Consider the following 116,201-nt stretch of genomic DNA (forward strand, 5'->3'; position numbering starts at 1 on the left):
GGCTTAGAATCAGCTTTTGTAATCAGATACTTGATAGCTGCATGGTCAGTATACACAACAATTTTTGAACCAATCAAATAAGAACGAAATTTCTCAAATGCATACACTATAGCAAGCAATTCTTTCTCAGTTGTTGCATAGTTAACTTGTGCATCATTTAATACTTTGCTTGCATAGTGTATAGCATGAAAAATTTTGTTCTTTCTTTGTCCAAGGACTGCACCAACTGCATAATCACTAGCATCACACATCAATTCAAATTCGAGTTTCCAATCGGGTGCTATGATTATGGGTGCAGTCACCAATCTTTCTTTCAATTCAGTAAAAGCATTTAAACATTCATCATCAAATGTAAAAGACGTACCTTTATTAAGCAAATTGCTTAATGGTTTGGCAATTTTTGAGAAATCCTTGATGAATCTTCGGTAGAAACCGGCATGACCTAGAAAACTTCTGATTCCTTTGACATTTACCGGAGGAGGAAGCTTTTCAATGACCTCCACCTTTGCTCTATCCACCTCAATACCTCTGGAAGAGATCTTGTGACCAAGAACAATGCCTTCGGTCACCATGAAATGACACTTCTCCCAATTAAGAACCAGATTTGTTTCAACACACCGCTTCAGTACGGTGTCCAAATTCTTCAAGCAATGTTGGAATGACGGACCGAATACGGAGAAATCATCCATGAACACTTCGATGCATTTCTCTATCAAGTCAGAAAAAATTGCTTGCATACACCGTTGAAATGTTGCCGGTGCATTGCACAATCCGAAAGGCATTCTTCTATAAGCAAAAACACCGAAAGGACATGTAAAAGCTGTTTTTTCATGATCTTCGGGGTTGACTGAAATCTGATTGTACCCCGAATATCCATCTAGAAAGCAATAGAACTTCTGACCGGATAATCTCTCAAGCATTTGATCCATAAATGGTAATGGAAAATGATCTTTTCTGGTTGCTTTGTTGAGTCTCCGGTAATCTATACACATCCGCCACCCGGTGACGGTTCTTGATGGAATTAATTCATTTTTGTCATTCGCAATCACTGTCATCCCTCCTTTCTTTGGAACCACCTGGACTGGACTAACCCAAGTACTGTCGGAAATCGGATAGATCATACCAGCTTCAAGTAACTTTACCACTTCTTTTCTTACAACCTCCTTCATTGTTGGATTCAATCGACGTTGAGGCTGAGCAACAGGTTTGTAATCATCTTCCATCATAATATTATGCATACAATAAGATGGACTAATACCTTTGAGATCGGATAAAGACCACCCGATTGCTTCTTTGTTTTCTTTCAGAATTTGAATCAAGCTTTTTTCTTCATCAGCTGACAATGAGTTGCTAATGATTACCGGCTTCTTTTCTTCTTCTTCAAGGAATGCATACTTGAGATGAGATGGTAATGTTTTCAACTCAAGCTTCACTTCACCCGGTCTTTCTTCATTCTTAAGCTCCTCAATCTTTGCTTCCAAAGGAGTTACTTCCTTCAAAGCATCCAGCTGTTTCAGAAAACTCTCAACTTCTTCTTCTTTCTCAGGATCAAGTGCCTCAAAACTTTCAGTTAGGGCTTGTTCGAGTGATGAAGGTTGATGTGCTTGTTTCCTCACATCTAATATGGCTTCTTCAGTTGCATCAAGTTTGAAGCACATATCTTTCTCATGTGGATGCTTCATAGCTTCCCACAAATTAAAACTAACCTCCTCATCTTGAACTCGAACTTTCATCACCCCGTCATCAATGTCAATCATCATACGAGCTGTTTTCATGAATGGCCTTCCAAGAATTAACGGAACATCATCATCCTCTTCAATGTCCATCACCACAAAGTCTATAGGGAACATAAACTTATCAACTTTTACAAGAACATCTTCAGCCATTCCCGACGGACGAGTGATGGATTTATCAGCAAGTTGCAATGTCATTCTTGTACGTGTGATGTCAAGACCACCAACCCGTTTAATCACCGATAAAGGAATAAGATTAATGCTTGACCCTAAATCAATAAGGGCTTTTCCAACATTCACATTACCAATGGTAACCGGCAACGTGACTCTCCCCGGATCTTTTTCTTTAGTCGGAAGAGTTCGTTGAATAATGGCACTACAGCTTGCATCAAGTTGAATAACTTCATCATCATTGTACCTTCTCTTCTTGGTAAGGATTTCTTTCATGAATTTTGCATATGTTGGCATCTGCTCCAAGGCTTCGGAAAATGGAATGTTGATTTGCAATCTTTTAAAGATATCCATAAACCTTGCATACTGCCTTTCTTTATCCTTCTTTGATGGAGCATGTGGATATGGCAGATGTTGAGGTAAACTATTCTTTTCTTTTCTCACTTCAACCTCCTTCTCTCCCTTCTCTGCATTTTTTTCATTTTTTTCTGTTTTTTCATTTTTTTCTTTTTCAACTAAATCTTCCCTTTTATTTTTTTCTGCTTCATTCTCACTTTCTCCTTCCTCCTCTTCATCTGCTCGTCTCATAACCTCCTCTTCCTTCCTCAAATTATCACCTATTCCCTTGCCAACTTCCTTACCGCTTCTTGTTGTAATTGACTTGCATTGTTCTTTTGGATTCGGTTCGGTGTTGGCTGCAAATGATCCTCCTTGATTTTTGTTATTGGCCATTTCTTTTGCTATTTGACCAATCTGAGTCTCAAGATTTCTTAACACCGCATCATTGCCTCTTTGGTAGACTTGAGTTTCTTGCACGAACTGATTTTGTTGTTGATTCATCAAATTTTGTTGTTGATTCTGTTTGGTCTGCATCTCTATGAACGATCTCAAAGCTTCTTCCAAAGTTGAATTTTGAGTTTGTTGTATCGGTGGTTGACTGTAGCTTTCATATTGTCTTTGCCTATTTGCTGAGCCACCATCTTGTTTCCAACCTTGACCATAGTTTGAGTTGTTTCCCCTTTGATAGCCAGTATTATTCGGATACTGACTTTGTCTTTGTTGATTTGCCATGAAGTTCACCTCTTCATGAGATGGAGGACAATGACCAGTTGGATGATTTCCGGTGCATAATTCACAAGATGCTACTTGCTTTGCTTTCCCCGATCCTTCTTGAAGAGTCATCAATTTTGACATTTGTTTGGATAACTCCTCCACCGTGTTGGTAAGAAGCTTATTTTGAGCCAATACAGCATCTGATGGATCAAGTTCAAGAATCCCAGGCTTCCTTTGAGTTTTGCTGCGTTCACTTTGTCGATCACTAAGTGACATTTTCTCAATGATAGTCGTAGCATCTGCAGCACTCAATGATAAGAGAGAACCACCTGCTGTTGCATCTAAAAGGAGCTTTGAATCCTGCAAAAGACCATTTCTAAAAATATGAATTTGGGTTAGTTCATCAAATCCATGATTAGGGCATTTACGCAGCATTGCTTTGTATCGATCCCATGCTTCACATAGAGTCTCATTGGAGCCTTGAGAAAACACCGCAATTGATGTCTTTGACTCCATGAATTTATGATGTGGAAAGAACCGATCAAGAAACTTCTCTTCCAAAGTATTCCAATTTGTCATGACTTGAGCTGGTAAATCAAGGTACCAATCTTTGGCCTTTCCTATCAATGAATGTGGAAACATTCTCATGAACACCGCTTCCTCCTCCGCTTCAGGAGCACCAAGTGAACCGGCTATTTCATAGAACTTCACCAAATGATTGTATGGATCTTCATGTGATAAACCTGTAAAAGGGTTAGCATATAACAGTTGCAAGAGACCGGTTTTCATCTCCGTCTGTCTTGCACCTCTGGGAGGTCTTGTAAGATGAGCAAGCCTTCGTGGACTGTTGTGACATGGCCTCATACCGGCACCTTCGTTACGTGGCGGATCTTCAGCCATCTCTTCGGCTATTGAGGATGTTGAAGAAATAGAAGCAGAATTTTCTTCTTGCAGCCTCTTTTGTTTGGCTAATTGTTTCCTTTTCTTTCTTTGACTGTTATTCCTTCGAGCTGTTCTTTCGATTTCTGGATCAAACAGTAAATTCTCTGCAGAAATCTTTCCTCGCATAAACAGGACAACAACCTAACCAAACAAGTTAGCGTGCACAAAAGATAACGAATAGTAACTGAAAGTACAAAATTGCTTAAAACGATAGAAATTGCGATTAAACAACTAATATCAAACGCCAGTCCCCGGCAACGGCGCCATTTGATGAAATACAAAAGTAAGTATTTTCGTTATATCGTATCCACAGGGACTAGTGTGATATCAATTGTAAATACACAAATTCCATGATTCTAAGTGCGGGTTTGTTTTTGATTTGGTTTCGTAACATAAAATTGCGATAAAGTGCGTAATAAACTTTTGAGGTAAAAACTTGTTAGAATTGGATTTCATCAAATCATTCACATGTATCAGTTAACTATTGATATATATATTTCATTTACTAATCAATATCGTCACGTATTACTCGTTGATCATATCCGTGTCCGGAATATGTCTTGAAATCTATTGTATCTATTAACTTTCCGATGTCTCGAATCATTAATCGATAAAATAGCATTAAGCTCTAATACCTTAAGTGACTATTAAAGCTCAAGATCTATGTCTAAACTTTGAACTTTAACAAGTGATTATCCTACCTTTGATTCAAATAACATATGTCTATATCATTTAAATCTTTTAATAAAAGCATGAAAACAAGGACATCACTAATATTGATTGATAAATAAAACACATATAGCAAAGTTAAACTAGATTCATGATCATAATTCAATTACATCCAATCCCAACAAAAGAGATTTAGCTATGAATAGCCATGATAAACTTACAAAAGAGTGAAGATGAGAAGGATTGAAAAACCATTGGGCTTGATTTCTCAAGTTGTGTGGAATCCACCTTCAAAACCTCACTAACAGGATATATCTATGAAAATAGTGTTTTTCTATCTGATATTAACTAACTTGATATTTTACAAAGTGATCTGAACTGCTATTTATAAACTTCTGAAAAAGGCCTATTCGCTACGCGAATCATTGTTCGCTACGCGAAGAAGTTGCTTAGTTGAAGAGGTTTGCTGACACGTGTATTTAGCTGTGACTCATCTTATGCTCGCTAGGTGTTCGCTGCAGCGAGCTTATTCGCTGCGTGCTCGCTGGGTGTTCGCCAAGTACCTTGGACTCCCTGCCTTCGTTCGCTGTGTGTTCGCTGTGGATTCGCTGTAGCGAGTTTGTTCGCTGCAGGTTCGCTGGGTGCTCGCCAAGTACTATGAACTCTCTGCCTTCGTTCGCTGCATGCTCGCTGTAGCGAATGCTTCAAAATTTTGTTTCTTTTCTTTCATATCAGCATGAACCTAACAAAATGGTTGGATTTGATAATTCTTGCACAATTTCTTAGTACACACTATATTTACATCAAAAGTGATTTATATTCCAAGGATTTGTATTCAATAAGTGCTTTTTAAACATGCATTTTAACCAATATTTAGCACTTATCAACTAGCGCGAAGAAACGAATAGTTCGGCGTATAGAATGTTTGGAAAATTATCAAGTTAAAAACCTCAAAGCTAGTCGAGCGCAAGCATACAGGTCAGCACAACGAAAATCAAAGCGCGAACCTAAAAGCATTGAGCGTGCAAACGATCGATTCGACATTTAGAGGAAATTAAGAGCATCGCCATACAAACCCTAAGTCTAGATGAGATAAAGGTAAAAGAGCAGGTGGATAAATAAAAGTGCTGAAATATAAAGACCACGAGGGGCCATAGTTGTCAAGTACATCAAAAGGGCGAACGAGGCGCCCAAAAGAAAACAAGTTAATTACAAGAGAAAAATAAAATTACATCTCATCATCATCAGGAGTAACAATGACTCCATCCCGCACCTCCTTCTCCTCATCTAAACCCTCCTCGATCAAGCCAGCGTTGAGAATCCTGAGCTGAGCCACTGCGTTGTTAAAGCTAAAAGCTGCAGCAGCCACCATGTTGGACTCAAGCTCCTGGATCTTGACGAGCAAATCAGCACGAGAGGAGGAAGCATACTCCCCTTGAGGATCGAGCTCCTTCTCCCGATCTTCAACAACCCCGGTGACTTGGAGCCTCTCCAACTTCCCTGTCAGCTCGCCAATCATAGCCTTCTGCCCCTCAACCTTCTGCACAGCACTGTCCCTCTCCTCCGAAACCGTCTTGAGCCTATCCTCCGCTTCCTTAAGGTTGGCCGAGAGGGTCTTGCGCTCTTCCCTGAACACCTCGCAGGAGGCCTCGGATTCTGCCAACCTCCGCTGCAACAAAGGCAACTCCTTGCGAGCTTCATTCCTTTCCTCCAAATACTTGCACTCCCGACCATTCAAAAAGGTCGCCACCTCGACTAATTTGAGCAGAGCCATGGATTGGGCGGCAATTTCAGTCCGGAGAGCTTCGGGACCCATATCCGAGAGGATGGCCTCATCCGCTGGATCAATCTTCACTTTGGTCTCTCCGGTCAGCAGTCTATCATGAGCATAGATTGGAGGAAGGACGAAATCTTCGGCAGGTACACCAGCAGACAACCTGTGAGGTCCGCGGCGAGGAGGATCATCCTGGCCAGAAAGATCCACTACCTCAAGCTCTTGACGAGAAGAGGTTTCCTCCTCCAATCGGATCCTTTTCGAGCGATCCATGTTAGAGGCTGTGGGAGAGTGAGGGGCAGAAGAAGTTGTAGCAGCACTGCTCGCCTCCCTCTTGTTCTTAGCAGCACGAGCTTTGCGGAGAGCGGCAGATCCACTGGTCATTGTACCTACACAAACCAGAGCAAGTCAGCAAAACGAAAGGCGAGCAAATAAAAGAAGCGAAAACAGTTGGTAAGAAATAAACAAAAGAAAGCCACGAGCATACTCCAAAAAACGGTCAATTCCTCCGAGGTGTCGCAAGCGAGCAACTCTTTCGTAGCGATCACCTTCGGGCAGGTCAACCTTCGACCATCTTCCCCAAGCAAAGGCTCGCCGTTCGAGTCACTCAGAAGGAACGGAGGCAAGCCCTCCACAAACTCTAATAATTTTTTATAGTCAGCTCTCTCCTCAGCTGACAACGCTCCCAGCGTAAACACGAATTCTTTGGTCGGCATGGAATAATGATCCCTGCGCCAATAGAAAGGAAATCTGGCAAAATCCTCCTCGATAGGGAGCCCCTGCTCGTCAAGCACTTCCTGTCCCAGCTCATCGATTCGATGCCCCCTACGAACGAAATTGTTCCAACCTTTCGTCGTTATTGGCCTAACTCCATAAAAAACGGACTTAAACCCCCGAACCGACTCGTCAAACATATCAAAGAGGCGTTTCCGTTGCCTCAAAGAAACCCATCCATGCTTGGTATCCGGTGTCGGGGCTCCCTTCACGAGCTTCCCTTTCGCCTGTTCCCCCCGAGGACAGCTCCGTTGAAGGCCAAAATGGTAGAAAAATAAAGGCAAGGTGGGGCCCAAACCCAAATACTCGGCAGTTTTTTCAAAAGCCTTGATAAAGGCCAGTGAGTTCGGGTGAAGTTGAGAAGGAGCCAACCGAAGATGACGAAAAATGGACACCTCCAGATCTGTGAAGGGCAGCCGAATTCCCAGATGCTTGAAGGCAATCTCGTACATGGGAATCGTTCCCCAAGCCCAATTGCTGCAGATCCTATGACGAGCAGTAGGAATCCGCACTTCAAAATCCTCGGTAGGAGGAGTCTGTATATCCGTGCACATCGTCTCTGGGATGTCACTCTCGCAATTCTGATAGACCGACTCTGTCTCTCTGGGTTCATCCGCCACCCACGAAAGGTCGGCTCGGATACGAATTGACGAGGACGGTTGTTGATCTATAAACGAGACTTGACTTTGAGATCCCTCAGCCATCTAAAGAAAAACCTGAAAAAGCAGAAGGAAAAGTGAATTCGACATTCAAATCCACCCTTCCACCGCCAAATCAAGTGAAAGGGCGAGGATCTCAATAAAAGCCTACGCGGAAACGGAAAGGGATAAAATAATCTCTCCGGACGCTAAGTTCATACAAACAACCGAGCACGAAACGCATGTGGTGCTCGACACTGTTCTAAGCCAAAACCCAACCGTCAGTTGGTAAAAATAGCGATTTCTCGCCGGAAAACCGCGAAAAACCCCTCTTTTGGGGGGAAAAGGGTGCTAATCACCACCTACAACCATCAAAAAGACTACCCAGACTACACAGGAAACATACTACAGCCCTACACCGCGTGAACTATCTACAACAATCCAAAGTAAAATCCAAACAAAATCTTCAAAGATTAAAAGGATAAAACACTTACTTGTTGATCAAATGAAGATAGGAGTAAGGAGTTTGTAGTAGAAAACCACCAGAGAAAGCTTGAACCGGAAAGGCAAAATGATAGAGAAAGTAAGTGAGAAACTGTAAAGTTTCAAACGAAAAAACCTCCCTCCTATATATAGGCGAACGGTCCCGCATAGGTAAAATCACGCCACTCCCATCTGGACCGTCAGATCGATCCAACAGTCCAGATCAATTACGATCAAGTGACCCAGATTTAATCTCAGGAGAAACGAAAAGGCGCGAAAATCCAACGGTTCAAGCCGACCTCGAGATTCAAATCTCAGTTATAGACACTCAAGTGCTATGTAAATAGTCTTTACACGTGGCGAGAGGAAACGAAGCGACTCGTCCTTTCAAGTCACATCCGTCTGCTCGCGCAAATCTCGCGAAATCCAAGACACCACATCCCGAGAAAATTGCGACCAAATAAGGAAACGCAAGATCCTCGGAATCCTTCCCCTTATTTCTTTGCTAAAAATACGGGGAAAGCCGCAGCAATCGAATAAGAACACCGCGCTCCTCGACAAATTCGTAAAGTCGAAAACATGCTCGAACAAGGAGTATAATTTTTCGATCGAAAGTCCGCTCGGAATGGTTCGGAAAATTCGCGACATTATTAAATTAAGAGCATACATAAAGCATGAATGCAAATAAAATGTGCTCGAAATATTTAAAGTAAAAACGGTCTTTATTAATGATAATCCATTACAAAGGGAAGAGGATTACAAGGGGAACCGAGCACTTAATCCTCATGTTCAGAACCTGAGCTAATTGCGGAATCCGAATCAGTCCACAGCACCTCCTCTGGCCATATCTTAGCCTCCTTCCCGACCTGGGGCCCTCCTTCACCAGAGGCAGGGCCAGGAGGATAGAGGTGGGGAGATTGACGAGCCCTCAGGAACTCCTCGATTGCCCCAATGAAATCCGCCGATTCGTCGGAACTGGAGGTATCAGAAGTATCCGAGGAAGGGAACATCACCTTAGCTTCTTTCCCCTTCTGAGAACGAGCCGGCGCAGGCTTAGGAACCTCCGCTCTCTTTTTTCCTCTTCGAGACTCAGAACCATCAGCAACAACCTTCTTGGAATCCCTATTATCCATCGCTAGCCTTCAAACTCAGGATATGGGAAGCCAAAGGATAAGCAAGTATTTATAGCAAAACTTGCCGCCCAAAGGACCAGTCACCACACCTGACATCCCATAAATGCGAGAGGCGGCTGCAGAAACCTAGGATTGACCGCTTGGAATAAACGATTTTCCCTTTCCAAAGCTTGACTTTGACCACAGGGACACCGCGAAAATTCAGCTACCCAACTCGGATCTGTCACGTTCGGCAAATCGAGACGAATCGATAAAGCTTCAAGTCATTACCCTCGCCTACGAGCGTAACGACTTGGGGGGCTCCTGTTCTGGGCCGAGCTTAGAACTCGAGCATCAGAGGGTGTCGAACACATATACCATCCGAGCACGTCCTAACGGTCAGATACCCTTGCGTATCGTAACGGCCGTAAACCGGAATGATGAGCATTTACTGCACATCAAGGCCTCCAAGCCGTTTTCCGGCAGCCACTTGATGGCCATTAATGCCATCAAGGGCCTTAGCCCAGCGCTGGGGGCTATATATATGCATCTCCACTTCATTTGCAAGGTACGCATTTTTATAGCTAAAGAAAACCTTACACACATACTGACTTGAGCGTCGGAGTGCCTGCAGGTACACAACCCCCCTCCGCTCCAACAGGGGTCTCAAACGCTTTCAACCACCGCAAACGCCAGCGAAGTCGCATCATTCTGATCAACACGATCAGAAAGCATGTCAAGAAGAATCATATCATATGTTTTTTCTCGTTGTCTCTTGTGTTTAATTTATTTATAGTAATAGTAATATTTTCTGGGTTTTGATCCCATGTGTGTGTTTAGTAGCTCTTATACAAAATTACAAGCGCTTTGTTAGCATAATATAAGACCTTAAAATGGTTTGCTCATCTACCCACAATTAACCTATGCAAGCTAGCTTAGATGTCATAAAAAAAAGTGACCAGTAATTAAATTATTGTGAACTTAAGGAGAAAAACCACTATAGGTAATATCTAACAGTGTCACAAGTATAGGATTATCAAGTAAACTTGGAAGAAAAAAACCACTATATAGCCAAGGCAAATATTATCACCAATAAGGTTATGTTTAAATTGATGGTACATATATATTGAAACGGAGCGGAATAAAATAAAATAAAATGGAGCAGGATAGAATGAAACATTAATTTCATTCTATTGTTTGGACATTTTATGAAGAGTTACTCCTTCTCATATACCAATTCATTCTACTCATTTTTAAAGAATCCAAATAATGGAACCTCGTTTCATACCACACTCTATTCCATCTCATTTCATCGATCCAAACAAAATTTAAAGGAATTTCTAAATATATTAATTGTACATTAAAAAAGTGAGAGAAGACTTTGACCAAAAGTAAAAGGATACCATACCAACTTAAAACTTGAATCACAAAAACTCTTTTTGTTTCTTTTAACTCAATTAAAGCGTCATTATAATGAATAGTAATTTTTACACTTTATTTTGATATTAGTGGCAACAATAGCAATAGGATAGGAGACTTTAATTTGTTTCATGACTTATTACCTTAGCCAAAAAAAGAGATAAAAAGAAGTCCAATACATAGGTGTTTGATTGTCCCTTTTAAACGCAAATAAACCCTCTTATGCTTTTCTCTCTCACAACTCCAAACCACAAACTTTTTCACACTTTCTTTCTCCAACTTCTTCTTCCTATACTTTCTCACTTCATTTTTTTTTTTTTGCTTCAACTTCCCAAAACTCACAACACATACCTGCAATTTACCTATGGAAGCTCAAGAGTTTTTCCATACCAACTTTTCCTCAGACAATAATGCCACAATCAACAATGTAAACACTGCTGTTTCTGACCACTTTGTAGTTGAAGATCTCTTTGATTTCTCTAATGATGATGATGCTACTATTACCGACCCCGCTTTCGACGACTCTCCTCCTACCAACTCTAATGATTCTCCCCCTCCCGAAACCAACACCAATTCCAATTTTTTCGTCGATAATTCATGCCAAAACTCGGCAGACGGCCCTTTCTCCGGCGAACTTTCCGTCCCGGTATGTTCATTTTATATAAATAGCTAGTGTCTCTAATATCATATATGTAGTTAGTTAACTTATTTATGATAATTGAGGTACATCCAACATATATATGCAACAATTGGGTTGTCTTTACTATCCGACATATTTTCTTTTTATTTTGTTTCTACGAATTTGAGAGAAACCAAAACAATGGTTTATGTATTAGGAAAATAATGCAAAAAAAAATATCTTAAAAAGATTGTCATTTAAGTTTTAATGTAATTTTTTTTTTTTTAATTGTACTCTCTAATGTATATATGTATGTTATATACATTACTCCCAAGCTATTTGTATTTCATTTATGGATATATCAATTATTTTATTTTATTTTTGTTAATTAAGTAGCATAGTGACCAAATTTACACAATTTAAGTATAAAAAGTGAGATATTTCGGAGTTGTGATTACATGGCTTAATACATCAATATAGTTAACTTGGTAAAATTGATATATAAAGTAAAGTATAGAACAAAACCTCTGACTTTAAATGAACTAATGATAGTAAATAATGTAATTGATGTCGTTCAAATTAGTCGAGTTTTAAACCATATATCGACTGGAAAAAAAGTACAAAGAAAAGTTTGGAAAGATTCTTATAATTAAAAACAAAGTGAGTAGTATATTTTATCCTTCCATTTGTGTGAAATTAGAAAATGGCTAAATGAGACTGTGGGACAAGTTATTACTCCTTGTTGTAAGAATATATAAAACATTTATGAAATAAATTATCTCAAAATTAATTTTACTTTTTTTTGGACGAGTTATTTGATGAAGTTATATTCTCTTATTTTCATTTATAATTTTGTTATATGTGAAGTAACAGTGTGGCATATGGAATAAAGAGGGAGTGCATTTTGAATTTCAAGGCTTGAGTGTGAAGTTCTTTTTTCTTTTTTTTATTACTCAAAGTGTGAACTTAATGAATCAATAGAATTTTGTCAAAAAAAGTGAATTAACAAGATAACAGCTTACTTTCTCTGTAATTCAATATTAATTAAAGTAATAAATTAGTCAAAATAGTATTAGAATAATTAACTAGTATTTTTTTCATAATCATTTTATTTTTCCTTCACAATTTTTTTTATTATTTTGGAAAAATAAAAAAATTGAAAATTAACATTGAATTATTAAATAGTAGAGTACTCCTTCTGTCCATTTTTTATTTTTGCTTTGTGAGAATTTTTTTTATAATGCAACACTAACTTCTGTTTTGTCAATATATAATAGCAATAGCTATATATTATTAAGGGTAATCTAGAAAGAAAAAAAAGATAAAATATTCCATAAAAAATAATTTTGTTTTTAATTAATTTTGTAGTATGTGTAAATAACCTTAATTTGGGGGAGTATTTTGGAAATTATAGCATTAAATAAATGAGAATTAATACATAATATACAAAATTAAGAAAATAATATTACATGTATTAAACATTTTATTGTTAATTGACATATAACAATAACTGTACATTTGTAAATTTCAATTTGTAAAACAGTATGATGATCTTGCGGAGCTGGAATGGCTATCCAAATTTGCCGAAGAATCATTTTCGAGCGAGGACCTACAAAAGCTACAATTGATATCTGGTGTGAAAGCATCAAATGACACTACATCAAAAACTCAAATCGAATCTAACCCAATATTACACCCTCAAGTGTCAGTCCCAGCCAAAGCCCGCAGTAAGCGGTCACGTGGACCTCCATGCAACTGGACTTCACGTCTTCTAGTTCTCTCTCCAACTACCACCACCACCACCACCACCACCACGACATCTTCTCAGTTTGACACTATTGCACCATTAAAGAAACCCTCTCCAAGAAAGAGAGACACCAATGATGGAGGGGAGGGACGCAAGTGCCTTCATTGTGCCACCGATAAAACTCCTCAGTGGCGAACTGGGCCATTGGGCCCAAAGACACTTTGCAATGCTTGTGGTGTTAGGTACAAGTCAGGTCGACTTGTACCTGAATATAGGCCTGCAGCAAGCCCAACATTCGTGTTGACTAAACACTCCAACTCGCATCGAAAGGTGCAAGAGCTCCGGCGCCAAAAGGAGATGATGAGGGCCCAACAACACCAATTGTTGCAACTACAACATCATCACAACCTTATGTTTGATGGAGCATCCAACGGTGATGATTACTTGATCCATCAACATGTGGGACACGATTTCACGCACCTAATGTAGTACGGTGCTATGGTAGGAAATTAAACCTCTCCTACGCATCTTCGGATATTAATTTTGTAGCTACAATTAATTTTACTTATTTCTCTCCTACCTAATTTTGTTAGAAGAACTTCAAGTTTTTTTAGTTTATGACCGGTCAAATTAATAATGTTTCTATTTTTCTTCTTTTCATAATATAGTTTGTTTCCTTACGAGCTCACTAGCTAATTATGTTGCATATGTTGAGCAAACAAATTAACTCATGACTCATAGTTTTTTTTTTTTTTGACGAGAAAACTCGTGACTCATAGTTAAAATCACTCAAACGTTATATATATATATATATATATATATATATATATATATATATATATATATATATATATATTAGCTAGTATTACTTTAAAAAAAAAATACGAGTGAAATATATTTATTGGTCAAATAATAAAAAGTTTTTGGAAAAATATATTGAATATTTGGTTATTGCTGGGAAGTGGGACATGTATTGGAATGGGATGAGATATATAGAAGATATTATAACAATGTATGATATGGGATTCATTCATGTTAGTATTGGTGCCAAATCTATAAACAATATATATAGGCTAGTTATATGTTCCTGAGTAGTCAGCATAAATTTTTCAGTTTTATTGGTATATGTTCCTTTCTCTTATCTGTACTCTTTAATAGACACTGCCCTCATGCATGCATCAAGTTACAACTTTTGGAATTATTTTCGTGTCTTTAAGAAAAGAAAGAAAGAAAGAAAAAATTATTTTCATTATTTTGTTTGAATATTTATTTGTTTGAATATTTTCGTTCCTTTTTTAATATTTATTTGACTTCTTCAAAAATATATTTATTATGAAACCAATATTGTTCAGTAAATAATATGTCACTTACAATAAATTTATTTTGTACAACAAAATTTTCCGTACATTGAAAACTTATATCCAAGGTGTACAATACATTAATACTTTTGAGTCATGGATGATATAATTTAGTCACTCTATAAAATAAAATTAAAAAAAAAAACGAAGATATAATTTAGTCACTCCAAAAGATCAGTCGTTAAAAATTATTGAGGGCAAGATGGAGAGAAAACCTATTTAATAATTATTCAGACCTTACATTTTGAAAATTATTATCAATGGTGACATTGATCATTATTTTATAACAAAATTTGAATTTTTTTCTTACAATTATAAAATAAAATCATACTCACATCACTGAATTGACTCGATTAATTTGACACCCAATATTTAAAAATGAAATATGATCGACTTATAGCACATGAAAGAATTTGTTATTAATTGCTTTAACCAGTGCAAGCTAAGAATACATGTGACAAGAGATATATAAAAAGGAAAGTTGATCACAGCAACCATTTCTCAACCCTCCACGTGAGTATTTCTAACTAATTAGGTGACATGATGAGTTGAGTGAGCATACCGCAAAGGGTCCAGAAATTTAATGGCGATTTTCAATTCCATTTTATATATGTATAGGAGTATGGTAAGAAGTTTTGTTACCTATGACTAATTTTCATCGGGAACGTATGGGACATATAATATGAATTCTTTTCTTTCAACTGAATTTTCTTCATATGCATGAGTCATGAATCAAACCAATGACTACATACTTAAGAATATCAAGATATTAATTTACCACTTGAACCAATTAATTGTCGTTTAATTTTGTTTATTCTAATCAATCATGTGTATGATGTCTGGCAACACAAATCCAGAGGATTATTATATCACTGTCTAACGAATATTAACGTTATCCCTAGTTAATTTATCATCATTCTGAAATTAATCATTTAAATATGAATCTTTCCGTCCTTTTCCTTTTTCTTTAGCTTACTCAGTCTACACATTATAAAAAGACACAAAAAAGACATGCAGAGAATAAAGGAGAAAAGAAAGGGTGAGTGAGTGGATTTTATTAGTGTTACTTATAAAAAAAATGAAAACATATATGATTCCATAAAAAAAAAAAAGAATGGATATATATGATACTACATTATTGAGTGAGAGGAGGCTAGAATTGCGGTGGTCACATGACACATTTCCATAACCTCGTGCAGTAGTCACTATAGTAACTAGACAGTGTAGTAGTGGGTTATTTATATTATGATTCATGAATGAATCATAATGATACATATATTATTACCACCGCCCTATATAGTTATTTATTTTAAGGCAATCACAAAAATTCTTTTGTATAGAATTGAATTTGAGGGTTTTATTTTTTGTCATTTTCCCTTGTGCAATATTCACATGATTTCCCTTGCATCATGATCTCAGCATTTTCAAGGATGAAATGCAAATTGGCATTGGGATTAGAGAGAGTACAATATAGAATTGGGATTAGCACATGTAATTGCCATGGAATAAGATTAAGATAATAGCATAGTCAGATAATGATTCTTTACAGCGCATTTTAGTGAAAAATTAACCAAATGAAGTCAGCAATTTTGATATAAGAATTGAACTTGGTATTTCACCGTTAAGATAGTTTTGTCCATGCACCAACCAATTACTCCTTCCGTTCTAAAATGAATGATTTACTTGATTATTCCAAACATATTAAAAAAATTGTATGAATGAAAAATAGAAATTTTTACAGGGTATTTTTCAGTATGTAAAATTTGAAAAAATTAATTGATTTTCTATAAAAATTGAAAATGTCAGCTAACCTAACACTTTTTTCACAAAAAAAAAAAAAAAAAACATTAATTTTGGGACGAATAAAATACATTAAAGAATGACAATTGATTGAACTAGTGTTTTCCAATTTCCATGTTCATGAAAAGTTTACGTGCTCTCTTTATGGGCTTAAAAAATGCTATGCAATGCGTGTACCAACCAAGCACTCCAACTGCATATAATATAAGGTTCTACTCACAAGAATAATGCATTTGATAGTAGTTTTAGGCAGTTGGCGAAAATGCAATAGAATTATCATTTGAAGTTCACATCAATGTTATTTCTATTGTGAATTTAATATCGAATGTAAGCCTTGGCTTTTAACTGAAGCCAAAACATTGCTAAAAAATTGCTTGCTTTGTAGGAATATGTTGTTTGTCCCATAATAGAGGTCTCGAAGGTAAAGTAAAATGAATGATAAGTGTTTATTATAAGTTTTGATGGAGAGTAAGGGAGCTAATATTTTTGAGTTAAGGGGTGCCTAGAACATAAACATGTCTCTAGTCAACAAGATTAAATTTCTTCTTTTTGGTACATCAAAATCAAATTTCTAAATAGCACATAACTAATATTTTTTTTCTTCCAAATTTGTTATAATAATTACTACCTCCTTCCCTAAATATATGACTCATTGAATTTTTTTTATAAGTTTATTCTTTAAGAGAGATAAATAGATAATGTTTACATTAGTTTATTTATTGCATATATTATCAAATGAATTATTTAGCATGAATTTTATAGCAAAATAGTTTTGATTTTTTAAAAATGATTTGTAATGCTTTCTTAACAAGGAAAAAAAATGAAAAAACAAATCTTTGTCATTTTAGAGTTTTGGACACGGATTTAAAAAATTAAAATATCGATAAGTTAAGTCATTTTTACCCCTACTTTTTTAAGAAAGAGAAAAATTCATTTAATGAATGCATTTTTGTTTCCAAATGTACAAATAACATTATTAATTATATCTTGATTTCTTCAACAAAAAAAAAAACGAAAGTTTTAGGATAAAAATTAAAGGGCAAAAGACCAAAATTTTGGGACGGAAGACAAATGGATAAGAAACATTGTTAAAAGCCGTATTGTCTAATTATATCGACATTATAAGAAACATTGTTAAAAGCTGTGTTATCTAATTATATTCTTGTATAATGTAAACAACATGCCTTCTTTGTAACAAAAAAAATAAATAATAAAAGAACATCACTGATAAATGTCATGTATAATGTAATAATAATGTCATAAGGATGATATTGATTTATATCATTCGCTCAACATACATCTATAATAAAACACACAACATTGAAGCTTAAAACAAAGTCCTTGCCAACCGTATGTATATTCTCACCACTTCTTTTTTCCTATAATGTTGAGGGCCTAAGCTCGAAAAAAAAATAGATTACGAGATTATTCTAGGGGATAACAAACCCCATATGATCAGCTGAAATTAGATGACTAATGTGTCTAGGACACTCTTCGAAGAACAACCTAGATTTGTCCATGCATCCGCACAAGTATTTGTCTCTCTGTATGAATTAGTAATCTTCACTTCCCAACTCAAGTTCATTAATCTACCAATACCGTCCAGCAAAGCTACTCCCATGACACTATTTGTTACACCAGCACGAATCACTTTGACAACCGCTGTCGAATCAACTTCAAGTTCCACCGCTTTATATCCCAACCTCCAAGCAAATCGCAATCCTTCCAACACACCCCACAATTCCACCATGAATGCTTTACAAACGCCAAGCTGTTTAGCGAATCCACCAAGTCAATCCCCTTTGCTATTGCGCAAAATACCTCCACAACCAGCTGAGTTTGTTTCTTTAGAAGCTCCGTCTGTGTTAATTTAACCCATCCTGCACCCGGCGGCTTCCATCCAACCCAAACAGTACGGTGAGGCTTCATAGTAGTGACTTTCGTTGTCTGAACTACATTAAAATACTCCCGGCTTCGCTGTAACACAAACGGGACAGGTTGATGAGGACGCAAAAAGTTCTCGTGTTGTTCCTTATTGCGCCATGTCCACAAGCTGTAACAACCATTAGCCCAGAATTCTGGCCAATGAATCTCATTAATTTTATTCAAATCTCCTTGCAAATTATACTTAAACCAATTAATTAAATCACCACCATAGAAACTCGCACGGGCATGAACCGGAACAATCGACGTCCAAATAGATTTCGCTAGTTCACAATCCCTCGGCGCATGGAGACACATTTCCTCTACTTCCCGGCAATAGTCACACATTCCATGATTCAACCCCATTCGCGCCTTTGTTGAATTAGTTAAGAGCCTATTGTGGAAAGCTAACCACATGAAGCATTTGGTCCTCTCTGTCACCTGTAAAGACCAAATCTTTTTCCATATCCACTCCATCTCATCTTCCTCAAAGTGACACAACAATTTATACATTTTAGCAACTGAAAATTCATCAGTTCCAGCTCCTACAAATATTATTGGTTTATCTTTTCCATTTCCTGCAGAAGGTGGGAGAATAGCTGCTATTCTATTCTTTGATTCTTGAGGCATCCAACCTTGAAACATATTCCAATTCAATCACCATTCACATCCACCAGTTCACTCAACTTAATATTCTTTAAGTCATCTGGTATTACTGCAACCTTCTCAACAACACGCAACCCTTCATTAATCCAAGCATGCCGCCATGTTTCAATTTCAGTCCCATCTCCTACTACCCAAACACACAAATTATGCAGCTGCGGATTTAATTTGACCATCACTTTCCACAAACTTGATGCCGAGTTTTTAACCGCTATTTCACCTTTCAAGGCTCCACAGTCATATTTACTACGTAAAACCTCACACCACCAGTCCTTAGCACTCGATGCAAGTTTCCGACTCAGCTTAAGAATCCAGGCTTGATTCATCACCTCCAGCCGCCGTAAACCAAGCCCTCCACAATCCTTAGGCTTTGTAACCATCTCCCAGCCAATGGCATGATATTTCTTGACTTCATCTCTATCTCCCCATATAAAATTTCTTTGTAGCTTTTGAATTTCCTCCAAACAGCTTTTGGGGATTTTATTCGTCATCATGGGATATATGGGAATCGCATCTATCACACTTTTAGCTAACATAACCCTCCCAGCAAAACGAGAGGTGTGCCTTCCAATTCGCTAGTTTACCACTGACTCGATCAATTATATACTGAAAATCTTCCCTTCTTGGTCATTTACCTGACAAAGGCACACCGAGGTATTCGCCAAATTGATGAGTTTCACGAAATCCGAACATGTGCACCAGCTTATGACGAGTATTCCTATCTACATTTTTTGAAAAAAAAAATACTAGTCTTTTCTTTGCTAACCTCCTGTCCCGACATGAAACAAAAATCATTTAAAACCTTCATAATGCACTGCATTTGTTTTTCATTTGCCTCTCCAAATAATAAAAGATCATCCGCAAACATAAGGTGTGATACCGTTGGACCATTTCTGCCGGCTCTTAGCGTCTTCCAATCACCTCTCTCAACAGCATGACAAATAATGTGCGATAACTTGTCCATATAGAGAACAAACAAGACTAAAAAATTCAATACAGTGCGTCAAGGACACGTATTGTTTCTCATAAGTATTGCACTTCTGGATAAAATAATATATGATTCAAACAACAACAAAAAAAGATAAGCGGTATTTTTTACAAACTAAAAAATAATAATCTTAAATTACACTTCTAGATAATAATAATAACTAGCATATTCAATAACATGCACGATAAGACATGATAACAACGTAAATCATTGAAAACTTGATTATATTCATGAAGTCAATGATGACGATATTTGAATTTTGAAACAATTACAATGAAATTATCGACCATTATAAAGAAGTCATTAAACTGTAACTAGAAGATGGAAAGATTCTTCCAATTATATTACCCGTTACAATGATCTTCCAAAAAAAATCAAAATAATTAACAAAAGGGCATCCTAGCAAAGCAAATGACGATGACTCTAGTCCATCAAATTCCCCCAATCTTCCAAATTTGTTATCGCGGTGTGCCAAGACCCATCTCTGAGGAAATATGAAAAAGATAGACATTAAATAAGCACTAGCTAAGGCCAAAAGAGTTGCTAATAAACATTAAATATGCACTAGCAAAGGCCAAACGAGTTTCTTATGCAAGAACATGATTAAGCAAAACATATGACATGGTTAACATAGACAAGAATATATACATGGCGCAACAAGACCAAACTACAAAGTGAAATCTTGACAATTATTATATATAGTCACAACTCACAACATGGTATTTGAAATGAACTTTGAAAAAGATTAAATATATCGAAAACAAAAACATTTGTCAACAGGAATGATGTCATAGTAAATTGAGCTGGAATATATAAAATAAAATATGTAGCGTTATGTCTTTTGGTTTTTAGTAGGGAATTAAAAAAAAAGTACATATAATTTGCTTAACAACTTAGATGAAAGAAATGAATAACAAGCAAAACATAGATGTCATCTAGAGCCACATGGGAAGAATGCATAGGTAAAGTGTGCACTAGAAGGAATGCTCAAGGTTTAACAAGTCTAAATAAGCACCATAATCATGTCTAAACTTATTAGAGTAAACATTGATTAAAGTATACACAACTTTTACAAATCTTTATCCTAGAATACAAAGGACTCATATACATAGAATGATTTTCAACTCCTATACAGGAAACTTTAAATGCAATAATTTACAGCTCTAATCATGTCTATTTCAAATTTTAATAGTACCGTTTAGGTACATATCATGTTCATATGAAAACTCAATAATTGGTTTTTGGTTAAGCTCAAGAGTGACAATATTGAAGCTTGGAAGGATGAGCAAGTAAGCACATCTGCATGTGTGCACCAATCAAAACAAGGGGTAGATCATTTCAGTAATTTTTTCATCAGAAAAATATAAGGCTCCAGTATAAATAAAATAAATATTTCTTATGTAACAGTGATTAGTTAAAGTACGAAACTATGCATTGTAATGATGTTTGTGAAATCAGCCGTTGGTAAAAGTAATCATTGGTTAAACTAAAAATAAGAAATAGGAGAAAGTATGTTTGTTTTATTTCCTTAAAAACACTTTCAAAAAAGCACATAACATTGTTCTGTTTTTTCACTCTACGTTCCACAATCTATTTCAATTCTTTTGAAGAATCAAGTCTTCCCTATTTCCTACACAAGTCGTTAAAAAATTACAGACATTCAACATACAAACAACACAGAGCACTAATTTATTAGGATTTAGAATTATTCTACAATCATCCTGTTAGAAGTTTTTATCACTTTTAAAAAAACTAAATACACCAAAAGGTACAGAATTAAAAGGACCTATATGACACAGAGAACAAACTATCACAATTTCTTATGTGAACCCAAATTACAGAAACAATAAATGGAAATAAACAGAGCATTAATGAAAATTGAAGAGTGTATAATTTCTGCAAATCAACGGATAATACAATAGGATGAAGAACATATTTTCCACATAGCTAAGCTCCTTGAGAGATCCAATGCTCTCTCTTGGCATCTGACAAACTGTATGATTCTCCCTCTCCACCAGCCTCTTTATAACAGAATTTCCTTACACAATGCCATGTGGATTTTCCCATTATGTCCTCTATTTCTATTAACATAAACTCTCTACACTATGGGTTTGGGCAACTGATGTACGCATTAACTGCCCATTTGAGCTTGAGCACATTCTCATTTGGTTCCTATCAATTTCTAAGGCTAAAAAACTGTCTTCTCAAAACAAATTTCATCGATGCAAATATTTAACATGCACAATAGAACTACCTATTCACTCTCTTTTGACTAACACTTGTTCACAATGTCTATATAACTAGTTCACACATCACCCCTAACCTACACTTTAATCTTACAAAAATGTACACTTCATCGCACTCTAAGTTGCTAATAAATTTAGCTCCACAAAATGACAATAAGCTCAAAGTTTCATTTTAGTTGGGATTTAATTTATATACACTTTAGTCTAGATGTTTTTTTTACACTGTCAATCAATCATATTTATCCGATCATTGAAAATGTTTGACTTTAGCAATATCTATTTCCAAACTCACACACATGAGCATTTATGATCGGTTGACCATGTAAGAAAAACTTGACGACACTGACAGTGTATGAAATTTAATCTCTTCTAGTTATCCTATTAATCATCAACTAACTTGAATTTCATCGCTAACTACACCTACTCAGCTCTATGAGCACAGGAACATAATTACCTCAATCTAAATTCAATTAACTTAATCACACAAATTCAGCTAAGAGCACCAAACAAGTTCCAATGGTGATTAAACTTAAAAAACACTAATCAGTTAAAAATTCATTTTGCAATAAGTAAAAGTTACAATATGCTTACGGATATGAAAGGAGATAAAAAGTATCGGAGAAATCAAACTCCAGGGTTGGCACTGCAAAGCATACCCTGAGACAAAGATCTCGAACTAGTTGAATCGATGCCAAGGCAAGAAGTGAGACGCGCTGATGAAACCGCCGAGTGCAACGGAAGAAGCGACTGTACGCAACCAAGCTCCGCGACAGATCTAAACGGTGAACGGAGAACGGAACAGTTAGGATTCCGTTAAAATGAAAGAAAAAAAAGGAAGAGATTATTAGATGAAGAGGACTTGCCTGACGGTGACGGAAGTGCGAGTTCTGAGGAGAAAGGGTGAGGAGGTGGATGGTTTGGGTTTGGTAATGGTGGATTTGATTAGGGAAAATGCTGGTTGTGAAAATGATCTGTAACGAGAAGCCATTGATGAAATCAGCGCCTCTCAAATTTTCATACAATTAGGGTTTCAAGCTGAACTAACTCAAATGAGAGGGTTTTTCGGAGGTTTATTTTGTCCTTTTCGTTCTTTCTTCCTCCGCTTTCTTACGTTTTGTCTTCGTAATAAAAATCAATTTGTTTTTTATGTGAATGAAATAATTTGATTAATGTTTGTTTAAAAAAGTTTTAGTAAAAAAAAAAATTTAAGCTGTCGATATATAGATTTTTTTTAGTTGCAACTAGAAGTGAATAAGTGGGATGATCGGAGTTTGAACTCTGACTCCTTACATATATAATACAATATTTCTGTCAACTAAGTGAACTTATTTTTGTTGATACTAAAGAGATGTTTTTTACGAGTTGCATATTGTAAATGATCCACTTAAAGTGGAGTGTATAATTCACATAAACTTCAATCTCAATAAATAAAATCAAAGAGATTGAACGCTACAGATCCGGAGACATGAATATTTCGGACACTTCAATATAGTCATATTTAAATTTGTAAGCATATATGTAATTTGCCGTTTTATGTTATTAATACGAATACTGTGAATTTGTTCGCAAAGTTATCCTTTTTATTTTTAGCGACTTTAAATTTGTATTGTATTGATGTACTCTATCAATTTGAATGAATGCATATCGTTATTTTAAGTAAAAAAAAAATTAACTAAAAACAAAGAGGGAGTGTTGAAGAGAATGTTACGGTTAATTATTCAATTTTTTTTCCTACCCCAACAATCTTCACTCTACCCCAACATATTTTTCAAAATACCCAGTATACCCTTATAAAAAAATTAGTATATTTTAATTTATTTTTTTTGTCGTATTATACTGTTCCGATAGACTGTTTCATTTCATCCTCCCAAAAAACTGTTCCGGTAAGTATTTATCTTTACCATCTTCAAGCTCGCTCAACCTCAAATCCATTCGACTTTCAACTACACTTTATTCCATTTTTACCTTATTTTTTCATTCATTCTTTTTAATATTTTTTTTAAATAAAATAACTACCCAATAAAAATGTATTTTTATTTTGTACTTACAACAGATAAATTTGTCACACATTTAAATTTTATTTTACTAATTTTTCAACTATCAGCTATAAGCTAGTTTTTTAGCTATAAGCTAACTTTTCAGCTAGCTTATAGCTTATTTTTACCAAACACAGCCATAATTAGTTGCTTTAGTTACTAGTTAATTAGTTACTAGTTAGCCTATAAATATATTTTTTACCCGTCATTTGTACCTAACTTTCTCATTTTGTAATTCTACTATTTACCATCCATACAAGAGTTTTCTAGTTTTATCTCTACTTTTTCATTGATGTCATGTTTCTTAACAAAGTAGGAATGACAATTTGACCCATACATAGAGGGTACCCGCAAAAATTACCCACAACGGGTAGGGTAAAAACCTGCATTTTGGGTACGGGCACGAGTATGAGTAATTACCCGCAAAAATAAACAGGTATGGGTGCGGGTACGAGTACCTTAGTACCCACCCTGCCCCATACCCGCATAATATATATTTATTTATTTTATTTATATTAGTATATTATAATATATGTAAATCAATTTAAAACAATACAACTTTACTAAACTATTACATATTTTTAATAAAAATGTTTATGTATAACATAATATAAAAATAATGTGAATATTTAACATAAATACAAACTTTAACATAAGGTTAGTAATAATTTTGTTTATAATTTTCATTAGTCAATATTAAAAACATTAAAAAAAATAATTATATTAAAATTATATGATATTTTATAATTAATCAATTTATTTTTAGTAAAAATGCGGATAACATGTATGGTTATGGGTACCTAGGTACTCATAGGGTATGAGGACGAGAGCAAAAGTTGTTACCCACGCGGATATGGAAATGGGTACGGTATTTTTTTAATTCGCAGGTATGGGGATTGGTACTATAGTACCCTACCCATACCCTACCCATTCATTCCTATAAGAAAGATAGTAATGCTCCCTCCCTCCCAAATTCAATAATTCTGATGATCAATTCCCACGTATTAAAAATATATATAGTCTCGTAAGTTTCTAAAGACAAAAAAAATATAAAAATGATGCAAAAAAAAAAAAGAAAACATATATAAAAATGAAAGAGTAAAATAGAACATGTTAAAATGACATTCGGCAAGAAAAAGAAGGGAAAGACAAATTCAAAGCACTTGTATGTGTTATGAATCTAAACATTTTTAGCTCCTTCATTCATTCACTTTTGTTCTGTACATGTATTAGGACAAAACTTTAAAATAAAAAAAAAAAAAAAAAAAAAAAAAAAAAGATTACCCTTTTTTTCATTTTTGTATGATTCATTCATCTCTCTCTAATAATTTTTTATTTTATTTTTATTTTAACTTGAAACTTCATCCAAAAGCTTATACCTTCTCACCTTATTCCTGGAAACTTGTTTGGTACCACCAATACTATTACTATTACTACTTTTTATAATATCTTCGGATCTAGTTCTTCTCAATTTCTCTTCCAAAGCACCATTTGTGATTATTCTTTTACGAGTTGAAACTAAAATTGGAGGAGATGTTGATGCTAATGGTGATTTTTGTTTCTTCATTGGTTTCGGAAGTTGAAGATGATAAACACGACCGCCGCCACTGCCACCATCACTTCCTTTAATTATTCCCTTATTTTCAATACAATTTTTTATTTTCTTGTTCTTTCCTTTGTCTTTGGTACTCATCATGTTTTTCTTATAAGAAAAAGAAGAAGAAGAATTTGAAGAGTTTGGTGAATTCTCAGGACTCAAGCACCAGTTACATGTTCCAAAAAACTCTGTTTTTGGGTACAGATTACTACAGTACCTGCAAAAAAATCTTGGAATGAATTATTGAAAGAAAAATCCAAAGAACATGCACATCCCAATAATCAAAAATTGAAATATAATGATATTAAAGAAGTCTGTCAAAATTATAGATATAAATTATTTTAATTAATATAGATCACTTATAGTAAAATAAAAATTTATGGGTTATTTTTTCTATTTTCTAAGAAGATACTGTACCTGTGTTGAGATCTGAATTGGCAGATTTTACATTGAAAAAGTTGATCAGAGAAACCAAGATCACCGCACATGCAACACTCTGTCTTTGGTTGTTGTTCTCCAGAGTTTGTTCCTTTGCTTGTCATGTTTTTTCATTGAGAGAGAGGTAGAAATTGAAGAATTTAAATGTTTGTTAATTGAAGATTGATGAAGAGATAGTAGAGACTAATTATTTATGGCCACAAATAAAAAAGGTGAAGAGACCCACAAAAGACTAGACCCAGTTAAGGAAATTTTTTTTTCTACCCCAACAATCTTCACTCTACCCCAATATATTTTTTAAAATACCCAGTATACCCTTATAAAAAATTAGTATATTTTAATATTTTTTTTGTCGTATTATACTGTTCCGGTAGACTGTTTCATCCTCCAAAAAACTGTTTCGATAAATATTTATCTTTACTGGTACACTTTTTAAAAACTGTTCCGATAAATATTCGTTACTAAAACTAGTTAAACTAGGAGAGTTATGTTGTCCTACTAGTGTGTTTTCACCCGTGCAATGCACGGTTTTTTAAAAAAAAAAAAAAAAAAAAAATTTTTTTTTTTTTTTTTTTTTTAAAAATTTCCATTAAGCAAGCATTTTTAACAATACAATAATATTTGTCAACAAAAAAAAATACAATAATAAAAATCTTAGAAATTGGATGGTCATCTACAAATTCTTTGAAAAACTTCAGGATAAACAACATTAATGGTACTTGTTTTGGCTAGACCATCATCACCGACTATGAGAATCTTCAAACCTGCTCTAGTTTTAACACGAGAAACAGCAACATATAACTGACCATGAGTAAAAACTGGTCTCGGAAGATATAAACCAACGTGACACAATGTTTGTCCTTGACTCTTGTTAATTGTCATGGCAAAACAAACACAGAAGGGGAATTGGCGCCGTCTGAAACTTATTGAAACATTCGCATCTGATGGTACCAAACTCATCCGGGAGATATAAACAATATCACCAGTATTAGTTCCTGTTACAATTTTAGCACCAATAACAATGTTCCCCATGTAGAAAACAATAAGACGTGTGCCGTTACATAGGCCAGACGAAACATCAATATTCCTTAAAAGCATAATCACAGTTCCAACTTTGATAATAAGTTTATGATTTGGCATTCCAGAACACTTGATTTCGTTCAAAAACTCAGTTGTAATCCATCTAAGATCCACACCAACATCATCATCACCTTTTGAGATTGAGTCACAACTGAGATACTCTTTCGCATCACCAGGCATTAGTGCAAGTACATAATCATTTATTTCTTCAACAACATCCAATGTTGGAGCAAGAATAGCCCTATCTTGAAAGAAATCTGGAACATGTATATTTTCAAGCAAATTTGGATAAATTGCCTCAACAATATCACCTATCGGGTTCAGAGAACTCTGAACTAAAATATCTCGAGGAATTTCAACAATTGACTCACCATCTTCGGTAATACCTATCTTACCATCTCCAATATCAAGGATCCAGCTGGCAAACTCTCGTAATTGCTCATTTTCAACTGAATTGGATGAAAATTGTAAGCGCATATTTTTTGTTAATCTCAAAACTTTGCATCCGCGCCAAAGGTAGGATGAATTAATTGTTGCATGAACAACGTCAGCGCGAGATCCTTTTGGAATAACAGGCAGAATTTGCCTAAAGTCTCCACCAAAAACAACAGTTTTCCCCCCGAATGGCAAAGATTTATTCTTAACATCAACTTCACTCATTATATCCCGAAGAGTTCTTTCAAAAGCTTCAAAAGCCCACTTATTAATCATAGGAGCCTCATCCCAAATAATTAAGCTAGTCATAATCAGCAACTGTGCCTTTTTACTACCTTTATCAATTTGGCAACAGGATTCCTTGGTAAGAACTAAAGGAATTCCAAACTGTGAATGAGCAGTTTTACCACCGGGAAGTAGGATAGAAGCTATACCACTAGATGCAACATTTACTACTATTTTTCCCTCCGAACGAAGTCTATAAGAAAGAGTTTTCCATAAGAACGTCTTCCCAGTCCCGCCATATCCATCAACAAAAAACATAGATCCAAGTCCATTATCAACAGCCTTATAAATATCTTCATATGCAATCAATTGCTCTGAATTTAAGTTACCAACATGTTCATTGTGAAGAATCCTCATATCATCATAGTCATAATTAAATTCATTCTCGAGCAAAATGTTATTGAAAATACCATTATTTTGTTCTTTTAACTTCGGCATGCATTCATAGTCCTCCAGAGATTTACCATTTGCCCGCAAATAATTGTCAATCTCAATGAGACATGATTCTTTCAAATCCTCGTCGGACATAACAAAATCTGAAGAAAAAAACTATTAAATAAAATATAAATGAAAAAAACATAAATAAACTGTTAATAGATAGAAGTTCACCTGGCAAATTCAACTCACGACGTTTTTGATACAATATTCCATCAGCCAGAATTTCCCATAACTGTTCCCAAACATTAAAAGGATCACTCATTGAGTTAGACATCAAAAAACACGAAAACATCTTTCGAATAGAGTATCCAGATCCAATATTTGCAACTTCAACAATAGCATTGATAAAATCTCGATCATCTTCCAATAACCTCAAATCAGCACAAGCTTCCCTAAATGAATCATGGACATGACCATTTACGGTTCGAAGATCCTCAAAACTGGTGCATCCAACTTGGGCAGTCAACAACAATCTTAAATAAAAAAGCTCACGCGAACCGTGTGGAATGTAGGTCAAGCGACCCACCGAACCACCACTTTTCCTCGGTTTCCAAAACCGACCATCAGAATCATAAGTGAATAAGGTTGGAAATTGAGCATATGTTAGGTGACGACCTTGAGGATATTGCCTGTTTGCAGCCATCCAAGCTAAAAACATGGTACCCTTTTCACTATTGGACTTAAGAACCTTCTCTAGATTAGAACTATCATTGAAGACCACTCTCTGATTACCTTGGGTATGGAAAGTTAATCTAGTGACTGGAGGCCACCTAAAATGAATCTTGTAAGCAAAGATCCTCCAAATAGATTCCGATGGAGACAAAAACCGGCAGTCATAGTACTGCTGTATCTCATCAACACATTCATCATCACTTTTATATAAAGTAGCAGTCACTCTATCAACTCCTTTGTTAATATACTTAAACAAATATTTAATGCAATTTGATTTGTTACAATATTCTATATTAACATGCGCTTGATATTTCATCATCAGTTTCGGATTGTACGGAACAACACTTCGATTATCTAGAATTGCTTCCTTTTTAATCACAGTGTGCCCAGAGTCTCTGCGCCTATAAATAGGATATCCACTTGGATCAAAAGAGGTATGCGACACAAATTTTTTTGGATAAAATTTAGAACAACGATGATGATCTTTCATGCAAGGAGATTCGGTGAAACCATTCCCACATGGTCCATGAATCATGAAATTTGTTACAGTTGAATAAAGTTTAGGGAACAACTTTTTATCGGGTAATTCAGCACAAATCACCGAGTCAATTGCAGCCGCTGTAGTCAATTTATCTTGAGGATCTAACCACAATAAAATGTGTGCGTGAGGCAATCCTCTCTTTTGAAATTCAATAGTATACATACCTTGTAAAAATTGATCAATAATCAATATTAAGAAGCAAGTTTTAACAATAGAACAATAAAAAGATAAAAAAAACTAAGGCAAAACATAATAAATATTTTCACAATAAAATATAGCAAATTACTTACTTGCAACAACCCTACCGAAAAATTGACCCTTTCGAAAATCTGCCATCATTAGATTTAATTTCATTTGAAATACACGACAGGTAATATCAGGTCTATATACTGAATAGTTACCAGATTTAGCCATGTGGCGTTGTATTTCCGGCCATTTTGGGTTGCAGGTGAAAGTAAGAAATAAATCAGGATAACCGAATTTTTTGCAAATGGCCATTGCATCTTGACAATTATTGAACATGTAGCGCCTCCCACCAGTAAAAGAAGACGGTAAAACAATTCGAGACCCAATGGAAGATGCAACAAAATCACCACGACTAACAGCTTCTTCTATTCCCGCAAGAAAATCCGATCGAATTTCTTCTTGATTAGACCTTACCCAGGATAACCTTTGAGATTCAATCATCGAATAAAGGTCAACTACAAACTGCTGGAATAATCTTCTACTCCTAAGAATAATAGAATCTTCGTTCATTCTCTCTTGAAGACGAAATGCTATAAACGCACGCATTGGAACACGAGTTCTTTTTTTTTTGCTTGTTGAGGCTGTCAAACGGTTAAGAGGGATTTTCTCTTGGTACTGATCTTCACCAAAAGGAAACAACAATGGGTATTGCAACGGAATATACTTTGCATGAGTTTCATGAATTCTCTTCAAATATCCATTTTTTTTGCGTACGACGATATCTCTTCCATCCTCATCGTCTCCAATATCACCAACAACCAATGCAGCCACTTCATCAAGCCTAGGTAAATTATAAACTCGGGGATCTCTTTGTCGATCACGAAATAAACGTAAACTTACAGAGACACTTTGATCAGCATCAAGGTAATCCCTAACCATACGAAAACATTTCACCAACAAATTGTGTTCATCCATGACAGCCAAAATTTCTGCCACCAACAATGGATCAAGTGCTTTTTTAGAATCCAGGGAACTACGAAAGAACAAAAATCACATGTTATATGTCACCAAAATTAAACTATCTACATTACAATTTATTAATGCAAAACAATAACATAATTGAAATATATTAAATCGAATATATAATTACCTGAAATGGGATAATCGATTTGAAACCTCATTTTGAGTATCGTATATATATAACTGAGCAAATTTTGGAGATTCACCATGTTTAGGAAGTAAGCTACCAATTCGGTGGTAGTTTTGCCCAGCAATAACAAAATGAGGAGGACCATGTCCATCATTAGATGGAGTATCAACTCTTCCTCCAAGTGAAGTGAAAGAAAACATATTATTGTAAGATCTTATATTTCCAAAAAAATGAGAACTTTTTGGGTGAAATCCATTGAAAAGAGATCTTATTAGTGGTGGTGGTTCCTCCAAATATGGTATCAAGATCTTGCCCTTTTTACAACAGAAAGAAACTCTAACCGCATTGCTCCCAGGATCCTTTTTAGCTCTCTCGTGATACCAAATCATTGCGCCACAATCCGGACACACAATATCCATATCACCAATATCCATATACTCTGTAATTTGACAATTACATTATAAATAACTAAAATTACAACCATTAATTAACTGCAAAATATACAATAAGAATCTATTAATTAGTTTGTAATCGTACCTACTACTTCACTTGATCGAAATTTCCTATTGTTTGTAAAATCAGCCTGTAGAGCATTTTCATCCTCGTATGAACAAGCAGCACGAGCTGGATAAAAAATTCAATGAAATTACAAAAAATTCCGACGATACCAAACACGAATTACAATCTCCAGGTGCGATTCGAACCAAAAATTGGATGAACAACATTCAGACTTCTCTTTCCCCTTTGTAGATTTGTATTAATCAGGCATTAGAACCAACCGATCTCCATAAAGGTATAATGATATTTTTTTCACAGTAAAAACCAGAAGGATTTCGCCCAAAAATTCAAGATTTTCAACACCAATAAATAAGAACAATCTTATGGTTTTTTTTTTTCCACTGGAAGATGATAGTTAGTTTCGTTTTTCAAAAGGGATGGAATTTTTGACTTTTTTGTTTTGTGTTTTTAGTATTGATTTAGATTTGAATTTTTTCTATTACTATGGTTGCCTTTTTGTTTTTTATTTTTTCATAAATTTTTAAGTGTGTGATTTGTTTTTTTATTTCTTAGTTTTAATTAAAACCAACTCAATTTTAGAAATAATGGGTCAAGTTTTCTGAATTTTTTTATCACTTTTTAAGTAGGCCCAAGTGTAAATAGTGAAAAGGATTCCCAATAATAGCTTTAAAACTACAATATTTAGGACTTAGTGAGGTTTTTTTTTTAACAAATAGGACTTGGTCAAACTTACTTTATGAATAATGGAAATAAAATAATGTGATATATTTTAGTCCTCATACAATTTAAATGAAAATAAAAAATCTATAATAGTATATAAAAAGATATGAAAATTTGGGGAAATTTTTTTTTTTGTCATCAAAATTATACGAAAATCAAATATCTATAAGAAACCCACTATAACACAAGACATTTTTTTTTTACATAACCTAGATAGAGAAATCCGCAGAAAGAGCTTATGAAGCACGCTAAAACAATTGGAATAAACAAATAAATATAATTGGTTGTGCTCTAAGTAATATGAAGTATCATTACATAAAGAAGAAGAATTGTTAGATGAATTTGAAATTTGTTGCTCCAACAAAAGCATCCCAGCCTTTGACCGATACACTGGTAAAAATAATATGAAAATTGTTACACAAAAAGAAAAAACCTTGGTACCATATTAAAAAACTACTGAATTTAATTAATATGCAGCATCGATGTAAAATTATTTTACACATGCGTCCAATAAAAAACCGACACATCATGTATGGTCATTAAAAAACATGATGTGTCACATTCATTAAATGACGTGGCAACACGTCACTTGATGTATGTGTAAAAATAATTTACACCGACGGTGCACAACAATTAAACTCAAAACTACTAAGAAAAGTTAAAAAAATTATAAAGAATAAACTTACATCCACGTCTAATACTAATTTTTTTAATAACTCGAGTTCTTTGCAGACGTTTAAGTTTCATTTTTTCTATACGAATGCGTCGCATCAACCTGCTTAAATTACAATGCCCTGTTGAATCAACCGTCATTATCAAAATTATGAATAAACTTGAAAAATAATTGTGCAATACTAAATTGAACTAAAGAGTTGAGAGATGTCAAAAAACATCCATATGTTCTCAAAATACAATGAAATGAGACAAATACCATTAAGTATTTATAAGAAAAAAAGGATGAATGAAACAACATAAAGGACAAATTGGGAATTTAGAGATCCAATAATTGAACCAGAATAAGACAAAATATATTATTTAACATCAATATAAATAATAATATATAAAATAGCCTACCTTAAGCTAAATTTAACTATGGTTGAAGACAAATAGACTATAAAGAAATACTCAATATGTCGCTTAATTATTTTATTTTTTTGCAATTTTTCAACTTAACTAAAATAAGTTAATATTATGATAGATGTGTATTTTTTGAGAATTACAATTACGATATTATCTTTTGAAAGGTTGCTTATAATAAGACACTTCTTAATAACTGATTACTTAATCAATTGAAACTAACTCAATAATGCATCTTTCCTAGAGCTATGTAGTGTGACTCAATAATGCATATTAGCTGTAGCTATGACATATAGATAACAGAGGGAATAGTAACCTAGTGAATGACTAACCAAAACAAAGAGAGGCAACTTGACATCATAGGAAAAAAAATCAAAATACATCTTAATCGGTAAATTTTAATATCGAGAACTTCATCAAGTAGTTTACGATAAACCAGTTATGAAAAAATTATAGCGAATACAAATTAAACAAAATCTACCGTCAATGAGTCTTGAAAACCCATCAAATAATTTTCAAAAAATTTTAATGAATATAATTTATACGATATAAATTTTTAACCAAATAATATATTTTATAAAATTCTTATTCAATACATTACTCATCTATGATGGTGAAGACTAAATAATTAGCCATCAAATAATTATCCTTTTTAATTCTCATATAATATGATAAAATACACCACATTAATCAATTGTCTGCTGATAATCAGAAGAGAAACCACTGAATAATTTTAGCTACTAAATAACTATACTCTCCTTTGGGAAGACATAGATTCATAATTAAAAACACACAAACTAAATCAATACAATTATATTTTTCATCATAGACCAAGAGAAATAAAAACACCATTAGTTAAAAACTCTGATACAATACAACCACAAGAGCCCACGAAATAAATCAAAACGAATAACACTAAAATCAATACACCCATAAGAAAATCAACAAATTAACTAACGTGAACGACGGCGACGACGCAGGATCTGGACTTGGATAACATTATCACCAGTGGTGGCATTGAAGATAACCTTATCTCTGAACTTCAAGTTGTTCTCAGTCACAAATTTCTTCCAACAAGAGTAAACATATCTGTTTTCTTTATTTTGACCTGAAGTGAAAATCTTTGAATTGTAAACTCTTCCAGATGCAACATCAATAAGATAGATCTTCTTGTCAGAGTTCATTAAACAATTTCTGGTGTATTCCCTGGGAAAATTCTACAAGCAAAAATAACAAAACACAATATTAGAACATCCCAGCAAACGCACATAAAAATCGATATTAAGTAATAAGCTAAAGATCGAAAACAAATCAATTAAACTATACCAAGACATTTCTACCCCTAGAGATTGAGGAAGTAACGACCAACTCCCACTTGAATGAGGATCGAAATTGCATTTTTATGGAACCGCTGCACATGGTTTTTCGATCGATTAAGAAGGAGGAAGACGTAGATAATCTAAAAATCAACGAAACTGAAAACTGAGATAAAAAATAAAAATATCAAAAACACAAAGATGCAAGGAACCACTATAGATCAAAAAACCTGACGGAAGGAAATTCCATTGAATTTTTCATTGAAAATTTTCTTCTCTGCAATGGAAAATAGATCTAATAATGGAGAGGCAAAAAGTATTCATCTACCATGACAGATTCTTGCAATACAACTGCTATGAGCAGTGTCTTGCATCTTTAAATGCACACAGGTGAATAAAAAATACATATAAGAAAACCTATTAAATAAAATACCCACTTGGCAAAACCCAACTCATTCAACTCCATGGGCCAGCCACAAAAAAGGGGAACACGAAAAAAATAAACAAATGGCCCACTATTACAAACATCAAACAGCCCATAATTAGAAAAAAAAATTGAACTAAGACTAATATATAAGATTCAGAGACTAAGTAACATAAGCAAATTACTCAAGGGAAACAACACAAAATTCACAAACACCAGACAAACAATAAACTCCAAAGATTGCCAAGTTCATAATATCAACACCATTACAACATCATTCCTAAAGATTAAAGAACAAACACTAAACCTGGATATATTTTAAATGGAATACTCCATTGTAATGTGAAAACATTCACATTGATTCAAAATAAGCAGGACAAATAAGCTACTACTACATTGTCTAACCTGAGAAGCATAAATATTCATCATATTTCAAAACAAAAGTCTACAAATTTCAACAAATAGGACAACTGATAACTTAATGATCATACACCACCAACATAATTAATTAAGCCTAGGACGAACCACTCTAGATTTCCCAGCAGCAGCAGAAGAACTTTCTGCATCGTCACATGGCGGATTCCTTCGATAAACCGGTCCTAGATACTCGTCAAGCAAACGTTCGGTAGTGGTAGCAGGAGATCGATACACCTTTTTTTTCATCAGATTGCATTCTGGATCAATCAAATTTGGAACAACCTGCAAATTAAAAAAAACCAGTAAATTACAAATTTAAGTATATCAAATTTATAAATTATGCAGACCATTAAATTGCAATACAATCCTAAATTCGAATAGTCTAACAAACCTTTGAAGGAATCCTGCAAAGACCCATGCTAGCATAAAAATTAATCACCTGAGGATCATCGGACACACAACGAACCTCATATACTGGATCAAGAAATTTATCAATGTGAACTGTCTTGTGCAGAATCAAAACTATACTTTTGCCAATTACCGAGTCAAATGCACGGGGAAAAAAAGCCTCAGGCAATATCTACAAAAACAAATTGATTCAACAATGATAACAATATAAATGACAGATTCAATACATTGATTCAACGAAATTAATGGAGCACCAACCGGATTATTTGGGTCAACCAATGAAATAGGAAGCATAACATGATCATAGGCCTCAATAAAACAGGCACCAGTTTCATCTTCTAACACCATTTTAACTCTATACCTAGCATGATTATACAAAAATACATCATATAATACTAAAATATAAAGTTTAACCTACACAGAACATTATTCAAGCTAATTTGATAACTTAAATTATATATATATACTTTGGAACAGCAGAAAATTCTGTTGCGTGGCAGTTCTCGCAAAAATAGGCACCGAGGTAGCTCTCAACAATGATATCACAACGACACACCGGATACCACCACGGGTTCAGTTCAACCATATCAACTATGCGAGCATTAACAATAAAAATACCAGTCTGGGGGTCATCCAATAGCTCAGAAATTGTCTTGAATTGATAACTGACATCAAACCTAAAGCCAACCGATTTATCCATCGGACAATTGCCAAGAAGTCTTCTGGTCTGGTTCAGTGCCAGAATCAATCTACATTCACAAAATGTCATCAAAACTAAGTCTAAAAATAATAAACTTGCCACATAAAAAATTTAACCTAATAACTTAAAAAGATACCCTGTCTTGAATTGTATTGATTCAGGAAAGACTGGATTAACATAGAGCCTTGTGACACGGTCAACACTTTGAACAACAATGGAACCTATTAGTACATCACATAATTCAGTTAAGAACACAAGCAAAGACACAACACAAAACAATGTATTAAGCACACAATAAAACTAATTTTGAAAAAACACAAACCTTGTTGCATAGTTATTTTAGCAAACTGGAGGACAACAATGGGCAACCCTAGTGGTTGGTTCTCCATCAATACACGAAAAAGATCAACATAGTCACCACAAAGCTCACAATCATACGAATTTCTACAGTCAAGCAATGACTTAGACATTTCTAAAATAAAACACATAACTAAATAGAGTAATTAAATGTTATAAACAGGGAGAAATAGCCAAATAAGTTATCTTAAAATCTACATCAACAGATAATAAGCTACCTATGATCCGTAAGCTTGAAAGAAACAGTCGTGGATATCGTCCCATCATCGAAATAGTTTTTATTGTGTCTGATGAAGGTTATCACACCAATTACATCTGCAAATTTTTAACTAAACAATTAACACATGATTTCACCAACAGAACAACATGAACTCAAAACAATCTTTGAATATAACTCACCAACTAAATACTTGAATCTTTCGGAAAGCTGGAGAACATTATCGGATCCGATGAGGGACATTCCATAATGTGCAATAGATGAACTCGAAGACAGATTCACATTAGTGTTAACATTAAACACAAGCATGTACCTATTATAACTTCCCAGAATCTCATGCAAGTTGTAAGTAACAGATAAATTAGACATAACATAAACATTACCCTCATCTATTAGGTTATCGAAAAGACACAACAAAAGATTAGGAATGGTTGCTTGGATTTTATGACCCTGTTTAACACAATAAAGAAAAATCAACTTAGACATTTTTCATAACTTTCCACTCAAAAAGATCAATACTTAGAAACACAATAGACTGTAGAGAACAATAATCGACATAGAAACTTACATTCCTGTCGATCAACACCATATCAACCGATTCAACATTTCCAGGAAAAACACTGTTAGAAACGGTCCACTTTCTCAAAACCCTTAACTGATACTCACCAGCAGCATTTCCACCCTTGATAAGCATTATATCATCATAAAGTTTTGGTGTTTGAACTTCGGTGGAAGACATTGAAGCGAAGATAAGAGAAGGAAAATGGGGAAATCTCTTTTTGGATAGGACAGCACTGTAGCAAGCGTACATCAGTTGCAAAAGCAACTCTGTGTTTTGGTATCTCCAGAATCAAATAGCAGAGGAAGTTTAATATATAAAATACACGCCTATGACATTGTGAGATATCTTAGTCAGTAAAAAATATCATCAACAGAGTAATAATACATCTCCTAATTATTAGATTTTCTTTTTTAAGTAGGAACACGAAGCCAAGACACGATACACAACACGAACACTAATATGTCGATGCCGATAATTTTTTTGAAAAATGATTTAATTTAGTTTAATTCTAAATATCGGCGTCGGATATGGACTCCGACATGTGTGCAAAAAGGACACACCTAATTTGAGGATTGTGATTATCTAAGCACAATGAGTATGTGATATATCTAAAAAATATTAAAGACTAAATAAATTAGAATTTCAATAAAACTAAAAAAGTGAAATTTATTTATATTTAGGACCGAAGAGAATATTAGAATCGATAGTTAATAATTGTTGTGCTACAATTATAAATAAAAATTATACCTGGTGGGTACAAAAAAAGAATTTGGTCAATGAATACAAAACACAAATTTAAAAATATATAATTTCAATAACAAAAATTATTAAAAAGCACACCCCTAGATTCGGAAAAAATACCACTGATTAACCCAATTGGGTTTAATTTTTATAATTCTTATATGACAAAACAAAATTAATACACCTTCGGGGCTTACTCATAAACAAAAGTTAACTTTTTAGACTTTTTTTTTTTTTTTTTGGCTTTCACCACCAGTTGAATCTGGTTCGGGGGTCAGTTCTGGCATCAAGTGGTTCCAGCCCCCTCCCGATCGTAGTTGCGGGGGATCGAACTGCGGTCCTCCCTACCAAGTTCAGCATCAATCACCACTGAACCAACTAACGATTGGTAACTTTTTAGACTTTTTAAATACGATTAACTTATGTAAAAAAAGCGAATTGAGCTTATAAATTTTTTTATAAATCGAACAAGAAAATCAAGTTTATTATAAATTTGACCAAATAAAGTAGAATAGCTTTTGAAATATAAATTAGAGATTGTCTGAGGACCACACATCATTTAATTATTACACATAAACTTTACCCCAATTATTAAGATACTTAACATGGATAGCTTAGATATATCAGTACCAACTTATAAGTTGTCTCCATTATTTTCCTATATCATACAACTTTCACATTATCATTCTTTGAATGCTTCTCTACATTTTCTTTCCCAGCATTAGCAAAAGCTACATGAATCTTGCGCTTTCCAAGTCTAGATCCAACGAACATGGCACCAGTAGGATTTTCAGTGTAATCAACACCCAAGCCATTATCACTCAGACACAATTTCTGAAAAAATAAACACAAATAAAATGTAAATAAATTTGCCATTAACATCTTTTAAATGGAAAATAACTAAATGAAACATAAGAACAGAGTAAAACCATTAACTTGCAGTTTAATGAAAACAAACTAACCAGTTTGGAATGGTTTGGATCAACATGATTATCAACAGCAGTGGAAACATAAGGAACACAACCATCGCCATGGATTTGAACAGAAAAATCCAAATAATTCGATACTTCAGAAGAATCATCAGCAAATGTTGAACCAGAGCTCAATTTCTGCAGAAAGAAGCACCTAACATGAATAAGAGTTTCCAATTTTTCACTGTAAAAAATGACGAAAATGATAGAAGCAGAGTAAAATCATACAGAGGAAATGTCCAGCACAGAAGGGATATATTGATCAATGAACTCATTGACAACAACTACTTCGTTGCAAATAGAAATTACTTTAAATTGAGGCAAACCAATATCCTTCTCCAACTCCATTTTCTCAACCTTAAACAAAACACCATCTCCATACATACAATCCATCTCAAAAGGGAAGAGTGAACACGACTCTCCCTGCAAAACTCGGAAGAAAATTATAAGCAATAGGTAGTAAGAATACAAATAATCCATGAGCTAAAAGAAAATACCATTGCAGCCAACAATGGACAGGTCTCAATTGCCAAAAACTCAACCTCTTCATCGAACAAACAGAACACAGCAAATTTCTCACCATCCTTAACCATCACTTTCATTCTGAACCTATAGTCAAATATAAATAAAAAACATTCTGTTATAAATAAAATGAAACCACAAAAATATTCTGTTTTATTGTAACCTGCAAAAATTAATCATACACCACCAGTTCTAAAAAACATAGCATCAACACCTTGGTTCATCTTTCCTTGACCTATCAGGATACCAAACATCAATTCCTTCGACAACGGACTCAAACCAAGCAACAACAACAAAAGGACCATTTTCTTTACAAATTAATAAATCTTGAAAATTCTTAATTTTCAAATCACCAATGAAATCTTTCAACTTATCAGATGGATTACTTTCAGTTCGATTCATATTAAAATTAATAATTTGATTCTCTAAATGAAGTTGAAAACATTAAGTACTGAATAGAAAAGAGCACACTCCTATAAATAGAATTTGAGAGGTGAGATTACCCTATTTCGAAATATTGAATAGGAGGGAAATTTTAGAGAGGAGGGAACACAAAAAAAGACAAACAGAACAAAATTTCATTCAAATCTAACAATCTAAAATTAACAAAATAGAATAAGCAACAAATCCACATCAATAATTCAAGCATGAGTTAAATTAGCTCTGAGCAAAAAATGATAAGTTACTATTATAAAAAAAAAAAATGATAAGTTACTCAAACAGGGCATTCTCCATAATAATTTATCGACACAAAAATCCAAAATTATAGAATGTGAATAAATTATAAAGAAAAAAGAATAATCCATCTATGTATTTTTTATAAACAAAAAATTAGAATAACCTAAATTATCATACTAAAATTTGCACCATAACGGGTAGGCTAAAAATCCACATTTTCGGTACGGGCACGGGTGTGGGTAATTACCCAATAAAATAACCGGGTATGGCGCAGGTAGAGGCACCTTATAACAACCCCGCCGATAATCACATAATATATTAATTTATGTTATATATGTTTTAATATAATAACATATGTATATTAGTTTAAAAATATACAACAAAAATAAATTATTGGACATTTTTCATAAAAATGTTTATTGGGTAAACTCGGGGAATTCATTCACCAAATGGGTATGGGGATGGGTACGGGTATTTTTTAAAAATGCGGGTATGAGATGGGTACAATAGTACCAAACCCATTTTCTACCCATTGTTATTACTATATATCCTTAATAATGATTGACATAAATTAATACGTTAATATTTATATTAACCCGCATCTTTGATGTTCATATCAAATCATAATGTGACAATGAAATAAACTTTAACATGAAAAATAATTATATTAAAATGATATGATTTTTTATAATCAATCAATTTATTTTATAAAAAATTCGGGTAACAGGTACGGGTATGGATACTTAAGTACCCATAGGGTATAGGGACAACGACAAATAACGTTAACCATATGGGTATGGGGATGCGTAGAAGAATTTTTTATAAATACGGGTATGAGATAGGTACGATAGCACCTAACCCATATTCTACCCATTTTTATCACTATATATCCTTAATAATGATTAAAATAAAATAATATGTTAATATTGATTAAAGAAATTAAATAATAATATACCAACAAATTAGGATTCAATTATTATATATTGAAGTTAGGAAAACAGATGTAGGGAAAATAAGATAGAAGTGGCCTTTTTAAATAAAGTTGTTGTAAAGGTATCTTATAAAATGCTTGTGATAGTGACTTTCTAGAATGGAAGGTCAACCTACATATTTTTTTTTTCACACTAAAATCCAGTTCACAACTTTTAGGCATATGATCCCACTCACCAATAAGGCAAAATGGTCCACACCAATCACCTTTGAAAGAATACTTTGCAGGAGAATAAAATGGAATTAAAGGACATCAACCTTTGTTTTTCAACCTTTGTATACTTCCAGAAAAAGACATCACATGCACCAAACAACTTAAACTATTAACCCAATCCAACATCCCCCAACAATAAAGCAACAGTATCCATTATTAATAATTTTTTAATAAAAAAACAATTGAAACATGAGCAGCAAAGGGTACAATACGTGAGAGATCAACAACAATTCACAATCACATATAAAACATCTACCAATTAATGTACATACATTCCAACATACAGCAATCCCACTTATTCAATAACATACAAGAGGCTACTATAGCACCAAACTAACTTAGAAACTACATTAGGCAAATAAGCTCTAACACTTATCAAAAGCCCTTGGAAAGAACAAAACAAAACACTAACATTATAATGGGATGAACACAAAACAGGAGGTAAAATAAGATCAACATTCATTCTTTCTCGATCTTGATCTTCCTCAGACGCTTCTTCTTTTCATCTGGTTGAACACTATCAAAAGAACTGGACAGGCACCTTTTCACAGTATTCACCACAATGTCATTTTTAACTGGACTATAACCTAGGCCAGGAGGTGTAACAGCAGTGTTTTTCAGGAGTGCAAGTGGCTGGGTTTCTTCAACAAAATCAACATCAGGAGATGCAGCATCAGAATCAAGATTAATGACTGGAGAAACATTCTGCATAAAAATGAATAACATCTTTTAACAACAAAACTACAATTAAAAATTGCATGAGAAATACCTATAATTTATATTATAACACTAACAGACATGGAAAAACTTAGATTACCCTAACAGGAGTAAGATATGGTCCCTCAGCAACAAAACTCCCAATAATCTTAGAATCCATGCACACACGCTTCACTCTAAAAGTTCCATCATCAATCCTAGTAACCTTCAATCCCTTATCAATTATAAACAACATCTTCTTACCGACGAGAAGCTCAAACTCAGCAGGGTATGAACCATCATCAGGAGCAGCCTATGGAATTAAAATAATCAAAATAACCAAGTAGAAATTCATTCCAATTAGAATAACTAAAAATCATGAAACAAACCTTGGATCTTCCAACGAAATGAGCACAAGATTTCTCTAAAATGTAACTCATATCAGTATCAAATAGAACAAACACACAAGTAGAAGCACCATCAGACACAGCAATCTTCACCCTAAACCTAAATTACAAAACTTCATATTGGTCAATAAAAGATCACCACATAACCAGAGTAAAGGTAAAACACATGAAATAAAATGAAATCCAACCAAACAACTGCAAAACATTACTAAATTACAAACCATACATTTCATTTATTTTACCTTGGAACAACTTGAAAAACATGCTTGTTGCATCCATTGCAAAAGTAAGCCCCAGAATCAGCAATAACAGACTTATGACACTTGCATGCAGGATACCACCAATCCTCCCCAGGAACAATAGAACTAACCACCCCAAAAACAGCAAAAACCCCTTCCTCTTCCATTTCACTTAGTTCAGATACAGTTTTTTTTGGATACATCCTCAGAAATTCTTCATCCATAGCAGGTTTGGCACGAGCCCCAATCACAGCAACAGTGGCATCCAACATAATACCATGCACACCAATGCTGAATAAAAAAGAAACTTTTCACCATTGACATATAATTACAACAGCCAATATGCAAAATAAATAACAATAACTAAGCAAACCTATCCTTAAATGCATCAGCTTCAGGGATATCAGGATTCACAAATATCTTTGTAGTATTGATGACATTTTGAATGGATGCTTGGTCTACAAGAAAAACCAAATAAATTCAGAGTATATTCACAAACAAAATTAAAAGAATTCCAGATTTTAACATTACCTCTAAATATCTTAACCTTTGCAAACTGAATTACAACCACAGGGAGACCTCCAGATGTCTTGCCCAGTTTCTTGTTTAACTCATCAACATAATCCCCAAACAAAGCACATTCACATTTCCCACTATAAAAAACAACACAATAAACAATCCAGCTTAAACTCCAAAACAACAAATACAAAAAGAAATAAACAAACCAATCAAAGAGAATCAATAGACAAATTAAACAATACCTAGCATCAGTCAACTCTATCACAACCATCTTTGTAACATTTCCATCCCTCACATATTCCCTCTCAGCAGAAATCCCAGATAACAAACCCATCACATCTGGCAAAAACAAACTTAGTTTCTTAAATCAAAATGACAAGCATATTAACAGGAACCAACATAAACAATGAACAAAACTTTAAAAAAAACATAATGTTAGACATACCAACTAAAAATTCATAATCATGGACATGACTACAAACTTCAGCCAAACTTGTCAATGTGAGACCATGATGAGATATATCAGAACTCTTAACAGCTACAACCTTTGTCTTAATTTGGAATAATAGCTTGTATGGATGTAGAGTAGTTCTGTAGAAACCAGTCTGAGGAACAACGGAAAAATAGGACATCTGATACACTTGTCCTTCTTCAATTTTAGACTCAAACATATACAAAAACTGCTTCCTAACAGAGGCATGAATCTTTCCACCCTATTGTAAAAAAGTAACATCAATTACTAAATCACAAAAATACAAAATCTCAATTCAATTCTTAAGTGAGTAAATTATCATCAAGACCAAAATAGAATCGCTAGCACTAGCACTAACCTTTTCATCAACCAAAACCATCTCAATTGAATTGACATCAGAAGGATTGAGGAAGGAAGACGTCTTCCAGATACGAAGAACACGCACCTTGATTCGAACACAATCCTTGTTTGGTAAAATCTCAGAAACACAATCAAACTTCTTACAAACTTTGGCCATAATGATTAAATCAGGTTTTACTTCAGGTGAGATAGAGATTTTGATGATTAGTGGTGTAGACACAACACATATTTATACCCAACCAATAATTAGATTTGAAATTCAAAACACCAAGAAATTTTAAGGATAGAGGGGGAAAATAATTGAACTCATCAATAATTGAATTGAAAAGATGAAACCCTAAAGGAGAAGAAGTAAGATTTGCGGCGAGAATAAACCCTTTCCCAAATAAACCCTAACCTGAATAGAACCTGACAGCATCAGAGAATTTTTCGTCCACCTAGGCAAATGGGAAAACGACGAAAGGGATGGAAAAACGCAACCCACCATTTTGGTGATTCTACAGTGGAAAATTTTAGACACTTATTGTCAAGATTATAGATATTCTTGAAATATTAGAAGATTTTCACATCCATCAATAGTGCAATATTGTCTCATCTTCTTATCAAATTTTCTCAAAATTTTAACCCTCCAATGATGCTTCAAATGGACTCCAGTGGGAAAAGCATTGCAGATTTGATAAATGATGACTTTGAAGAAGAGCTGTACATGTGGTTGGGACAATTGCAACATGAATGTAACAACTCCACTGTGCTAGAGGTAAAAGAAAGACAATCAAAGTCAAATGAAGCGTCTTCTAATAGAGGCAACTTCAATGCAACAAAAACAAAAGTCAAAATATCTCACTATTGAAGGCAAAAGTAAACCCTAAACCCTTGAGTTCAAGTTGAAGAGTTTGAAGATGAAAGACTTAAAAGGAGTAAAAGTTGAAGATAAAGGTGAAGGAGTTTGATTTGCAGATCCTCTTCAAGGATAAAACTGTGATGACAGACACACAACTGCTAAAATATGAGTTATTGTGTAGATTAATTTGAGTGAAACATGGAATTATATAATGCAATGATGTTAGTCAAATTAGTTATTGGTGCTGTCTTAGTCTTAGCATACAAGAGGATTTTCACACTTCTTAATTATGTAAAATTGTCTCATCTTCATATCAATTCTCAAAAAAATTCCAAAGAGCTTACCGTTACTTATATTAACTAATCGCTGCCTATGCCTAGTATAAGGAACGATATGTTTCGTACAACATATCCAAAAATAGAGTGCTATATTCATCCCTACTAAGCAGATATTAAAATTAATACAATCTGAATGGCGTGTCAGAACACAGACCATAAGGTAACAAAGCCTAGCCAATTTATCATATTATGGCTTGTTTCTTGAATGCTGTCATAGCAGAGCCAACCTTCCTGTCACCGAATCCAGAATTGCTTTTGGCCCTGAAACAAATCCAAGATATTAACATTCAAATGTTTTGTCATACATAAGTATTTGTATGTTCTTGCACATGATATTGGTTATACAAAGCAACATAAACCAAGTCAAGAACAAAGCAACACAAAGCTGACCAGGTCCAACAGCAAGAACAGTCTTTGATCCTGCAGAAACCTGAAGATGATAAATACTAGGTCAGAATCATGGAAAAAGTCTCTGAAAGAGGGTGTGACTGTGAGGAAACGAAAATCAGTCCTTCAACACTTTTGCATTCCTAAGAAGTTATTATTAGAAATTTCATAGGGAGTTCATTACTATGTACTAACTACGCAATGAAGTTTATAAGGTGGTTTTGTTTTCTATATTTCTAGCCACATATTAAGCATTATTACCTGTGTTCGTCCAGCATCGGCAACAACAAAAGTAGGGAGACCAATACTCTCAGCTGATTCCTTAAGCTTATTCCTAATTAAAAGCTCGGTCAGGATTTAGGTCTCTGAGCCAGAAGTGTATTTACAATACTAAGAATAAAATCATCTGCTTACATTTCTTGTTGGTTCTTGCAACTCACAACAATTTTGGGCTGGCCGCACTGCTCCCATCGTCTTAAAAGAGACCGGTCACTGCAAAAGTATTCAGTGGTGGAGCTTATTAACCAATAAGGATATTAACAACCAAATAATATAGTGGCTGAACAAACTTCAATAAACTATGAAACATAGCAAAATGACTCATGTTCAATAATCAGCATCATTATCATATCATCTTCATGTTCAATATGAAACTTCAAAACTAAACACACAATCATCCCATTTTCCAACTCACAGAAAAAAGGGACAACCAAATCACCCTATACTGGATTATATGAATAATCAAAAGCAAAACAGCCATCACACCGCCGTGCTTATAAAAATTGGCTTGACAGCTCACACTGTAATGCAATATTTCAAAACATTAACATTAAACTATTTGTGATATTGTTTTCTCATGATACTGATGTTGGTAGGAAGAGCAATTAGTAAGTACCTCTGCGTTAATTCAGCATACATGCCAGTGGCAGCATCTGCCGAAAAATATAACAGTTGAATGTAAAGGCACGGACAAGTAAATAAAAAAGATGGAAAATGCAAATAAACAATAGTTTTATTCATATCTTACGAGCACATTGAGATGCAATCTTTCCGGTTCTCATCTTTAGGTCTTGCCTAACAACCAGAACCTGACACAAACATTTTACAGTTAAAATCAGAAATTTCTCAACATCCAGCGAAAAAATTCCTATAGGGAATGCATATTACAACAATTTAGCCTCCACATAACATTTAAAAACAAAACATGAATGAGTTCCATTAAACTAGCTATTGAACAACAACATGCGCGGATTAAACCCTAAACCCTACGAATGAGTTCAATATTTTCCTTCTAAATGATCCAATAACAGATTGACAGACACTTAAAATAACTTTCTTGCAACCTATATAGTACTGACACTTCAGATTAAACTCTAAACCCTATGAACGAGTTCAATATTTTCGTTCTAAATGAGCCAATAACATATTGACAGACACTTCAAATAATTTTCTTACAACCTATATAGCATCGACACTTCGGATTAAATGTGCATTCACATGTGTCGATGTCGAACATTGACACATGTTGTAGTTAAACTTAAAGCCCCCCCGTATAGTTTGATAAAATGAACAAACCATTTTAAGGTCTTGATCACCATTACTTGAGACTGAGTTTTGTTGGTCTTGAAGCTTGGAAGATGAGAAAATTTTCTTGGATAATTGATTTGTAGTTGGCTTTGATAAATCAATCAAAAAGCCACAAATGAAACCTATAACAAGACCTGGAATGAAATTCTCTGGCTTGAAACTTCCTGATAACCCTTCTCCCTTCTGCTTCTGTTGTTGCTGTAAAGTGTTGGGAACATGAATCAAGTATTGATAGAAATAATAATTGGGTTTTGCCTAAATGATTAAAAAGTATAAAGTTTTTAAGAATTAATTGAAGAGTGAAAGACATAAAGCAAGTAAGTAACCTGTTGTTGTTGTCTGGATTTGATGTTGGAGAACATTTTGGGTGTGTTATGAAACAAATGGGAAAAGGTTGAAATTATGAAGTTGGACTGCTACTATATCTGCTGCACAAGAGAGAAGAAGATGCCGCAAACCAAATTGAGGATTCATAAACTGGGCAATAGGCAAACATGTTTTCTTTGTCAAATTTTTACATTTTTGTTTCAATTTCCACTTAGATTTTCCGATTTTCGGTCTATAAATTCGATTTTACGATTTATCTTCTTTTTTTTTTTAATTATATTTATTTATTTATTATTATTATTATTTTCATTTCTATAGAATTATTGATTTTTTATTTTTCTCCCTATAATATTATGACATTTTCATGATTTTTTTTTCCTTTTAAGCAAATAAGTGGGTGTCCATATTCAAACTTAAACTTCTGCATATATAGTAGAATATTCATACCAACTCAGTTGAGTGTAGGGGAATACTATATATTATGTTAAATCTATATAAAATTATAAGATCTAAAAAGTGTCTTAGGACAATGGTTAAAGAAACAAATATATATATATATATATATATATATATATATATATATATATATATATATTGCTTATTTAAACTAGAAACGCCGGATTCAAGAATAATAGATTTACAGGATCCGGATCCTCTCAGGTTGATCCTCTCATGTTGTCTTTACAACTATTGGATTTTTGTCGTTGTTTCTATCTTCAGACCACTTTATTTTTTTTTTACAATCTCAGTCATTGGATTACAACATTACATTAAGATTAGAGATATGGCGGAACACATTAAAACACAAGAGGATCGAAACTCATTTTAGCTAAAACCTTGAATGCTTCATAACAACAATGGGTAAACCTTGAATGCTTCATAACAACAATGGGTTAAATATGTTTTTTCATCCTTATAAATATTTTAAATTTCTTTTTTAATTCCTATAAAAGTTTTCAGTAACTTTTGGTCTCTAAAGTATTTTCTATCATGATTTTTTGTCCTTATTTTTCATTCAACTTGTATGTATCATACGAAATTATAATATTTTTTTCGCGATCATGTTTAGTACATTATATCAATCTCTCTTGCAAAAGTTTCTTTCACATAAATAATTCATCTTATCTTAAAAACAAAATTTGAAATATTTACACATCCATTCTTCCTCTCATCCACTGATCTACAAGTTGTACCAAGAAAATTCTATATGCACGTCCATTCTTCCTCTCCTAATTAATCAAAGCATGATCAAGTTTGTACACAAAATTAGTTGTGAATCCAATAATCCTCTCTCCTTCACAAGTTGACCAAATTCCATCTGTAACATTCAACAATCCAGAAAGAGTTACTTTGCTACCTATCATCATCTTCTTCATCAACAAATAGGTGATTTAAGTTTATAATTTGTTCCCCTCAAAGCTTAATACCTTGAAACTCTTCCAAAATTTCTTGATTTTCATCCATACTAAGGACTAAAGGGTTGTTAGTGTTGCTGTTTTTGACTAATACAGCTTTGGATGGCAGTGTAAGCTTCTCATCAAACGTTCACCACTAAATTCATGGAATGTTATTCTAATGTAAGGGTATAAAGTAGTGGTGATTTTTATGGTGTATTTTCTAATACTTATTCTTACACCAGAGGGGGAAATAACTTAATAAATATGGCATATATGAACATGATTGACCGTGTGAGCTGTGAGCCTGTGACTGGCCCTAATCGTGTCCATTAAGCCAGCTTCATCTAAAGGCAACACAATTCAATTTTGTAATCCTATAGAAGAAGAAGACCAAAAATTTAGCATGCTTCACTTTCATTAAAAACAAACTTTGCATGCTTAATTAGATAATACTTTTAAATTAAATAAATTGCAATATGAAAACCCAACATTTCAATACTTTTTTAGAGAACTTAATTTCAATACTAAAAATGAAAATTTTGGAGAAAAAATGTCAAATGAAAAAAGAAAAAAGAAAAGAAAAACTTTGGCTTGTGATACAAGGTAGCAAATAAATTTGGAAAATTCTATGGTACATTCCTTAGTTAGAATGTTTTGATACATTCCTAATCTGACCAATGAGAATGCAATATTGACTAACTTTAAATTATATGGTACAAACAACATATATGGTACTTACCATGTATCCTTGTATCTATTAATATTTCAACTAAGTCCTTAACATATTAAAAGTTACAAAATTACCCCAATATTTAAATTATTTTTAATTTTAATTGTGATTGTAAATCAATTAAAACAAAATTATAACTAAAATTAAATCAAAAAACAACAACTTCACAAAATCATCGTTATATTTTTTTGAAGCAAACTTCATCATTTTCCTTTTCATGAACTTATATTCATCATCAACAAAAATAATATATTTTAGTTTATTATGACATAATAGATCTGGATCTAACAAACATACCACTTCATCAACAAATCAAATTCAACAACTTTGTTGATGTTTGGGTAACTGCTGAGTTGTTTTCAAGTTTTTGAAAAATATGATTTTAGGTTTTTTGTTTTAGACCATTTGAATCAAAATTAAATTCATAAATGTATTGTAAATGATTTTTGTGATGCTTCTGGGTAATTAATTGTTATTTTCGACGTTTAAATGGACATGAAATCGCCGGGTTAATGCTTGGGATCGCGGGTCTGGAACCGGGTCGGAATGACCCGGCTGGAGGTTGAAGATGATGTTAAGTATTTATATCAATCCTAATTGTATATAAACAACATATCGCAAACTTTATCAATATATATTGTCATGGCCGAGCGGTTCGCCTCTATGTCAATTGCTACCATGTCACGGGTTCAACTCCCTATTTCAACATTTTTTGAATTAATTTTTTTTAAATAGCCTTCAAACTACAGAAAAAGTAAAAAACAAAATCATAACAAGGGTTTCGAACCCAAGACCATTAGAAACTTGACAAATAACTCAAACACTTGGCTATGATCACCTTTGTGAAATTTTAAACTCTAGATGTATATATATCTGATTATATGTGGTGTTATCATTTTAATAATATAATTATATGAATTAAAGTTGTGAAGGAATTATATGAATATGAACTAATTTTTTTTTTTTTTATGCATATATGAATTAAATTTTTTGACGCATTAATTAAAGTTTTTTTTTCTGTTTACAATGAGTGGTAATCGAATCTATAACCTATAGCGTACTACTCAAAACCCTCGTCACTAGACCAAACCTAGTGGCTTACGCATGAATTAAAGTTAATTGCTTAATGTTAATGCAATTTAATTATCTATTTACATCTAATATAATAAAATCAATTACTACCAAATTTACTAATTTATCCTTATTAGTTTTAACCATGTTTTTAGGGATGACAATGGGTAGGGTATGGGTAGGGTACTATAGTACCCATCCCCATACCTGCAGATTGAAAAAATACCCGTACCCATCCCCATACCCGCGTGGGTAACAACTTTTGCCCTCGTCCCCACACCCTCTGGGTACCCATACCCGTACCCGTTACCCGCATTTTTACTAAAAATAAATTGATCAATTATAAAATATCATATAATTTTAATAGAATTAAAAAAATTTCAAAGATTTTAATATTGACTAATGAAAATTATAAATAAAATTATTACTAATCTTATGTTAAAGTTCATATTTATGTTAAATATTCACATTATTTTTATATTATGTTATAAATAAACATGTTTATTAAAAATATGTAATAGTTTAGTAGAGTTATATTGTTTTAAATTGATTTATATATATTATAATATTATAATATAATAATATAAATAAAATAAATAAATATATATTATGCGGGTATGGGGCGGGGTGGGTACTAAGGTACCCGTACCCGCACCCATACCCGTTCATTTTTGCGGGTAATTACCCATACTCGTGCCCGTACCCAAAATGCTGGTTTTTACCCTACCCGTTGTGGGTAATTTTTGCGGGTACCCTTTGGGTATGGGTCAAATTGCCATCCCTACACGTTTTTATATTGTAATTTTACTAAAAAAATATTTTAACAAAATATAGAAAGTATATAAAATCAATACAACAAAAATATGATATGCTTGGGAATAAAACGGATTATAAATGGGAACAAAATAGAACAATCTATATGCATAAAGATTTAATTTAAAATTGTTTTAAAAAATAAATATAGAAAAATAAAAGATAAATACAATAAAATTTCACTAAGAAATATTAAAAAAAAAAATCCACTTCTAATATAATACTCCCTCCATTTTTTTATAAGTGTCCATTTAGAATAGTAACGCCAAATTAAGAATGTATATTTTTGCATCTTATCTTCCTATTATACCCTAATGTTTAAAGAAATCATTTTTTTTTTTTAAATATCACATGTTGTTAAAATACAAAAATAATATTAATTTCTAGGATATTATAATAATATCATAATATTTGAATTTTAAAAAAACTGTTTGCTTAAGAAAAGGTTAAAATCATAAATGGAAAGATTTGATGCAAATTTGATTTATTGTTGTTTACACTGAAATTTGGTAAACAAGCGCTAGTTTAAGTATTTAAACTTGCGAGATCAACTAGTAAATCTCAGGACAATTTTATGCTTGTTTGTTTGGTGAAATACGTATGAATGTTCGTCAGAAACCCAACAAACATGTAGAGTTCATCTATTACGCAAATAAATAAAGAAAAACAACTAAATCGAATCGCCTCGAAATGGCAGTTTTATGAGAAAGTTACAAATTATATAAAATAATAAAAATTAAAAAATAAAGTATAATTTGACTTAGATTATACTTCAGTTCAATTAAAGCACTATTAACTCTAGGCTTTGACTGAAGATTATATTTTGGTTCAACTGAAGCACTATTAACTCTAATTTTTGATTAAGGGTAATACTCTGCTTGAAGTTAATGACTTAAAAATTATATAAATAAAGTAACATTAAAAAAATAAAGAATAATTTTGTTTTTGAACAAAAATATAATATAATTTGACTTTAGATTATACTTCGGTTCAATTGAAGCACTATTTATCCTAATATATTTGATGGAAAATTATACTCTGGTTCAACTGAAACACTATTAACCCTAATCTTTGATCGAGTGTTTTTCACCGGTTGAAGATAATAACTTAAAAATTATAAAAACAAATTAAAATTTAAAAATAAAACATAATTTGACTTAAAATTATATTTCGATGAGTTTAATTGTTATGCACCGTTGGTGTAAAGATTCTTTACACATGCATCCAATGATGTCTTGCCATATCATTTAATGAACTTGACACATCATGTGTTTTTAAATACCATACATGATGTATTGATATATTATTAGATGTATGTGTAAAATAATTTTAGACGGTGCATATAAATTAAATTCTATTTCGATTCAACTGAAAAACTATTTAAAGATTATTATAACCGGATATACTGAAATATATTATTAGGGAGTGCAAAATTATTAACTGATTATCATATAGCCCAGCGGTTAAGTTTGTGTTTCCTACCCACAGGTTGTGTGTTCGAAGCATGCCTTTGCTAGTTTTATTTTTCTTTCTGTATTTACAAGGGTGTTTTTATAAAATATAATTCGCAAAAAACTACAACAGATGGGAATCGAACCCACAACACGCTAATAACTGATAAGCCCATCAACCGCTAAGACACATTGGTAATTAGTGACTTTTTGTGCGTTAGATAATATTTATAAAAAACTATTGATAAAAATATATTAAATCAACCTTCATCTTCAACCTTCAGCCGGGTCACATCGACCCGGTTTTCAGACCCGCGATTTTCAGCGACAACCCGACGGTTTGTGGTCATTTAAACGTCCATAATAACAATTAATTACCCAAAAACATCACAAAAACGATTTTCAATACATTTATGATTTTAATTTTGATTCAAATGGTTTAAAACAAAATACCTAAACTTACATTTTTTAGAAACTTGAAAAGGAGATCTTGCCACCACCACATATGCCACCACTGATACTACTCGATTTAGATGAATCAAATCCACTAATACTATTCGATTTTCTTACTCGGTTTGTTTAAAATCTTATGAGTTTAATAAAATTTTCTAGAAACAATGGATCTTGAGATTTAAATTTTGAGTTTGAAATCTTATGGGTTTAAGATTTTCTGGTATTATACACAAGGTGTTCTTCATTTGACCGTGTTTTGGTTTTGATTTTGTATTTCTTTTTTACTTAAGGTTTTGATTTATTTAGATTTAGATTATTATAATTATAATTATAATTATGATATAATATATATTTAATATTAACTTAATGAGGGACTGATGTGCAATAAATAAAAGTTTCATAGGATTCATCATGGACATGCGCTGATGTGGAATTAATTGACATTCTATTGGTCAATTAAAAGGAATGTATCAAAACAGTCCAAATTAGGAATGCACCATAGAAGCTCCCAATAAATTTATGAGAATGTGTGGATTATACGTATAAGTTACTGATTTTAACCCCTCTTGCTATATAATAAAGCGTGCTCTATGGTTCACCACTATTCCACAAAAGGGATCCAAGTTTGCAAGTTAAGTTAATGTTTTGATTTGGAATTGGAATTCTCCACCTTACAAAATTCCCAATTCCTTCATGTGTCCCCTAAAACCACACAAAGAATCCCAACCACAATTCATATTAACATAACATCACCACCAACAACATATTTTTCTAATATCCATCCAAAAACTGTTCCTGTTTCTCATCACAAACAATACAACACCATTGTTTTGGAAATGGAGTCTGTTGCCTCCAATTCTAATTCAACATCACCAAATAACAATAACAATAATAACCGTCGTCGTCATTCTCGTTTCAAACACGGCCAACCAATCTCAGACAGAATAGTTAGAGCTCTCAAACACCGTCTCCGTCTCCTCCATCGTTCCGGCTCAACTTTCTTCATATTTGGCGCAACAGGTAATGTCTACACGGTAACCCTATCGTCAACTCCCTCGTGCACGTGCCCTGACCGGACAACACCGTGCAAACACATCCTCTTCGTTATGATTCGAGTATTAGGCGTTTCACAGAACGACACATGTGTCCGTAGAAGAAACCTACGACCGTGTCAGCTTCAACGACTTCTTAACATGCCAACATTGTCCGAAGCGGTTGCAGGGTTTAAACTTCGACAAAGGTTTCATCAGTTGTTTTTCGAAGGAGGGACGTCGTCGAAGAAGGAGAGTGATGTAGAGATGGAAGAAGGTTCTTCTTGTCCTGTTTGTCTTGAAGAAATGGAGAAGGAAGAGAGATTGGTGGCTTGTGGAACATGTAGGAATGTTATTCATGAAGAGTGTTTGGTTAGATGGAAGAGAAGTAGAGGAAGAAGATCAGCTAGTTGTGTGATTTGTAGGGCAAGGTGGAGGGATAGAACAGAACAAGATAAGTATGTTAATTTATCTGCTTATGTTAGTGAGGATGATTTGATGGCACAATCATCTGGGGGTATTTGCACTGGCTAGTATCTCATATTTAGTTTATGATTATTGATGTTGTTAATTGTTAATATTTGTTTAAGTGATTGATTAGTGTTTCATGTGAAAGTGGAAGATAATGGAAGTCAAATTAAATTTAGGGACTGTTCATTGTTGGATTCTTAATAAAAGTGTGTTAATTTGTATATACTGTATGTAAACAAGGGTCAGAATTTGTTTTCAATGTTCAGCAATAGGCCAATTTGTTTTTCTCTTGGGGCAATAGGCCAATAGCAATAGAATATGATAGCTACAAACCAATTGTTTTTTGAGCAATGCAATCACACACCACAACTCTCATTAAGACCTAATTACAATATATTTTGGCAAAATATGACTCCTTTTACGCAAGTTACATGTTTTTCCTATGTGACTCATAGAAAAAAATAGAGATAAAAATACCATTCGAAAGTACAAATGGTATTTCATGAGCAAAAAGTATAAATGGTACTTGACCCAATAAAAAACATCTAACAAAGCGCACCAAAAATCTCTAGGTGAAAAACTAATGGCTAGTGGTGATTTTATTTTTCTTTTGGTTCATTTATTTGAAATATTTAGTTGAATGGATCATTAACTTGAATTGAGTTCAACCTAAAAATCAAATGTCTATGAGAAATTTTAGTAGAATTCATGGTTGGACAATAATGCAATGCTTTTAAATAATGAAATAATATTTTTTTTCTAATGAAATCCTAAAATATAAAAGTCGGTAAATAACTCTTTGATTCATAAAACTATTAGCTAATAAAAAAAATCAAAAAATTATACAATGGGAGCAGAGGGTTCATACCTCGTGCATTTTACATTTTACGTATAATGTCTTTACCAACTGAGTTATACTCGTGAGACAATCAAGTGATCAACTATTAATTTGAGTGGTGCTTAACAAATGTTACCTATTTTATCAAACTATTTTGGGACAGAAAATTTACAAACAATTTTTATATAAATATAAATAATAATAAATTCATGCTAATACTCTATTTTTAAGAGATAAATTGCATATTTTGTTGATTTCATTTCCATACATTTTTTTTAGAGCATAGATGCATACCCTTTTATATACTCTTTTTTTTTTTTTTTTTTTGACATAACCCTTTTATATACTCAGAAGTGCTTAGCTTGAATTTGTGGTTGTGTCTTGTTCTCGTCGGAGACAATGGAAGACGCCGGAAGTTATCCGAACCCCGACAACCTATCGCGCAAGATCGTTGACGTCGCTGCTGGTGAATCACACACTCTCCTTCTTACTGGTAAAGCTTATTCAACAACGAAATGCACAAAAATTGTAGAAATTGAATTCTCACACTGCATAATTGCAAAGTTTCTCTCTCTGTTGTGAATTTGTGATTGATATAGGATTGGATTTTGTGGTATTTTTGTAGGAGATGGCAATGTGTACACTTGGGGTAAAGGAATGTTTGGAAGGCTTGGTCTTGGTTCTCAAAAAGATGAACTTTCGCCAATAAAGCTCAAATTTCAAAACCCTAATGGAACACTTGGGGTAGACTCTGTCAAAATAGTGGGAATTGCTGCTGGTGCTTATCATAGTCTTGCTCTTGCAGGTTCTGTTACAATACTTCATTCCTTCTCTAATGTTCTGTTTCAATTTGCAATTTACAACTGCATGCATGACTTGATCTAGTTATAATTTCATTTCTAATTGTGATTCTCTATGAAAATAAGCAAAAAGGGTATGATTTTTATTTTTTTGTCAACCATTAAGGTGGTGAATAAGTAGGGAATCTTGGGTTTGAATTCCGGCCCCTGCATATTGCAATGTCTCTACCAACTGAGATATGCTCACGGTGACAGGGGATGATATTGTTATGCAACTCTTAAACAAATTTGTACAATTTATTGATTACAGCACAAGTGCGATGAAGATGTATGTTAGGTTTTTTACTTATGTTTATTTTTTTATGACCGGGGAGAATCATTTTCCCTTGATGGGGGAAAAGCCCCTTGTATAGGGTTCCGTTCCAAACCTGCGCTTCTTTTAATATCCCAACCATCAAGAAAGTAAGGGATTCAAAGCTTGACTAACAAGCGAGAGAGTTTACTTTGAGAAAGTTCGTCCCTCTCCCAGCAAGAGGATGCGCGAACCTCCAACTCAAGCCAAAGTGGTTTAATTATTTGATGATCATATTTTTATTAACCTCATTATTTATTTAAATTTATATGTTGCTAGCTTGTTAAACAGATGCAAAACACCTCAGTTGTTAGGTATTTAGCATAAATTTAGGCTGGTTTTGTTCAGCAACCCCATCTAATACTTCAATCTCTTTGTATTGACAGAAGATGGATCTGTTTGGTGCTGGGGTTACAATAGCTGTATCCTTAATATGCTTGATTGAATTAAATTACAGAATGTTTTCACTTCTAGAGATTTGTTGTCATATATATTATATACTATTATCTGCGTCCTTGACTACTTTATGGATGGTCAACTTGGCATAAGTGGAGAGGATGCGTATGATTCCCTAGTTCCTTGCTTAATTAGCACGTTTCTTGAGCTGCAACCGCCCGATTCTTCAACAGGTCTATTTGAAACAGAAGCCAAACCATCACTAAAGGTATAACATAAATTTCACTAGTTTTGCTGTAAAACATAAGCCAAGGTGACCGCATCATTAAGGTATTTTCATCTGTTCAACTTTCTCAGATGTGTAGTGTCAAAGCAGGAGGAATGATGTCTCTGGGTATTGATAATCATGGCACCCTGTGGATGTGGGGTAACATCCCACAAGAAAGCAAAGAAGGCGGGTTATCTATTGTAAGCAGTTTCATTCCAACACCAGTCTGGGATTTTCATGGTCGAGCTGTTGTCAAGGTTGCATGTGGAAACGAGCATATTGTTGCTCTGGTTAATGCTACAAAATCTCATGAGGATGAAGATCTAATGTGCTACTCTTGGGGTAATAACAGTCATGGCCAGTTAGGCTTGGGGGATAGGCAGAGCAGGCTGCATCCAGAAGTTGTAAAAATATTTGACGAGGAGACTCCTTGGACAACTTATGAGGTAGCATGTGGCGCCTTTCACACTGCTTTGCTCGCTCGCAAAAAGAAAACTGGTGACACATTAGAAAGCATGTGCTGGACCTTTGGTCTTAGTGAAAATGGCCAACTCGGGCATGGAACAACGCAGAGCGCTTTATTTCCTACGCCCATTAAAGAATTGCCACAAAATGCATATCTTATTTCTGTTGACTGTGGCTTATTTCATACAAGTGTTGTTTCCTCAACTGGTGATGTTTGGTCATGGGGAATGGAGAAAGGTCTTGGCTTATGTCCTGATGCTAATCGTTCTGAAACAGGTTCTGGTGGTGACGCCCTCTCTCCCTTTCCCATCTCATGCAAGCCAAATCAACCTATTTTTCCGGGTCCTGTGAAAGTCGTGTGTGGGGCAGCACATACTGTTGTTGTTGCACAGAAGGGACATGAGGCGTGGTCTTGGGGTAGGGGAAGGAGTGGAGTTCTTGGGAATGGTAAGGAAATGGATAGTTACACTCCCACCATTGTTCTGTGGCCTCCAGCGACAGAGGATCTCAAGGAAGAAGAATTGAAGAGCTCTGATGAGCAAGATAAGGTGGCAGAAAAGAAAACCGAAGTAATAACAGAGACAGATGAGAAATTAACCTCGGCGTTGACTGAGCTGAAGCTGCTTCAGTCAAAGCTATCTATAATGGAAAAGTATGCCAGTATACTTCATGGTTCTATTTTTGGAAAACCTTTTGATGAGCAAGATATCCCTGTTTCAATGCGGAATTCGGGTTCATTGGATATTGCAAAAGAATGGGACAACATGTTAGAGGCAGCAGATAATAGGAAGCTAGTTAGGATGGAAATGTTTTATCGCGACATGCTAGCTGGTGTCAAAGACAAATTAATGAAGAGAAAGATCAAGGAAATTATAAAGGAGTGTCTTCAATCCTCAGAAGTGAATAATAATTAGTATCCATAGAAACAAAATACATCAGATTTCACATACACAGCAGTGAAGTTGTTTGATTGTTCCATTTTGTGTTAGATGGTGTGTGTTCCCCTTTGCCCTTTCACTTGATCATTCTTTTTGGCTCTAAAATTTAATACCTAGTTTATAATACCTTAGATGTTATAGGAACACTCGTTTATTCTTCGTTTTGTCTTGTTTACTTTGTTGGTTGATAAGAGTGTTTTTCCCTTTTCTAGACGCTTTTAATTTGGTTGGTTTTCTAGTTTGGGACTAATCACTTCCTTTCACTTAAAAAAAAGAAGCCAAAATCATCCATCTCCCTTCAACATAGAATATTAGTTCATCTTGCTTTTGGCCATTATTTGTTTTGTTTATCTTTATAATACTGTATTTTTGTAGGTTGAAATTAGTTCATGTAAAAGGAATTACAATCAATCTATAGATTAATTTTAATAGATTTTTCCGTTGAAATAAGTTTTTGTACAATACATATTCCTCATAGATAAATATCGTCGAGATTAAAATAAAAATACTAAAAACTAATGAAACTTTTCTTATGTTTTTGGATTCAAACTAGCAAATTTTGTTTACATTGACTTATTGTATGTATAAAGAATTCTTTAACCCTCTTAAAAAAAAAAATTAAAACTAATATGCTATTTAGAAATTTTTATCAAAAGTATCATATGATATATTTCTTAAATATCTTATATTGTTATTCTAATATTTAATTTATATATTTTTTAGTTATTTTTATAATTTACTTTCATACTCGGTTAGAATTAAAAGACTGTTATTTGTTCTTTCTTGCAATACTATATTATAAATTATAATTATTATTATTATTCAAGGGGTTAGCCATGAGTGATTTCCAAGTTTCAAAAATAGCTGCATGCCACCGCGTCAATGGTGAAATCTAGGCTAACAATTCCTTTTTCCCTTCATTCAAGGAGACAACACCAATCAGCAAAACACAAAGGCAAAACTAAACAATGAGTTTTTCACACATTTGCTAAATCACATTCCCTATTAAACTTTGATCAAATCAATCAATGGCGTAAAAGAGAAGTTGCTTGCTATGGCCAGGCTACATAATTAGTATTTGGCTTTTTCCATCAAACCAAAGTAGCCAAAGGTGGTCCAAGCTGTACACACATGGCACATCTCATCACACCCCCGACCAAAACGTCATTCTCATATGAGAAACTTCATTAATAAATGTCCAAATACAAAACACTTTACTTAAGACTGACGATATGTATATTAACATAATGATAAGAGTACTGAATTGGCATATACAAAATGTTGAAATCCCGACCCAATCAATGCCGGTCATTGCATACATACTCATAATTGATAAATTGATAAATAAATAAATAATGACATATATATACTTAATTAATCAACAAATAGGCTATACAATGCCTGTATAACTGCATTTCGTACTAGTAATAAATAAGGGAAAACACAATCCAGAGAAAATTAACAAAAGAATAATACCATTTTAATATACTATATATAAAAAAGAAATCTCAAAAAGTAAAAGAAAGGAAAAAAAATGAAGCTAAACACAGAATAAGCCACAGAGACATCTCTAATCTTCCAAAAATTAATGAATCATAAATAATAGTCAACTACCTTTTGCAAATAGGCTTGTGTTATACTCATGCCCAACATTTATTCATGCCTCACTTCGAAGAGAATATGCCAGTAGCACCAAGCCTTTGGTAAATATTCCCAATGTAGTGCAAGTAAAGCTTGATAGAAAATGCCGATAAATTACCTGCTGGGCAAGGTCGTATTAAATACAGGGAACACAAACCAGACAGTTACACAGAGTGCATCTCCCAGTTTGCAATTCCATTAACTGGTTCTCAACGTTGTTACAGTTTCTTAGGGAGATCGTATGTCTTTTTAAGAAACCTAGAAGCTGATTCATCATTTCTATAGCATAAAACACGTAATAATGTATTTGGTTCAGATGGATTCCACTGTCCAGAAGTTGGAGGTAATGGAATTCTAGACCGGGCGGAAGATTTATATGTCTCAAGTGTTATCCGTCTAAACTGCTCAATGAGGGTCTCTGTGTCTGTCCTGAAAAGGGGAAGGATGGACCTCAGGGGAGTTGCAAACTTGTCTATTATTTCAGAAGGTAAGCCGTCCCCATTCGCCCAAAACAGCTCCTTTAGAAATTTGAAATCATCCTCTATGATCTGCGAGTCCTTCCGGGAAAAAGCACGAGAGGGACCTCCAGCAAGCAATACAAGCAAGAACCCATCGAAGGAAGCTCTCATTATTTCAGTAATAATACGTGTGCGAATTTTTTCATGAACACTGTCTGAAATGAACATTAAGTTCCGCTCAAGTTCCTGAAGATACGGATCAATCCTGGAAGATGATGGATCTCCAACATACAAACTATCCAATAAAACATGGCTTAGATCATGGAAGACAATTCTATATGCCGCAGCTTCACAGAGTTGCTGAATTCCTTCAAGACACGCAGCTGGAGATAGTTCGAACTTACTTGCTAATCCATTTGAAAAATCTTCTTCTCGAGCAGATTCTGAGTTCCGCAAAAGAGTAATTATTCTTTTTTCCAGAACATCAAATTCACCTAGGATCCACTGCAAAGTATTTATGCGAACACAGAGCTGTGGTATCCCAAAAGAGCTATCCCCATTTGTTGCAACCTGAGAGTTTCTCTTCTGAGAATTTGGAGATTTATCTTTTTTCTTCCCAAAGCCTTGAAACTTTGAGCCAATAGTGCATCTGGTCAGTGCTGGCATTGTTGGAATAAATGAATTCCGTGATCCTGAATATTAGAATAAAAAACAACAGTTATTAAAGTGGCCACATATACAGTTATTAAAGATACATCATAGCTAAACTATTCAATTTCAACATAATTTTTTTTTTTGGTAGGAAAAGAGGGCTAAGGCCCATAATTTCAACATAATTTACCACAGCCAGATTTGGATTTGGTAACATAATACTGAAGGCATCTATCGAGGCCGTGCATCAGGTCAGGAAGCAATGCAGGATGCATTGGGATTGGAAGCTCAAAGAATGCATCCAGAGTTTCATTTATGAGTCGCAGAACTTCAACAGAAGATGGAGCGTATCCTTCCTGGTTTGCTTGTGGACTCCAAAGCTAGGATATCATAGTAAACTATGTTAGTTCAACATAAAGGCAATCAATTGATGTGTATAACCATAATATGCAGAAATTAATCTCATCTACAGCTTTGAGCATGTTATCCCTAATCAACTTAAAGAATCTTGTGATGTAAAGACAATGCACGACTTCACTAATCCACAGTTTAGCAATGAGTTCTTGTTTGGTTATAGTCTCTTGGAACCCTGAGTTTGATTCTATAATAATATGTCCCCAGCATGCTTTCTAGTAACGAAGTCACAATGAGAATCATAAATGGGAAACAGAAGAAAATATGATGAATGCAAACCTCTTGCTGAAGATTTCTATCAACCCAGTCTTTTAGTCTGTCTATTCTAGTCTTAATCCATATTTTCACAAGATTGGCAATTGCACCTTCAGCCTCATAAGGAGGCATCTCGCGGATTATTGCTTTGCCACCGTCATCACTATCTACTGAATCTTCAACTGCTATCTGCACAAGGTCTTTCTCCAACTGATCTGCAGCTCTTAACACTTGAACAGCATCAGGGCTCAGCTCAGTGATACCTGAAATGAACTGCTTCAATTCGTTTCCATAGCATGCATGAAGAGTGGCAACAGCAAGACCTGCTGCCAAAGGATGCCATCTCTTGAGTATTGGACTGAATTCTAGCTTTTCATGAACTGCCAGGCTGCCTACATCCTTTGCAAGAATTGCAAGGAGAGGGAGAGCATTTGGCTGGTTTCTTGATGCCCTCCTGCTTGAATCTGCTTTCTCCATTATCTATGCAGCAGCAAAACAAAGCATATTTCAGCACATCCAATGTTTAGAATTCAACACAAAAACTGAAGTCATAAATGTAATTGAGACCATAAGATATTGCCCATAAATAACATGCTATTACATGGATGCACCTGGGTTTTTTTGTGATCAAACTACCCATTACTTGCACAAATCAACCACCTGACAGGCTGCTGACATCATATATCCAAATGTTTGTCCCTTATAGACCTAGAAATTTAATTGGCTTGTTTTCAATATGAGATGTCTAGTTTTCGTAGTTACTCACGAATCACGATCACCCAAAATTGTAGTTTGTATAGCAACGGAATTTTACACTTCCTTTATAAATAAAAACTGAGCATGCATTATAATGCGAACAACTAATCAGAATGTCAAGAGATGTCTAAAGGCCAAAGTTAAAAACAAATTCCAATTCTCTCACGTTAAGCTCTACTAACATTGTGGGGTGGTAGCTCAACTGGTTTGAGCTAAGAGTTAAAAGGAGTTGGAGATCCTGAGTTCAAACCCAGACAAAGAGAAAAATACTAATTTAACAACTAATTACTAATTTTGGCCATTTCATAAAAAAAAAATTAAAAAAACAGCACTACTACCATCGCAGGAGATGATAAATCTCAAGTTTGTCACTTTTACTAAAGAATAATAAAGGCACTGACAGACAAATATGAACTTACCTGGGCAAAGGCAGTACGTAGAGACGACCTGATGTAAGTTTCAATTCTTTCCCGAGCCACATTGACTTCAGTTCTTCTCCTCCGACGATACTCATTAGAAATATCTTCAACCAATATCTTAGCCGCTGCTACCCCTAAAGAGACAATTCCCTCCATAGTTTCAACGTTTCCACGATCAAAAGTTTCATGGTATGCAAGAAGCCTTTTCTCTGCCCATCCCATTATTGAAGTCAATGTAGAACTCAAAATTTTGGAATACTCAGAATCTTTTGTTGTCTTTGCATCTTTTGCAACTTCAGCTAGCTGGCCATCAGCATCAGACAGAAGCTCCAAATCCATCTGGCCAGTGGCAACAAATCGATGAAATAAAACCCAAGTAAAACAGAGATTATGATACGTCTGGTTCAATCCAAGTATTCCCCATGTCTTCTTAATTTGTTCCATTAGCTCATCAAAATCATCAATAATTGACGATTCATCATTAACATCAAAGCAAGACTGTAGAAGCATTTCATAAATCCTAAGATTCAAAGGAATCCCATCAGCCCAGTGACATGAATCAGTAAGAGATCCATCATACGACCTATTTGCAAGAGACATGACAGCACTACGAAGAACCTGCATAGACTCATTATTCTTCCCGGTATCAATAGGCCTATCCAAAGCTGCATGAATAATCTGCCGCAACCGCTGCGCAGCAGAGTTGGATTTATCCAAAGGTATGTAAGGATGCAGAATTAAACCAGCCTCCAGAACCTTGAGAGTCCTCTTCTGCCATTCATCATACTCTTGTTGATCGGTAAAATCCGAAGATTTGAGTTGCTGCATTAGCTCAAGTGGAACCACCACAGACTCAATCCTTCTTCCAACCTGCAATGAAGTTCACAAGTTAACAAAAAGCATAGCCATAACAATGTTCAAAAAATTTCACAAATAAGGAACAATTAACAACAACTTAACATGAGTCCAAAAAAAAAAAAACTTTACAAATACATCATGGAATCTAGTCAATTACATTTCAACAAACACTAGAATAGCATCAAAGTGACTCGACTCGACTCAACTCAACACCAATCAGTTCAGAGAATTAGAATAATCTAAAAGCCGATCAGAAAATCCAATTATTCAGGATTAAATTCAAACTAAAATAAAATAAATCCAATTAATCAGATCAAACACCACACTCTACATGCATTACAACACACACAAAGTGTTGATTAAGAAAAAACAAACGTGACGCGTGCAAATAATTGAAAGTGACCTGTCCAGCAGAAATTCTGAGCAACGCACGTCTGACACGCGAATCCATAGCTTCAGAAACCCTCATCTGATTCCTCATAAGTTCACCAACCGTTAACGGCCGTTTCGGTTTACCTTGACCCGAACCGGAACCAGAACCAGGACTCTTCTTAGAACCCGAACCAGGAGATTTCAAACCAAAAGCCTTCTTAACCTTACTGGCGGCGGTAGAAGTTAGAGATCGTTGAATAGCTAACGAGTTCTGACTCGATGAATCGGAATGGCTGTTGTTGTTGTTGTTGTTGGAAGAGGAATTAGCAACGGAAGAACTTAAAGGCTTACCGGAGGATGTTCTACATGCGGCGACGAAGATCTCGTAAGCGGTTAAGGTGAGCTGTGAATCGGAGAGGTTGATTGAAAGTTGACCGAGCGGTGAAGGAAGATCGTCGGTGATTGTAGGTGGTTTTCTAGGTGGCATTATCTTTAACGGTGGTGATGGTGTTGATGTTGATTCTCTCTTGGAATGGCCTAATGATAGGTCTCTGAAGAGTTGAGCAGCCATTGCAGAGAGAGAGAAAAGAGAAAAAAAGAAGAAAGAAAAAGAAGAAAAGAAGAACAGAAAGAGTCGAGAGTATGGACTAGTATTAGCTAGCTACCATACATACACATACACGGTAAAACTGTTGACATCGGATAGAGACACTGGGTATTCTTTCTTTATCTCTCTTTTTACTTTTTCGTATTTTTTTATTTATTAAAATTAAATATGTTAAATAAATTTCTTTGAATATGTTTGTTATCCTATGAAATTTGATTGTTTCTTCATCTTTGACTTTTGATTCAAAATTCAAATCTATCGTATCACATACACCAAAATATTTCAGGTATTTAATCTCGTATATTATCTATTCCTATATAATGAAAATATTTTGGCACATTTAACAAATCAGGATTTTTTTTTTACAGTAACAAATCAGGATATTCTGTATTTAATTCTTTAAATAAAAATTACTTAAAACATAAATAAAAAAATTACTTAAAACACTATTTTGGAGATTCTAGATAAAAAAAAATTAGCATGAGCCTTTCTTTTTATTGAAGTGAAATACAATAAAATAAAATAAAACTACTCTCTAAGATAAAGAGCATCAACTAGTTAACTAGGAAGATAAGACTAATCTTATGATTAGTATCAAGATAGATATGTCAGAATTATTATGGTGATTTTCAAAAGTTATAAAGGGTAGCTTTTATGAAATCATTGTGGACTATCGTAATTTTGTCATATTTATCGTGATACCAAATATAGGCTAAGTTGAATGAGACAACTAGTCAATTTATTTTTTTATCCATGTGTATTTATCTTAGTAATTATTAATGAGGAAAACTAATTTAACCATTCAAAGAATCATATGATGAAACACCAAATTTTGCAAGCCAAAAGAAACTTTCATTACCTTTACTACCTTTACGGAGAATGTGATGAAAAGTAAGATGCCACGAATGATTGAATTTGTAGTGTTTGGGTAAAATTGACGGTTGAACTAGCTTTTAAGTATGAAATTACATAAAAAAAATATGTTTAATTAATATTTAAATTTTTAAAATAAGATAATAGTGGAAAAATTGAAACAAAAAATTATAAGTTATAAATTCATAAGCTATTTAAAATAACGTTTGAAAAATAAGCTATAAGTGTAAAATAAGCCATAAGTTTTTTTTTTTATTTTAAAAATTGTTACCAAATAGAACTTTTAACTTATAATATAAGTTATAAGCTAACTTATTTATCTTCCCAAACAGAAGTTAATATAATTAATTAGGGGAGCATATGGATGTTTTTACCAAAAAAAGAAGAAGCATATGAATGATGAAGTTGAAGCCCCTGGAGAATGAAACCAATATTCTATAATGAAATTGTTATTTATGAAACCAATATTCTATAATGAAATTGATATGTTAAAATAACAACCATGCATACATGTATGATACAAATATCCTAAATACTCACTAAAATATATTAAATAAACTTTTGATGTAAATTGAATATCTTATGTGCGCAACTACAAAGTCCAAATCAACTGTAAAGTCCAAGTCAGGTATCGAATCCAAGATCTTGGTTAAGCTATAAGGGACCCGCGTCATCACATCTAAGTACTATTGAGTTTATATTAAACTAGAACTTTCACCCATGCGGTGCATGAGTCTAATTAGCTGTAATATGTAACAATAAAAAATAAAATACAAAAATTCTAAGAGCATTTTCAATAAAAGTAGTATAGGGAATTTCATGGACTAATTATTCTATATTTGTTTATGTGCTTATTTTATATTTTATATATTTTTTAAATAATTTTGGAACCCCGTCGTTTTGTTTACTTATTAAAAAAAAAATTGCTGATAACTAAAGGTTAAAAAATTGATGATAATTAAAGGTTAAAAAAAATTAAAGACACAATCAAGAACATAAACTTAAGTAGACATCCATAAATAAATAAAAATTGTGATTAATTCCGCCGTTCAAATTTATTGAAAACAGGGTTAACATATTAGGATTTCTAAATTCTTTCATAATTGAAGCACATGTTTTAGCGGTTGAAAAGTTTTATTGTAAGTAAGGGATGCATGTTCGATTCCTATCGTAGAAAAATCTGTATTTTTTTAATATAAAGCTGCAATAAAAAAAAAGAGAAAATGAGACGGGAAAAATTTGGTTTAGGATTAGCTTATGTTAGGAAGCTTATAATATAAGAGATAAGAGATTATCGGTTTTTAATTGTTTAAATTATTCAATGAAAATTGATGGTGCTTAATTGTCGTATGAAATATTTCATATGAAAGTTGATGGAGCTTAACACTTTGTGGACATAATTTAAATCACAATTGATCTGCTAGTGCATATTGTATCAATTGATCATCGGTTAATATTAAATCAGCAATGTTAAAATCAAAATAATGAATGTGATTAGTGACATGACTATAGTTGTATTTGGTTGTATTGCTAAAAAAATTGATTTAGCAGAATTGAGTTTGATAATAACTTTCCAAATTACACGTGATAATAACTTTCCAAATCTCACATGATAATTATTCTCTAAATTTATGATCTGGTAGAAAAAAAAACCATCTATCAGGAAAGACATAAAAATATTTCGTGATGAATAATATAGTCAACAATAATTTTGATATGATATACTTTTAAAATTGATGGTGCTTATCAATTATTGCACATAATTTTAATCACAATTGGTATACTTGCCATAGTGGTTTGAAATATTGTCTTGCACCGGAGGGTTGCGGGTTTGAATCCTAGTCAAGACAAAATTGTATTATTTTTTAATAAAAATTGCAAGATAAAATGGAGGGAAAACAGGGAAAACAAATTAGGGTTTAGAGTTTGCTTGTGTATACAAGCTTATAATATAAAAGATATTGAGTTTATATTAAACTAGAACTTTCACCCATGCGGTGCATGAGTCTAATTAGCTGTAATATGTAACAATAAAAAATAAAATACAAAAATTCTAAGAGCATTTTCAATAAAAGTAGTATAGGGAATTTCATGGACTAATTATTCTATATTTGTTTATGTGCTTATTTTATATTTTATATATTTTTTAAATAATTTTGGAACCCCGTCGTTTTGTTTACTTATTAAAAAAAAAATTGCTGATAACTAAAGGTTAAAAAATTGATGATAATTAAAGGTTAAAAAAAAATTAAAGACACAATCAAGGTTTTAAATAGCGGTCGCGGTCGCGGTCGCGGTCGCGTCAAGGTTTTCACGATTTCGGCTGTAACGGATGCTGCGTTACAGATTGCGGTCGTCGCGGTGTGAATTAATCACAAAATTGCATAGATCTTATAAAAATTGCACAAATCTTATTTAAACAAAGTGCATGCCAAATTTGCTACATTAAGTTATAAGTTACAACATAAGAAACTACTAATACATTTAAAAAAGTTTATTGAAAACTTATTGATTACATTACTAATCACCACATGGTAGAACGACGTGCAGGATCATAACTTCCACTATCACCTTCATCATTGTTATTTCCACTTCTTCCAAAGACATAATCAAACAATCCAGAACTTCTTGGTGGTTCTATTTGTTGGTAATCATATGAAGAATTTGTTGATGACTCGTTATAATTCATAGGAGCGTCATTATAAAATGGCATGTTTGGGTTTGACATATATGGATAATACCCGTGTGGCATATAAGAAGGATTTTGGTAATATGATGGAAAATTACCTTGATTACCTTCAAATGGTGCAACAAAACCAAAATCACCATATGATTGTACTCCGCTTGACGACGAAGAATCATCCAATGGATTAGCTTTCTTTTTACTTTTACCACGTTTAGCTCGACCTCTGCTAGGGTTACTACTACCACCACCAGTCATATCTTCACATGATTCTTCTTCCATTCGACGGGACAATAAATTTTGATCACGCCTATCATATGCTTCTTCTTGAAAAGAATGATGTGACCCTTCACTTATTCCATAAACTTGTTCTTGATTACCACCGCCACCATTGCCACCACTATTTTCATCACTTGGTGGACTTAAACCACCTTCCCCACTTTGACTAGGTGTATGACCTGAATTTGAGTGATCAACATCAATGGGTATTTCTTCAATGTCATCATCAGAATCAATAGGGAGCCACTGTGCATTTTGAATTCCATCCAACAATGGTCCCTCTATCTCTTCAAGCCATGGAGATAAAGGGTCTTCTTGAAATATATGATCAAGGTTGATAGGACTAAAGTTTTTTTCAATTTCTTCCTGACTTCTTCTCATGGTGCTCCTATTTTGTAGCTTCATGTTATAATATGCAAAGACAAGCTTCTGTAGTTTTTTATACTTCAATCTGTTTCTCGTCTTTGTATGGATGTAACTAAAGGTACTCCAATTTCGCTCACAGTTTGAAGCTGAAGTTGTTTGGCTTAGAACTCTTACAGCTATTCTTTGAAGTTCAGGAGCAGAAGATCCATATAACAGCCACCATTCAGCTAAATAAAAATTTGATAGAGAAAATTAGCATAACTTGTTCATATTTTCTTATCAACTAAATGAGTTATTTACCATAATACATACCAGGATCCGTTCCACGCCATGCTTGTTGAGCTTGTGGAGTTCCAAAGGACTCTTGCTTATCCCGAAAAAGTAATAACTACAATAACCAATATACCATATAAGTCTCAAATGAATATTTTGTTTCTAAGATTTAGTATTGAATTATAAATAAATAACATGAACAAACGTCTCACCTGATTGTTAGCTCTTATTTGAATATTAATGTTTGGTTCTAATTTTCTTATTACTTTTGTGGTTCCATCCAAGGTTTCCCTAGCTACATCTCTTCCATGGACTACTCCAAATTGGAATTGTGGATTGAGAAAATAACCTAAGAGAAAATGATTAACATTGTTACATCAAAATTAAATACCAACATGTAAACGTAATAAATTAAATACGTTGATGCAAACCTGCTGCGTGCAAATCAGAATGCATGAAAACCCATCTGCTGTCAATGATTGAATTATAATAAGCGTGGTAGCGACAATTTTTCTCAATAGCTTGTTTGGCTCTATCAATTGCTTCATAAAGAAATCCCATTGTTGGTTTAACATCACCATCCACCAACTTCAAGACCTTGACAATCGGTTCAAATACCTTTAGTATTTCAGTTGCCTTATTCCAAAATTCTTTACTCATCACAATTTTCTTTGCTTCATATGCAGCTCCTCCTGATTTGTCTTTTCCATATTTAGAATTCTTGTATTCATCACTCGGAGCACCTTGTGCTCTACCGATTGGAAATCGTTCTTCTTCTTCTACCGGTAATTCTTCTCTTCGAGGCATTATTCAACCAACCTACAAATAGTTTATAGTTTAATTTTAAAAAATTACTCAAGTAAGTAAATTAATAAAGAATACTTTAATCTAATTTTTAGTGTAATCAAAATCTAATTTAGTCTTATTATCTTAAGATTTTTAACTCTATTTATCTATTCACTAATCATTAGCCTTGTTTTGTGCCTTTTTTGTTACCACTTTTTTATAGTGCGTTGTTACCTAGCCTCCTTAAACATATCTTATGTTTTTGGTGACTATTATCAATAAATTATTACTGATTAAAAAAAAAAACCAATTTTAACCAAAAAAAATCACTATCACTATTCACCACTACTCTTAAGTCAGTGAGAGACACAACTAACTCTCAACATTTTCACCCACCCACCCCACCCACCCCCCTCACACGCATTAAAAAAAAAAAATCCCCAATTCCAATTTGTTTTCTTTCTTCCCATCTCAAATCTTTTTCATTTACAAACAACACAAATTCCAATTTGTTTTCTTTCTTCCCATCTCAAATCTTTTCCATTTATAAACAACACAATAGTTTACAAAAGGTTATTAGTTACCTGTTGGTGGGATGGAAGCACCGAAGCACAGCAGCAGCAGCTTGCAATCACGTACAGATCAAAGGAGAGGAAAGAAAGAAGCATGGACAGAGGAGAGGAAAGAACACAGGCTGTGAAATTGTTTGTGAGGAGAGGAAAGAAAGAAGCATGAACAAAGGAGAGGATTAGGAAAGAAAGAAGGAAGCACGTGAAATTGTGATAAGAAAGTAGAGAGGTACTCTGGTGTCTGGTCTGGTAAAAGTAAAAGTGTAAGATTCTGATTCTGATTCTGTTCAACATTTTTTCTGCATTTTCACGTCGGTAACGGTGTTTCGCGGCCGTAACGGCGTTTCGCGGCCGTAACGGCATTTCGTATCGTTCGTAACGGCGTTTCGGCTGTGATTTTTTTTCTCACCTTTAAAACCTTAAAAAACAGTATAGGTCACTTGAAATAGCGTTTTGTAACGCCCGTTTTAACGGTACAGGACCGTTTTTTAAAACCTTGGACACAATCAAGAACATAAACTTAAGTAGACATCCATAAATAAATAAAAATTGTGATTAATTCTGCCGTTCAAATTTATTGAAAACAGGGTTAACATATTAGGATTCCTAAATTCTTTCATAATTGAAGCACATGTTTTAGCGGTTGAAAAGTTTTATTGTAAGTAAGGGATGCATGTTCGATTCCTATCGTAGAAAAATCTGTATTTTTTTAATATAAAGCTGCAATAAAAAGAAAGAGAAAATGAGACGGGAAAATTTTGGTTTAGGATTAGCTTATGTTAGGAAGCTTATAATATAAGAGATAAGAGATTATCGGTTTTTAGTTGTTTAAATTATTCAATGAAAATTGATGGTGCTTAATTGTCGTATGAAATATTTCATATGAAAGTTGATGGAGCTTAACACTTTGTGGACATAATTTAAATCACAATTGATCTGCTAGTGCATATTGTATCAATTGATCATCGGTTAATATTAAATCAGCAATGTTAAAATCAAAATAATGAATGTGATTAGTGACATGACTATAGTTGTATTTGGTTGTATTGCTAAAAAAATTGATTTAGCAGAATTGAGTTTGATAATAACTTTCCAAATTACACGTGATAATAACTTTCCAAATCTCACATGATAATTATTCTCTAAATTTATGATCTGGTAGAAAAAAAAACCATCTATCAGGAAAGACATAAAAATATTTTGTGATGAATAATATAGTCAACAATAATTTTGATATGATATACTTTTAAAATTGATGGTGCTTATCAATTATTGCACATAATTTTAATCACAATTGGTATACTTGCCATAGTGGTTTGAAATATTGTCTTGCACCGGAGGGTTGCGGGTTTGAATCCTAGTCAAGACAAAATTGTATTATTTTTTAATAAAAATTGCAAGATAAAATGGAGAGAAAACAGGGAAAACAAATTAGGGTTTAGAGTTTGCTTGTGTATACAAGCTTATAATATAAAAGATAAACTCTATTCATTCATATACTAAAATAACAACTATATATGATACAAAAAAATATTAAATACTTACTAAAATATATTTAAAACTTACACGCGATGATATAATGTTAACAAATCATAATCTTAACGATCAAAGTAAAACTTTTATCATATGATCAAAGTTCAATAATAAGTACTAGTTTAATGATGTTTGTAATTTAAGAACAAAAAAGGAAGAAAAGTTACAATAACTCAAAGATGTGAGAATTAATTTAAAAAAATAAAAATAATAGACGCGCCCAATATACAGTAAAATACAGAGCTACAAACAGTATACAGACAACAAAGCATCACATGTTTTGATCAAAGGTGTGAAAGAAATTAAAATTAATAAGATGTCAAAGTTGGAAGTTGGAGTGAAAGACAAAGATGTGTTATTTCGTTTGACGGGCATATCAGCCATTTCTTGTTTCTTGAGACATAATTTCAGGTCGGTAGCAATTAGTTAGGATTGTGATCAGAAGTAGGTGAATATGAAAGTATCACATAACTAGCACAATACTATTTCCATTGGCATTTTTAACTACTGCATCATTGTTTCCTTCAATCATGCCAACCACCAGCTGCCATTCCATCATTTTAAAATAACAATAAGTTTGGTATTTAATAGTGGACTATGATTATGAACGAGATATTTACCATTATTAACCGATTAAACTAGTTAAACTAAGGATAAAGGAGCAGAAGGTTTAGGGTTCAAGTCCTGGCAAAGGAGAAAAAAAACTAACATAACATTGTAATACTAACAACTAACATTGCTTATAAAAAAAAACCTAAAACTAATTAAAAAAAATCTCTATTATCATAAATTCATTATCAAACATAATTTCCTATTTATTTTCCCCTTTTTATTCGATCATTATTTTGACAAAATCATACTTTTTATTTATATAATTAAAAATTAAATGCTCTAGCAAAAAAAATGCTCTTAATTATCCAAATGCTCTTAATTTATCAAAAAAAAAAATCATATAATTAAAAATTAAAAATCATGGCAAAGTTATACAATCAAAAATCGAGAATTTATATTGGAAGTTGAAATCATATCATGATTTGTTTACTAAGGCGTATTAATAAAAACGGAGGTGCAGAAAGGCATTACATTTTTTTTTGAATCATATTCGCTTTTAAATTTTGAAAGCCCAACCCAAAACTAAGATTCGTTTCCACGGGACTTGAAAAAACGGTATACTAGCAAGTAGCAACTAACAGCATAGGAACATATCCTTCGTTCACCGGTATCTGTTATTATAAGACGATGAGAGCGTTGCGAGTTGCACTTCATCTTCACGCTTCCTCAACTCGCGTTTTCTCCACGCGCCTTCATTCTTCATCACTCTTTCTTCACAGTATTGCTACTATCCCTTTCTCACCTTTACTTACTTCTGCATTTTTCAATTCACTATTATGATTTTTTCTGAATGTATCAGAGTCACTCCTTGATTCTCTTCTCAGGGACTAATATCTATTTTTCACCGTCGTTGTTGGATGCAAATGTAAGCTTTATCAATACTGATTATGATAACAACCGTCGATTTAGAAGAACGATATGGACTTCTACTCCTGTTTGTATGGGCAGACGTTCCTGCAAAATTGCTGGTCGAAAGGTCTGTCCATTCTTCGTTTTTCGATAATGCATCTTACCTGTTCGATGAAATTCCCGTTACATGTGCTTTAATTCAACTGAATTTATATTCATTTCCTTAAAACAGAAAGCCATTTTCAGCCTATTTGGATAAACAACTTATTTGCAGCTTATAGTACAAACTACAAACACTTATCATAAGCTATTTTTATAACAAAAGATAATTCTTTTTACATATGCTAGGAGTTATTTTCATAAGCTATATTGGAGAACTTATGAAAATAAGTAGAAAAAAACTCATGAAAATTGTCGTAAGCTGTTTTCAAAAGTTCCCCCAAATAGTCTCACAAAACTTATGTCAGTAGATAAGCTCAAATAAGCCAATCCAAACAGACCTTCGGTCCTAAACTCCTAATTAACTTGTAATATATGGGCTTATCATATTAGTTGTTTATGTATAAGCTATTGCTATAAAAAAAATCAAATTGTTTTCATATTAGTTGCAAATTGTTTTCATAAGCCTATGGAGAGTTTATGAAAATAAGCTGAAAACAACTTATGAGCTTGTTATAACTTATAAGTTGTTTCTATAAGCTCTTCCGAACAGTCTTATAACTTTGCAAGTGTTTATGACAGTAGATAAGTTTATATAAGCCAATCCAAGCATGTCTTAAGTTGATTTGTAGTTTGATTAGTACAAGTTTTTCATTTTTATGGTTGCTACTTCTGTGAAGACATTCTTTAAGTCTTCTTTTCTAGTTCCAATTTTCTTATTTGCCACAACTGCAGGAAGCCCAAAATGCAAAGAAGATGAAACTATACAGTAGGATCGGAAAGGAAGTTGTGTCTGCGTAAGTCATTCTCCCAATTTTATGTTGCATTCGTTATATCACTGCTTTGTTATTATTGGTCCCAAGTTATTTCAAATTCTAATCCGCATTAGGTTTTAATTTTTGAATTTTATTACTAATGCATTGACACTTGACAGTGTAAAAGACTTACATATATGTCCAAATATTTTAGGAGATAATGTTACAGGTTACAACATGGCACTACAATGATATATGATTGAATTTTTGTGTAACATGTTTTTATGATGTCACTGTCAGTGCATAGTAATTGCACTTTTAATTTCATTAAATGAAATAGATTATGCGGCCATCCTTTTATTTTTCTTTAGGTCTATTCCCTGTGTTTGTGGCTGGATTGCTGAATTTCCATGATTTAACCCTGGTCTATTCTGTAATTCATATTGTTTCCGTTTTGAGAATTTTGTTAGCGTCTTGTTTTCCTTTTTGGATCAAGTAACCATCTTATGCACGATTTTCATGCAACTAAAATCAACAGTGTAAAAAAAGGTGGTCCGAATGCATCAACAAATTCAGCCTTGGCTGCTGTACTTGAGAAAGTAAAGGAGCTTGATGTGCCTAGAGATATTGTCGAGCGCAACATCAAGAAAGCAACTGAGAAGGGGCAAGAGGCTTATATCGAGAAAATTTATGAGGTTAGTAACTTAGTATAACATCATTGTTGACACATTTGGATTATCTCCTTTTTCTTAAGAACATGATTGTGTCATCATGTTTTGAGATAGGAAAGCATAAATTTTCTTGTGCAGTTACACACAATTAGGAGGAGTCCACTAATCTTAAACAACAGCAAGAGTCACTAATGTAATGTCAAATATCTGTTTGTGATTCTGTTGCCTTTCCCAATGGATGCATCTTCACTTTCAAATTTCAAAATATAATAGAATAAATTTGCTTTTTCTTTTTACTCAGCTACTAAGATGTAAATTTACTTTCAAACATTCCTTAGCATAGTATTATTATTCCAAAAGTAACTATTCCAGTATTCATTATTTTGAAATACATTTCCCCGGAAATTGGTTCTTCCCAGTTATCCAAACACGAATTTTGTTTGACAGTTTGAGATGTTAGACAGTTATTTTTGTTTGCTATTATTGTTTAAGTTCTTAGCTATAAGTTTTAAACAGAAACATCGTAAACAGGTTTGGGTGCAGGGGAAAATAGCCCTGTTTTGTTAAATGGATCTAATCTAGGTTACTAGATATGGGTCTGGCCCAACAACCCCAGAATGGGTCAGTTTTTTGTTTAGCCATTGCCTTAGGTTCTATAGTATCCTATCTTTTTAAATTTTGATCCTGGAATATTAGTTTAGCTCATAACATTCTGCATTTACCCTCAGGTTTATGGTTATGGAGGAGTTAGTATGGTAGTTGAGGTATCAACTGATAAGATAAATCGTTCTGTGGCAAAGATTAGAGAAGTGCTAAACAACTGTGGAGGAAAAATGGCAGATTCTGGGTCTGTGCTGTTTAAGTTTAGACGTGCTCGGGTAGTAAATATTAAAGTCAATAATACTGATAAAGATCAGCTGCTTGGCATTGCTTTGGATGCTGGAGCTGAGGATGTAATTGATCCTCCAACATATGAAGATGATACTGAAGAGGATAGGTCAGAAAGGTAATGCTCTCATTTTTGTTATTATTGTGTTTCTCAGTTATAATCAAATTTCTGGTCTTAGAATAAATTTTATGACCTCATCATCATATCTCTAATGAAGCTCCCACCCCCACCCAATTCCCGTCTCTCTGTTCTGTCTATGGGGTATGGTATGTGCTCTTGGTGGAGGAAACCTTGAACCAGTAATGATGAAGTCATACTTTTGACTCATCAAAACCTACATTGATTAAAAATAAAAACTTCACCCCTCCCTCTACTACTTTCGTTTTTTTGTTGTTCGAAGAAAACATGTCAGTCTCAATGAAAGCATCACTTTACATAACATGGCTGACTTAAATTGGTTTCATATGTGTGGTCGACAATCAACAGCCATGGAACACATTATCTACAACTGAGTGCCCCAATGCCAACCCCAGTTTTAAATACCTTTTTGATCCGAGTAATAAACTGTATGGATAAAGGTGGAATTTGTGTCGCTACTTTGAAGTTAAGACTTTTCTAGTAGCTGTGGTCAATTCCCAATTGCCATCTGCAGGCAATTCATTTCATCTTATAGCTATGGTGAGAGCTGGTTTGGCTTTTAGAGGAAATTCTAGACTCTTATTTGAATAATTTTTGTAAATTAATTGAAAATATCAACAATTTGAATAAATATCAATGTTCAAATTTTCTAGAGTTTGACTTCTAAAACCAACACCAGATATTGCTACAATAGTACTACAATTTGACATTCAGATTTATGAATTTCACTTTTTTTGAGGAGTTAGTGGAAGGTTTAAGTGTATGAAATCTAACATTAGTGTTAAATTAATCTTCTGCCCAGATATGCTCTATATACTGGGCAAGCATTTCTTTCAACCCTGGCATAATCTGTACTGGGGCTAATTGATTATCTAGTTTCACACAATCTTTGCTTTTCTATTTGATTACTCCATCATAGTAAGGAGATTCAAATATTTAGAAATCAACCTAAAGCCTAAGAATTGATTTTAGTTCCTCTTGCCAGGTATTATAAAATTGTTGGTTCTTCAGAGAACTATTCATCTATACTATCGAAGTTGCGAGAGGAGGGCATAGACTTTGAGTCTGATAATGGTTCTGAGCTTCTTCCAAATACCACAATTGAGGTTTGTTTTGGCTATTGCACATGCTATTTCATTTATTTGCATTTCCTTTTTCTTTTCTTGCTTCTCATTTTGGTGTATACAATCGTGACCGTGTAAGTTTAATCCGTAATGTGGCAACAATATGCAATTTCAGAAGATGAATCTGTAAATTGCCCTTGTCATTTCAAATTGCAACTTTAAAGATTTCCTGCAGACAAAATTTCCTTTTTAGGGAAGCTTTCTTGAAGAGTATAATTAATGTTCCAACATTGCTTTATTACGTTTACATGCATAAACTTCCCATTATGCTAATGCTGGGCCTTTGTTTTCAATTTATTGGGATAGGGGCAAAGAAAATTTGAGATGGAAGCAAGATGTGGGAGGATTTTTTCCCTACAACTACACACCCCTCATTTATTTTTGTCTTCTTCTTAACATCCAAATGAGAACGTTTCATTTCTCATTAAGACATTTCCCTTTGTTTTATCTGTCAGTCGTAGTAGAGCATCAGTGAAAGCGCATTCTGAGTTTGAAATTATTGGTCAAAAGTTTACGAAGTTTCATGTTATGTGGAGTTCTGATTTTAATTGGAAATAGTAAAATCCTGTTTGGATGTCCTCTGAATTGGCTCTTTAAAACACTGCCTTTGAATTTTTTACATGTGTAAACTAACTGGTTTGTTGACCTAAACAATTAATGGAAGTAGATTCAGTTCTATGTTATTGTTTAGCCTCAAACCCACTTCATAACTCCTTTCAAGACCCTGGGCTATTTCTCATTAACATGCTTTAAGGGAAGGAATTGAAAGTGCAGAATGCCTTTCTAACATATTCATGTTTGAAGATTTGGGATTCTTGTCTCTCACATTATCTCATATTGTCCTTGCTGATGTTATTGGCATGAGTGGGATTAAACTATAGTCCTCTGCTTTGTTTTGCTCTATTCTTGTGATTAAAAAACCCACTTCTTTCCCATAAGTACAACTCAAATGGTAAAAGGCTGCAAGGACATTTGATATGCAGGGGTGCGGCTTGGAACCTGCAGTTCTCCACTACTCAGCACTTAGTGTATATGAGTTTTGCTGCTAGATTCTTTAGATCAAAAATAAAAAAGAAAAGAAAACCACTGCATACTTTTGAAATGATGAGAGTGTTCATCCCATCAATTGTTTGAGCATATCTTGTGTATATTAGTGATGATTATCATGGTATTTATCATCTGCATTCTACTTTGGAAAGTAATTATACTAATTTTCTATTTTAAAACGGGTTACTGGTATAAAACTTGAGTCATGTGCTGTTGTTTTTTCAGGTAGATGATGAGGCTATGGACTTGAACAAGGAACTTATGAGCAAATTACTTGAGCTTGATGATGTTGATGCTGTTTATACAGACCAGAAATAGTCATTTTATATCTTTAAGAAGCTGGTTTGCAAACAAATCAAGGTGATTCTTCAACACTTGGAATATCACACATTATTTACCTGGTATATTTCCAAGATGCAAAGAGGTTCAAAAAATTATTAGGGATTCCTCCATCAAAAAATTGTTTACCAGACATGCAGATCTGACTCGTTTGCTGTCTAATCTGTTTTTTCATTCTTCCCTTGGTCAGGGTAGCTGGATGCATGTTTTCCGGGAAGGGAATTTCTTTTTGAATTTTTGATTCATAATTGAGGTTATATAAATAATTTGTTGTCTAATAAATGGAATATTGCTAGTTAAGGCAACAAGTCTCACACTAATGATTAGTATTCATATCTGCATGTCAACACTTATGACTTTCTATATGTTTCAGTATACGTGAACAGCCAAGATAGGGGATCCGTATATTTTTGCTAATTTTATACATATATTTGTGAATTTTACATGAATTATAATTTGAAAATGCTTTAACGAATTTAAAATCCGTATAATTGCTACTTTATCATACATGTACTTGCGTTATGGTTTGCTATCAGCTTGCACACTTATAGATAATTGTAGAATATATATTGTACAGATGTGATGCTTGCAAGTAGTTTCTCTGAGCAGATTTTCCACTATGATAATGGCAGTCTTTTGTCACACTTTTACTGTTTTGGAACCCAACATCCATGCAACCCATATGGAAGTCCATAAGGGAACTTAGCCCTAGCAACCTCTTCAAAAGTGGAACCATCTAACACCAACGCATAGCCTTCTCCATTTTTCTCACTGATTATGGAGATCACCACACCTGTCATATGAGGGAAACAAAGATTAGCAAAGAGGAGGAGCTGATCTTGCACAGGCATGAATTAATTAATCATAAGAGTCCTAACCATCATCTTCCTCCGTTGCTCCTGGTCGAGGTACAAAGAATGGTTCTGAGGGCACAACACCTTCTTCATGCCAGTTCTTAGCCCTTTTCTTTTCTAAATCAATCTACATATTACATGTCAAAGCACATTCAACTAAATGTTTGCAGAGTTATATTAGACAGAAGTTAAGAATTGACATAGAAAGCAAAGTAACCTTGGTGAGGGTGTTGGGGAAGTTACAAGGGCGTTGTGCTCCACAAACATATGCATATCTGTATTTCAACCCCAAATAATTAGGGTTTATGCTGCACATGTCAATGCCTCTCCCATGTTCATTTGGGTCTAATGCTGCTTCTAATGTTCCATATGGACTTCCATCTAGTGGTATTCTAAATCGACCAACCCTGTTATTATTTCAATAAACAATGGTTTTAGATTAATATATGTGTTCAATTATGACCTTGCAGGAAGGGATATAACATAACTAAGATGTCAAATACGTACCTTGCATCTGGTAGAACATCTTTGCCATCGAATGAGCGAAGGTTCTGTAATTTAAGCTTGTCAAGAATGTCAGGGTTTGAACTGTGCTCACAACAGTCAGCAATGACAGCAGTCACCCTCCCATCTTCATCTTCCTCTTCATATGCATTTATGAAATGGAAAGTAACAAACAAAGGCACTTCCACACTTGCCACCTTCAAAATCACATACCAAAATTTACTACAAAATTAATCGGTGAAACACAAATACAGCACATTCTATATTATCAGAGTTATAAGTAATATTATGTACTTACAATCTTTCCACTAGTCTTGCACATAACATGCATAAAAGCTTTGGACTCAGGATGCCACCCAAATTTGTATAAAGGAGTTGGTTCAGCCCTGAGCAAATTCTGAGCACTATACCTCAATGGCATTTCAGGCACAATAACATAGTGTTGAGTAACAGGGAAGGAATGGACCCAACCGGGCGATGATCCGCCCCGACAATCGACTCGTCCGATAACATTCCTCTCATTGGAGCCAGGTTCCATCTTTACCACCAAGTACCCTGGTTTCAAAAGGTCAGGGATTAACGTTAAAAACTCCTTATCCGTCACAATGGGGTGCGCAGAGTGAATGAGACCCCCCAAAGAGTCACTGTACTCAAATTTCCCAATTGTCTCCAATGTGTCAGGGTCTATCACTATGGACCCTTTTTGTGTCTCGGTCAAACAAACCACCCTACCATCTGCGAGCTTCACCACACCAGTGTTGGCATTGTCAGTAAGCGAAGCACCAGAGAAAAGGCTTGCTAGCTCCCCTACGTAGGCCAAGAAATTTTCAGCCTTAGGCACTTCAGAAAACTCACGGTAACATATCTTATGATTTTTCCTTGCTGCTTGATAGGCTTGAGATTCAATTTGCCGGTGACCGGCGGTTAACTGTCCATTCTCAAAGTGAAGTCCTACCAAGGTGGCGTATCCGTCAAAGAGATGCCTGAAGTTGTAGTCCCCGATGTTCCACATGCCCGGACCATTTCTTATATACGTTCCTTTCTGCATGGGTAGTTATATATTTATCAATTATTCCAATAAAAACCATCTGTGTGACAAGTTATTAACTAGTGATCTCCTCAAAAAAAGGAAGTTATTAGTTATTTATGCAGAGATGTATACCATGATATTTGTTATAAATATTATATCAAACAAAAATAATTTTACTGGGTATTCATTCATGTAAAAGAAATGACAAACAAAAATGCATTGAGAGGAGTAAAATAGAGTACTCTATTCTTCTGGAATATCATAGTATTATTATCTATCTATAGTCTATCATAGTATGGGCGAATCAATGGATGTCCAAACATAAGTTGATATTATATTGATATATTTATATAGTATGATCTCAATTATTTAATTTAATTGTATATTGGATATTAAATTCTTGATTCCGGTAATATACTCTGCTAGCTTACGATATTGCTGACACATTCAGGAGTGTGTGTGTATATATATATATATATATATATATATATATGATTACCGATAAATAAAAGTATAAAACTACATTACGTGTAGGATTAGCAGCTTTTTAAAATTTATTTAATTATTTATGGATGTTTCTTAAAAAATAATTATTTCTCTGGAGTTTTGTAGTTCTTGTGAGTTGTGACAAGAATATTTCTTGTTCTTTTACACTTTGTCTGTGTTATAAATTTTGTAGTTTCTATATAACAATCAAGTAGAATTTGGACTAGACGTCAAAAATAAAAGTAGAACTAGACTATAATGGCGGCAAAATTTAAGTAGAGGTTACAAGCTACAATGATAGATACAATATAAAATTATCCTTGTAGTCATTATATTTAAAAAACTTAAGCTTTTAGAATAATTTATTCACTATATTCTATTTTAATCTTTATAATGGGTTAGTGGTTTGGAGTTCAATTATCACTCTCCTCATTCTTCATAGCAAAGTAAATGATGTTTTTTTGAACATAGTAAGCAAACAAATTAGTATTCATATTTGGTGATCTCAAATATAAGTGTTTTTTTCCCGTAAAAAAACATGTGTTTTTTCTTTTATAAAAAAATTAGGTGAAAAAATTATTTGTCAAATTGTCAAGTGAGAATTGAATCATTGTTTGAGGTTACAAAGTCAAATCTCTTACTACTAAATTGTTATAAGAAAACTTCACTACTTTTACTCTATTTAATGATATTATTGCTCAACTCTATACGATGATGTTGCTTTTAAAATAGCACTCGATAATATAAATCTTATTTATCAATGACTCTTTTATTTTTATATAACATGTTCCTATATGAATGAAACTTTTGAAAATGCAAACTATTTGTTTTAATGAAATCAAGAAGAATATAACTGCACTAATTAGTTTAAATTTTTTAATGTGTAAAATTAGTTAATTTTCTTTATAATCAAAATATCAATGTTGGTAAAAGAAGAAAAAGAAAAAAAAAAAAAACTCACCAGCCAGAGTGGAATATGTCCTTCAACAAGCAGTTCTCCTTCCCATCTCTCTTGGGGGACACTAGTCCATGCAACATGGTTTTGGCGACCATCGGTGGTCCCGGAACCTTTCTCCGGTGGTGGAGGTGGGGTAATCACACGCGATGGAGTCACAACATTTGTGACGGTCAAATGATCTCGAAGATTGTGTTGGCCTTTATAGATGCCCTTGTTTGGAAATGAAAACTTATCTCTACAAGTGTTATCAGCCATATCACAAACAATCATATTTTTCCATGAAATGGAGTTTCTTATTATGGATGGTGAGGCTGTGAAAGCCATTGAAATGAAGTCTCTATTAATTGGAGAAATAAGAGCCAAAATATATAGAAGAGGAAAATAGAAGAAGTTTTTTGAGTGAGGAGAATGAGTATGAGTGATGCATTTATATATAGGAAGGTGTTGGGCAATGAATTGATCTATGAATATTTTAGAAGCCATGTATGTATGCTTTGGGAAATGGATTTTATGTGGTTAGTGCGTCAATGCAGTAATTGTTTTTGATTATCCGATTAAAAATAAGTGGCCGAGATTAAATTTTATATAAAATAATTATAAAATTTATGACCGTTTGATCTATTTTGTATAGCTGTGATCGTTTACTGCGTGTAACAGTTACAACAAGCAATCCAAATCCTATGCTTTGATTTGTGGGAATCTTGGATTGGTGGAAATCCTTTGCACTATGAGACACCGTTTGTTTTTTATTGGGTCTCATTATTAGCATACGTATAGTGTACTTATAAATTAAGGTATAATATTTCAAATTTTTAAATCATCAATTTCAGCAAAGCATCTAAGAGTGACAGAAACACTAATGTTAGTATACTGTAATATTTGGACATGTAGTAATTTTTATGTTCAAGTTCAATTGAAACCGAACCAACCAAACTCTATTTCTATTGGTTTCACAATATTCAAAATCAATGATCCGAAGTTTGAATCAAATCATTGCATATAATTTTAATTTCACACTATATTAGAAAAATCTTAAAGACCAATCATACACATATATCAGAAATTGTATGATAGTTTAGAACTAGATTTATATTTGTTGACTTCAACCACAATAAAAGTAAAATTTAATAAAATAAGTTACTCTACATAAATAATTCTCTCAAATTATGTTATTTTACGGTATTAATAAAATATTAATGTTTCTTCATTATCATTTACAATTTATTACTATTTCTTCATTAAATTCTATTAATTTATCTTTTTGATCTATACCACATTAATGAATAATAGTTTTACATTGATAAAATGGGTTAGACTCGTAAAAAAAAGGGTTAGACCCGTCAGATTGATTCGTTCAATTCATCATCTTTTGCGGTGCAAGTTCGTATCGTGAATCTGTCGGTCACTACTTGGTTCACTCCACGTAACCCGCTAAAATATATTAATAATGTGGATTCCTCATATTGCGATGTTGCTAGCAACATTGTCTTTCGAAAATTTTCTATAATACTCACTCTTTAATTGAGTAAATCAATATGGATTTTTCATTTTAAAAATAGGTCCCACAAGAAAATTTAATTAGTAATTTAATTGTAATAAAAAAGTTAAGAAATAATACAATACAAAACAAAATCACAACACATGCCTCCTAACAAAAAGGAAATCTACTGCATGACAGAAAATCATGACAGCAGCTCAAATGTTTAACAACAAAATTAATATAATGAATTGATCGTGTTGCCCCCCTTTTCTCAGTTTACATTGTTTCTGGTGCTTGATTTACTCTTATCTCTGCCATGGATACTCCGTTGTTGCAATAGAATTACAAATTTAGAGCTTGGTGTCACAATTTTTTTTGAGGCAACTTAATGTAAAAGCATCAATTCACCTTAATGTTAAAGAATATCCTAATTCATTTATAATAAAATTCCAAAATAGAGATGTTAAAGGAGATGAAATAAATCTATACTAATATGGGTAGTTCAACCAGTTAAACAAGTTGAACAAAGTGTTAAAGAAGTTGGAGGTTCAGGGTTGTCCTAACAAAGTGTAAAAAAAAATTTATATAACTCTTTTTTTTTTTTAAGGAAAAAATCTATATAACTCTTATGAATTTCAATTATGATATTTTAGTTTTTTTTGTGACTAATTATAATATTGGCTTTAATGCACTTTTGATCCCCCTATTTTGAAAAACTTGAACTTTTGATCCCCTTATTTTAAAAGTCAATATTTTGATCCCCATATTTTAGAAAATATGAACTTTTGATCCCCTATTCAATTTGGTCAAATTTTGCTTATGTGTCAAGCTTATTGATAACATGACATTGTCCTTCTTGACATATGATATTCCATGTCATTATATATTTATTTTTTTAAATCAAATATTTAAAGATTAAGAGCTTGGTGTAAAAACATTTATAATGAAATTCCGAAATAGAGAGGTTAAAGGAGATGAAATAAATCTATACTAATATGGGTAGCTCAACCGATTAAACAAAGTGTTAAAGGAAGTTGGAGGTTTAAGGTTGTCCCGACAAAGTGTAAAAAAAAACTATATAACTCTTATGAATTTCAATTATAATATTTTAGTTTTTTTTGGACTAATTATAATTAATACTTATTGTCCTATATAATATTTTGAACATACTCATTTTAACTTAATCTTACAAATAGTTAGCCGACAACTAAACAAGTAATTGAAGAATAAATCTTGCCAACAGCATCAATGTGATTATGAATGAATCATTATTTATAAATATATAATATTACCGTCCAAAGTGGAGATAAAATAAATTTAGGAGCTGCATTTCAATGGCAACGGAAATAATGATGTTTTCCTTGAATATAATACACATGAGCGCTTTTTCATTATTTGATTTTTGTTTTAAGGCGCATGTTAGCATTTTTTTTTTTGGATCATACTAATATACATGTTAAAATATTAAGTTTACATAATATAAAAGAAAAAATGTTTAGATAGTTAGTTAATCAACTAGAGTTAGTTGATAGGTTACCAAGTTAGTTAGGAGGTTAGAAAGTTAGTTAGGGAGTTAGTTACTCCAAATTGTCCTATAAATAAGCTACTTCATTGTACATTTTACTCATTCTTTTATCAATTTATATTAATTCAATATGAATTTCTATGAGTATCTTCCTCATGAATACTCTTATGCACTCTATCTTGCCGACATCTATGATCTTTATCCCTTCGATTCCATGATTCATAACATGGTATCAGAGCGATACCCAAGGGATGAAGATGAAGATTCCGCTGCCGATTTCGATTCAGCCATTGATGAAGATGAAGCTCTTTCTCATGATGTAGCTATGGAGGTTTCTGCATCAGAAGCTCAATCTTCAACAATCTGCAATCACATTTGTTTTGGCAGTTTTGGGAATTCAGATTTTTCCGCCGTTCAATTCGCTTCAATCACTCCAATCAAGCCAACAATTGATGGATTCACCATCAAGATCGGGGAAATTGCATGTGTTCTTGTTGCTTCAAGTTGCAACAATAAATCTGCGTTTGCAGCTTCGGAAGACGACGAGAAATCGAAGAATCTTGATTCTGAAATTGTGGTTTCTGAAGCAATCAAAGGATTGAACGAATGCAAATCTGAGTTTGGTGTTTCTGCAGAAATCAAGAAGTCGGAGAATCTTATCAAAGGTAGAGTTCCGCTATGCTATGGATCTGTTTACGGCGTTGCTGCCATAAGGCCTTTCGCTTCTTGGTTCTACGTCGGAAAACAGAAACAACAAATCAGTAGCACAACAATCACCAACCAGGTTTGGCTTTTCGAACTACATGATGAGTGCATCGTCGATTTTGATCCCGGTGGAATTATGTCAGTGATTTCCAGTTCTGCTACTATGCTCTCTATTATGTCAATTTTCGATTCAATCTCACTCTTCCCTTTCGATCCCGGTGGAACTTTCCTATGTCAGTGATATATTAGAAGTCAGTTCTGCATAATTGTGGATGTTGAAATAACTGTTGTTCTTGCCTTCTGTTTGGTCCTTTGTTTTCCAAACTCATACTAAAAATTCTGTTACTACGAGTTTGAGGGAGGCTATTACAATATAGAAGTCAATTCTGCACATTTGTTCAGTTTTGGATTAGTTGGTTTTCACATTAGAGAATGATCAGATTTTGTTACTTGGTTATTTGCTGACATTGCTTGTGTTCTTGCTTATGTGAAAATCAATTAAATAAGAATTGTTACATTTGGTTTATTCATGGAGTTTGGAAATTGTAATGCGCATAAGATACTTGGTAAAGGTCCTCTATTAAAATTCGTTGAATACAATGCAATTTGGTATAGACAAGGTTATTTTGCACAAAAGGTATTGAAGTGGAGTCTCCCATGGAAGTAATTACTGGCATGATAATTGACTGTGATTTTCAAATTTTGGATCTTCATTCTAGAAATGGTTGTGTGATTACCTTGGTTTTAACAAGTTGTTTGAGTTTTCGCCATTGTTCTTTTTTTGCAAGAGTTGGTTCTGGTGTTTGTTTAAAGGTTTCAGTCCAATTGGAAGGTCACTTGTTGCAGACTATGGAAGGTGTTATGAGGCTAGTTATGCAGATTTTATGTTGCTTGCTTGGAGTCTATGGTTTCGAGGAATGTATTACAAGCCAAAAATTCAATGCTTTGTTTCTTTGTTTGGATTTAGCTTTGTAATTCAAACTTAAATTGGTAATTTTCCCAATGTTGAGTTTGAGGGAGGCTGTTAAGAATATAGATAGTTAGTTAATCAACTAGAGTTAGTTGATAGGTTACCAAGTTAGTTAGGAGGTTAGAAAGTTAGTTAGGGAGTTAGTTACTCCAAATTGTCCTATAAATAAGCTACTTCATTGTATATTTTACTCATTCTTTTATCAATCTATATTCATTGATCAATATGAATTTCTATGAGTATCTTCCTCATGAATACTCTTATGCACTCTATCTTGCCGACATCTATGATCTTTATCCCTTCGATTCCATGATTCATAACATTTTGAATTCCGGCTAGTTAGGGCAGCCAATTCTTGGACTAGTTTCCATAGATTTGTGATTATTCCTTAGTGTATTGAACTTTTTGTGATTAATAAAATGCATTAAATTTGTTTCGTTAAAAAAAAAAAAGTTGAATTCATAAATTTTAAGAAAATATGATTATATTTTTCTCCTTACCTTTGTACTCTTTGTTTTATATATTAACACATGTGTTAATGAGCTATTCCTTAATTTGGTTACATAGTTCTTACTTATTTAGGAAAGTGGGAACGCTAATATTAATGTTTCTTCATTATCATTTACAATTTATTACTATTTCTTCATTAAATTCTATTAATTTATCTTTTTGATCTATACCACATTAATGAATAATAATTTTACATTGACAAAATGGGTTAACTCGTAAAAAAAAAATTAGACCCGTCAGATTGATTCGTTCGATTTATCATCTTTTGCGGTGCAAGTTCATATTGTGAACCTGTCGGTCACTACTTTGTTCACCCCACGTAACCCGCTAAAATATATTAATAATGTGGATTCCTTGTATTGCGATGTTACTAGCAACATTGTCTTTCGAAAACTTTCTCTAACACTCACTCTTTAATTGAGTAAATCAATATGGATTTTTCATTTTAAAAATAGGTCCACAAGAAAATTTAATTAGTAATTTAATTGTAATAAAAAAGTTAAGAAATAAAGTTTTATTTGTTCTATATATTCTTTTGTCGATGAATACAATACAAAACAAAATCACAACACATGCCTCCTAACAAAAAGGAAATCTACTACATGACAGAAAACCATGACAGCAGCTCAAATGTTTAACAACAAAATTAATATAATGAAAAAGCATCAATTCACCTTAATATTAAAGAATATCCTAATTCATTTATAATGAAATTCCAAAATAGAGATGTTAAAGGAGATGAAATAAATCTATATTAATATGGGTAGTTCAACCGGTTAAATAATTTGAACAAAGTGTTAAAGAAGTTGGAGGTTCAGGGTTGTCCTCACAAAGTGTGAAAAAAATTATATAACTCTTTTTTTTTTTTTTAAGAAAAAAATCTATATAACTCTTATGAATTTCAATTATGTTATTTTAGTTTTTTTTTGGTGACTAATTATAATATTGGCTTTAATGCACTTTTGATCCCCCTATTTTAAAAAACTTGAACTTTTGATCCCCTTATTTTAAAAGCCAACATTTTTATCCTCCTATTTTGAAAAATATGAACTTTTAACCCCCCTATTCAATTTGGTCAATTTTTGCTTATGTGTCAAGCTTATTGATGACATGGCAGTGTCCTTGTTGACATATGATATTCCATGTCAATATATATTTATTTTTTTAAATAAAATATTTATAGATTAAGAGCTTGGTGTAAAAACATTTATAATGAAATTCCAAACTAGAGAGGTTAAAGGAGATGAAATAAATCTATATTAATATGGGTAGCTTAACTGGTTAAACAAGTTGAACAAAGTGTTAAAGAAGTTGGAGGTTCAGGGTTGTCTTGACAAAGTGAAAAAAATTATATAACTCTTTTTTTTTTAAGAAAAAAATCTATATAACTCTTATGAATTTCAATTATGTTATTTTAGTTTTTTTTTTTTGTGACTAATTATAATATTGGCTTTAATGCACTTTTGATCCCCTATTTTAAAAAACTTGAACTTTTGATCCCCTTATTTTAAAAGCTAACATTTTTATCCTCCTATTTTGAAAAATATGAACTTTTAACCCCCCTATTCAATTTGGTCAATTTTTGCTTATGTGTCAAGCTTATTGATGACATGGCAGTGTCTTTGTTGACATATGATATTCCATGTCAATATATATTTGTTGTTTTAAATCAAATATTTATAGATTAAGAGCTTGGTGTAAAAGCATTTATAATGAAATTCCAAACTAGAGAGGTTAAAGGAGATAAAATAAATCTATACTAATATGGGTAGCTCAACTGGTTAAACAAGTTGAACAAAGTGTTAAAGAAGTTGGAGGTTCAGGGTTGTCCTGACAAAGTGAAAAACATTTATATAACTCTTTTTTTTTTTTTAAGGAAAAAATCTATATAACTCATGAATTTCAATTATGATATTTTAGTTTTTTTTGTGACTAATTATAATATTGGCTTTAATGTACTTTTGATCATTCTATTTTGAAAAACTTGAACTTTTGATCCCCTTATTTTAAAAGCCAACATTTTTATCCTCCTATTTTGAAAAATATGAACTTTTGATCCCCCTATTCAATTTGGTCAATTTTTGCTTATGTGTCAAGCTTATTGATAACATGACAGTGTCCTTGTTGACATATGATATTCCATGTCAATGTATATTTATTTTTTTAAATCAAATATTTATAGATTAAGAGCTTGGTGTAAAACCATTTATATTGAAATTCCAAAATAGAGAGGTTAAAGGAGATGAAATAAATCTATACTAATATGGGTAGCTCAACCGATTGAATAAAGTGTTAAAGGAGTTGGAGGTTCAAGGTTGTCCTGACAAAGTATAAAAAAATCTATATAACTCTTATGAATTTCAATTATATATTTTTTTTTGGACTTATTATAATTAATACTTATTGTCCTATATAATATTTTGAACATACTCATTTTAACTTAATCTTACAAATAGTTAGCCGACAACTAAACAAGTAATTGAAGAATAAATCTTGCCAACAGCATCAATGTGATTATGAATGAATCATTATTTATAAATATATAATATTACCGTCCAAAGTGGAGATAAAATAAATTTAGGAGCTGCATTTCAATGGCAACGGAAATAATGATGTTTTCCTTGAATATAATACACATGAGCGCTTTTTCATTATTTGATTTTTGTTTTAAGGCGCATGTTAGCATTTTTTTTTTTGGATCATACTAATATACATGTTAAAATATTAAGTTTACATAATATAAAAGAAAAAGTATTTAAAAAGTTGAATTCATAAATTTTGAATTCAGGCTAGTTAGGGCGGCCAATTCTTGGATCAGTTTTCATAGATTTGAGATTATTTTTTCGTGTATTGAACTTTTGGTGATTAATGAAATGTATTAAATTTGTTTCGTTAAAAAAAAAAAAAAGTTGAATTCATAAATTTTAAGAAAATATGATTATATTTTTCTCCTTACCTTTGTACTCTTTGTTTTATATATTAACACAAGTGTTAATGAGCTATTCCTTAAGTTGGTTACATAGTTCTTACTTATTTAGGAAAGTGGGAACGCTAATATTAATGTTGCCACACTTGGTATTTAGTACATGTAATTTTTAGGTTGACCTGCATGGTGGCGGAATCTGGGTCCGTATGTTGGCCACTCAATCTTCCAACATCAGCAATCACAAAGCAAACAAAAGTGTATCTTAATTGTACCATATTTTAGCATAACTCCCTAATTTTAATCATTAGTATATGCTTGAGTTTAACGTTTCATATGGTGCAACAATTCTAATGAAATACTACTAACTAGTTAGCAATTCCCTCCGTTCATTTGAATATAAGTATATGTGTACGTACCTCTTTTGTAAGTGCAAAATGGTACTTACAAAAGGGACAATTTTTTAGCTTTGCCCTATTTATCCACTTGTATTGATGTACAATGAAGTTAGTATCAATTTTAGACCTTCTCTAACATGAAAGAACTCATGAATTCTTTTACGGTGCATCAGTTATAAATAACATTATAAAATTTATCGTTGAATTGAAAATTTATAACCGCCCCACGGCGGGCGGTAAAGTCTTATCTATCCTACCAACCTCGTACATCTCACTCATCTCAGTTCTTATAGATCATCTATAATTTTTTTTTTTAAATAAAAATTATTTAATATGTTATTGAAACTAATCAAAATTAACACTTTATTAATTTTTATTAAATACCTTTAATTTTATAGTTCTCATTGGCACTCAAATTTTCTCTCTATAGGGTGTGTCCATTTGGGTGAAACACATGTTGTAATAGGTGTAACTTGGTGTTTTGCTATTTGATGGGGTACGCTAGTTCAGTTGTTTTGCATAGAAATAAATTCAAGACCTCTCTAATTGCTAGGGTCATTTCATGCTCTCCTTGATCCCCACAACCGTCAATCAAAATTCAAATAAAATGTAGTATTAATTTTTGGTCAAGTGTATCTGTGGCAGACAAAATTAGGGTTTTCCCACAACGAAAACAACAATTAATTTGTATAGACCACGATGTTTTTTTATTATAAAAAAGACTAATCAATGGGTCATCCTCCAAAACCAACTATCAAATATGTGGGTGGTGCTGATGCGCACTGACGCACTTGTGTGCATTTTCAACTAGCCTTGCTTTCTAGCTATATGCTATTTATTTGTTCTCCATCATAATTTAACCAAGTGAAAGAATTGGGTCTTTCTAAGATAAACAGTTTATTTGTAATTTATGGCGCAAATGCTTACAAAATATCATCATAATTAAGCAATATGTATAAACTATTTTTATTACTTAAAGAACTTATGTAAATAGGTTGAAAACAACTTATGCCTTACAAAATTTATGCAGTAGATACACACTCAAATAAATCATTTCAAATAGACTTTATGCTGCTCATTATTTTCTTAAATCTGGCCTATCTTTTAGTAGTTTAAATTTTCTTTGGAGTGAAGAAACCTTATAAGATTGTGACATTTGAATTTAATTTCTTGTTGGAACCATAATAGGTTTAATGAAAGTCTTTCTCTCTCTCTCTTTTTTTTTATTTAAAAAAACTCTTTTAATCTAGTAAATATTAAATAACATTTATACCTCTTTTTTTGTGTGTTAATCATCTAATTTTTAAGAGAAAGAGATTTGAAAATTTAAAATTTGTTTGGATAATATGTACTCCCTCCGTCCCAAATTATAAGGGAAAATAAAAAAATCACATTTATTAAGAAAAAGTAAAACATTAAAATTTGAAGTATATTTTTATGGGTTTTCCTTTGAATAAGTTGCATAGGATAGGAAGATGTAAAAATAATTTTTATTGGTTGTTGTTTATTGAGAAAATGAGAAAGAAGAAATTAAATGTAATTTGCATTTAATTTTATGAGAATGAGGAAAAAAATATTTTTGAAAATAATTTTTTTTCTTATAATTTGGGACAAAAAAGTGAGCTTTTTTTCCTTATAATTTGGGACGAAGGGAGTAAAATCTAACGAATAATTATTCCTCTTGAAAATCAAACGTACTGAAATTTTTTTAAGACATGATATCCGAACTCACTAACCACATTCAAACCTTTAATTAATAAACTAAGCAAGATATAGCTATCTAATTAAGATGCCAAACACTGAGTTTAGGTGTATATGCTTGGATGCTTTCGAGCATTTTTCTGTTTGATCTCACATGGATTTGATAAAGACTTCTTGGACGTATATTTCAATTTAAACAAGAGCATCAGCATATACAACCGTACAAAGAAAATTCCTCACTTCTTATAGATGAATTAATGTTTCTTTTTCTTTTTTAACAATTATCGATGAGTGTTATTATTAACTTTCTAACAAACTTTTATATTGTTTTATCTATTTTAAAAATCGGCCACGTATAAGTGTTGTTAATATTTTCTTATTAATTTATCAAACATCGCTCTCTGTTATTATGTTTAATTATCAATAAAAATATAATTTTGTTAATAAGTGATTTAGCTCAAGTAAATTATCAGGACTCATTCCATTGAGAAAATAAATGGATTAACAAAAAGAAATGATGAAAATTATGTGTACACAGTACACTTTTTGATTTAATTGTTGTTAATTACTATTTTATTTTATTTTCATGTATTGACGGCTGAGTGCTGATTAAAAGCAAAAACTACTGAAGAAGATTAGGATGGAAGAGAACCGGGTAAAAATTGTAAAGATGCTTATTTGGACCAGGGTTATATGCAGGTAAAATATCACTGCAGACTGCAGTTATATATTATTGGTTGTCCGATAATCGGACGGTCCTGGTTTAAGCACATGTTTTTAGAATTCTTAAATAAAAACAAAATAAACTTTTTTAGACTGTCCGATCATGATTACAAAGAGGAAGCAACGTCAACTTATTTCATTTTAGAAAAAGCCTATTATTATTTCTTTTGAAACGACAAAATATTATTAATAATAATCGGTCTCTGCACAAGGCGAACAAAGGTCGGGATAACCGGAAATACAAAACAGATGCGTCGTATATAAGCGGAACACCAATGAGAAAACTAAAAGACGGACACCACCTAGTACATACTCCACAGTCACCAGACCACCTAGAGCACACACCACAAACACCAGAACACCAAAGAGACCATCAATCCGACCCAAAAAGATGCCCTAAGACTCTAACTCCGATCACGAATCAAGTGTGATCGGCCCATAAGAATACAAAAAGCAGCTTTCTGAGGCAAAAATTAATGGGGCAACGGCAGAATGAAAACTTAGGCAGTTAAGTCACCAGCTCGCAGTCAACACCGAGGCGACAAAGGTCGACCAGATAAAAAGAAACCTGCAAATCTCAACAGATTTGGAAACCCTCAAAGACTCAAAAACGAATCCTGCAAATCTCAACAAATTTGTAAGCGGTCATAGAATCTCGTATCGAGGAAGACCAGTCACACACAGCATCAACCTCCCACCGGCGGTACCAAAACCAACACCTCTACTTCAATACCTCACCACCACACCCTCGCAACACCTCTACTCATGACCGTCGCAGCCGCCGCCACACCACCTTTCACTGATCTAACGTAGCCACCACCATCCCAACGTAGAACCGTCACAACCACCACACTCCCAGATCCGTCGCGAGCACCTTCAAAACCGCCGGCAAAAGTTGGAACACCATAAACGCCAGCGAACAGAAAAACGCCCGCGAACCAAGAGCAACAGAAGAAAGTCATCGTCTATATGTCAAGTGTATTGCTTTAAGATTAAGCTTTATTTAAAATTTTTATGACATCTATATAGGTAATAGTTCTGTTGTTGTGGAAAAATTCTCCTTCCTAAGTTTTTTTTTTCTTCCCCAAGAAAATTTATTTTCACCCATGCAGAAAAAAAATTAAAACATATTTTTCGAAGTTTTCCTAATTCAAATATTATTTTTTTAACTGAAAAAAAGTTTTAGAAAATGTGTTCCGAAATTTGTACTCAAGGGTAAAACTGGAACTTTAGTGGGAGAAAAGAAACGGGGGTGGGTGGTAGGGGTGTGTAGCGGGGATTTTTCATTGTTGCTAAAGATGAATCAAGACCAAGGGAAGCCCAAAAAGTGGATGAACTATGTCCCATTGAAATAATACTTGATATTTTCTCTCCGGGCCCCCCATGTATCTTTTATACCCCCAATATTCCAATTTTGCCCTTGATAAAAACTTCTGTTCGCAGAAACCGAAGTTTTTTCTAGTTCAAATTCAGGGAAATTTCGGTTAACAGAAACCGAATTTTGTTTTCAAGGCAAAAAAAATTCGATTCGTAGAAATCGAAGTTTTTATTGAAGGACAAAAAAGTAAAATCCAGAGGGTGAAAAAGAACCATAGGGGGCCTAAAGAGAAAATATCATAATACTTTCATCACATTTTAGAAGGAATAATAATCACCATCATATCACATGGTCTGGATTCTCTCAAGTGAAAAAAAAATAATAATAATAATGTAGGCATTTTAGATCATTGAATTATAAATACAGAACATTATTTAAAAGAAATGGAAAAAAAATTGATTAATGTATAAAATGTGAAAATTTAGAAGAATTGAGAGAAAAAAAAAAAAGAAAAGAGGATCAATCTTATATGGTTTTTGTTTCAATTGTGATGAACATTTTTCATGTAACCACCGTTTTTCATATAGTATAAAAGTTGTAAAAACATTATCCATATTTATTTAAATAGATCGGTCTAGTAGGTATAAATAAACTTATAAAAATGCATTGACTTGTTCTATTTTAAAAAATACGCTGGCCTGACCTGAGCCTATGTAAGCTAGGCCGTAGACCCTTGTACGCTGACATGGCATATTTCCAACCCTAGTTCTCATGATTTGGTGGTATAAGAATTTCATTTTTTTTTTTGGTGAGATAAGAATTTCATTTATTGTCAAGTTTATTTTTTTCCTTCTATTTTATCTAACTAATTCCAAGAATAATTTTAAATATTAATCATACAACACAATTGAAATTGTTTTGTCTGATCACTTATTTATACAGCAAATCAATCGCATTCTTAAAATTTTTCTCGGTAAAATACAATAGAATTGTGTTCTCCAAATTAAACTATATATCTTTGTTAATGTAAGTTAATAGTGGAGTAATTTCATATGCTTTTTGTATATTTTTTAAAATGGTGAGATTATGTTGAACTAAAAATCAAATAACCATATTGAACTATAATAATTTATTGAATAAAACAAGAACCATTGATGATTGTTGAATTGGTCTTTTAGTCCGAGGGGTGATTCAGAGGTAATCCAGGCTGGAATATGCATTTACTCCTGGGCCAGACTGCCAGTTTACATCCAGTCTAGGACCGGTGCCCTTTGGGCTTATTAGCCCATATAGTTTATCATAGGTAATTAGCTTATCAAATGGTTAATCGGTAAATTGGATGTAAAAATGGTGATTTACTTGAGAAGAAAGAAATTCGTTGAATGATGTCAAATAAATAATGACATTAATTGTGGTGTGGGGTGCATGGAGTAATTCAGTTAGTACCTTTTCCTTACCTATGTATCTAGGTACTCTAGTCCCCTGCCCTCAAACTAGGTCCCCTGCCCCTCAAACTAGGTCCGGCAATTGCCGGTAGTTTTAATTAATGCACTGTGCAACCAAAGTAGTAACCCTCGAATTTGTGGTACATAAAATGAGTTCTTATTTCCGAACCACCAAATTTTTTTAATACGTAATATAAGGATTTGAATGCTCTCCAATTTTTATGTTTTCTCTCATTTTGTTTTATTCAATGTTGATATATGAAGGAAGAGAGAGAATCAACCATTGAATTAACCAAAATGAAGAAAATATGAGAAAAAATTGGAGAGGATCAAAATCCCACAAGAGATTGCAAATGTCACCTTTTTATTTAATGGTCTCAATTCCTTACCACTTGTGGAAAAATTAGTAATCAAACTAAACAAATTACTAATTGCATTGCACAAATAAATATTTCTTCCGTCCCAAAATATAAGAACTCGTTTACGATTGCACGTATGTCAATATATAATTTTGATTACGAATATATTTAATTGTCTATTAGTAAAAAATATAAAAATTTGATATTTTGAAAATATTCATCGAAACAGATCAAACAAGATCTTATATGATATAATATTACATTTATATACTTTTAGAAAAATACGATAAAACAAAACATATAAATAGTGCATTTAATCAAAATAGGTGTTATAAAATGGGACAGGGGGAGTATATATTAGAATGTATACTAATTAATATAAAAATGTGGTTAGACAACTCTCACGTTGAGTGCAATGACAACGACGGTGCAATTGCTTTGTGGATAAAAAAAACTTCCGCATGAGAATGAGCACATATAATAAATTGAAAGGACTCACATTTGTGAAGAGACTTGTTGTGTAACAAGTGTGAGGTTGGAAATCTCTGATTGCATGAAAAAGGTTGAATAATATAAATGAAAGTATCTCTACAATCCTAATGTCTTAAAATTGTGGGTGAATATGTGACATTCATGTCGTTGTTAACCTAATTTAGTGAGACTCTCCTATAATAGTCTAATATTTAGTTGGACTTCAGTTCCTTGTGCTTGTATTTTAGGTGCTTTCCAATTATGTTTTGTTAATGGGGATTGCTTGTTTAATTTTTATTTTATTTTATTAATTTAAATAACATTCTAATATTAATCATCATTTTACGACTGTTGTTTAGATAACCTTGAAATTACAATGTAAACCTTTAGGCTTTACCATTTTTTTTTAATCAGCAAAATTAATATTATAATTAGAAAAAAGCCAATAATCCAAGCACAAGGCATTCAAGTGATTAAAGCCACAAATATAAAGGGGAAACACTGAAACAGAAAAAACAAATTCCCAAGGCTAAAACCAAGGGAACCAAAAAAAACAAGAATAAAGAGGAATAACAGAAGAAAAAACAATACAAGCACTGCAACAGAAACTGACTGCACTTAATCAACTCTCCAGGCAAATCAAAGGTTCCGCTAACCATTCATAAAAAAGACAGCAGGCAGACGGCTTCACCCGACCCAGCCATCACTTCCACGTCCACAATTTCACTTCATCAACAACTGTTGCAACCTCTGCAATCCCATTATCAAAGATCACAGCATTTCGCATCTTCCAAATCACCCAAACCACCGCCATCCAAATCATAGTCAGATCGTAGTTCATTAACTTCCTCGAAGTCAATCCCTGTATCATGTTCAAAATTGAGAAAAGATTATGAGGGAGTGAGAAATTCAATCCTAACCAAACAAACACTTCTGTCCAAATTTGTCTAGCAAAATCACAATAAATGAACAGATGAGTGACAGATTCAGTCAACGAGCCGCACCACAAACAAACACTTTAGGCTTTACCATTGATCTAGCACCATAAGGGATCGATCACTTGAATATAGTAGCTACTTTTTTTGAATAAAAATAATAACATTTGCTGATTTAAATAAAAACTAAAAAAAATAGTGTGTGAGCTTCGTTGATAGAAAACTCTTTAGAACAAAAAAAATATTATTGAAAATGTTCATAAATACCACTTCATTTGTCTCACAATTAATTATTATTTTGTTTGGTCAAATAGCCTGATGGTTAGATATTTCACCTTTACGGCCTATTTGGTGCGCAAGATAGGATTGAGACAGAATAGGATAATAAGTTCGATAAGAATAAGATATGATAATGACAGGATAGCATTTATCATATCATGTGTTTGGTACACACATGATAAGAACTAGGATATCATTGTTTTATTTTTTTAATGCATATTATAATTATAATTAAATCACAAAATTATCTTTATTTGAAATAAGCAAAAATGATTAATTATAATATCTTTTTTGGAAGATTTTATATTTAAATATAGTTTAGATTTATATTTGAAATAATATAATATTAGGGTTTATGATTTATATTTCTGTTTAGAATATTTAAGATTTGTTTAGAATTTATTATAGGATTAGTTTTGTTTTAAAAATATATGTGATTTATTTTTATATAGCTCTATTATAGAGCCATAAGCATATGAATAAAATAAGAACTTTAGTATTATTCATATAACCCTATATTTGAGGAGAGTTTTCTCCCTAAATTTATATCTCACCAAATTCCGAAATACAAAAACACAAAAAACCATATCAAAGGGATCGATCACTTGAATATAGTAGCTACTTTTTTTGAATAAAAATAATAACATTTGCTGATTTAAATAAAAACTAAAAAAAATAGTATAGTGTGTGAGCTTCGTTGATAGAAAACTCTTTAGAACAAAAAAAATATTATTGAAAATGTTAATAAATACCACTTCATTTGTCTCACAATTAATTATTATTTTGTTTGGTCAAATAGCCTGATGGTTAGATATTTCAACTTTACGGCCTATTTGGTGGGCAAGATAGGATTGAGACAGAATAAGATAATAAGTTCGATAAGAATAAGATATGATAATAACATAATAACATTTATCATATCATGTGTTTGGTACACACATGATAAGAACTAAGATATCATTGTTTTATTTTTTTTAACGTATATTATAATTATAATTAAATCACAAAATTATCATCGTAAAACAGATGCAATATTAACTTTTCATATATCAAATATTATATCGATACACTTCAAGTGATCTGAGCACTTGAATTACCAAAATGAGACACCATTGCTACTCAGTAACAATCTTGAAATAGGACAAAAGTTAAACTATTTCACCAAACCCCCGCCAAATTAATACACCATGTAAACCAAAATCCTTGTGGTCAACTGGTGCAATCTGCAAGCATACCACAACTTTCATCCTCTCCGCATCAAATACTCTCCTTTTAATACCAGAACCCAACAATATTTCTTTATTTTTTTTTAAAAATATAATAACTACTCACTAATCATATCCACTAATCATGTACTTTTATGTCATTTTGTATTTACAACAACTAAATTTGTTAACCACTTTAATTTTATTCTATTGTCAATTAAGAAAGTTGTTTAAAAAAAGACAACTAGAATAAAAGCATAAAATTTAGGCACACACATAAATTAAACAGTTATATCAATTAATAATGTTTTAATAATTTTCTCTCTTTTTTTTTTTGGTATATTGTGAATGTGAATAAATATAATTAATTTTAAATCTGTGTCAATCTAAATATTTCTCTCATTATAGAACGAGGGGTATGCTTTTCCTCTACATAAACAGGTTGGTAATTTTGAATTTTGATGGTGAAAGGTGCATGGAAAGGGGCAGGCAATGTGGTAGCCCCCATCCCATGACTAAAAAGCTCCCAATTAAAGCAACCTCCAAGGTCAAAAAACCCATAAAATAGGGTTGGCCCACAGGCTCTAACATAGTATTTGTTTTCTATAATTTTGCTATAAAAGGAAAGTAAACATTAATTAAGTACTAAGAATATTTTGTTCTTGGTGGTACTACTACTAACTGCCCATAAAAAAAAAATTACTAAATAATAAGAATGTTTTGTTCTTTCTTTTCTCGGAAAAAAAAGAAGAGAATATTGTTTTTTTAAAATCTTTTTTCTAAGCAAAATTGCAAAAAGAAGATGAAAAAATGCAAATGAAAAATGGAATTCAGCGAAACTCAATCGCAACAATGAATGATGACATTTATGGAGCAATTTTTTTTTAATAACTTTCACCACCAATTTAATCGAGTTCGAGGTTCCTAGTAAACAAATTATGGAGCAATGTTGGTGAACATATATGTCGAACATGGATAAATCCTCTCATTGATTCAGATAGGGGTTCATTGAATTCACTAATATACTGACTGCAGTGCAGTCAGCCACATATAAACTGTCTGATCAAGATCGGACAGTTCAGATTTTACAATCAATTTTATAATTAAAATTTGACCTTAAAATCTGAGCCGTCTGATCTTGATCAGACGGTCCAAATCTACTGACTGTATGCAGTCAACTTCACACAATCCAAATCCCATTGATTCATAATAGAATTACCATATCAACAACAAATAAATGTTAGCACGTCATAAACGACTAGTTTTCTAAAACAACCAAATCTTTGAAATAAATATAACTTTAAAGATCAAAAGATTAAGGAGGAATGTTTTTTTTTATAAGCAAATTTTATTATAAGGGAGTACAAGGGGTACTCAAACCCTTACAACAAAGATTAAGGAGGAATGTAATAATGTGGTTAATTTTTTTTAATTTTTTTTTTTTCAATTTATATCGTTGCCCTAAAATAGATTTCAACGATGAAGTATATGTTTGATATTACGGTGTAAAATTACAGCAGTGAGCTCGCAAAAATTAAGTTTTGGAAAATTAATTACTGGCATAATGTGATTGGCATAATGTGATTGTGATGTAATCAACATAGTACTTTTTTTTTTTTTTAATATATAAACATAGTACTCTTTTTATCTCATTATAGTGTCTCTTTAGCAATATTTTTTTATATCTCATATTATTTCTCTTTTCAATATCAATGCATCATATAATAATTTTTTTTGGTATTAATATACATTTATTTATTGTATTTCACCTAACAACTATTTTATTAACTACTATGTATTAATAAAAGAATATTTTAGTAAATAAAAGTTCTAATATCATTAAAATCACTATAAACTAATTATTATCTAAAAAAATAATATGACTCAAATAAGACACTTAAAATGAGACCTAAAATCCGTTTGATTTAAAAAACGTAAGTACTAGACAGAACAACCCAAATTCTTATGATATTATTATACAAAATTTAGTAGGCAAAATATTATTTTGATATTTTATATGATTTAGAAAATAAAAAGTTATCATATAATATTATAAGAGAAAAATTAAATCTCATCTTAAATTTGTTAAATCCCAAAAATAGTTTTAAGATTAAATATAAAACAATTAAAATTATCTTGTCTGATTCAAATCAAACATTCCTATAAAACATACACAGATTCTAATTCAATGATGAACTGGGAAGCAGCTTAGTGGGTTGTGATGGAGAATACGTGTGGGATTCAAAGAATGCCGACAGTCGCCATCAAAACTGCTTGTGGCCATGAAGACAGACACATTGTCTGACGGTGACATTCCTCTTTTATCATCAAGAGTACTTTCTTTGTAACATAGTACTCTGTCTGTTTTACGTAATTTCTCCCGTCCTAAATATAACAGAAAGTCTACTATTTAAATTCATCGAGAATTTAATGTATCTGATTCATAATATGGATTAGATAGATGACTGCAGTCTGGCAAGTAGACCAGTCTGTTATCGAGTAATAATTCACACTATAATGTTTAGAATAAGTTCGTATTCACATGGTTCGTGCCAAAGTTATTAGTTCGGTTTAGGAATTGATGCTTATAAAAGTAAATTAAAGTAAAAGATTTTACATTCGCATTGTTTGTTTGTTTGAAAGAGTTTTAAATAGTTGAAAATAAATAGCAATTAAAGTAAAAAGTAATTGAAAGTAAAAGTTTGAGTTGAGATAAGAACAATGGTTAAGTACTTTTCGAATCTCCCCCCTATTCATGTTTGGTAACTATCGCTATATCTGCTCGCTATTTAGTTAATACCTGGTAAGTACGTTCTATTAAGATAAGTTCAGTGCTACCATTCCTTATCTCCATTGCTATTTGAATAAGGTTTAGTCAACCGCTGGTAGGTTTCCCCTTTGTTTTTATAGTATCTCTACCCTTAAGTTCAACATTTAACAAGTTATATTTTTATAGTATCTCTACTCTCGAGTTCAACGTTTAACAAGTTGTCACGTGTTCACTTACCTTAATTGATTAATCCTAATTATGCATAATTTAACTATGTGTAATTCTTAATCACAAATCTAATTTCAGATACTGAATTTAATGGTATCATATTAGTTGAATATATTATCTCTTTGATTCTGAGTCTTAGATGTGTCACGGGATCCACTTCGACTCTAATTACTATCAAAATATGCGTCCGTTCATATATGAAAGTGTATAAATAAACAGAGATAATAACAGATAATAACTGAGTATCAATTGTAAATAGTCTTGTTCGAACCAAATTACATGATTTCAAGCATTCCCAGGGGAGTTCATCTACTTGACCTAACCCAGAGGGATTTAGCTACTAAATACCATAATAAAACAATAAAGAAAAGTAAGCATAAAGATTAACCTTATGCCTTAGGAGCACCTTAGCCCTCCTTGCTCCTCCTCCTTTGCTCTTTAGAGGCTTATAGCTCTCTAAAATTTTGAATGAATAATTGTGAAGGATGAGAGCTCTATTTATACTGTTTTTGGACTTGGGCTGCACGCACCATCGTACCACGATGATATCCATCATGGAGAGATGAAATTTTTACTTGGCGCATAAGATTTTCTGATTCTGCGTAGATTTTCAGCATTTCCATCGTAGGTACGACGTGACCCATCGTGGTACGATTACGTGCATAATTAGATTTTTTCTCCAACACAAAAGTTGTAGATCTTTGTCTTAGCTTTCCAATGCATGGTCACATGCCTCGATCCGACACTAGTAGCTCCAGTTATGGTGTTTTTGGTACGATGTGGTTTGAGCGTATTTCCTCATTTTTTGCCCTTTTTTGTGCATTTTTCACTTTTCTTGCTTATTGGTCAAGTAACTTCGTAACTTTAGGTATTTGCTTGAATTTGATCTTCAATCACTACTAAAACTGCTAAAAACTATACTAATTAGTACCTAAAAATATCATATAATTTACTGTCATTGGTAGATTAAATTCTCAATAAATCTAAAAGGTAAACTTCCTCTTATATTTAAGACCGGAGGAAGTACTATTATTAAAATTATATTATATTAAAATCAACTATAATAAAATTATTAAAATTTATATATTTAATTTTTTTTTTGACAAGTATATATTTAATATTTTAAAAATATATTAAATGATATTTTTAATATAAAAATTAACATTAATACAAGATTTTTATGAAGCAAAGATTTTTTTGGATTGAAGAATTTATGGAGTTTGTAGGTTGAAGAAAGTGTGGTAATGGCTTAGTAGAAGATGAAGAATTGGAAAATGGATTTTCACATTTATAAATTTTAAATTTGGTCCCTCGGCAAATTTGTTTTTTGTCTTTGTAATTTGAGCAATTTTGATTTTCGTTCTTGTAATTTGAGTGAATTTTCATATTCATCCCTGTAATTTGAGCGAATTTTTTCGTTTAATACACATCAAGTTAGCGTCTCCTAAACACGTGACAGTGGTCCAGTCAGCAGATTCTATCTATGTAAGCATTTTTGTGTGACATGGCTAGAGTAGCGACTAAACCCAAAGGAATCTCTGAAATTACAGGGCAAATTGAAAGTTTTTTTTATCGACTAAAACTCAAATTTGCTAACATTACAGCAATCAAAAACACATTTTTCCATTAAATTTATTAGTTTACATCAATTTTTAGCATATATAAATGTATTATTATAAATTAGAGTTAAAATATAATTTCACATATAGTCAAATTATAAAAAATATCATGTTAAATATTAAAAGAGTTTACTCTCATCGGTTTATTAGTTTACCAGTCTATTTAAATTTAAATATAGATACAATTGCTTATTTAAATATGTTCATTTAGAATAGATTTTTATTGAGACTAAAATACTATATCAGACTTTCAAACACACCAGACTCAAAATTAAAAATTAAATCTATGACAAACTACAAATTAAACTTAGACTTTTAATTTTTTATTAGACTAAACTTAAATTTGACAAAGTCTAACCTGACCTAACTTATTTCCATCCTTACAAAATGAGAAATATAAATAGTTAAATATTACTACATATGTCTTTAAATATAAGACTATTTTTAGAAAATCACGAACATTAAAAAAGTTTATTGTAATATTAAATTTGTTCACAGTTTGTATTGCTTTTTCAATTTTATAATTGAAGAGAGAAAATGAGTCAAGTTTTACTATAATCCTCTATCACATACCCAATTGTGAATGCATGTGTCCAATAAGGATATTGTCGGGACAGAAAGTGCGAATCAGAAGTTTTCGTTGAAATAGTATTAATATTTGATAGTTTGGGAAAACTTCAAAAGGATGACGACTTTGGGAAATGAAAGGCAATTGGAGTATTTTTATTTGATAATGACTAGGTAACTAATTTTGCAGCCATAGATTCCTCTTTTGCCTCTTTGCAATTAGCACATCCAATTCAACTGGAATATTTAGATAGGTATAAGCCTAAATCGCTCACTTAACTAAAAAAAAAATTAAAGATAAATTAATTGAATGACGTAGCTAATTTATTTTTCTTTTAAATTCATTTTATCATTTAGGTTTGTGTCTATGTAAGTGTTCCTCCCAATTCAAATACTCATTCAAATATTTCAGTTTGTTTCTTTCACCAAAAATATAAATGTTTGAATGAATTGTGACAAGCTTGATAAAATAGTTTAATGAGATACATATAAGTACTTTTTTGTTTTCTGAAATTTGTTGATTTGAATTTTCATGAAAAACAACAAGATGAAATGGCTCTATAGTAAAACAAAAAAAAAAACTGAAGAAGAAGGAGGAGGATTGAAGCCTCAAGCTCAATCTTAAAAAAAAAGAAATGGAAAAATAAAACTCCTTTTGCATCTCAATTCATACTAACTGTTTTCTATTTTAGGATATTGAATTTGTTGAAACCTATGGAAAAAGAGAAAGCAGAAAAGCTGTCGATGAGCATATATTATAATACTACTTTTTTTTTTATTTTGAACAGTAAGTATAGTATATTATAATAGAAAAACAGAATCAGTACAAGAGGTATTAAACTCACCTCACCGACCTCAATAGAAAAAGTACAGGTAGTACTCATCCCAAAACTATCGGACAAGTTCAATTTTAAGGCCTATACATACCTACAAAAAACTAACGATTGATACAATCAAGGGGATTTATACACAATTCATAAAATAAACATGAGACATTAATCTTCTTAGCAACCAACCATTTTCACGAAGTAATTTGAATTTTTTCAAATAATAATTCTGCATCCACCTCTTTTGCCGAAAAGTATATTATAATACTACTTGTTGTTGGGGGTTGTGTTGGGGAGTCCTAGGAAGCTCGGGAGAAACAATGTGGCAATGCTCCAGGACGACACAAGAGAGGGAAACGCCACATCCCAACCCAAAACCTTAAGGCGTTAGGTTAATGGGTCACCTCTCTTATAAATCCAACATTCTTCCCACACATAGTCGATGTGGGACGTAAACACTCACACTTAAAATCCAACATCTTGGTGGATCATGCAACTGATGCAAGTAGCAAATATGTGCCAATTTGAATAAGGATCAATTGTGCATATTGTTATATGCTGTCTTTCTTTTATTTATGTGTATTAATTTTTAATGTGACTTCTCTTTGGATGGATGAATATGAAAGATATATGATAAATTTAAGGGAAATAAATTTGAATAGTGCGTATGAGATTCTCTTGAGGAATATTTACCAATAGACACTCAATTTTTTTTGTCAAGTAGCCTAGTGGCTAGAGTCTCACACATTTAAATGTGGAGAAATGTGAAATTTGGGGTTCGAACCTCGATCACTCCAATAATGTTCCTGGTAACTATCATTTAAGCTACACTTATGAGACTTTAGACACCCAATTTAGTTATACATATAATTGAGAAAAAGTATAAAGAGAAAATAATTAATAATATATATTTTTAAAATAATTAAATAATATGTATTGTTTTATATGTTTATAACCAAATTGAGTGTCTAAATATTAATACCAATCAAGTAATATATCTTGGCAGAATTTGTTTCCAGCTTTATATTTACTACTGTGGCTAATCAAGAGGCAAATGTGACAAATATGGGAAGTTGGGTTCAAATCAGTTGGACTTGGAACAATTTGGGGGAAGGCCACGACCACGATGTTGCCCGCAGTGGCAGCTAAAGCTACTGCGCTAGCTATGCTGCTTGGTGATGTGCAGCCGGTAGGGAAAGAGGATACGAGGAGGTGGATACCGGAAGCTTCAGGTATGTTCTCGGTTCGGTCATGTTTATACTTTTCATCAAAATATGGTTGTATCGAATGTTGTGAATGCGCTAAAATTATAATATGGTTAAATGATGTACCATCTAAGTTTGGAATTTTTGGTTGGATGTTGTTACTATTGAAATTACCAACGCGAGCTAGGATGGGTAGCATTACTAATCCTCATGAGATTAGTTGTGTTTTTTGTTTTAGTTATCATGCATTTTTCAAGCGTGGAGGAAATTTTTTCATTGGATGCAGGTAGACTTTATCCTTTTGAAGACAAGTTGAATCATTTCTTGTCGGTTTGATCATTGGTGAAGCATAAGAGAGAGTTAATTAAAATTCCATCATTTAATTTGGCTTCCGACAACGCATAACAACATCATGTTTCGTGAATATTTGGCGAATTTGGGTTATATTGTTAATCAAATTATGTATTATCTTGGTTTTGGTTTTTAGGTAGAGATGTTAATAATACTTCTTATGCTTATATTGATTTGTGTAATAATTTAGCTTGCCTTAATATAGCATCTAAGAGTGACTTTCGAATTGTAAGGGCCTAGTATATTTTAAGTAGAAGTTTTTACTATTGATTAATAGTAATTAATCTCTATTAAAAAAATCTATGAAGCATATATAAAATAGTTCTTCTCTCTCAATCAAATTATTTGATATACAAGTTAGAAATTAATCAATCAAACTCCTGACTATATACTTAAAATTAATAACTCAATTATGTTAAACCAACTCATTATTTTTTTAAGCAAAATCAATTCATTGTTAGTAATAAATTAATTGACTTACCAACAGTGGTAAGGATCTTGGTCCCCTTAAGTTTGTAGTTAGAGGTTCGATTCTTAGTTCATGTATATGGAGAAAATTCGACTGGGAGAGGAGAACCCACCTTGTATGCCCTACAGATTCCCCGACAGAGATTAATTATCGCTAACTGTAGTAGAAACTTTGTACCAATATCACGGTAAAAATAAATGATTTGGCTTTAATTTGGAGGAAAGTAACTTCACTTTTAATTTGGTAAAAGAAAAAGTTCACTATTAATATTGAGATAGAGACTGATTTCGATACAATATTGAATATATCATGGTCGACATCATTTTGCATAACTGAGGTTGAAACTTGAAAGAGACTACTCTTCCATAGGATATCTTTGAGATGGAAGATCATTTGAATGAAATATAATTATAATTAATTTGATCATTTTGATTAATATACTATTATTTATACCTAGTTAACTTTTAACGCGCTAAACGTCTCTAGCTTCGGTTGGAATGCAAGGTCATAAGTTGTTTTTTCAAAAAAAACAGAAAAATTCATTGTTCAATTCTATGAGATAAAATCACACATCATACTACAGCACTAAACATTTATTATAATGGTTAACCTATTTTTAGAATAACTTTTACTCCACTTATAAATTGATTTTTATATATGGCTAAATTTTATTGTTGCTGAGTAAATTAACGTACCCACAATTCTTTAAAGATAGTTTAGAAAAATATAAAATTTCCAATCTTTTATTTATATAGATATATTAAATTAAAAATACTAGTAACCAATAACGTTATTACGTATAAAGTACCGCTTCTTCAATAAAAATTTATGTCCGTCAAACGGTGATAGAAACTGTTGTGAAGTTTAGAGAAGTTCGGGAAAAATATCAGCTCCAGGATTATAAGAGAGAAAGATGACACGCATTTTTAAGCAAACTTTAAGACATTAGGTTAATGAGTCACTTCATTCATAGTCGGGTAGGTCCTGGAGGAGAAGTTATAGACACCTTTACATACTTTGTGATATGAAACTTAATCACTCACTTAAAATTCGACTGCAAACGTATAGAAACAAAAAAGAAAGGAGAGTGAGAGAGTACTAAAAAGGGGGTGGGGTATTAATGCTAACTTGTTAAGGGACCATATCATACCTTTAAATTAAATATTCAATGATGGGTATGGATGATAAGTTGTCGCGGCCCACTGAAAGTTTGTATGTTGACTCTGCATGCAGCATTTTAATTTCTCTAACTTTAGGTATCAACAAGAATTATATCAAATGCAAGCCAAAATTATTTAAGAGCATTATAGTTTATAAACATTCTGGGGTTCTAGTTTTTTCCAATTTTTTCTTTGTGGAATTCCAGAGTCAAGACCACTTCAATGATTTCTTGATTATGATAAGTATTAACCATATCACAAACAATATTGCTTCATACGCGCATATTATAAGCAACATTCGAGTTATGAATTTGTGCGTTCAAAATTTCTGCGTTGACATTTGACACACAATATCTTTTCTTCAAATGTGAGACTCATTTCTACGTTCAAAATTCAACACACTAGGAATCACTCCCGCTTTCCATAAATTCGAACCGGCCCCTTATACCATTGTTAGATCATGAAGAAAGTTTCAGTGGATTGATCAACACATTATACTAAGAATAACCACACAAATAATTGGTTGAACACCAATATTCACACAAAATCTTAAAATATCAAATTTATAAATCATCTGAACTATATGTTATTCAAACTCAACTCATCGATTCAATATAAAATTTTAACTCACTTGAGACGCAAGAGATCCCTACCCTCTTCTCTTTTTTCCTTTCTTTTTTCAGTTAAATTAATAAACGTCATTAGAAGACTGAATAGAAGGTGGGGGAAGTGGGATTAAAAATAATGGTGTCTCTTTCTTTGTAGCTAGTCGTATTGATATCATGCATTATGCAAGAATTAAAGATAAATATATACTTATAGATTTAATGGGGCACTAATAGCTAGACAATATCTGTAGAAACTCACAAGATTTCAAAGGAATGAGATTCCCCATTAGAGTTTCACTTTCACTTTTTGATATTTTCTTTCTCAATTATTACATATAGCTCTATATACTACAAAACGTGTATCCATTTTTTTTAAATAATTAATTAATCAAAAGACAAACTAGAATTGAAAGTGGATTAATCGTCTATGACGGCAGGGACAGCTGTCATAAGTTGAGTGGAATTGTTGGCCATCAAAGGATTGACTCGTTTTGATTTTCTTGTGTATTAGATCCTTACAAGTGGAGTATATATATGTTGTTTTTGGTACAATTTTTGTGTATCATTTTACCTCTGCATGACTGCATATATTAGATCCTTATAAGGTATTTTATTAATTTCTATAAAGTAAAGAATGCAATAAAGTAATAAAAAATATGATTTTTTATAATGAAAATGCTAACAAGTGTTCTTGAGACATGAAACTAAAAAGAAAAATTTCAAATTAATTAGTGCATTCAATACCTCAAAATTTCAAAATATTTTTTCTTATTAATTTAAAAAGTTAATTTTATTGACAAAGTGAGTTATGCTAAACAGTATCCTTAAAGCACTTGTTAATAAACATCTAAAAAAGAAAATGAAAGACAAAATTAATGTTGGAAAAATAACTTTTTACATTTTAAAATGTATTAAATGCACAAATTTTAAGTTTTTTTTTATTAATATGCTTAACTACTATCCTAATATATTGTTTAACATTTTCCTTTTAAAAATAGTGCATTCAATACCTCAAAATTTGAAATTATCTTTTTAAATAAGATAAGATGATGACTTGATTGATATATCAAGGCCCTGTTTGGATTAACTTATTTTTGAGCTTATGCAAACAACTTACGCAATATAAATTAGATTTTATGCTATTTTATAAGTTTACATTAGTGAAAACTGTATTTTTATAAGCTATTTTATCATAAACTACCTTCACAAACTTATAATAATACATAAAAATTACATAAGCCGTTTGCATAAGCTCAAAAATAAGCTAATCCAAACGGGCCCATTCAATATAAAATAAAATTTTATTTGTTTTCACTTATCATTAGTGAATTGAGATCTATTAATTTATTATCTCAATAGTAAAAATAAATCAACATTAACTAATGCTACTGTATTACTTTTAAGAAACCGTTGTCGTTAAAGTTTTAAACATTTACAAATAATGTTTCATAATAGACGTTAAAAAAAAACGACGTGATGAATGAATATTAGAATTTCTCTACACATGCATATAAAATAGGAAAATTCTACGGTGCACTTGTTAAAACTTAATGTACCGGTACTATAAAAGATTCAACCAATAGAAAATTAACTTTTGTCCACATCATCATTTATATATTATATTTTAAAAGTCAATTAAACTAATAGTACTGGTACATTTTTCTATACAAATTTAACCCCATAAATCATACAAATTATATTTCAATATTTAATTTAATAGGAGTAATTTTAAAAATCAATTGATCTTCATCATTTAAATTAAAAAGCAATTATATTCATCTCTCAAGAACACAATTGAAGAACAAATTTATCCCTTACTAAACCTAACCACACCCTTCCATGAAAAGATTCAAAATCTCTCCTTTTTAATCAAAGATTTCTGCCCAACTTCATCAGGGACATTCTGCCAAACTCCTTTTCACCTTCAACGGAAACAACACACTTCACACAATACTTCACAATATAAATAAAAAAATATATACTATCTATATCTCCAAATAATCAGTATAATTAGAAAGTTTTGAAGGTAAATAATCATCATTCGTGTAATATAAACACCCCTCCCCTGTACGTATATCGCATGAATCTTTAGAAAATCTCCACACATCAATATTGCATATATATAGTCTCCTAATAATAACTAAAATTGAACACATCAATTTAAGAAAATAGTGACAGTTAATTTTTCCAGAAATACAAAATTAGGTTTTAATTTAATCTGAAAGAACATAATTGAAAATGAATAAATAGAAATTATAAGGTTTAATTTGAAAAGGAAACTCACATATAATCCATATTCACATTTGCTCAAAATTGAAAACCTAATTGAAGATTAATCAACGAAATCAAATAGGAAATTGAGGGGTAAAAAGTATAAAATGAAATATTTTTGTGGTGTTAAATACATAAGTATTGGTCAAACTTAATTGTTACACCATGTCAAATACTATTCCCGCATGTCAAGTAACTATTGGTCAATACATTTTATTGTACCGGTACATACTAATCTTCCTATTGTACTAGCATTTCCCTACACATGCATATAACCATTAGCAATAACATGTAGTGGATTGGAGGAGTTTAGGTAGTATGCTATAGGTCTTGAGTTCGATTTCCAGCTCATTGTATACCAAAAAGTATGTGGTGCATTGGAAGGTACAACGGTGTTCCATTAATAGAGTGATGACCAATTAGAGTTCTTGTTATTCTGAAATGGGTCTCATTCCGACATCCACTTATATTTGAGCTAATATCCAATTAATTAATTTTTAAATAGAAATCTAATTAGATTTTTAACTTTATTTAAACACTTAATTTGATAAATAGCTAATATATTACCGATTGATTCTTACACTTTTGTGTAGTGTTAGGTCAGGTCTATATATATGCCCCTCAACTTTTTATACTTCTTTTTTGTTTAAAATAGTCTCCTTATTTGCTTAAAAAAAAATAGAATGATAGATATTAAATAAAAGTGTCAAAAGTTCTTTTAATAAGAAATCCCAATTAAAAGTGTCAAAAGTTTTCTTGATATCAATTTTTAAAGCAATGTTTCCTCCTAAAAGACTTGTTGTGAAAAATATAAATTAAATAGCCTCAAGCTGAATAGAAAAAATTTCCTCCTTGAATGAAACCTTTTTTGCTCGTGAAAAATAATAGAATGAACAACTTCGACATAATAAGCCTATCGGCAAGAATTTTAGTAATGGCTTTGAACTTAAAATTAGTTAATGCAATTGGTAAGTATATTGATCAATAGAGTCAGTTTCCGGAGTCATAGGAATCAAGAGAACATCGATCGGTGACATTTATTTTGGGCATAATGCAACTAGAGATGAAACATTCTTGAATAATAATATTAAAAACCTCCTTTTTCCACGATGTCCCGGTAGGTATAGAAAAAGAAAGCACCAAAACCATCTGGGTCAGGATCTTCGTCTTTGTTCTTAGAAAAAACAACATTGCAAACCTCATCCAGAGTTGGCAAGTTGGTTAACATATTGTTCTTGATATCATCGCTCACCATATTGAGAATAACCTCCTAACCATTCTATTAGTGAAACAATTATTTTGGTTACTCAAAATGATTCATAAATGATTAGGAATGACATCTGAATTAGTAGGATTAGAAATATTTAGTATGTTTAGTAAAAGAAAATATAATAAAATATAGATTTGTATATTAACTAGTGTTTCGGTGCACTAGTTAAAAAACCTAAAACAAATAATTTTTTTTTTAGTTTTCACGGTCAGTATTCGATCCAGTGGACCGTCTAATCTAATTCGGTGGTGACTTCTGACATCAAGTGGTTGTAGCCCTCTCCCGATTATAGTTACGGGATCGAACCATGATCTACCTTATAAAAAAAACAAATAAATTTTAGTATATATTGAATTTCAAATAAGCAATTGATGATAATAGTTGTATAATTGAAGAAGAGGTGAAGCCAAGGTCATCTTTGTCATAAAAACAACTGACGTAGCCCTTTTGACTTTTTCAAAATAAAAAAGGTTACTCTGCAGTGCACTATTGTGTGGATCTTTTTTTCCCTTCTAATCAAATAGTGTGGATGGCTTTTTATCAGGGGGAAAAAACATTTGAAGACATTTTTTTGTTGGTGCTATTTGTGGCAATATGGTATCTATAATGCTACCCAAAACACTTTACCAATGTAAAAAACCCTACCAAAAAAAGATTTTTCAGTGTTTTTGTTTGCACACTTTACATCATCTACAGTTCTACCCCTTGAAATGCCCTCTATTAGGACAACACTCATGTCAATAAAATTTTCTTACTCACAAATTTGGACCGTGACAATCCGATCTTATAATTCAAAATATTAATGCATAATCAAACGATTTTAGATTTTTGTAAATTTTAACATCGATGATCTATATGATATAAACATTGAATCCAACGGTGAATTTTGTAAAAATTGTATTCGTTAAAGCGTTATTGAGCGGTGTAACATTACTCAAATGTTACATCGGTGTAATTTGATCCCTCCCTAAAAAGACTATTATAGTAAGACACAAGTTCATTTTATTTGTAAACATATAAGTATTAGACAAAACATCGCATGACAGAACATCACGGGAGAAACAGTTAAGTATTGAACAATTTTTAGGCCTTACACAATGTTCAGTTGAAAAACAAAAAATTGTTTTGATTTTTTAGAAAATTTATACTTAAGACAAAAAATTCTTATGTTTTAGTGAAAGACAACTGCTCCTAATTTGTTAAAAATAATTTTAAAATCAAATACAATATAATTGAGATCATTCTGTATAATCTCTTATATTTTATTAGCAAACCAAACAGACCATAATTCCTCAAATACAAATTAGATATCACTTGGCTTTTCACCATTCACCAGTAAGTTGTACGGGGACCTAGTAATCAATCTATCTTTTTGGGATAATTTAGTATGTATTTTTTCATTTACGTCCATGGCAGGGAATTTCATGAGCAACAACAACGTACAAATAATTTAGATTCTTTTTTGATACATAGTAACAAATAATTTTAGATTTGAAAATCCACATTATTTTGAAGAAAATCAGTCCTCATGAGAGTCAAATCGCAAGTGACAGACGACAAATAGTACATATGTGAACTGTAAGTCATAATTCACGAACCTCCAAAAACAATCGATTCTAGGAAGAGACACTGCACTTCTAATCAAAAGAATCTACATCAAATTATATTCCTTCAAACCACTCTGCATTATGTTAGGCATATGTTAACTTTCTAAAATTAGAAATGCGTTCGAGATCTTTAAGTTTTACGTTTGTAACACTTATGTTATTTAAATTTTTACTTGTTGTACCATTACTCTTCCGGTTATTATTCATTATAAAAACTTGTTACACAGTTATCTTTTTAGTTAATCTTCTCCGATTACAAAAATTTGTTACATGTTACCCTTCCGGTTAATTCCCTCCAACATATATGCTTTTTTTCATAATATATCCACTATATTGAAAGTTAACGTTAACGACCACAATATTATAAGACAACGGAATATAACTAAATAACATGCAACAAGTTCGAAATGTAAATAATCTATTTATTACCTAAAAAATTTAAAGAATCTGACTATTACTTCAAAAATTAAAAAACTTAACCGTTACAAACACGAAATTTAGAAGAGCACTGAATACATCATGCCTAACTACTTCACACACCCGTTTGTGTACGGACATTTAACGATGTGGTGTATGTTGTCTCTTTTCTTTGATGAAAATGATATTTTCATGACTCACACACTCATATACACATCAAACCAAGA

General features: G+C 32.6%; 17 protein-coding genes across 25 annotated transcripts; 5 read left to right on the forward strand and 12 right to left on the reverse strand.

Moving 5' to 3' along the window:
• Positions 1-10,872: 10,872 nt before the first annotated feature.
• LOC123893688 (GATA transcription factor 12-like) lies at positions 10,873-13,794 on the forward strand. Its single transcript, XM_045943466.1, has 2 exons — positions 10,873-11,414; positions 12,931-13,794. Exons 1-2 carry the CDS (start codon positions 11,133-11,135, stop codon positions 13,621-13,623), a joined length of 975 nt encoding a protein of 324 aa, XP_045799422.1. The 5' UTR covers positions 10,873-11,132; the 3' UTR covers positions 13,624-13,794.
• Positions 13,795-20,058: 6,264 nt separating this feature from the next.
• Positions 20,059-23,224, reverse strand: LOC123893689 (protein NONRESPONDING TO OXYLIPINS 2, mitochondrial). 4 transcript variants are annotated; one of them, XM_045943470.1, is made up of 3 exons: positions 22,976-23,224; positions 22,769-22,887; positions 20,059-20,350 (listed from the first exon to the last, which is right to left on the reverse strand). In XM_045943470.1, the coding sequence occupies exons 1-3, from the start codon at positions 23,098-23,100 to the stop codon at positions 20,325-20,327; spliced, it is 270 nt and encodes an 89-aa protein (XP_045799426.1). In that variant the 5' UTR covers positions 23,101-23,224; the 3' UTR covers positions 20,059-20,324. The 4 variants fall into 4 exon arrangements, with proteins under 4 accessions (XP_045799426.1, XP_045799424.1, XP_045799423.1 ...); XM_045943468.1 differs by having other exon boundaries at positions 22,704-22,887; XM_045943467.1 differs by lacking the exon at positions 20,059-20,350 and adding an exon at positions 21,034-21,165.
• A 2,096-nt stretch (positions 23,225-25,320) lies between these two features.
• LOC123893690 lies at positions 25,321-26,448 on the reverse strand. The gene is made up of 2 exons (XM_045943471.1): positions 26,163-26,448; positions 25,321-25,962 (listed from the first exon to the last, which is right to left on the reverse strand). The coding sequence occupies exons 1-2, from the start codon at positions 26,285-26,287 to the stop codon at positions 25,497-25,499; spliced, it is 591 nt and encodes a 196-aa protein (XP_045799427.1). The 5' UTR covers positions 26,288-26,448; the 3' UTR covers positions 25,321-25,496.
• Positions 26,449-26,852: 404 nt separating this feature from the next.
• LOC123893573 lies at positions 26,853-31,759 on the reverse strand. The gene is made up of 6 exons (XM_045943323.1): positions 31,750-31,759; positions 31,508-31,594; positions 30,971-31,409; positions 29,925-30,853; positions 28,593-29,798; positions 26,853-28,519 (listed from the first exon to the last, which is right to left on the reverse strand). Exons 1-6 carry the CDS (start codon positions 31,757-31,759, stop codon positions 26,853-26,855), a joined length of 4,338 nt encoding a protein of 1,445 aa, XP_045799279.1.
• Positions 31,760-34,187: 2,428 nt separating this feature from the next.
• Positions 34,188-34,965, reverse strand: LOC123893692. Its single transcript, XM_045943473.1, has 3 exons — positions 34,833-34,965; positions 34,613-34,697; positions 34,188-34,503 (listed from the first exon to the last, which is right to left on the reverse strand). Exons 1-3 carry the CDS (start codon positions 34,862-34,864, stop codon positions 34,240-34,242), a joined length of 381 nt encoding a protein of 126 aa, XP_045799429.1. The 5' UTR covers positions 34,865-34,965; the 3' UTR covers positions 34,188-34,239.
• Positions 34,966-35,530: 565 nt separating this feature from the next.
• On the reverse strand, positions 35,531-37,864 carry LOC123893574. Its single transcript, XM_045943324.1, has 8 exons — positions 37,694-37,864; positions 37,308-37,575; positions 36,874-37,023; positions 36,688-36,772; positions 36,319-36,600; positions 36,110-36,212; positions 35,835-36,023; positions 35,531-35,725 (listed from the first exon to the last, which is right to left on the reverse strand). The coding sequence occupies exons 1-8, from the start codon at positions 37,862-37,864 to the stop codon at positions 35,531-35,533; spliced, it is 1,443 nt and encodes a 480-aa protein (XP_045799280.1).
• A 1,227-nt stretch (positions 37,865-39,091) lies between these two features.
• On the reverse strand, positions 39,092-40,323 carry LOC123893576. The gene is made up of 5 exons (XM_045943325.1): positions 40,136-40,323; positions 39,897-40,008; positions 39,628-39,822; positions 39,391-39,537; positions 39,092-39,262 (listed from the first exon to the last, which is right to left on the reverse strand). Exons 1-5 carry the CDS (start codon positions 40,321-40,323, stop codon positions 39,092-39,094), a joined length of 813 nt encoding a protein of 270 aa, XP_045799281.1.
• A 1,776-nt stretch (positions 40,324-42,099) lies between these two features.
• On the reverse strand, positions 42,100-43,425 carry LOC123893691. Its single transcript, XM_045943472.1, has 4 exons — positions 43,149-43,425; positions 42,889-43,006; positions 42,621-42,812; positions 42,100-42,508 (listed from the first exon to the last, which is right to left on the reverse strand). The coding sequence occupies exons 1-4, from the start codon at positions 43,415-43,417 to the stop codon at positions 42,263-42,265; spliced, it is 825 nt and encodes a 274-aa protein (XP_045799428.1). The 5' UTR covers positions 43,418-43,425; the 3' UTR covers positions 42,100-42,262.
• An 83-nt stretch (positions 43,426-43,508) lies between these two features.
• Positions 43,509-44,751, reverse strand: LOC123893580 (replication protein A 70 kDa DNA-binding subunit A-like). Its single transcript, XM_045943330.1, has 5 exons — positions 44,495-44,751; positions 44,110-44,377; positions 43,907-44,003; positions 43,677-43,798; positions 43,509-43,603 (listed from the first exon to the last, which is right to left on the reverse strand). Exons 1-5 carry the CDS (start codon positions 44,651-44,653, stop codon positions 43,509-43,511), a joined length of 741 nt encoding a protein of 246 aa, XP_045799286.1. The 5' UTR covers positions 44,654-44,751.
• An 847-nt stretch (positions 44,752-45,598) lies between these two features.
• LOC123893693 (peptidyl-tRNA hydrolase 2, mitochondrial) lies at positions 45,599-48,185 on the reverse strand. Of its 3 annotated transcripts, none has more exons than XM_045943475.1 (8): positions 47,976-48,185; positions 47,638-47,847; positions 47,090-47,150; positions 46,958-46,994; positions 46,477-46,554; positions 46,324-46,396; positions 46,066-46,105; positions 45,599-45,936 (listed from the first exon to the last, which is right to left on the reverse strand). In XM_045943475.1, exons 1-8 carry the CDS (start codon positions 48,009-48,011, stop codon positions 45,887-45,889), a joined length of 585 nt encoding a protein of 194 aa, XP_045799431.1. In that variant the 5' UTR covers positions 48,012-48,185; the 3' UTR covers positions 45,599-45,886. The 3 variants fall into 3 exon arrangements, with proteins under 3 accessions (XP_045799431.1, XP_045799432.1, XP_045799430.1); XM_045943476.1 differs by having other exon boundaries at positions 47,638-47,851; positions 47,983-48,168; XM_045943474.1 differs by having other exon boundaries at positions 47,638-47,851; positions 47,977-48,168.
• A 6,324-nt stretch (positions 48,186-54,509) lies between these two features.
• Positions 54,510-55,658, forward strand: LOC123893694. Its single transcript, XM_045943477.1, has one exon. It carries the CDS (start codon positions 54,728-54,730, stop codon positions 55,454-55,456), a length of 729 nt encoding a protein of 242 aa, XP_045799433.1. The 5' UTR covers positions 54,510-54,727; the 3' UTR covers positions 55,457-55,658.
• Positions 55,659-56,450: 792 nt separating this feature from the next.
• Positions 56,451-59,663, forward strand: LOC123893695 (ultraviolet-B receptor UVR8-like). Of its 3 annotated transcripts, none has more exons than XM_045943478.1 (6): positions 56,451-56,533; positions 56,575-56,724; positions 56,857-57,036; positions 57,770-57,805; positions 57,914-58,047; positions 58,137-59,663. In XM_045943478.1, exons 2-6 carry the CDS (start codon positions 56,631-56,633, stop codon positions 59,424-59,426), a joined length of 1,734 nt encoding a protein of 577 aa, XP_045799434.1. In that variant the 5' UTR covers positions 56,451-56,533; positions 56,575-56,630; the 3' UTR covers positions 59,427-59,663. The 3 variants fall into 3 exon arrangements, with proteins under 3 accessions (XP_045799434.1, XP_045799435.1, XP_045799436.1); XM_045943479.1 differs by having other exon boundaries at positions 56,478-56,539; positions 56,573-56,724; XM_045943480.1 differs by lacking the exons at positions 56,451-56,533; positions 56,575-56,724 and having other exon boundaries at positions 56,931-57,036; positions 57,933-58,047.
• A 1,131-nt stretch (positions 59,664-60,794) lies between these two features.
• On the reverse strand, positions 60,795-66,051 carry LOC123893696 (protein unc-13 homolog). The gene is made up of 5 exons (XM_045943481.1): positions 65,306-66,051; positions 64,045-64,914; positions 62,894-63,349; positions 62,391-62,580; positions 60,795-62,241 (listed from the first exon to the last, which is right to left on the reverse strand). The coding sequence occupies exons 1-5, from the start codon at positions 65,843-65,845 to the stop codon at positions 61,310-61,312; spliced, it is 2,988 nt and encodes a 995-aa protein (XP_045799437.1). The 5' UTR covers positions 65,846-66,051; the 3' UTR covers positions 60,795-61,309.
• A 3,227-nt stretch (positions 66,052-69,278) lies between these two features.
• On the reverse strand, positions 69,279-71,866 carry LOC123893582. The gene is made up of 5 exons (XM_045943332.1): positions 71,726-71,866; positions 70,787-70,952; positions 70,568-70,704; positions 70,395-70,470; positions 69,279-70,309 (listed from the first exon to the last, which is right to left on the reverse strand). Exons 1-5 carry the CDS (start codon positions 71,807-71,809, stop codon positions 69,279-69,281), a joined length of 1,494 nt encoding a protein of 497 aa, XP_045799288.1. The 5' UTR covers positions 71,810-71,866.
• A 2,571-nt stretch (positions 71,867-74,437) lies between these two features.
• LOC123893698 (probable transcriptional regulatory protein At2g25830) lies at positions 74,438-80,308 on the forward strand. 2 transcript variants are annotated; one of them, XM_045943484.1, is made up of 8 exons: positions 74,438-74,573; positions 74,680-74,831; positions 75,599-75,660; positions 76,157-76,313; positions 77,018-77,295; positions 78,302-78,422; positions 79,713-79,847; positions 80,017-80,308. In XM_045943484.1, the coding sequence occupies exons 1-7, from the start codon at positions 74,483-74,485 to the stop codon at positions 79,803-79,805; spliced, it is 954 nt and encodes a 317-aa protein (XP_045799440.1). In that variant the 5' UTR covers positions 74,438-74,482; the 3' UTR covers positions 79,806-79,847; positions 80,017-80,308. The 2 variants fall into 2 exon arrangements, with proteins under 2 accessions (XP_045799440.1, XP_045799439.1); XM_045943483.1 differs by having other exon boundaries at positions 74,440-74,573; positions 80,022-80,308.
• On the reverse strand, positions 80,226-84,055 carry LOC123893697 (carotenoid cleavage dioxygenase 8 homolog B, chloroplastic). The gene is made up of 6 exons (XM_045943482.1): positions 83,662-84,055; positions 81,483-82,226; positions 81,188-81,381; positions 80,898-81,087; positions 80,705-80,807; positions 80,226-80,619 (listed from the first exon to the last, which is right to left on the reverse strand). The coding sequence occupies exons 1-6, from the start codon at positions 83,980-83,982 to the stop codon at positions 80,474-80,476; spliced, it is 1,698 nt and encodes a 565-aa protein (XP_045799438.1). The 5' UTR covers positions 83,983-84,055; the 3' UTR covers positions 80,226-80,473.
• Positions 84,056-86,889: 2,834 nt separating this feature from the next.
• On the forward strand, positions 86,890-87,609 carry LOC123893583. The gene has a single exon (XM_045943333.1). The coding sequence runs from the start codon at positions 86,890-86,892 to the stop codon at positions 87,607-87,609; it is 720 nt and encodes a 239-aa protein (XP_045799289.1).
• Positions 87,610-116,201: the final 28,592 nt, after the last annotated feature.

This window comes from Trifolium pratense, linkage group LG7, assembly GCF_020283565.1.
Source record: "Trifolium pratense cultivar HEN17-A07 linkage group LG7, ARS_RC_1.1, whole genome shotgun sequence".
Classification (NCBI taxonomy): Eukaryota; Viridiplantae; Streptophyta; class Magnoliopsida; order Fabales; family Fabaceae; genus Trifolium; species Trifolium pratense.

Bases quoted from the DNA above. Each gene is read 5' to 3' on its own strand.
- LOC123893688 (XM_045943466.1), top strand. From the start codon at position 11,133: ATGGAAGCTCAAGAGTTTTTCCATACCAACTTTTCCTCAGACAATAAT. The intron at 11,415-12,930 runs GTATGTTCATTT...TTTGTAAAACAG, and splicing joins CCGGCGAACTTTCCGTCCCG to TATGATGATCTTGCGGAGCT.
- LOC123893689 (XM_045943467.1), bottom strand. From the start codon at position 23,100: ATGGCTTCTCGTTACAGATCATTTTCACAACCAGCATTTTCCCTAATC. The intron at 22,888-22,975 runs GCAAGTCCTCTT...TTCACCGTTTAG, and splicing joins CGCACTTCCGTCACCGTCAG to ATCTGTCGCGGAGCTTGGTT. The intron at 21,166-22,768 runs GTATGCTTTGCA...GCACACATGCAG, and splicing joins TTCGAGATCTTTGTCTCAGG to ATGTGCTTACTTGCTCATCC.
- LOC123893690 (XM_045943471.1), bottom strand. From the start codon at position 26,287: ATGACAAGCAAAGGAACAAACTCTGGAGAACAACAACCAAAGACAGAG. The intron at 25,963-26,162 runs GTACAGTATCTT...ATTTTTTTGCAG, and splicing joins CAATTCAGATCTCAACACAG to GTACTGTAGTAATCTGTACC.
- LOC123893573 (XM_045943323.1), bottom strand. The intron at 31,410-31,507 runs GTACGATTACAA...GTCAAATTACAG, and splicing joins TCGATCAAGTGAAGTAGTAG to AGTATATGGATATTGGTGAT. The intron at 30,854-30,970 runs GTAATTATATAT...GTTCTTTCGTAG, and splicing joins AATCGATTATCCCATTTCAG to TTCCCTGGATTCTAAAAAAG.
- LOC123893692 (XM_045943473.1), bottom strand. From the start codon at position 34,864: ATGAAAAATTCAATGGAATTTCCTTCCGTCAG. The intron at 34,698-34,832 runs GTTTTTTGATCT...AACCATGTGCAG, and splicing joins ATGGAATTTCCTTCCGTCAG to CGGTTCCATAAAAATGCAAT. The intron at 34,504-34,612 runs GTATAGTTTAAT...TTTTGCTTGTAG, and splicing joins CTAGGGGTAGAAATGTCTTG to AATTTTCCCAGGGAATACAC.
- LOC123893574 (XM_045943324.1), bottom strand. From the start codon at position 37,864: ATGTCTTCCACCGAAGTTCAAACACCAAAACTTTATGATGATATAATG. The intron at 37,576-37,693 runs GTAAGTTTCTAT...TGTGTTAAACAG, and splicing joins TGGTGTTGATCGACAGGAAT to GGTCATAAAATCCAAGCAAC. The intron at 35,726-35,834 runs GTTTGTTAGACT...TTTAATTTGCAG, and splicing joins TTTGCAGGATTCCTTCAAAG to GTTGTTCCAAATTTGATTGA.
- LOC123893576 (XM_045943325.1), bottom strand. From the start codon at position 40,323: ATGAATCGAACTGAAAGTAATCCATCTGATAAGTTGAAAGATTTCATT. The intron at 39,538-39,627 runs GTATGATTTTAC...TTCTTTCTGCAG, and splicing joins CTGTGCTGGACATTTCCTCT to AAATTGAGCTCTGGTTCAAC. The intron at 39,263-39,390 runs GTTAGTTTGTTT...TTATTTTTTCAG, and splicing joins ATCCAAACCATTCCAAACTG to AAATTGTGTCTGAGTGATAA.
- LOC123893691 (XM_045943472.1), bottom strand. From the start codon at position 43,417: ATGTTGGATGCCACTGTTGCTGTGATTGGGGCTCGTGCCAAACCTGCT. The intron at 43,007-43,148 runs GTAAAATAAATG...TTTGTAATTTAG, and splicing joins GTTTTTCAAGTTGTTCCAAG to GTTTAGGGTGAAGATTGCTG. The intron at 42,813-42,888 runs GTTTGTTTCATG...TTAATTCCATAG, and splicing joins ATTTCGTTGGAAGATCCAAG to GCTGCTCCTGATGATGGTTC.
- LOC123893580 (XM_045943330.1), bottom strand. From the start codon at position 44,653: ATGGCCAAAGTTTGTAAGAAGTTTGATTGTGTTTCTGAGATTTTACCA. The intron at 44,378-44,494 runs GTTAGTGCTAGT...TTTTTACAATAG, and splicing joins TGGTTTTGGTTGATGAAAAG to GGTGGAAAGATTCATGCCTC. The intron at 43,799-43,906 runs GTATTGTTTAAT...TGTTTTTTATAG, and splicing joins ATAGAGTTGACTGATGCTAG to TGGGAAATGTGAATGTGCTT.
- LOC123893693 (XM_045943474.1), bottom strand. From the start codon at position 48,011: ATGTTCTCCAACATCAAATCCAGACAACAACAACA. The intron at 47,852-47,976 runs GGTTACTTACTT...TCCCAACACTTT, and splicing joins AAATCCAGACAACAACAACA to ACAGCAACAACAGAAGCAGA. The intron at 45,937-46,065 runs GTCAGCTTTGTG...GATTTGTTTCAG, and splicing joins TGTTCTTGCTGTTGGACCTG to GGCCAAAAGCAATTCTGGAT.
- LOC123893694 (XM_045943477.1), top strand. From the start codon at position 54,728: ATGGAGTCTGTTGCCTCCAATTCTAATTCAACATCACCAAATAACAAT.
- LOC123893695 (XM_045943478.1), top strand. From the start codon at position 56,631: ATGGAAGACGCCGGAAGTTATCCGAACCCCGACAACCTATCGCGCAAG. The intron at 56,725-56,856 runs GTAAAGCTTATT...GTATTTTTGTAG, and splicing joins ACACACTCTCCTTCTTACTG to GAGATGGCAATGTGTACACT. The intron at 57,037-57,769 runs GTTCTGTTACAA...TTGTATTGACAG, and splicing joins TCATAGTCTTGCTCTTGCAG to AAGATGGATCTGTTTGGTGC.
- LOC123893696 (XM_045943481.1), bottom strand. From the start codon at position 65,845: ATGGCTGCTCAACTCTTCAGAGACCTATCATTAGGCCATTCCAAGAGA. The intron at 64,915-65,305 runs GTCACTTTCAAT...ACTTCATTGCAG, and splicing joins TCAGAATTTCTGCTGGACAG to GTTGGAAGAAGGATTGAGTC. The intron at 62,581-62,893 runs GTTTGCATTCAT...ATGATATCCTAG, and splicing joins ATAGAAATCTTCAGCAAGAG to CTTTGGAGTCCACAAGCAAA.
- LOC123893582 (XM_045943332.1), bottom strand. From the start codon at position 71,809: ATGCTTCTTTCTTTCCTCTCCTTTGATCTGTACGTGATTGCAAGCTGC. The intron at 70,705-70,786 runs GTTTGCATCAAC...ATTTTCTCTTAG, and splicing joins TTCTGATTTGCACGCAGCAG to GTTATTTTCTCAATCCACAA. The intron at 70,471-70,567 runs GTGAGACGTTTG...TGGTTATTGTAG, and splicing joins AAATAAGAGCTAACAATCAG to TTATTACTTTTTCGGGATAA.
- LOC123893698 (XM_045943484.1), top strand. From the start codon at position 74,483: ATGAGAGCGTTGCGAGTTGCACTTCATCTTCACGCTTCCTCAACTCGC. The intron at 74,574-74,679 runs GTATTGCTACTA...TTCTCTTCTCAG, and splicing joins TTCATCACTCTTTCTTCACA to GGACTAATATCTATTTTTCA. The intron at 75,661-76,156 runs GTAAGTCATTCT...TAAAATCAACAG, and splicing joins GGAAAGGAAGTTGTGTCTGC to TGTAAAAAAAGGTGGTCCGA.
- LOC123893697 (XM_045943482.1), bottom strand. From the start codon at position 83,982: ATGGCTTTCACAGCCTCACCATCCATAATAAGAAACTCCATTTCATGG. The intron at 81,088-81,187 runs GTACGTATTTGA...AAATAATAACAG, and splicing joins GATGTTCTACCAGATGCAAG to GGTTGGTCGATTTAGAATAC. The intron at 80,620-80,704 runs GTTAGGACTCTT...CTCATATGACAG, and splicing joins AGCAACGGAGGAAGATGATG to GTGTGGTGATCTCCATAATC.
- LOC123893583 (XM_045943333.1), top strand. From the start codon at position 86,890: ATGGTATCAGAGCGATACCCAAGGGATGAAGATGAAGATTCCGCTGCC.